Source organism: Peromyscus californicus, unplaced genomic scaffold (assembly GCF_007827085.1).
Source record: "Peromyscus californicus insignis strain IS unplaced genomic scaffold, ASM782708v3 Scaffold_5__1_contigs__length_169319896, whole genome shotgun sequence".
Lineage (NCBI taxonomy): Eukaryota > Metazoa > Chordata > Mammalia > Rodentia > Cricetidae > Peromyscus > Peromyscus californicus.
The window spans coordinates 150,269,932-150,414,110 of NW_026294573.1; the positions used below are offsets into that span (position 1 = coordinate 150,269,932).

The 144,179-nt window shown below is 38.5% G+C and overlaps 3 protein-coding genes across 5 annotated transcripts in view; 1 reads left to right on the forward strand and 2 right to left on the reverse strand.

The window, feature by feature from the left end:
- Positions 1–969: 969 nt before the first annotated feature.
- On the reverse strand, positions 970–99,502 carry Lrrc69 (leucine rich repeat containing 69). The gene is made up of 8 exons (XM_052717923.1): positions 99,320–99,502; positions 88,424–88,550; positions 87,306–87,378; positions 77,985–78,180; positions 74,508–74,579; positions 31,494–31,595; positions 26,887–27,066; positions 970–1,080 (listed from the first exon to the last, which is right to left on the reverse strand). The coding sequence occupies exons 1-8, from the start codon at positions 99,500–99,502 to the stop codon at positions 970–972; spliced, it is 1,044 nt and encodes a 347-aa protein (XP_052573883.1).
- On the forward strand, positions 34,341–34,751 carry LOC128097426 (60S ribosomal protein L27-like). The gene has a single exon (XM_052717924.1). It carries the CDS (start codon positions 34,341–34,343, stop codon positions 34,749–34,751), a length of 411 nt encoding a protein of 136 aa, XP_052573884.1.
- Positions 99,503–129,138: 29,636 nt separating the features above from the next.
- Otud6b (OTU deubiquitinase 6B) overlaps positions 129,139–144,179 on the reverse strand; it is a 17,160-nt gene continuing 2,119 nt past the window's right edge. The window contains exons 1-6 of one of the 3 annotated variants that reach the window (XM_052716088.1): positions 142,400–142,480; positions 139,362–139,496; positions 137,611–137,923; positions 135,387–135,448; positions 132,114–132,220; positions 129,139–131,434 (exon numbers count right to left, since the gene is read on the reverse strand). In XM_052716088.1, the coding sequence (XP_052572048.1) occupies positions 131,350–131,434; positions 132,114–132,220; positions 135,387–135,448; positions 137,611–137,923; positions 139,362–139,370 (576 nt within the window). In that variant the 5' untranslated portion in view covers positions 139,371–139,496; positions 142,400–142,480 and the 3' untranslated portion in view covers positions 129,139–131,349. Of the gene's footprint in view, positions 131,435–132,113; positions 132,221–135,386; positions 135,449–137,610; positions 137,924–139,361; positions 139,497–142,399; positions 142,481–144,179 lie in introns of those variants that run through there. The other 2 variants (XM_052716086.1, XM_052716087.1) reach the window with 2 other exon arrangements.

The window sequence follows — 144,179 nt, forward strand, 5'->3', positions numbered from 1 at the left end:
CGGCAGTGGTAAGCACAGAGGAGGCTCCACTCTGCCTTCCAACATGTGGACCACCAGACAGTCACATGAAATAATGCTATCCTTAGGGGAATTTAAACATGAAATTAGGATTAGCTTTCTTACAAACCCAACTAACCTCAAAATCAACCACACAGACAAATCACCCAAAAGGCGATGGCCACAGAAACTACCTGGGGATACTCACAGTTTCTGGTTCAGTGGTCCTACAGTAGAGCCAGAGAATTGGCCAGATGGTGTTGAGTGCAAATCACACTTTAAGAACCACTGATCTAGGCAAAATGTAACATATATTTTCATGACTTCTTTCCCTAGTTTTCTCTCTTTCCTCAAAGAAAATGAGCTAAATTCTCATTTCAGCAATTTTCTTCACACAAATATTTCTCTTGAACAAAAAACATAAAAATAAAATAAATCAAAACTCTGTAGACAGTAATTGTGTTAGCAGTCACTATCCTTGACTTTCCAGCCTTCTACTCATTTTTAAGAGGAATGAAGATTCTAGATCTTATCAACAGATATTAGTGCCTCAAATGAAATTCTGCAAATACAATATAGCTGCCTTGCACTGAGTACTTCTCTTTCAACTGTGAAATGCTCATCAATGAAACATGCTTCTCCATTAAATTCTCTTAAAATTTTCTAGAAAAGGGAGGTAGAACTGATAAAGATATGGAAAAGATCAACATTCATGTACCATGCAGATTAATTTTTCCCAGTTTAGAATTTGTTTTAGGCCAACAGGAAGAAAGGAGCATCTAGAACCAAACCATCTAGAGGCAGAGTGCAGTGATTCTATTGCCAGTTTTGTAAACTGAATGACTCATCTTCCTTTGCTTAATGTACTAAAAGGAACTAGACAGAGGACGGCATCCTAAGTGGAGCATGAGCTGACCTTGTGCAGAGCTGACAACTGGCTTGGTGACGCTGTGAAGGAATGTCTCACCTGCTCTACTCTGGAACAATTCCGAAGAGATTAGGACCACGCTGGTCGAAGCAGTGGTAGGAACAAAGTAATATCTGGAGAGGTATCAGATGTAGGTTTCTGCTTATCTTCCAGTTCTGAAAAGAAAGATGAGCAGTCAAATTAAGAAATTCCCAAGAAGTACAGTTAAGAGTGGATTACTTTGTTTAGTGTTTGAGAAAACTGAGGATGGGCTTAAACTCCTGATTCTATTGCATCTACTTCCTAAATTCCAGGATCACAGGCAAGCATCAGTGAGCCTGGTTTGTCTAGTATTTTTGAGTAAAATATTCATTTTATCAGAAGTTTCAGAACACTGACTTATAAATGACATACTACTCCATTTATAGCTAATTTATTCTTTCACCACACATAAACAAAAATGGTTAACCATCTGACATAGGCATATTTAACACTAAACAAAATTGAAATGATAAAAATTTATGTGCTTTTATCAATACACTAGAATATAGTCTGACTATACAGTGCTAGGGATGCCAATAAAAATCATACACTCTGCATGACCTTGACTCCTGTTTGAAAGGGGTTTTCATTACCAACCAGCAAGTAATTACTGAATAACTTCTTGATTTTGCCTGTCTTGCACACACTTCCTATATGAAAATTCTAATTTATTTGTTCATTTTCTGTAATGTTCTCTAAGATCATCATGGGCTGAGTCTCAATCAAGCTATTCAAGACACGACTTAAGGAATCTTCAAGTATCTCTCATCTTACTTTTCCATGCACAAAATAGGTAGTCAAAAACTCTGCCTGCCAACTTAGTGTACATATCTTAATCACAGCCTTGGCCTCTGCAAGGCCTTGTTTGATCCCCACCATGACTAAAAGGGGAGGCAGCAAAACCTCTAAAGTCAACATAGCTCTCATTGAAGAAATCCAAAGCAAAGATATATGACTTGAGATTTAAATGGTTAAAGATATTTATTGCTTTCACCATAAAATCCTCTGGCCAACATCATCACAAAACAAATGAGAGATGTGATTGCTGTTGTGTTCACTCTTCCACAGAAGAACTTTGAAATACTATTTAGATGTTTGAAAACGTATCATCCACTCTCAAGAGCCTTCTAATGCTGGCAATGTATGAGTGGGGAACTGAACTCAAAGGTCATACCATCAGGCCACCCTAACAGTGACTGGGAAGTGCTATCCTGATTATACAGTATTTTGGATGTAGGCTAATATTTTCCCTCATGTTAATCAATGAGTAGGTATTTATTGAACTCCCTGGTGAGCACCTCCATTTTGCCTGTTTGGTGCTTGTTTTCCATATGGATGGCACAAGAACTCATTTTTTTTTTTGGACAATTAGTTCTTTCTTCTCCAGCCTTGGTGTATACATTGGGAGAGAGCCGTCCATCCCACTGACTGGTTCGGCCAGCATCAATGAACCTTCTGACAACTGTGATGAGTGGATAAGCACACAGCACGGAACCAGCCAGAGAACATCAACTCTGGACTTCAGGACCACTGAAAAAGCAGCACTCCCTCTTCTGAGGGGCACTGTTTAGGAAGTTCCTACATGAAAATAAAGGCAAGATGAAGAATAATCGAAAGTAATAAATATAAAAGGACAGATAATAATCAATAGATGACAAATTTGGGGTCCTGATCCAGGCATAGGTAACTATTAAGCCAGATCCATCCTTTACTACTTAAATTAATATGTGAGCTTTGTTTCTGTAACTTGCAACCAAGAATACAGATAAATTATAAGTAATCTAGAATTTACATGATATTAGGCAAAGTGCCAGGAATATAAAAATATGTAGCAAATAACCTCTGCCTCCAAGAATTTTCTGGGGATTTAGTTGGAAAGATAAGAAATAAACAGACATATAATAACTAAAAACATATGGCTAAGCCAAGTAGTAAGTTCTGCAAGAACATAGAGAAAGGAGTCACCGCTCTAGGCTGCATATTAAGGAAGCGTTTACAGCACACAGGAAAGGTGACCTGGTTTCAGAAGGATTACTGAGAATATGGTTCACTGCAGAGGAGACAAAAGGACATTTCTAAAAGGGTGAACTTTACAACAGACATTTAAAATGTACTTAGTGTATTTGGGAAACAAAACAAGGAAAGCAATAAATGAATCATAAACTATTGACTCGTGTGCTATCAATATTAAATACACTAGAGCAGAGATAAAAAGGACTATTAGTTTTGTAATGATAGATGTGTAGAAGGTTTTAACTCTACTCTGAGATAATATCACTTTAGATTCTGTTAGCTCAATGTTGAAATGATGGTATAAGATCTAATGGCTAAAGCCAAACTAACTGTGCCTTTCATAAAGTAGATGAGCCTCTAGTCTAAAGGAAACAGTTATTTTCTGCTCCATTATGGTATATTAAAAATAAATCAATGCCACATCTATTTTAATTAGCACTTATTTGATATGCCAAAATAATTAATAGATCCATGAACCAAGGGATTATCAGAGAAACAACATAAATCAAGGAAGATATACTGTGAAGCTAACGAACATGTTTTGTTGAAGTTTCTCCATGAAGTAAAAAGTTTATCATAGAAATTCTTAATGGTATTTCCTATTTCTACTGTGGTTTTTGCCTTTTCCCTCATGTCATTAGGAAACTGCCTGGGAAGAGTTTGGGTTGGCTCTTGCCAAAAGCAGGAATGCAAACTTTCTTTACCCCTTCTCAGGGGAACAGTTATTTGTTTATTTATTTATAATAAAATGAATTATTTACAAGTTTATTGTGAAAATGCCATTGTTAGTTTTGCAGCAAACATGAACTTTGCTGTGTATTATTCTCTAGTCATTTCTATTTGTGATATAAAAATTCTCAGGAATATGAATTGGTTTCTGGAAATTATACTAAGAAAAATGAGTTGACATAATTTCTTGGAATTGTGGTTATTTTGTATACAGCCGTCATCTTCTCTACTGTTTTGTGAAAACAAAGAATTCTCTGTATGCTTCCAATGAATGCGCATTTAAATTTCTACCTCCATCTGTAGCATCACAGCAGCTATTTTCACTGGTATGATATATGCCATCTGAAGTGACCATGTTACAAAGGAATGACGGTACGCCTTCCTAGAAATCATCCCTTTTCACAAATGTAAATTAAGAAACCTTATAACTGTCAAAAATTAAAACACAAAATGTTACCATATAAGGGAGACAATGCCCCTACTAGACAACTTAGGCCACCAAGTAAAACCTCCAGTGGCAGAAACAGGTAACATCTGTTGAGTCATTGGCCAAAGGGGTCCCATGGTTCCTCCAGATATCACAGGCTATCTCCAAGGATGCTGTTTCTTTCCACAACCTGATGATAAGGCCCTATTGCTGAAGATAACACTGACTTATGCCATTGAACATGAACAATTAGCGCTGGTGCCTAACTCGAAGATTCCCCCCTATTGACTAGTATTCATGGTGCTAGGAGTAATTCAGCATACTACCAGACGAGAACGGTAATCATCAATATTACCTAGCAAAACATGTGACCTACAGCAGTGACCTGCCTGTAAGATATGTTATTAGTAACCAGCCACTTTTAGATAGGAACCCATACCTGACACTGCTGGAATGGCCAAGAACTTAAGACAAGATGGCTCGTGGGCCTACTGGAAAACCTACTGCTATATTCTGCTAAAGGAATAAAGCAATAAAGTGACTCTTAATGACATACTGAAATATCCATATATCAGTCCTTCACTCAACCTTTCTCAGAGAAGCTTCTTCTAGCAGAGGATGGGAATTAGCATAGAGACCCACAACTAAACAGTGTGCAGAGAATGAGAGACTTTGGAGCACTCAGTCCTAGATGGGAGGTCTTCATCAAACCCCTTCCCTCCAGGCTTTGAGATCTTATAGAAAAGGAGGCAGAAAGAATGTAAAAGCCAGGGGTGGTGGATGATGTCAGGGAAACAGTGTCTTGCAGAAGCAACAGGATGTGTGTACATAGGAACTCACAGAGACAGGGACGCATGCCTAGGACTTACACAGGTTCAAGCTAGATGGATCCCTGGAACTGGCAGTGAGAAAGGACACTGGGTCCTGCTGCTAACCAAGAACCCAATGCAATTGATATCCACTGGGAAAGAGAAAGTCAGTTTTCTCCAATAAGTGTCACTGGGTAGATCAACCACACTCCAAGGCAGGCCACATGCCCACGAGCGGCCAACACAAAACAAATCCCATGCATGGTTTTCTGGTGAGATTTTTGTTTCATTTTGTTTGTTTTGTTTTGGAATGTTTTGTCTTAGTTGGTTTTTTTCTTTTTTTTTGGTTACTTGTTTTAATTTTTGTTTGCTTATTTTTGAGAAAGAACATGAAGTTGTGTAGGTTGGGATGTGGAGAGGATCTTGGAGGAGATGAAGGAAAAGATAAAACATCAAACTGAATTGTGGGAAAAATAATTTAAAAAGAAACTAAAAATAAATAAAATAATGCACAAAACAAAATATACTGTTTTGCCAACCCCAAGTCAGAGGAAAGTTTATGATTAGACATGGTTTTATTTTGAAAGGAAATCATTTTAGCAGAACAGTAAAATGTTATGATATCTAATGTTCCAGTGTTCACTATTTATAATGAGAAATGTTATTTCCTAAGGCAAATAAATGTAATTATAACATCTTCCTACTTTAGAAAAAGTTTTCTACTTAAGTTCTATGTTCTTTAAATGATAGTACTAGTTATACTTAAGAATCAGTCAACATGTGGGTGAATGATAATCACTGCCATATTTTAAACTTTAGGAACTCCAAGTCTAATGACATACACAATTATAAAATAAGTATCAAGTTAAGTTTGGGTTTAAATACAAAAAAAGAGTTAAATCACCTCTCATTTTCTCAAAACGAAAGTATCTCTTTAGGTATGACCAACTCATGCACAGCCAAATTACTAGAACCTCTTCTCTTTTACTATAAGCTCATAATTTTGTTGATCATATTTTTGTGCTGTCTGGTCTTATGCCAACATGACACACAAACGAGTTATCTGAAAAGAGAGAGCCTCAGTGTAGAAGATGCCTCTATAAGATCCAGCTGTAAGGAATTTCCTCAGTTAGTGATAGATGGAGGAAGGCCTAGTCCATTGTGGGTGGTCTCATCTCTGGGCTGAGAGGCCTGGATTCTATAAGGAAGCAGACTCAGAAAGCCATGGGAAGTAAGCCAGTAAGCAGCACCCCTCCATGGCCTCTGCATCAGCTCCTGCCGCCAAATTCCTGCTTTGTTTGAGTTCCTGTCCTGACTTCCTTCAATGATGAACAGCAATATGGAAATGTAAGTCAAATAAACTCTTTCTTCCCCAATTTTCTTTTTGGTCCCAGTGTTTCATCACAGTAGTAGCAACTCTGCTTAAGACAATTGTCTTCGCAAAAAAATTGGCTTAAATCTGTGCCTTTGTCACGGAGGCGTTCCTCCACAAGTCAGCAATGCCTGTGGGTCAGTAAAGGGCATGGAGATAAACCACTCTGGAGACAGTTTCAGGGAACAGTGTCTGCTTTATTTCACATGAACAACCACTTATATAATGGAAGCTTATCAACTGTGAATGGTTAGCACGTTTCCTCGGATTATCAGATGTGAATGGTTAAGTATATTTCCTCGGATTGGATAGTGAGTTCTCACACCACCAGGGGCTCCATGTGGAAGAGGCTCATTAAAGGAGACATGGAGAGTGCAGACTCATCTGAGGACAGCTACAGGCTACTCTTATTATTCCAGTATTCAGTGTTCTGATCTCTGAAGCATGGTGTAGTACACTTCTTACTTAGAAGCGCAGTGTGCCAAACAGGCTGGCCAACAGGCTGTGCCTTCATTTTCTCCTACAGAACTAGATCACTTGGCCCTTTCTCTTAGCTCCTCCTAGTTCAAAATGCTCAGATCTCGGAATAGCTGGCATTCTCTTAGAGTTGCAGTTGTGTTCAATATGTAGACTCAAGCCTCAGCACACTCTTCTTTTCAGTTTTAGTCTTTTTGCAGGAAGAGGCCTCATCTGCCCACTGTAGTCGGGTTTCCTGCCCCAACAGCACTTTGGTTGAGCAGAGAATCCTTGCCCATCTTCTACTGTCACTTCATGGGGCTGGTGCTTGTGACATTTCTTGTAGAAGTCCAGAAAGTTTCAAGAACTTTCACTGCAGAACAGCACATCCATGAATGGCACAGGATCCAGCTGCATGCTAGGGGGCCTGACCCAGGTTCATGCAAAATGTATCACTTTGCATGAAAAATGAACTTGTAGATGTGGTTAAGGACCTTAAGGTAAGCAGTTTCTCCTGGACTATCCAGATGAGCTCAATGTCATCAGTTTTCTCTAGGGACAAACACCCAGATAGGTTATCCAATCACAAGTGGTCAGCCCTAAACACATGTACATAGATAGATAGATACATAGATACATAGATAGATGATAGATGACAGATGACTTATAGATAGATAGATAGATAGATAGATAGATAGATAGATAGATAGATAGACAGACAGACAGATAGATGATAGGTGATAGACAGATGACAGGTAGATCTAGCAATAATAGTTAAGATGATGTTATGAGATTGAGAAGGAGTAGGGGAGACATGGGAGGAGTTGGAGAGAGGCAAGAGAGAAGGTCCAAATGATGTAAATACAGTTCTTACATATGAAATTCTCAACAAAAATTTTAAGTAGAAGAGGGAGGCAAGAGATAAGGTCCACGGCCGGGCGGTGGTGGCGCACGCCTTTAATCCCAGCACTCGGGAGGCAGAGCCAGGCGGATCTCTGTGAGTTCGAGGCCAGCCTGGGCTACCAAGTGAGTTCCAGGAGAGGCACAAAGCTACACAGAGAAACTCTGTCTCGAAAAACCAAAAAAAAAAAAAAAAAGAGATAAGGTCCAAATGATGTAACTTAAAATGACAAGATATAACAATATTGGCTTGAAGAGGTAGGAAGAGCCATGATCCACAAAATGTGAAGATCCTCTTCAAGTTAAAAAAAAAGCAAAGCAGTAGACATTCTTTCTGAGCCATATAGCCTTGATTTTAGCTCAACAAGACCCGTATTGAATTTCTAATATACTGGACTATAAAACAATCCATTTTGTTGTTAAGCTGCCAAGTTCGTGGTAAACTGATACAGAACAGAAACCAATAGTGGTCTCATGTTCCAATTTAGGAAGACTTGCAAAAGCATAAAGTCTCCATCTCCCTATGGAATCCATATATTTTGAAGCTAAAAGATACTTTGCTTTAATCCTTTATTTGACCAGAAGAGGAAACCAGTTCATACAGTGGGAAGGTAAACTACTTAAGGAAGGCTCATCACTTCAAACCGAGAACTGGAATCCAAGACCACTAAATTGTAGCTTTGTGTTAGTCATAGTATGTCTCCAAGATCTTTCACTAACAAGTAGTTTTGAAGAGCCATGCAGAATAGTCTGATGGCATAAACAGTTGGAGAAGTGTGCAGATGAAGGCTGTTGAAATGCTGGTACCAACTTGTGGCTAAGCGTACTCGCCTGAATTATCTTGATATCACTTGGCATTTAACATGTCTAAGATGAAACATATTCATTTAAATCATGTAGCTATCATCTGAAATTTGACCTGTGATCTAATTTGAGCTGTTTCCAGAATAGGCTCCCTTCTAGATGAATCTTTCTCCTTTGTATCCCTCTTAGACATTCTCCATGCACAATGGTCGACTTCTGCTATCCTTCCTTCCCCCAGATGTTTTCCATCTCTTTGTATTTCCACTGCTACCTCTTATCCCTGTACAAGACAATCATTTTAACTTTTTTTAGCACCTCTCCTCTTTAGCTTCAATTAATCCAGCACCCACTGCCAAATGATCCTATAGCGTACCTTCTTTTTACCACTGACTTGTACTCACCTATGCACTAGATCCACTCACAGACACAGTCAAGTCTGTTGTTCTCACTCTACCCTTTGGCAGATTTGTAATATTTAGACCAATTCTTTATAATGCCTCCTCCACCCACATCTACAAACGAACCTCATCGCCTTACCCTTGCTCCTCTGTGCTATTCTCTTGTCCTAAGTGGCCCTCCCTGCTTCCTTGCTCATCTGTCTGAATTCTACCTAATTTAAGATCAGGCATTCAGGACACTCCCTAGGACAGATAGCATGAAGTAATTTTAGCATCCACATTGAAACTTTTACATGATTGATCTCGACTCCTCATGTAATACTTAGATTTCAGTGTTAGGGCTTGTTACAACTTTAGAATTTAAACTCAAATTTTAAACCATTTGGGACTGAACAGGTCCACTGTAAAGCTTCATTACATATAGCACCAGGAACTTCCTGCTTAAAGTGTATTCTCAAATATTTATGGAATAATTAAAAATAATTTCTAAAACCCAAGATGTCTATTCAGAATGGCAACTCCTCAAAACCAGTATTAACAGCACCAGGCTTGTGTACTGTTCTCAAGTTCACCAGCCCATCCTGGGAACATCCACATGTGCCAAAGACAGGTCAGCACATGCCAAGGACAGGTCGGCACATGCCAAGGACAGGTCGGCACATGCCAGGGACAGGTCGGCACATGCCAAGGACAGGTCGGCACATGCCAAGGACACGTGTGGCTTCCTGCTGTTTTTCCCCCGCTATTAACAATGTTCATTTTTACTCTCAAAATCGTCTTTCTTTGATGACACTTTTTACAGTTGGGTGTTCTGCTTTAAGACATTTTGGACTGTCATAAGGGCAGAAACTGGGGGCGGGGGGGGGGGGGGGTGGCGGGGAGTCAGCCATGCCTGCTCTCCACCACTCTCTGCTGCATAAGAATGTCCTTTAACTTCCTTGGGGGAGGTTCACAATTTGAGGTAATGGACAGCTTTGAATGAATAAACTAAAGTTGACCACAACTTCAGACCTTTTACAAGAAACAAATCAAAGATACGAATGTAATTTTAAGTCTATGCAACCAGTTTAAGAGCAAAAGGGAGAAGTCTCTGGAAGGGAAAGAGGACTGACTCAGTGTCTCAGGAGCAGGAGGGACCAAAGCACAGTGTGGATTTGCTTGTATGTGAATGTGTTCTGCTATTTTGTGACTAAAATAATACGGAATGTGCATTATCCTTCCCATTTTCCTGAACAATAAATACACATTACTTTCATGACCATTTAGAATTTGAAATGGGATGCTTTCTGATCTTCTTGGTGCCTGATGTACATTAAATTGACTAAGTACTGCATAGATGTATTAAAACCCACATTCATTTTCACAGCTGACTAGTTGAAATGATCAGCTTCATAAATGAATGTCAGTGGTATCTTAACAGTAATAATTTTTTACAGCAAAGTCAGATATTACTCCATAAGTAATGAGTGAAGTTATTAAGTGTAATTTTCTATTATGTCTCATTACTGGCAAGTTGTCATAAAAAGGAATCAAGGTTAAAAAGTTTCATTTATTTTCATAAAGTAGATGAGCGTTTTCACTCATTTATGCTGAGACCCCTTGTGCTAATCTCTTCTGAGGATAGTTTAAATTACATTACATCATTCAATACAGGGCTGAGAGTTCATGTTCCACCCATTCCTGCCCTAAACTCTTCAACTTTAAAGGAATCTGGGGAAATGTTAAGTTCAAGTACGAAACTATACAAAATGAAAACCTTCATATGTGTATTTTGGGCACAGGATCACTCAAGAGTTTGGAAAGAATCACAAGAATATTTAGGTTACTTGATCAAATGTGGTCCACATTAGTAGTAACTAAACGGGATTATTTTTCGTTACTGTTTCAAAGATTCCTGCTGAAATAGCAATTAAGTTGAAATTTCTTTATTTCTAAGGGCTAAAAATTCAGATAAATTATAATATTTTGGAAAAAAAAAAGCAGAAGTGTGAGTTGAGTAAAGTTTAGTACTGGAGATGAGTGACATTTTCATCCACTGTTTTCAGTTTGTCATCTCACTATTTTGGAAGGCAAGCGTGACACAATTTTATAATCACCTGAATAGAAGTCATTTCAATTTGATATTTTGGGCTTCTTTGGTTTTTCCTTTTCTGTTTTATGCCAAGAATACAGACTCATCTTTTCATTCAATGTCTCCATCCTTGGGATGCAAAGCCTGTTTGAAGCTAAACATTCTGTGCAGCATGACGGTGCCCAGATACTGGCCTTATCAAACGGGTTCTCCGGTCTTCAGGAAGTATTTACTGCAAAGCTCAGCACTCTCCAAGATTAGTTCCTGAGTAGATAATTAAAGAGTTCTGTTTTAAGCAGTATGGTGGTGGCACACTCCTTTAATCCCAGCACTTGGGAGTCAGAGGCAGATGGACCTCTGTGAGTTTGAGGACAGCCTGGTCTACAGAATGAGTTCCAGGACAGCAAGGACTACACGGAGAAACCCTATCTCAAAAAACAAAACAAAACAAAACAAAAAAAACTTCTAGGCAAACTAGGTTATATAGAATATCATTCCACTTAAGTGGAAAAGCAGCAGAAACCCAGAGGCTATCTGAGAGCAATTTTTCACTGTCTTAGTCAATGTTCTATTGCTGTAAAGAGACACCATGACCACAGCAACTCTTACAAAGGAAAACATTTAATTGGGGCTGGCTTACATTTTCAGAGGTTTAGTCCAGTATCATTATGGTGAGAAACAGTGGCATGCAGGCAGACATGGTGCTGGAGAAGTAGCTGAGAGTTCTACATCTAGATTGTCAGGCAGTAAGAAGAGACACTGGGCCTGACTTGTGCATTTGAAACCCTAAAGTCCACCTCAAGTGACACACTTCCTCCAACAAGGACACACTCCTAATCCTTGTCAAGCACTGCCAACTCCCTAATGACCAAGCATTCAAATACATGAGTTTATGTGGGCCATTCCTATTCAAACTACCACATTCACCAATATGGTTAATGTCATTATCACCCTTCGATATTTTGTGCATGTTTTCACTCTGTAAACAAACATGGAAGCATTAATAATACTTGTTTTAATTGTTCATCTAGCTAGGTCCATTCAAATCCCAAATTGCTTTCTCAATTTCAATGTTAAATATCCTAAAATTTATTTATAATGATTAATTGGTTCATAGGAAAGATGTTAATCCCTTTATCATATACTTTTTCACTGTTGTATACTTACTAAATATCATGAGTTTAACTTTTTACATTACTTATTTTTTGCTGTGGTAGCTATTGAGACCACAGTCTAGGCAAGAGTTCCTTCACTAAGCTACATGAGGCCCAGTTTCTAATTTTTAATGGGGTTAAAAATCAATGGTTGTTTCATAGCAAAGCAAACCATTTTTTTCCAAAACTTTTTCTCAAAAATTTCTGGCATTCCCATGCCTTTTATCTATCTACTTATCTGGATATTCAGCTATATAACTCCAGATTTAGCTTGGCATGGTGGTACATTGTGTGGGTGAAGCACAAGGATGGTAGGAAATTCCAGATCAGCCTGGTCCATATGGCAAATATAAACTCAGCCAGAGCTACACACTAAGATCTTGTCTCAAACAAACAAACAAAAATCAATAGCAACAACACTGATAATTCTAGATTTTGAATTATTCTATTTTGCTCTAAAAACATCACTCCATATTTGCCTTGGTATCTGCTACTGAGAAATCTGCTTTTAGTTCATTGTCATTTCTTTCTGATTTTTTTTTCATTTATAAATAGTTCTCATTTATCTCTGGTTATGTACAATTTTACCAAAATATGATTATATATGGATTTGTATCTTTTTATTCTATTAGACATTCAGTGTATACACCATGTCTTTTTTTTTCTATTTGAATATTGAACACTATTTTCTGTCATCAGCCAGAATCAAAGCCTCTAGTTTACTTTTTAATAATTACATCTTGAGCTATACTATATTTTTATGTCTATCTGTTATTGTTGTTAGAATACTTTATAATACCCTCAGACATATTTAACTGGTGAAAATGAACTCTAGCTACCCTTCTAACCTTTTAATGGAAATTTTACAAATGTTAAATTTCTTTATTCTCCCACTCTTCCTTTCTTCTTCATTGTTTCTTTGGTGATAGCCAATATTAATGATGTGTGTATGTATTTGTCTTAAAATCCTACAAAATCGCCGGGCGGTGGTGGCGCACGCCTTTAATCCCAGCACTCGGGAGGCAGAGCCAGGCGGATCTCTGTGAGTTCGAGGCCAGCCTGGGCTACCAAGTGAGTTCCAGGAAAAGGCGCAAAGCTACACAGAGAAACCCTGTCTCGAAAAACAAAACAACAACAACAAAAAAATCCTACAAAATCATTTGATCTATCTGTCATAAATAACCATGGTTCTTTGTTCTACTTCATAAGTCCACAGAAGAAAATCCTTCTTTCAAGAGACAGATATGTTCCTCAGTGACAGAGGAACATATGGGAGGCCCTGGCTTTGATCATTAGCACTGCCAATAAGTGAAGGAGAGAGAGAGAGAGAGAGAGAGAGAGAGAGAGAGAGAGAGAGAGAGGAGAGAGAGAGAGAGAGAGAGAGAGAGAGAGAGCAAACAAAGGTAGGCCTTCTCTCTCTTTCACATTCTTGTGTTCAGATATGTAGACAGTCACAGGAACTAAATGTATTACCATCAATGTGCATGCTGTCATGCAGCAAAAACAAACCTGAAGGTGACAGGAGAAATCAGGTATGCCGAAGTCTTAATTCTCTTATTTGACAAATTGCTAACTTCAAAGCAAGCTATCTGATTTTGCTTGGCCTTGTTATGGCAGCTGTGAAAGACAGTGAAAACAAGTAACAAAGCGAGCATGGGAATTGGAATTTTCTTCTTTTCTATTTCCACGCCCATTTGTTCTCTCAACTTGAAACCTTTAGTAATCTTGCTCTTGAGCTGAAATGAGAATAAAAAACAATTCAATTTTTTCACACTCAGAAAACAGTGTAATAGTTGAAAGGACCAGCACCTTGTTGGAGGAGGTGTGTCACTGAGGGTGGGCTCTGAGGTTTCAGAAGCCCAAGCCAGGTCTCTGCCTACCTGAGGATCAAGATGTAAGTTCTCAACTACGTCTCCAGAACCAAGCCCACCTGCCTGCCTCCATGCTCCCTGCCATGGTGATGATGGGCTAACCCTGTGAGGCTGGAGGCAAACCCCAAATTAAAAGCTTCCTTAAAAACAAAATGGAAAACAAAGAAAGAAGACCAGCAAACCAAATACTAGTGCCAGATCAAGAACACAAAGGAAGAATGGATAGAGCTCCAAAGATCAATGGAAAAGTGAACTCTCAGCAAATACCATGAAGTTCTGAACGTAAGGGAGGTCTAGATCCTAAGAGGATACCCATGTGAAACAAAGAGTGTTGGCAGGACATTCTTTTCTCACTTCCTAGGACCATGATTCTGTGTATGAGTTCAGGGGGAAAGAAATACTAAATAAGATTAAGTCTAAAATAATTGAATGAGAATATTCTAAATTGTCACATAGGCCAGCCTGTGATTAACTAAATAAGTTTTCCAACAGAATAGGTGCCCAAATGAACATTCATGTGGTAGTCTGACTGTCAACCACAAACTACAATCACCTAGAAAGAGAATCTTAATTTTTGTCTATATGTTTGGCCTATAGGCATACCTGTGAGGGATGTTCTGTGTTGGGATGGTTGATATGGGAAGAGCCAGCCCACTCTGAGTGACACCATCCCCTGGGCAGGTGTTTCTAAGCTGTTTAAGAGAAATCTAACTGAGAAGTCAGCAAGTAAGCAATCAAAGATGTATGCATTTGTTTCTCTTTGCTCTTGACTATGGATATAATGTGCAAAACTATTAAAATTTCTGCCTTGATTTTTGTAAGTAAATTGGTTGCAGCTCTGTGGGTTTGGTCCCGGGTTTTGGTACCAACAATGTAAGTAAATTTGTTGCAACAACTCTGGGGAAAGGTGTCCTGAGTACCTGGGGAGTCAAGCAACACCTTGAGCTGCTTAGGACAGCCCTGATGGCTGGAACTGCAAGGAGACAGTTTATCCCTAGAGGGCAAAGTATCGTGGACACCTCAAGCTGCTCAGAACAACAGCTCAGCCCTGAAGTATCCTGGACACCTGGAGCTGTTTAGCACAGCTCTGACAGCTGGAACTGCAAAACAGCAGCCCAACCCTGGAAGGGAAATTTTTCTGACTTCCTGGGAAAGTCAGGCCTGGAACAGCTTCAGCAGGGAAGGGTATCCTGACTGTTCAGGGAAAGTCAGGGTATACCTGGTGTGATGGGGGATGGTCTCCCCGCAGGATGTAGCAATCCTGCTCCTCTCTTGGAGTCCACTTAAGGGTGCTGCCTAGCAGAACTCCGCTTCTCCAATCTAAGATGTTGCTTCATTTGCTTCACTCTGCAAAAGGGGAAAGCCCTACAGAAATGTAGCAATCTCTTCCAGCTCCAGAGAAAAGTGTTACTTTTTCAGCTCTCTCTTGCTCTGTCCACTGAGGGACATCTCAGCAAAGATCTTTTCAGCTCCTCCTTGCTCTGCTCTTTCCACTCTCCTGTGTTTTGTCCACTGAGGAACGTCTCAACAAAGATCTTCTTTATGCCATTGAATGAAGGTCTTTACACCCAATACTCTTTTGAGAAAGAGATTTATTTGGGAAGGAGGTATCCAGGAGAGTAGCTGCCTCTACCAGGGTGGAGAGAACAGCTTTTATTAACTGACCAGGCAGGGTAGTTTACACAAGCTGTCTTGGGGGTGGAGTCAACCAGGGGTTGACTTGGGGCCTAGGGTTCTACTGTCCTGCTCTGTGATTGGTTGGTTTCACAAGTCAATTGGCCAGGGGCAGAGATGGCTCTGATCTGACTGAGCCAAACTGTGTGTCTTTCACTGGCCTTATCTGAGCCATCTTTCCCTAGTTCTGGGCTCCAGGTTCAGGGTGGGTTTCTTTAGCCAGCCCCTTTTCCCCTCAGTGATGGATTGTAACCTGGAACTATAAGCCAAATAAGGCCCGTCTCTCCTGTGTTTTTATTTTTTTCATCTGAGCATTTGTCACAGCCACAGAAATGAAACTATAATAGTGAAGAACAACCAGAAAAGACCTGCTCAGTGCACAGCTGTGCTTTACAGCTGGAAAAATGTGCTGTCCAACCTGATTCTGTCTCTGATTTTTCTCTCTCATTATTTTTAACTGAGCCCTGCCTTAGCAAAGCCTATCACAAGTTAAAGAGAATGACAGCAGAGTCAAGCCTCTGATACACTGACCCAGATTTCTAGCATCCAGCAGTCTCAGAAAATAAACTGCTGTTCTCCAAGTCCCCAGGTCTATGGGGGAGCTCTTTTTTTTTTTTACAATAGCCATAGAGAACTAATACAATACCTTGCAAAATTAAGTTCAAACTTCATACACAAAAGCCTGGTATTTCATGCTACTTCTCTTTGACTGCATCTTCCATATCTTACCTTGTGAGTTCACAGTATTCTGTAAGCTAATTATCTGAAGAATTTCACCATTAGTCAAGCAGTTGCCCACCAGTCCAATTCTAATGTCTCTTTGTTCATCAATGCACATATTCAAGTAGTACATCTTAAGCTGAGTTCAATCTTTATTATTATATTAATTTTCCACATCCCAAACACAAACACTGTGCTAGGCCCTCAAAATTGGAAAAGAACTTAATTGAGATCTCCTCATAGAATTTTACCCCTTTACTTATAAGAATGTAACCATTCTGACAGGTGTAAAGTGGTATCTCAGAGTCATTTTGATTTGCATTTCCCTGATGATTAGAGATGTTGAGCAATTCCTTAAATGTCTTTCAGCCATTTGAGTTTCCTCTGTTGAGAACTCTCTGTTTAGTTCTATAGCCCATTTCTTAATTGGACTGTTGGGCATTTTGATGTCTAATTTCTTGAGTTCTTTATATATTCTGGATATCAGTCCTCTGTCAGATGTGGGGTTGGTGAAGACCTTTTCCCATTCTGTAGGCTGTTGCTTTGCCTTGTTGACCGTATCCTTTGCTCTACAAAAACTTTTCAGTTTCAAGAGGTCCCATTGATTGATTGTTTCTCTCAGTGTCTGTGCTACTGGTGTTATATTTAGGAAGTGACCTCCTATGCCAATGCATTCAAGACTACTTCCTACTTTCTCTTCTATCAGGTTCAGAGTAGCTGGATTTATGTTGAGGTCTTTGATCCACTTGGACTTAAGTTTTGTGCACGGTGACAGATATGGATCTATTTGCAGCCTTCTACACATTGATATCCAGTTATGCATGCCAGCACCATTTGTTGAAGATGCTTTCTTTTTTCCATGGTATAGTTTTGGCTTCTTGGTCAAAAATTATATGTTCATAGGTGTGCGGATTAATGTCAGGGTCTTCAATTCTATTCCATTGGTCCACATGTCGGTTTTTATGCCAGTACCAAGCTGTTTTTATTACTGTAGCTCTATAGTAGAGCTTGAGGTTCAGAGGTTGTTTTATTGTACAGGATTCTTTTGGCTATCCTGGGTTTTTTGGTTTTCCATATGAAGTTGAGTATTATTTTTTCCAGGTCTGTGAAGAATTGTATTGGTATTTTGATGGGGATTGCATTGAATCTGTAGATTGCTTTTGGTAAGATTGCCATTTTTACTATGTTAATCCTGCCTATCCATGAGCACGGGAGATCTTTGCATTTTCTGACATCTTCTTCAATTCCTTTTTTCAGGGACTTAAAGTTCTTGTCATATAGGTCCTTCATTTGCTTGATTAGTGTTACCCCAAAGCATTTTATATCATGTGTGGCTGACGTATCTCTGATTTCCTTCTCAGCTTGTTTGTCAATTGTATATAGGAGGGCTACTGATTTTTTTTTTGAGTTGATCTTGTATCCTGCTATGTTGCTGAAGGTGTTTATAAGCTGTATCAGTTCCTTGGTTGAATCTTTGGGGTCACTCAAGTATACTATCATGTCATCTGCAAATAGGGAAAGCTTGACTTCTTCCTTTCCAATTTCTATCTCCTTAATCTCCTTATGTTGTCTTATTGCTCTGGCTAGAACTTCAAGTACTATATTGAATAAGTATGGGGAGAGCGGACAGCCTTGCCTCATTCCTGATTTTAGTGGAATCGCTTTGAGTTTCTCTTTACCTGTCAGAATGGCTAAGATCAAAAACACTGAAGACAGCTTATGCTGGAGAGGATGTAGAGCTAGGATAACTCTCCTCCACTGCTGGTGGGAATGCAAGCTTGTACAACCACTTTGGAAATCAATATGGTGCTTTCTTAGAAAACTGGGAATCAATCTCCCCCAAGATCCAGCTATATCACTCTTGGGCATATACCCAAGGAATGCTCAATCATACCACAAGGGCACTTGCTCAGCTATGTTCATATCAGCATTGTTCATAATAGCCAGAACCTGGAAACAACCTAGATGCCCTTCAACTGAAGAATGGATAAACAAAATGTGGTACATATACACAATGGAATACTACTCAGCAGAGAAAAACAATGACATCATGAGGTTTGCAGGCAAATGGATGGATCTAGAAAAAATCATCCTGAGTGAGGTAACCCAGACTCAGAAAGACAAACATGGTATGTACTCACTCATAGGAGGATACTAGATGTAAAGCAGGGATGACTGGACTGCTACTCACAACTCCGGGGAGGCTACCTAGAGAGCAGGACCCTGGGAAAAACACAGGGATCGCCCAATGACAGAGAAATGGATGAGATCTACATGGACAACCTGGACGTGAGTGGGGTAATGAAGGGCAAGGGTCGAGGGAAAGAGAGCTTAGGGGAGTGGGAGATCCCAGCTGGATCAAGAACAGAGAGGGAGAACAAGGAATAGGAGACCATGGTAAATGGAGACCACATGAGAATAGGAAGAAGCAAAGTGCTAGAGAGGCCCACAGAAATCCACAAGGATACCTCCACAATAGACTACTGCAATGGTCGAGAGACAGCCCGAAATGACCTACTCTGGTGATAGGATGGCCAAACACCCTAATTGTCATGCTAGAAACCTCATCCAATGACTGAGGGAACCAGATGCAGAGATCCATGGCCAGCCCCTAGATGGAGCTCCAGGAGTCCAATTGGCGAGAAAGAGGAGGGTTTGTATGAGCAAGAATTGTTGATACCAAGGTTGGAAAAAGCACAGGGACAAATAGCCAAACGAATGGAAACACATGAACTATGAACCAATGGCTGAGGGGTCACCAACTGGATCAGGCCCTCTATATAAGTAAGACAGTTGATTAGCTTGATCTGTTTGGGAGGCATCCAGGCAGTGGGACCTGGACCTGTCCTCAGTGCATGAGCTGGCTGTATGGAACCTGGGGCTTATACAGGGACACTTGGCTCAGTCTGGGAGGAGGGGACTGGACCGGCCTGGACTGAATCTACCAAGTTGAACTCAATCCTCAGGGGAGTCTTTGTCATGGAGGAGATGGGAATGGGGGGTGGGCTGGGGGGGGTGGAGGTGGGGGGAGGGGCAGGAGGGGGAATCCGTGGCTGATATGTAAAATTAAATTAAATTATAAAATAAAATTTAAAAAAAAGAATGTAACCATCCTGTCTTGTCTTTCTTAACCATTTACTATATAGTTCCATTATTATGCACTTGCTATGCTAAGCAATATCTGCATAGCCTCTTGAATCTTCAACAGCCCTGTGAGACAGGAGCTGTTATTATTGTCTCCTTTTTTTAAAAAATTTATTTATTATACATACAGTGTTCTGCCTGCATATATGCCTGCAGGCCAGAAGAGGGCACCAGATCTCATTACAGGTGGTTGTGAACCACTATGTGGTTGCTGGAAATTGAACTCAGGACCTCTGGAAGAGCAGCCAGTGCTCTTAACCGTTGAGCCATCTCTCCAGCCCTATTATTGTCTCAACAAATAAGCTTAGTCTTAAAGAGGAAATTAAGATGACAAAGACAATAAGCTTTGAGGATCATCATCAAATCTAGACTGTGGGTTTCTGATATTCCTTGGAATACATAAATTCTTTTAGGACCAGGGTTCTACATTCCCAGCTGCTAATGGAGGATCTGGAATACTATAGAGAAAAATGAATTTGAGTGGAGAAATAAATGATGAGCAAAGGCTCTTCAATGTGAATGTCTTAAAGTCAACTGAAGGAATGAGGACTGGCTAGGTTGGACTAGGTAGTTCATCATGTCGGGCTGAGAGCAAGGAATGACACACAAGTCTCTCCCCCTGATCTCCAGTTGGAAGCTTTGAGAACTTGGCAAAGTTACCTAACTGTTTTAAGCTTAGGATTTCTCATCAGTGTCCTGGGGTGTTTTAGACATTAACTGGTATTCCAGGTGACAGCAAAGAGTTGGCTGTGGTTATTTTTATTAGCTGGCAATTTCTCCAAGAAAGACTTGAAATGAAACTAGCAGTTCATCTGATGATTTTGCAAAGGAATCTGACCAAGTAAAAAATGAACATGGCAAGTTGTCCCAGGTATTCTGAACACAGCCAAAGGAAAGCAGGCTGTCTTGGCAACTTTTGCTTAGTAATTTGGCATGTTTTACTCTTTATAGTTCTTTGAACTGTAGTGATCCATTCCAGACGGACTGTGAATTCTTCCAAATAGGTTACAGACATGATCAGGCTGTTACTCCCATCTCAAGCAACAGGACACATTTCTATCCTCATTTTCCCAATTATGAGAGATACTTTTTTCTCTTAGTGTCTAAAACATAAGGTTTCTTTGGGCTTTTAATTTTTTTCTATCAATTATTTCAATATTCTTTTATTGCCTACATAAGTTTGCACCAGGGTTAGGATATTTTCAGAATCTTAAGATTATCCCTCATTGGCAGCAACACAGGCATATTTATCTCATTTGATGTAAATTCATTAATAATCAATAAAAGGAATAAGAGAAATTAATATTCAAACCCAGACTTTCTGGTTCAGTAAAATAAAATATGTAGAAGGCCCTATGCTATGTACTTTCTCCATAATAGTAAATTTTGAATTCGTTTGGTAGTAGAAATAGACAGCAAACATCAAGTAAATAAATAACTTCAAAATTTCTAAATGCCATGAAGACTCTAAAACATTCTAGTATAAATACTGACTTCACTGGACAAACTGAAATGGATGCTACCAATTCACAGAGTTTTGTAAGCATGGGTAGTTTATAGGCATAGTAAAGCACAATAGAAATATAAATGGATTGAGAGTGCTGTCCCTAAGCAAACATTTTCTTTTATTTGTTTTTTGTAAGTACAAATGGATATACTTAGTATGAGTGCAATTTGTTCACAGATGGACCAAAAAGGAAAATATTATCCCATTTGCCCCAAATTACTCCCCAAAAAGTCTTTTTAACACCTAGAAAATTTCTTGATGGCAGTAGTATGAATTTCTTAGAAACAATTTAGATAAGGAAGGAGATCTTCATGAATATGCGTCTTCACACATTTGTGATGTGAGAAATGTTATTTCTGAAGAAAGCGGTGGCCATGTGTAACAATATCAAATATTTTCTAGTGTCAAAAACTTGCAAAAGATATGTGTGGTGGTTTGAATAAGAATGGGTCCCCACAGGTTCATATATTTGACTGCTTAGTCTCCAGGAATTGGTACTATTTGAAAGGATTAGAAGGACTTGGAGATGTGGTCTTGTTGGAGGATATGTGTCACTGGGGGTGGGCTTTGAGGTTTCAAAAGCCCACACCAACTCTAATACTTGCTGCCTCCCTCCACCTGTGGATCAGGCTGTATCTCTCAGCTACTGCTCCAGCACTCTCCTGCATGCTGCCATGGTCTCTGCCATAATGATAATGTACTAAACATCTGAAACTGTAAGCAAGCTCTCTTAGTTAGGGTTTTATTGCTGTGAAGAGACACCATGACCACGGCAACTCTTATAAAGGAAAACATGTAATGGAGATGGCAGCTTCCAGTTCAGAGGTTCAGTCCATTATCATCATGGCAGAGAGCATGGAGGCATGCAGGCAGACATGGTGCTGGCCAAGCCCCCAATTAAATGCTTTTGTTCGTAAGAGTTGCCTTGGTCATGGTATCTCTTCAAAGCAATAGAACAGTGACTACAGGACAACATGAGAAAAATTTTAAGACATTCTATACCAAGAGTTTAGCTGATTTAGAGCTCTGACTCATTACTCTAGCGATCTTGGTGGCCTTCTGCATCAACAAGTAGGCATGTCAGTGTTATGCAATTGCCAATAACAGTGTTCTGGTTTCATGCTACAGGACTAGAAGTGACCAACTTAAAGTGGCCCAGGGGAAATCCAGGCTGTGCCTCCTAGACATTAGCAGAGAACTATCAGGAACTACTTCAAGGCAAGCACAAGTAAGTATATCTTAAATAACTACTTATTTTCTCAACAGGAAGTACTTTGCCATCTGTGGTTACCATAGATAAAGCTGTAGTTGATGCAAAGGAAATGCAACAAACTATATTTGTTGTTTTTTCTATTAGAATCTACTATTTTTTTAATCCTGAAAAGTGATGCAGTCTACCCAGAAAAGCCATTTTCTCATTTTTTTATTTTTTTAAATCAGTATCAAAATTGCTCTACACAACATGGAATTTTAAAGGCAAAAAATAAGAAATAAAGTCAATAAAATAGAATGCTAAAAACATACAACTCTAGCTAATGTCTACCATGCAAATGTTCACTATCCTGTTTACTCAGCTTTGTGTTACTTTTAAACTTTTTAAAATTGGGAGGTTGGTGGGAGGGAAAATGTAGTCCACAGTAAACTTAATCTTGAACAGCACTTAAGCATGAACTTAGCAGATCTTGTGCATGAACCACATAAAGTCGCAATGATGTCACCTATCGGGAGAAATGTAAAGCTATGAGGAGACAATGGCACGGATGAACATCCACTGTCAACACAGGCTCCCTTGTTCTTGGGGAAGCCATGGCTGTCAGATACTTGACCTTGGCCCTATGGGATTCAGCAACATGGCATCCTGTGTGCAAGAGCCTTTGTTCTACTTTTAACAGAATAAATCAGAAGGCCCACAGCAAATAGATTCTAAGAAATACTTATAGAAACTGCAGTGTGCTCTAATTCAGGCTTCCTAAGGATTCTCTCAAGTTCCAGGATGAGGATATGTGAAACTATGAGTCATCATTTCTCTGAGAATTTACTCCTTCATTGTGGTTGCTAAAAGATAGGTTATTAATTATCATATTTAACCAGTAATTTTGGACTCTTTACCATGTGTAAGGTTCTCTCAGTAAAGACATGGGCCATTGCCCTATGGTGTTATCATTGCCCCAGACAGGCAGGGCAGTCATGAAAATCAGCTGAGAAACTGTAAAAATGTGGATGTCCAGGTCCCTACCCCCACACAAAAATTCTAGGTATGAGGTGGGACAGATATACTTTCTTAAGGCTTACTGGGTAAATTCAGTGAGTAGCTGGTGAGTCAACCCATTGCAAACAATTGCAAACAGTTTCAAGTCTGACAGTTTATTGACACAGGATCAGTTGAGTTGAATGACACCCTTAATCACCAGAAGTATAGAATTTGGAACCAGTCTCTGAAGATGTAAAAATGCTATTAGAAGTTTTATTTGTCTAACAGAATCTGTACTTCCTATGGATACAAAGACATACACACAAATACTCCAAGTTACATGCCCACAACACTAAATTCTAGATTCTAGACTCCTCAGCATTCTTAATGGCCTGGAGAGGATTCAGGAGCTTTGTGTTCATGCTTCCTTATAGGAATGTCACAGTTACCCTGGCCAAACAGAACTGTATAAGCCCCAAAGAACTGTTTCTCCTGCAATCATCCCAATTTTAGGTAAAAATAAGTAGAAATAAAGCACGATGTAATGATTTAAGTCAAAACACTGAAAGTCTTTCTATGTCTTCCTCCAGAGATATCTCAAATGCATCCATTTTTCTCTATAGTCACCACCACCACCATCATCGTTTGCCTGACCATTATCCCTCACCTGATTTTGACACAACAGCCACCTGGCTCATTGCTTTACTTCTTTGACTATCTCGAATCCATTTTCCTTTCAGAAGTTACCTTTTAAAATACAAATCAGGATATGTCATTCTTTCCCTGAAAAGCCTAAATGGTGTCTCATCATTCACTACATAAAAATCAAACCCATTAACTAGGACTGTGTAATACATCTCAATCCAATTCCTGATGAACTCAGCCTTGCCTAGCAATGAATACTGTACAGACTGAACTGTTTTCCATCCCTCAAGTCATAAAGGAATTTCCATTCACCAAGTCTTAGCATGTATTCTCTAACTCTTTACCTAACCAATTCCTTCTTGTCATTTAACCATCAGTCAAAACACCCTTTCCTCAGTGAGGACTTCCCTCAATTCAGATTTCAAAACATGAGCTGTGGTGGAATACTATTTTAACTATGTAAAGATGTGTTACATTTGTTTATGCTGTGGAATATCACTTTAACAGTATAAAGATGTGTTTCATTTGTTTATGAGGCATTTGATGAATGGTGTAAGGATTTGTTACATCTGTTTGTGCTGTATTTGTTCCACTGTAAAGATGTGTTGCATTTGTTTCACCTTGCCTGCCTAAGGCACCTGAAGTGGTCTAATAAAAAGCTGAATGGCCAATAGCTAGACAAGAGAGGGATAGGCAGGGCTGGCAGTCAGAGAAAATAAGGAGAAATCAAGGTTCAAGAGAGAACAAGTGGAGAGAATACGGGAGAAAGAAAGTGAGACTCCCAAAGCCAACCAGCCAAGCAGCTGCTGGCCTGCTAAACAGAGTAGGCCATACAAAGGAAAGAAAGGTTAAAAAAAAAAGTGTGGATGAAGAGAAACAGATTAAAATAAGGCCGAGCATTCAGAACTAATAATACATCTCCCTGTCATGATTGGGAGCTGGGTGACAACTTAAAAACAGAAGCCTGGTCCAATAAGCTTTCCTGTTGCTTTCGTTTATGGAATTGTGGATTGAACTGCATCTCACTCAAATTTACATGAGCAAGCCTTCAGTGCCTCCAAAAGTGATGTTATTGGGATAAAAGTGTTTTCCAAGGTGATCGACTGAATATGAGGTCATAACTTCAGGTCTCAATCTGATTTGATGGTCATGCTCAAAAGGGAGATTTGATTATAGATCCATGAAAAAGGAAGGCAACACCTAAGGATACAGGGAGTCAGCTGTTGTCTTGGTTATGTTTATTGTTGCTACAATAAAACACCCAATAAAAGCAGCCTAAGGGAGAACAGGGTTACTTTGGATCAAAGGCCACATCACATTGCACTCATTGTCAACCAGCAGAGAAGAGTAAATGCTTGTCCTCATCTAGATTTTGATTTTGTATAGGACATTCCATGACACAAGCCCGGGAAATGATGATGCCCACCTTTCGAGTGTCTTCCAATTCAGTTAATCCAGTCAACAAAACCCCCACAGGCATAGCCAGAGGCTAAAAAATTCCTCAAGGTGTTTCTGGAAGCTTATCTTCTGGGTAATCCCAGGTCCAAGTTGATAATTAAAACTATAGGCAATAGGAGTAGAGTAGAACAGAATATGCCACAATGGACAAAAAACCTGGTCCTGCCAGTAACTTGACATTGGAGCCTCTAGCTTCCAGAGCCACAAGACAATAAAATTCTGTTTAAATTACTCAGTAGTACTGTCACATAATCCCAACAAACTAATGTCTTACCCTTTTACATCATAATACAACATGATTTACAGTTACATGTGTGTTCATTTGGTTTGCTTTTTGTTTTACCCCTTTCACCAGATGGTCATCTATAGAAGAGCAGGGACTCCATCTGCCATCTATTGAACATGATCATTAAGTATTAGACTCTGCAGTCCCAGGAATGACCAACTGCTTATTAACACCAAACAAGACATTATAGTGTCGAGAACAAATTCTGGGTGGGCTAGAACAGATGTAGGCAAACTGAGGTTTCTCCAGGCACTGACTGTTCCACATCTGTTCTCATGACATATGAACTACAAATGCTTTAATATTTTTAAGTGGTTGAAAAAAATACATTTCACAACCTGAGAACATTATGTGAAATTTCAATATTAGGTACTCACTCATTTACATTTTGCCTACAGATGGCTTCCTGCTACAAAACAGTTACACAATTGTGATACAGATACACTGCCTAACTCATTTGCTCTTTGGTCATCTATAGTGAAAGATTCTTCTAAGCCTTGTGTAAAACTTGCTTCATGAGCTATGTGTCCTGCCCAGTGACAACTGCCTCAGGTGACATGGTCCAGGAATGGAGTCATTTGAGGGGAATTCTGAGTGCTTATGAGAACATCCAACAAAACAAGAGTCTTGTGACCTGTTTCTTCAGAATATAGAATTGTTCTTGGAATGTGTTTTCCTGCTCCTACAAGGTGTAGCAGATATGAGTGAGTCTATTGCAGATTAATCATTATTGCTTGCTGTTTTTAATCAATTAAATGTTTAAACTATCCTTTATATGTCTGTATGGAAAAACATGTTTTTGCCACAGCCACGTGCAGCTTGTCCTTGTGATTATATAGTGTTTGAACTCATGAGAACCTTACTCTTGTGACCTTTCTTAACCCTCAGTATAAACTTGTCTGAGGCTATGAATAAAGTTGGCTACTGCATGAGACTAGTCCATCTTATTTATTGGCTTCCTTCTCTCAGGTCCCACTGCCTCTAGAGCAGTGACAATTAAGAATGGTAAGATTTCTAAAGTTTCCACTGAAACTGAAAGTTGAACAAGTGGATTTTCAACCTATGCATCCCACATGCTGAATAACAGATATGTGAGGCCATGCCCAGTATTTATGGAATTTGGATGGAATGTATGTAATGTGATAAAGACTTTAAATTCAAATGGAATAAGGAATAATAATTATAACACAGTTATCTGAATTTGTTTATCATAAGTACTATCAAAGAAGTCTAAATTAGTCAAATCTCATTAGTAAGGACAAAGACAGGGGCTCTTCTACTCATCATATTTACGCAGAGAGCACTTTTTACCTTTGATGGGGAAACAAACTGGACACATTCCAGCCACTCGGATAAAAAGGGTTTGCTGCACAATGCACATTTTTTTGCCTTGGAGAGTTTGTCTTTGGTCTCTGGATAACACTCTATGGCATTCACAATCAAATCATTGTTTTCTTCTAACTGACAGAGGATAAATCTTGCTGCTATTTCCTAAATTGAAAAAAAAATAGTTCTTCAAATTAATTCAAAATTTATATATTAATTCCTATTTCATTAGTTCAAAAATCATGTCTAATTCTTTATTGTTTATTAATCTAAGATCCTACATCATATATAGTGGCTTACATTGCATGTGGTTGCCACTGTAAAAAAATTTTGTCTGTCACAAATATAGGAAAAGTGGGTACCTTCTACCATATTTATATCCCTTACATATAGGACTTCAAGTCATAATAAATTTGCATTATCTGTTTAGTAAAATTAGATGTCATTTTACTCAGGTTTTGTACCTTTTATTACAATAAGCAGGGACTACACACATATGTAAACTGGACTCAGAAAGATTCAGTCATATTCACCAGGATCTTAGTTCTTGGTATCCGAACTACAGCTCACAGCTCAGTCTACTCTGCATCCCTTAAGGAGCATTAGCATCCATGAGACAATCCCTTTCAATCTGTGTTAAACTTAGCCATGCTGAGATACAGAACACTGGTCTTTTCCCAACAAAATAATAAATAATTAAAAAAAGTAATGAAGAAAAAGAAGTTGCCTTTCACCAGTACCATCAACATCATCATCTTAAAGTAAAACACAGAATATAATATACACAATTTAATCTTCACTGACCCAGTAAAAGAAACAAGCATTTGCCTAACTTCCCAAAAGCACCCACATCCAGTGTGCCAGCATAGCGTAAACAATGCTTCTGTATGAAGCAATGTGTGTTTATATAGCATAGAAATCCAGGTTACACAATAACTGCTTGAAATTTAAAGAATGTATGGAGACAGTTTATTTGGGACATATTTTCCTGCCCCAAATGAAGGGTTTTCTAATAGTCCATATCAGGCTCTGTCAGTCATTTATATACATATCAGTATGTATTTAAAAATCTTTCCCTAATTCATACTCACTTAAGTCTTTAAAAACTTCAATAACAAGGAATTCCCGTGAGTTGCTATGGGCCTGCTCCTAGCTATGCCCATGTTTCCCAGTCCACAAGCCTCTTGGAAGACCACCATCATACAGCAAAGCACCTTGGGCATGTGCTCCTTGTGTGACTGATCCTTCACCAGCATAATCTTCTGAGTGGGGAAATGGCCATGATCAGGAGAGGGCCTAAGTCTGATAGCACTAATTCTATCATGACTCCAGCCATCAGATGCTTACTGTCACCTTCTCTCTGACTACTTCCACAGAGCATAGTTTGTGATTCAAAATGAAATGCTTATTTTAAATGGATGATGTCATTAGCTAATTAGACAAATCGGGTGGCTAGTTCTAGTATGCAGAAAACACATAGACATGGAGAATTTTCTTGAATATACAGACCTATAAGTCATATGGATTACTTTTACCATTTATGATTTCTGGACCCAAACATGTTTCTTGATTTCAATATATCCTTTGACAACTAATATATGTTATTACTTATATTCTCCTTGAAACCAAAATATAATTTGGAAGAATAATGTACATCATTAAAATGTAAAGTTATTTTCTTGGAAATGTGAGTATACACAAAACAAGATACTGTTGACATGACCAATAGTACAATTTTTTTTTTAGTTTTTTTTTTTCTGAGACAGGGTTTCTCTGTGTAGCCTGGTCATCCTGGAACTCACTCTGTAGACCAGGCTAGCCTCAAACTCAAAGATCCACCTGCCTTGGCCTCTCAAGTACTAGGATTAATGGTATGTACCACCACCACCTGGCTAATAGTATCTTTTAGGACACATCTTAGAGACATTTTGTGAATTTTCTGAAACTATACTATTTAATTATGACATCATTATAGTGTTGTTTTAAGTCTAAGAAATGTTTTAGAATAAATAAGTTGTTTATTTTGAATCACTGTTAGACTATTTTATGTAGGTCATATGGTATTCCTATTTCTAATCCCCTATAAATTGAAAGTAAATTCATGTGCATTCTTAAATTTTCTTACATATGGTCATTTGAATTATAACATTATATATCCACAAAAGTATAAAAATTATAAAATTTATAAAGAAATACGGATTCTTAGAAAGAAGGGTAGACTTGGAAATGACTCTGTAATGAGCTGCTACTGTGAATGCAGGAGACAGAACACACAGCATCATAAGCAAGGGTTCTGGGTCCATCATGTGCAAAGTTGCACACACAGGTTCAATAAGGTATTGACTGCATGGACTTATTTGGACAAATTCTAAATTCACATGGTCCCAAATATCTCATGTGTCAAATGAGAGTTTTTCTAGTCCTAAGCCGGAGTTTATAGAGCTGAGCTAATAGTAGCAAACCATTTGGCCTGCATCTGCTGATGCACTGAATTACCAGGATCAGATTCTAGTTAATAAATTTCTGAGATGAGGAAGGTTCTTAAACTTTTTGTTGGCACTGCCAGCTGAGCTATATCCCCAACCCTCACTTTACTTTTAATTTTAACATATCAAATTGGCTTAGAAGTCACTTGGTACCCTCAGGTCTTGAACTTGTGGTGCTTCTGCCTCAGCCTTCCATGTGGCTAGAATTTCAGACCTAAACAACCAAGTATATCTTTTAGAAATTCTCTACTAAGGCAGATAAAGCTTCAAAGCCCTATGGACCATTGAAACCCAAAGGAATTTAATTGCCAATGTTAACCAAATGCCTACTAGAAATGACTTTGAGTACAAATACACTGTCAGTTTGAGCCACCATTCTGAGAAAGACTCATAGAAGTACTTTCAAAATGGCCTAAATCATTTATATATTATAAGAAAAACTAATAATTTCTACTACATAATCTATTTTATATATCCACCCATGCATATATTCATTCATTATATATATAAAATTAACTCTGAGCTCCTGGACCTTACAATTTTAAAAATTAAAAGAAAGAAATGTTCCATTCCTCTTAAGCTACCACATCAGATTAACTATTCATCCAGCCTCCTCTACAGTCTAGAATCTCATGTCCTCAATCCCAAAACAATCTGCTTACCTTTCTGCACCCTATCTCTTAACAACATTGCAGTATAGGGTCTTGAAGGCCAACTGTAGAACATGGTATCAACACCCAAGCCCCAACATGAACTTTTCTATTGTGAACAAGTTAGTTAGCCTCTCTGGTTCTTAGTTGCTCTGTCTATAAAAGGGGTATAATAAAGATACCTACCTCTTGATGGTAATCAAACAACTACTGTGTTCATAAGCACAGTACCTGTCCACAGAAACCTTAAACTAAGTATTTAGGATTATTACTCTGGTATGCTTGATGCAGTAGAAAAAAGAAGAAGTTATAGAGGCTTAAATGAAATACGGCAGTTTTAAATTATTAATTTAATGAATTTAAGTTTCAAATACAATTTTCCCATAGAAGAGCAGGAAATAATGCTGTTTATGAAAACAATCTCCAGAAAGGAATTTGAAAAGAGCTGGTCTTCAAAGAAAGCCGTCCTTGTCCCCTACAATTTTATCCATTGAGACAATATGAACATGAGAGAAATTTACTGTGAATATGGTCAGTTCAGCCTCATTTGTAAAAACAAAAATGGGTGAATATTAATGATCTAAACATCTAACAGTAAGAAAAATAGTTAAAATATTATGATGTAATAGAACAGCATATACCCATCTAAAAAGAAATCTTAAAGTTTTTAATCTGATTAAAAAAGATATTCACAATAATTGGAGTAAAAATCTGAGTCTCTAAGCATATAGAGTACTAATTCACCTTAAATTTAAAATACATTCTAAATGCACAAGAGTCAGAGAAGAGGGTAGTAATACTTCACTAATTAGATTTCTGAGTTCTTTTCACTAATTGTCATTGGCTTTTTCCTATTCTTATACATGCATCTATATTGCTTTCATAATAAGAAAACAATTTTAAAAGCATTATAACTAATTTCTATCTGAAGCACTCTTGTATGTTCACCCTTAGTTCCAAATGAATCTAGTAAATCAAAATTCATGATTGAGAATCACGCTAACTCTGGGAAGACCTGTGGTTTTTATCTTTCCTGGTAGTAAAGAGTCCTTCAGTGTGCTTCCCTAGTCCTTCTTTTGATATCATTAACTAGTTTCACCAAATTGGACACAACGAGCTCCAGATTATATCCATGCACTCATTTGCAAAGGAGACAAGTGAAAATGGAACAAAAGCAATAAAGAGCCCACTAGCAGCAAAAAGATACTTAGAAGGCTAATGTAAAAATAAATTTCTCTTTTCTTTTCATCCAACAAAAAATGTTCATTTCTCTGTGTTGAATCAGTCTGAAAATTAGACAGATTACAATTTTTTTCTGTGAGCAAGACAAAAATTACATGAAGCATTCACATTCTTAATGGACCAGTGTTACATATTTGCTGAATTGTCAAGAATGCTTCACATCTTAAACCATGGATTTAATGTGAAGGTCCCTGCTTATGAGCTAAACTTTCACCCGTAGAGTCCAGATGTCTTTAGGTTGTTTAGCAGTAATTGGCCGCTTCAGGAAGAGTGGATTTCCCTCGCAGTAGAACTCCCTCAGCTTTAGATTCTGAAACTGGTAAAAGAAAAGATCTTTATTGTAAACAAGACAATAAACTTAACTTCTAAAGACTGATCATAATTTAGGATGTACATTCTATACTAGTATTTTAAGGATAAGAGATATTCTACTTGTTAGGGACATTCAGAGTTTTAATGATGGTATGAACAGCCATGACCTTAGAAGACACTGGTCTTATCTCCCATACTGAATAGCTAAGGAAGCCTGTTTAGAGTCACAGAGTCAGTAGCAGAATAAGGTTAACTAAGTCAAATTGTGGAAATTTGTAAGTATGTGTTAGAAACTAAGCCTAATGAAAACAATTCTAAAACATGCCATACTGAAAATATCAGTGATTGCCTGAAAATCAATTCATGTTTAATGAACATGAGAGAAATACTGAAACCTCAAAATCTCTTTATAAACTACTATGAACAAGAAAAATAAAAATAGATGGCTGTGGCTGTGGCTCAGTAGTACAGGATTGCCTAGAGTGTGCAAAATTCCGAGACTGAACACAATAAAATAACACAACATGAAACAGTGGGAAAATGGACAGTTCACAGGGATACTTAATCTATGATGAAAATCCAAATCCTACTGGGATCTACCACTTAAACAGAAAACAACAAATACCACTGTGTTCATATTATGTTTAGCATGTCTTTGCTAGAACCTATAAAACTTCTGAGATAGCTGAAATCACCACGTAAGGAACTACTTCTCTGAGACTAAATTCTTAGGGGAAAAAAGACAGGGAAATACAAGCATATCTTAAGAGGTATGCTAGTAAATGGAAAGGCAGAGGAATGTGAGAGAAGAGAGGAGGAAGAGGAGGGAGTGCTGAGCCCAGAGAAAAGGAAAGGACGTGAGTGGAGGAGGAGAGCCATGATTAACGATGTGTGTGATTCTAAAGCATAAACATTCTTGCCACGGACGATTCAATTCACTGACTGTAGAGTTGGAAAGACAGGAAAAAATGAAAAATCAACTCTTGTGAGTTACAATAAACTGGCCTAGTCATGCCACAGCGTTTCACGAAATTTATGGAAGAACGAGAGATTTCTGTCATTTCAGCCAAGGAGTTGAAAGATAGCAATGATTAGCCAAATTAAAAATAATTGATTTAAGACATATTTCTGGGGCATTATGTTATTAGATTTTGAAATTTACAGTAAAGCTTATATAACATGTATGAGATTTTAAATGAAGAACTCAAGGCCACTTTGTATCATACCTAATCCTAGCCACACAACAGACATTCCAACCTCTACTCAATTTCAAAAACTATCTATTTCAAAGGAGCTACCTTGATAGTTGGAGTCAATGTCAGTCAAAAGTCAGTGCTGAGTGTGAGAAAATGAGAAAGAGAATGTATTGGACCTGATTTTCTACACAACCATTGTGTTTTATTTCTTACTGTCCTAATAAATCCGTAATTGTACTTAAAACTGTAGTCACTTTTAAAGAGGAGCTAGGAGAAGGCTCCATATGCAAAGTACTTGCCATATAAGTATGAGGACCTGCGTTTTGATTCTCAGCACTTGACCAAAAAAGCACGTATAGAAGTATACATCTGTAATCTCAGAACAGGGCAAACAGATGGGAAAACCCTTCAACTCACAGTCGGGCTAGACTGAGTTGGTAAACTCCAGGTTTGGTGAGAGATCCTCTCTCAAAAGATACGATAGAGAGCAATGAGAATACCCATTGCTGACTTCTGACTTTCACATGCACACGTACATACATGTATAAATACACACATGCATAACATATACACATGTGAAGAAAACCTGATTCAAACATGAATATATATGCAAATATCACTACAATATGTAAACGTTTTACATTTAATTTACACAGTTCAGGGGTTATATACTTGCTTCAATCTTGTCACTGTCAATCAAAAGTGATAAGAGGTTCTCCAATTTGTTGTCCCATGACATACAACAGATCGACCATTCACAGAGATCCTCCTGCCTCTGCCTTCTGAGTGCTGGGACAAAAGGTGTGCACCACTAGGCCTGGCTAGAAAGAAGTTATTTTAATACAAAGAAAATTTAATAGCATGTGCCTTATAGGAGAAAGTTTTATTAACCTAGAGTCATATAATCTCTCAATGTACATTAAGTATTCTTCAAAATAAACTCCTTTAGAGCCTCTTTATTTAGAATTATTAAGTGTCTTCAGCCGTGCTTCTTCAGAGAACTAAATCTTTGGCTACCACAGTTACTCTACTAGGAAAATAGGGATTTTCACATTTTTAATAAGAAGGTTTGAGGCCTGGGGAGATGGCCCTGTGGTTAAGAGCATGTATTTTGCCGAAACCTGAATTCAGCCCCCAGCACCAATGTCAGGCAGCTCACAACTGCATTAAACTTGAGCCTGGGGATCTGACAGCCTCTTCTGCACTATGAGGGCAACTGGACTTACATGGACATTTCCACACATATATACACATACTTTAAAAAAAATAAGTAAACAGAAGAAACGTGGTGGCTGCGGGGAATGGCTCTATCTGTAAAGTGCCCACTATGCAGGCATGGATCTGCCTAACTTTGGATCTGCAGCCAGGCTGACGGTATGCATCTCTAAACCCAGTGCTCAGAAACAGAGATAGGCATCCCTCTCAAGCTCACTGGCCAGCCAGTCTAGATTGGTGAGCTCTGGGTTCAGTGAGAGACCCTGTCTCAAAAAAACAAGGTGAGAGAGATTAAGGAAGACACCCACTCTGCTGGGTACCGGCTCCTTGCTGTCAAAATGGGCAAGTTCATGAAACCCGGGAAAGTGGTGCTGGTCCTGGCTAGAAGCTACTCCAGACGCAAAGCCGTCCTTGTGAAGAACATTGATGATGGCACCTCAGACCACCCTTATAGCCATGCCCTGGTGGCTGGAATTGACCGCTATCCCCGAAAAGTGACAGCTGCCATGGGCAAGAAGAAAATCTCCAAGAGGTCAAAGATCAAGTCCTTTGTGAAAGTTTATAACTACAATCACCTTATGCCCACAAGGTACTCTGTGGACATCCCCTTGGACAAAACTGTAGTCAACAAGGATGTCTTTAGAGACCTAGCCCTGAAACACAAGGCCAGGCAGGAGGCCAAGGTCAAGTTTGAGGAAAGATACAAGACAGGGAAGAACAAATGGTTTTTCCAGAAGCTTTGCTTTTAGGTATATTTTTGTTCCTTCATTTTAAAAAAAAAAAAAAGGAAAGCACCCAATGCCGACCTCAGGCCTCTACACACACTTGCATATATGTGCTTTCACACACATATGGACCCACAAACAGATACACACAATGACATGAACACATACATTCTTCACATACATACACATCTATGGATAAGGAAAAGGACTATATCAATAGATTAATATTGAGGGGGAAAGAGTTTAAAGAGAAATGATCAGAAGAACATAGAATGGTTGTTGAATGTTGCTATCTTTTCTTATGTTCTCCTTTGTGGTCAGACAAAAGGATGAGTAACAGCATTTATAAATATTTGAGGGCATGCACTGCATAGTCAAAGGACCCAGACACAATCTCTTCACTTTTCTATTTGAAATAAAGTATAATATCATCTGCCAATACCAATAAGAAAGGAGGCAGGAGGAAAGTGATGAAGGCTGGAACCTGCAGGTTTGGGGAGAGGAGCCATGTAGAAACATGCAAACATATTATCCAGGATTGCAAAGAGATACTGCACATTAGTGGTGGCCCATGTATGTAGAGCTGTGCACTTATTTTTAGTGCTGCCATCCCTAGTACACATTAGGAATTTGTGGTAAGGAAATACCAGAAAATAGGGGAAGGACAATATTGAATGTTCTAAAAAATAAAGGCTAGGACTGGTCTTATGTGGTCTAGACTGGGTGGAGAAAGAAACAATTCTACTGGACTGTGAGCAAAAGGAGAAAGAAGGATGCAGACAGCAAATTTCCATGTCCTCAAGGAAAACATCCAGATACAAACAGGAAAGGCCTGAAGACAAAAGAACAACAGTCAGACTTCATACTCAGTGTCAGCTCCCCAAACTTGATCCGGCTAAGGAGGAAGGTAAAACTTGGAAGAGATTGAAGGTATGAAAAACTAGCTGATTTGGGTCTGCAGGCAGCAGGAAGAAAAAGCTGCTGGGCTGGGCTTTGACTTTTGAAAACCTAAAAGCCCACCTCCAGTGACACACTTCCTCCAACAAGGCCACACCTCCTAGTCCTTTCAAATAGTGCCACTCCCTAGTGACCAAGCATTCAAATCCATGAGCCCATGGGGGCCATTCTTATTCAAACCACCACACAGGGATTCAAGGAACTTTAAGATGTTTGTATCAACTACCTTCAGCAGTGGTCTCATATATCCGGTTCTCTGCGATGTGTAGATGAAAGTCCCATGAACACATGAAGCCTAGCTCATTCTTCTCCTAAACTTTGCTTTTCCCTTTCATCTTAACCCACATCAAATGTGTCTCTGTGTCCTATAAACGGATGCTTCTCAATACTTGGGAATTCTGTCCTTTCTCTGAACTCCCTCACTATCTCTGCATACCCTCATCCTCCTCCCTGACCCAGCTACTCTCCAGACCTCAGCCTTGAAGGATGTTTCCTCTGGTGTAGATTATTAGAAAAGTAATCTGGAATTAGGACAAGCTTTTGTTCCTAAGCAGGTTTTTAAAATTAAAATATAATACAACCCTGGTTAAGATGTTCATGATTCCCTTTTATTCGGAGTATATTCAAAAGTCCTAACATGTCATATTTGGCTCTCTTAGGCCTACTTCTCCAAAGTAACCTGGTGAGCACTCCTAATACTGAGGCTTTTGGAGATTTCACAGCAGCTCTGTCTTATTTGTTATGACTCAAAGTTGTATGTTCTAACTTAAATATGGACCATCTGTCTAAGACTAAAACATCACCTATCTGTGTTCCCCCAGCCTTCACTACATGTCCTTGCCCTATGTATAAATCAGTCCTATAAAGAGCAGGAACAATCACTGTTGAAAACTTTGCCTTTAAGAACTGTGTCTTAAATAACTACCTATTGCAAGCTCTAAAGTTAGTACCAAATACACAGTAATTACTGATTACATAGTAATTTATTACTGATTGTCAGTAAACAGCCGATAAATAAACAAACATCAGAGAAATACAGCTCTACCCAGGCTTTCAAGATTTGCAAAGTCCTTCCCCAGACTTGGTAAATTAATACCAGGATTCACACACAGCCACACGCCACAGCAACACTATGAATGGTCACCGAGTCTACTGTCACTTCCGACCAGCCTGAAGTCACTGGGAGCTCAGCAAGGGGAGAGTGCAGAAACAGTCTCAGTGGAAATGGGAGAAAAGGGAGCTGAAGTTTCACACGGACTCAAAGATAGAAGTGATAAGTAATCTACGGTAAAGTAATATGTACTCTTCAGACCATCTCAAAGCTCATGGGGCTATCTTGCAATAAAAATTGAATTTCTAAATAGATCAAGTTTAGAGAAGGACAAAATTTTAGTACAGGAACTATGACACCCAAAAATTAGACCCAAGGAACAATTCTTTTTTAAAGAATGAGTAAAATTTAGCAGCTAATGGGAAACACACAGAATAATACACCTGATATATATAATCAAAATTGTGGGGTGATTTGGCAGAAGACATCATTTGTACATAAGAATCCCTCCAAAAAAATCTATGCTAGAAATTTCACTCTCACACTCTCCATAACTAGTGGAAGAGAAAATTACTAGCAGGGAGTAATATAAAGTCTTAATTCTTCATATCTGCCAAATATATACTACAGGAGAGGATCCTGAGAAGGAATAAAGGGAGGAGGCTAAGAGCCAAGCCTGGCAGAAAGGAGATATCTGGACTTGCAGGCTATAAACACACAGAGAGAGCAGGGAGAAGCCTTTGTTGAGACCAGAGAGATGCTGCTCAAAGTACCTAAGCTCAGTTCCTCCCTGGCCTTCAATATCCTGGGCCTTGAAGGGCTCACAGTAATTTAATATCGATTGCTTATCAATTCTATCTTTTTCCATGTGAAACCTCAGACTCTCCACAGTGTTTTCAGCAATCTCTCTAAACATCACTGTAGCAATAACTGACATTGCATTGCCCCCAGTCCCCATCACATGCCTGCTTTAGACCCCACTTTTGAACTACCTGAGAACTAATAGCTCTTCTCCCTCTCTGTCCTATGCACTCACAAAGATACTCAGATCAATCACCATTCCTTACTCAAAACTATCTGGCAGCCACTCATGTCACTAGAAATCACTCAGTATGGCTTTCTGGCTGTTCCTATGTGGACCCTCAGCCCTCATGTTCTGTGCTTGCTTTTACTCTTGCCTTAATTCTCTCTCCCTCCACTCAGAAGCATTTCCCTCTTCTTGTGATACTTTGACCCTAACGTTATCCACTCCTTCAAGATAAGAACATATGGAATAAGGTCTTAGTGCTTTACAAGAGGAAGTCTCTTTTTGTCCCCAAGTGGGAAAACAAAACAAGATCTCACTAATATGGCAAAGAACACAGGCATCTTTTCCTATGGGTCTTAACCAAGGAAAATTATTCAAGAGACAGAGCAGCTGAAAGAGTAATGCATTGTAAGAACTGAAATGATGCATTCTCTTTCTTGTCAAAATGGAAAGAACAAAGCTGAGAGACTCCACTGCCATACTGAAAAAAAAGATTAGGGGATCTCTTTGAAAAAAGTTAAGTGTCAGGAAAAAGCCCAAAAGTTCTTACTGCGACAGAACAGCTCTTCCTGGAGGTCATCCAAAAGAAACACTGGGAATGAGAACAGATGTTTATGAGTAAAATGTACATCTCAGATTTCAAAAGCATCCTCTATATTAACATAGTATGGTAGCTTACATCATGTGTCCAAATCTTCCAGCTCTCTGCCTTTTACTTCATCTGCCTTGAAAACCTAAGCATGGGTCATCCAGGCCGTCAGCCTTCCCTGTCTCTAACACAACTGAACAGGTGTCCTTTGCAGAGCTGTCCCTCGGAGGACACAGAGTCTCCATAAATTCATCATCGCCACCCTGCAGGTGCCCTTAGTGGTCTCTGGAAAGCTAACTGCAGCCAACACGCCCTGAGCAACCCTGACTTTAATGACTCCTGATTCTTTTCCCAACTATGACCTACTTCTCCCCAGAGCCACGTTCTCTTTCCTCTTGATCTTCACCCAGGGTAACTTCATCCACACCTAGAACTGTCTCATGGAAATGACTGTGGCTCTACATCTTACAGCCAACTGTACACTCAAACAGTCATTAGGGATGCATCAATTCACCAGTCCCAGATAGAAAACATGGTCTTTTTAGTGTTGGTCTTCTTGTGATGCTGTCTTCACCCATGGGAATCTCATCACGAGTTACATCACTATGGTAATTTAAATGAGATACAAGTCTCGGATATCTGAATATTTGGTAACCAGTTGGTAGCCATTTGAGGAGAATAAAGAAGTGTGGCCTTGCTGGAGGAAGAATGTTGCTGAGGGTGGGCTTTGAGGTTTCAAAAGACATTTCAAGTAGGCTCTCTGCTGTTCCAGTTATCCATCTGCAGGTCTGCCTGCCTACTGTCATGCTCCCCTACCATGATGGTGATGGACTCTTACCCCTCTCAAACTGGAAGCCCTAAATAAACTCTTCCTTCTATAAGTTGCTATAGTCATGGTATTTTGTCACAGTAATAAAAAAGTAAATAATACAATCAGCGTTTCCAACTTTACCTATTAAACAGTTACTGAATATGGCAGGTCTTTCTACCCCTACTGTGCCACATTAGAACAAGCTATCATTGCTTTCTGGATTCATTAAAGTCTTCACAAATTCCACCTCATAGGCCTCCTGACTCCATCTAGTGTATCTGCCACACGGAAGAAGGAAAATTTTTATGAAGTACAAATCTATTACATCTCCTCCTGTTTAAAACCCTTTGAGATTTCTGTTGTCCTTGAGGTAAAGATAAAAAAAATACCCAACATACCATTCAGACTTTGCCACAGCTTCATCCCATCCAGTACACTGAATTCCATTTAGTGCCAGAGTATGCCCAGTCCTCCCAGCCTATAAGGCCTTGCCCCGGGCTGTTTCCTCCGTCTAGAACTTCTCTTTCCCTTCCACTAATCTTCAGTCTCAGTTCGTGTCACCACTTCCAGGAAGCCTTACCCAACCTGTCTAGTCAGCTCCCGACAGACCCGTGTCTTTGTCTGGGAATACACTGGTTTTGGTTTATAGGATCGTGATATTAGTTGTTTGGTTAATATCTGTTGCATTGCCACATTATGGCTTAGAGGGAGCCGAGACGCAGGCTGCTTCTTTACCACTGCATGACTTGACATATAAGGTAAAATGTGTGAATTAAAGAAGGGAGACTTGGGAGTCAATTGCCTTGTTTGAATTCCAGTTCCATACTTAGTACCTAGGAGAACTTGTGCTGTTTATCAATGGATAAATAAAATAATAAATAATTAAGGAATTAATTAAATTAATAAATTAATTAATAAAAATAAATAAATATTAAAATAATAGGCTGCTTGTATGGTGTGATTATTAGGTAATATAATCTATGCAAAGCACTTAGAACAATTTCTGTGACAGAATAAATAAGTATAGTAAGGTAGTTAGCAAACATTTTAACTATTAGGTCTACAGAAACAGATTCTGGACAGTCAACAAAACTACACAGAGAAACCTTGTCTCAAAAAAGATCAAAAAAAATTTCAGCATGTATTATCTATTTTACATTTGTATTACAATAAAATGTAGTAGATATTTATACTAAATATCAATACTCCTTAAAACTTACACAAAATCAAGCTAATAAATTTAATGATGCTCACAAAAGGATCTTTAATGACATAAAAGTTATGCTATAATATTCAATAAGGGGAGCAGTATGCAAAACTATTTTTAAAGGATCTATTTTAAAGGTATCTCATAAATATCAAAGCATAAATGTGTTAAAATGTTCGTTGTAACAGTGCGGTTTTGTAGCCATTTGGTATTTGTGTTATGGTTTTGGGTTATCTGAGGACTGAACTCAGGACCATACACATAATAGGCAAGAACCTCCCACTGAGCTGTATCCTCAGCCCCATAGTTCCTTACATGATTTTACATTGTCCTACATTTTCCAACCTTTTCAATGCATTATTTTTATAATCAAAAGAAATACTTCCTCCTTCATTTTCATGTTAGAAAGTAGACCCAAAATGGGCCTGTTGGTATAAAAAAATAAACTTCCTCTGTAAAAATCAACTCTCATTTTTTATTTTGTTTTGTTTGATTTCGGTTTTGGTTTTGGGGTTTTGACGAGGGGGTTGTTTGTTTGCTTTGTGTTTTTATAAAAAGCCATCAGTATTCTTTAAGTTAAAACTGGAGAGTAAAGCAAGATTCCTATTTGAGGCCTCCACTAACTTTCTATAAAGTCTATGTTCTGCCTTCCACAAGCGAGTTGTATTGTTTTAGTTTCCCTTCAGGACTGTCACAGCTAATTTGACACATGGTTCCACTCACTGACTTCTTTCTTCTACTGATTTCCCTATAGTAGTCCTCTTCCTATTCAGTCTTTGCATTATCTAGGCACATACTGTCTCTACATGCCCTGTTAGAGTGAGTCAACCCTCTAAGCTCTACATGATAAAACAGCCATATTTGATATGTATTGTCTTTCTCCATGTAACTGTTCTGACCTACACAGCTAAAGCAACATACCCACCTTATCACCTAGTTCACACGTCTATTATGTCACCTTCACCTGTGACTGTGTCTCTGGCATGTATACATACCACAGACTAGGATGAAATGTCTCTGTATTTATTCTAGAAAAGGGACTTAAGTAGTAAGAGAGGGAGAGAGACATCGCTTCAACTCTGTCTTCTTTGGTATGAACTGTTTATATTCTACTTTTGAAAAGCTTCTTTCTGTACATAATTTGATCAGTGACGACTCTTTAGTGATATACTTGGTTCCGACAAACTACTTTTTTCTGACTAATTCATCTAACAACCTAGCAATTGTTTGTATCCAGCTGTGCGACCAAAGTTGGCGTAGTCTTCCATCTTAACTCACTCTGTTCAGCACTTGGATCACTATACAAATGCCTCATAACCATCATATTCTGATAGTATACCACTAAGACTTTGAAACTATTTCATTGCCGACTTCCTAGTGAGTTTATTTCACTCATAACTTGGCAGCCAACTGTTCGGTTTCAAGTGTGTTCCTCAGGGGTATTTTCCTTTCTTTCCTTTTCTTGTCCTTCTGCTTTTTACACAAAGATCTTAAAAATATCATTTATTTTTTCTCTTTTCCTCTTTTTTCCCTTCATCACTTCTGCAATATCGTCCTTCAGTATAAAACTCTTTGGTCTCTCTGATTATTAAAACATCAGCACAAAGCATCTACCAGCTTTGGACATTCTTACTTCTGCTAAACTCCCATTCTAAACATCATACATTCTCCCACTTCTTACTGTTCTCCCTTTCCTTCACTTCCCATAAGTGTTTGCTCTGTCAGTCTATAAAGCTCACAAAACATGTGAAAACACACTCTGTGCTGTGAGGGCAATGTGGAAAGTGTGTGCGGAACATCCACTCTTTCCTATCCCTACTTTAAGAGATTCTAATCTAAGAGCTTCTAATCTTCCTCCCTTCACTAAGTGCTGGACGTGACTTGTTTCTAATGAATAAAATATCGCACCAGCAACGTGGACAACTTGAGACATTAAGCCATTGCACTTCCTCCTAGGCTTCTCATTCTTAGATCACTTACTCTGAACGAAGCCAACTGCCATGAAGTGAGAACATTTAGGCAGTACACATGGTAACAGACTTAGGTTTTGTGCCAAAAACCTTGTGAGTGCACCATCTTGGAAACAGATCCTCTAGCCCCAGGCAAGTCTTGAGAGGACTGCAGTCCAGATGACTTGATTCCAGCTCATGGGAAACAACTTAAAAACACACAGCTGACTCCTCTCAACTTCATAGTCAGCAGACCTTGGGTGAAATACTCCACATGTGCAGCTTTATGCAGCTACATCCTCTGGCACATCATCTCACAGTCATAAATAACTAATATAGAGAGAGCATCTTTTACTAAGTAAATTAACAAACATGCTGATAATTCCCAACATCTACAAGGAATAGAGCTCTAAGTTAAAAAACAAAACAACTGTAAAGTGGAATGACATTGAAGACTGAGTTCTGCCTTCCACGGCTTACTGCTGAGTCAAACCTAACACAGTGTGAAGATCTGGAACTTTACTGAACACATGGCATTGTAATGTCCCAAATTACATTTTAATATTACCTCATCATCCCTAGCAATTAAGGAAATGTAAATTGAAACAACTTTGAGATTTCATCTCACCACGGTCAGAATGGAAAAGCTCAACAGAACTGACAACAAACGCTGGTGAGGTTCTAGGGAAAGGGGAGCCCTCGTTCACTATTGTTAGGAATGCAAATTGGAACAGCCACTCTGGAAATCAGTATGGAGAATCTTCAAAAACATAAAAATAAATCTAACCAGCACCTAGGTATACCACCCAAGATTTGGCATCCTACTCCATAGATATTTATTCACAATATTCACTGATGCCCTATTCACAATAGCCAAGAAATGAAAACAATCTAGATGCCCTTCAATAGAGGAATAGATACTAAAAATGTGGTACATATACACAATAGAGTACTATTGATCTGTAAATAAAAATTAAATTATAAAATCTGTAGGTAAATGGATGGATCTAGAAAAGATTATACTAAGTAGGATAGCCCAGTCCCAGAAAGATAAACACTGCATGTCCTCTCTCATATAAAATTCCTAGCTCCAAATCTTCAGACGTGAGTGTATAGAATAGAGTAACCACAGAAAACAGGAAAACATGTGGGGTGCTTGAAAGGGAAATAACAGGATAGAGGTAATATGGAAACCCAGAGAGAGAGCTTCTGCTGGAGAGGAAAGGGATGAGGGACAAACAACACCCTTGGCCTGACCATAGACTTACAAAAACCCCGGTATCAGACATGAGAAACTTCCTTTCAAGTAGTTGATCAGAATAGTCCAGTGGCTTCCAAAACAATATAGACTACTGATGCAGCCCTTAGTTGCCTCTCAGAGGCTGAAGACAAGCCCCTGTTGCTGAAGATACAGCACACTTAGGACACAGGTTGCAGGTGAGTCAAGCTTTATCTAACCTAGAAACCTCTTTCCTACTGTCTAGCTTCCATGGTACTAGATATAGTACTGCAAGCTTCCAAGGGAAGGAAACAAAAGTCCTTCTCAGCTGCAATATCTATGAACCCAAACAGCGACTGTAAGGTGCATTAAATGGCATCCGAATGCTGGCGGTGACCAACAGCTGTCTAATTGAACTTAAGGCCCACTCAACCAGAGGGAAATCATGCTTGGTACAGAAAGCTAGCAAACTTACTTGGGACTAGTGATGTCATGATCCTTAGAAAAGAGTCCCCTACCACTAGTTTGCTAGACCAACATAATCCCTTACTACATTCTAAATCTTATCCGTATACCCACGGATAAGTGTATCTACCACCTCTCATCAAAGAAGTTTTTCTTTACAGCAAATGGAGATCATCACAGAAAACCACGACTGGACACAATGCTAAGGTCAACGGATCCAGCCCCAGTAGATACACCAACATCACAGCTCCCACCATCTGTGGTTCAAGGAATATTACAGAAGAGAGGACAGAAGGAAAAGCCAGAATACCAGGAAGTCAGCTGTGAAACAGTCTCTCCTAGAAATGGCTGCATGAACAAGACTGGAAAAATAGGCAATAGCAAGGGGCATGTTAACATAAAAGGGGGAAAATGGTGTGGATTCTCACCCCCAACCAAAGAACACAAGCAGCTATCAACTGCTGGAAGAATGAGAATTAGCCTCTCCAAGGACAGAACCCCTTATTAATTACCCAATACAAAGTGTCCAGCCCTGAACCTATCTATACACATACAAACAACCGAAACAAACTCAGCAGGCTTTGTTTATATATTTGTGCACACATTTGCCTGTGTGTGTGTGTGTGTGTGTGTGTGTGTGTGTGTGTGTGTGTTTAACAATAGTAATCAAAGAAAAATAGTTATCAGTTTGATAGTGGGTGACACATAGGAGGGATTGACGGGGGAAAGGGAAGAAGAAAAGTGATGTAATTCTATTTTAATAAAATGTATAAAAGAATAAAGTTTACAATTTTTTAATTTTAAAATTCAATTTAAAAAATTCTAATTATTATAACTCCAGATATAGCAGAAGTTTAAGCATAAAATGTATTCAAAATATATTGGCCAAAAAATAGTTATCAAAATATATTGTTTATCAATAATAATAGCAGTAAATGTCTAGAGGCAAAAATTGGAAGCAGAAGACAAGTTGTACACCTAAGGAAGTGTGCTTGCTAGACAAAGGAGAGGATGAAGGTAGAGAAGAGCGTAATGATTCAACGCACTGTGAGCCGTGAAGCACTGTGCTTTGGGACAGTATCTTGGAGTGTAGTAGACCTGGGTTCGAACCCTAGATATCCTGATCCTCCAGGAAAACAGGACTTGATTCTATTTACAGGTACTGGATATGAGATCTGCACGAGTCACAAAAGCGCTGCGTTTATATGGGAAAGTGCTTCATCTGAATCTTAAAAACAAGGGAAGAGAAAATGTCCCAGGGAATGAAAATTGTGATCTTATAGATATCTGAAACTGTAGTTGTCTCTAACCCCAGAGACTGCATCTCAGAACTACTTCTGGAATGGCCTTGGTTCCTAGCAATCTCAATTAGGAAAATGTCTCCTGAGGTATTTGGCTCTGGATTAACCTTATGTAATGGGAAGTGGCTTAACTACCCAATCTCAAATGTCTGAAAACATTAACTCACAGGTTTTCTAAATGTTCCTTAAAATGTAAAAGTGACATCTGAAGATATTGTTGGTAAACATTTTTTCAGGGATTGATGTTATCTCTACTAAGAATATCTAAATATTGAGCACCCACCCCAGTCCCAGTCTTATCATGCAAATGGCAGAGAAACAAAAGGCTAGTTCTCTACTTACTAAAGTATTTGCCTCAGTTTTATAGACAGATGGCCCATGACTTAACAGGGGTTCAAATGAAGTTTTTTTTCAATGTATAATGGTATAAAAGCACACCATAGCCATTCTGTTTTTCATTTTTAGTACAATATTAAATCAATTATATGATTTATTTTAAATTATAAAATAGGTTTTGTGATATATAAGTTGACCATTTGTAGGCTTAAATTCGTGTTTTGAATACATCTCTGATAGGCTATTTAAAGATTTAATGTTTGGTAGTTTGGGATAATAAATGTAGTTTTGACTTCTGCTACTTGGTCCCATGGTGAGTTGATCATGATGTAACCCCATTGTAAATTGAGCAACATCTGTGCTAACTCTGTAGTCAGCAAAATCAGAAACATTTTCCTTTTGTTGCACCGACCTTAAATTTTGTCCTTCTATTAGACGGAAAGCCATCTAAGTTAGAGAGAACAAAAATAACCCAGACAGAGCAAGTCAGTGGCTGCCAAGACTGTTGGATTTAAGTGGCCTGGGGAAAGGAGGGGTCAATGGTTTCTTGTGACCTTTCAGCTTGCAAACAGAAATAAAATAGGTCCCTATTCCTGAACTCTTTTAAACCCATTTTACTCCTCCAACCATTATACTTCCTCACTTTTTTGTTAGATCACAGAAACATAATGACGTCATGGAACATTGAAGGGGGATGGGAAACAAAAAAACCTTTCCTGTTAGAGGACGGCAAAGCCCACAGTGTTTGCAAATAGGTGGGAATTCAAAGAGAACGCGATACAGATTTTTAACCTGTGATTCTTTTGCTAGAAACTACAGACCATTTAATTCTCATTTTAATTTCTCCTCATTCCTGTATATTCTGATTAGGTAAAGAAAACTTAAATATCCCAGCTGGATTGTTGATAACTTAAGTACCAGACCAAGCAATGTTTCATAAGCACGGCTAACATGTAGACTAACATGTCCATGCACAACCATAATAGCACTGACATCAAGAACTATGCTTGCTTACTAAATTAAGATGAATTTAACACAGTAAGTTTAAATAATTTAATTGTCTTGAGACAACTCTTATTAAGTGTATCTCAATAAGTATAGTTGGTTCCTGCTATACTTGTGCCAATTAACTTTGAAAAGTCAATAGAGTATTTATTGGAGATCCTCTCTAAGAAGCAAGCACAATGGAAGAGAAGAACAATTTTGGTGGTTAGACTTTAATACACCAACTTTGTCACAAATAATTTAATAGAATACCAAAACAGTCTTCTAAAAACTTGCTAATGCCTATCCATTTTATAACTCTTAAATGAACTGTGTTCATATAGTATATATCCATCCTCATATGGTACATAAACATGTAGTGCTCCTATATATATATATATATATATATGATACACATACTAGCCATTCACAACTGTCATCTAGTGTCTATGACACTAGAAAGTTCTTTCTTGATTAAAGGAATATATGTAAATAAAATATTTCAGATCTGATGATGCCACTCCCCAAAATACCTGGCAAGCATTTAATAAAATGACTGAGTACTTAACACAAATAAGCACACATAAACAAGTTAAAAGGACAATATAATACTGCAAGTATATTTAACTTTATTTAGTGTAATGGCTAATTTTCTATGATGATTTGATTGGACCATGAGGTACTTTAGTATTTGTTTAAACATTATTTCAGGGTGGGGACAATGTTTGCATATTAAATTATGAGGACTGCAAGGGTGTTTCTTGATGGAACTGGCATTTGAGTTGAAGAATTGAGTGGAGCAGATTGTCCCAACCAATGCCAGTGTAGATGGGCATCATGTAATCCACTGAAGGCAAAACTGTGGTGATATTGTGTTCCCCAAAATATTGTGCACCCTAATAAACTTGTCTGGGGTCAGAGAACAGAACAGTCACTAGATACAGGGGCCAGAAAATGGTGGCACACACGCCTTTAATCCTATCACTTGGGAGGCAGAGATCCATCCGGATCTCTGTGAGTTTAAAGCCACACTGGAAATAGCCAGGCATGGTGTCTCATGCCTTTAATCCCAATAAGTGAGTCTTTAATCCCAGGAAGTGATGACAGGAAACAGAAAGGTATATAAGGCGTGAGGACCAGGAACTAGAGCCTGGTTAAGCTTTTAGGCTTTTGAGCAGCAGTTCAGCTGAGATCTATTTGGATAAGGACTCAGAGGTTTCCAGTCTGAGGAAACAGGATCAGCTGAGGAATTGGTAAGGCGAGGTGGCTGTGGCTTGTTCTGCTTCTCTGATCTTCCAGCATTCACCCCAATAACTGGCTCCTGGGTTTGTTTTTATTAATAAGACCTTTTAAGATTCGTGCTACATGAAACAGAACAAAGCAGAGAAGAACGAATGACCTGTCTGCCTGTGTGAACTAACACATAGGTCTTTTCATACACCTTGCTCAGACTCCACCACATTGACTGCACTGTTTCTTAGATCTTGTGGGCACAACTGAAACAATGGTTTTTCTGGGCTCCTCTAGCTTCTGGGTGGCAAGTAAGGGGACTTCTCAGCCTCTATTATCAAATGAGCCTTATAATAAATCTAGATAGATAGAAGATAGGTAGGTAGATAGATAGATAGATAGATAGATAGATAGATAGATAGATAGATAGATAGATAGATATGAACTTTGTCTCTGGAGAACCTTTATCAAATTAAGAATTACACAGAGAAAAATGGTGTCTGAAACCAGATGCAGAAAAGAAAAAAAAAGGAGATGAACTAGAAAATTCACCTGTCTCTCAATACTGGACAAAATTAAGTGTTGTTAGAACATTGCTAAAATTGGTTTAAAATGCTATTTGTAAATGATAAGTTCTTGTACACATTCTTTAGGTTGTTCAGTTTCCTATAAATGAGCGAGGAGATTAGGGATGGGGGCATTTTAACTCCTTAATCAGCAGCTATTAAACACTCTCTTGCTGCTCAAACTGCCTTGAGCAAAATACTATCAGCCTAAGAGCCAGCTGGATTACCATGATGCCAGTAGCAGCCATCTCAAACATTTCACGGACACCTTGAGAAACCTAAACAAAGATTACAGTTGGTTACCTTGGCTCCGGAAGGCACAACCTCAGCCTGGGCTGTTTGAAACAGTTTGTACAAGGCTCTTTGTTATCACAAGTCTTGGCAAATGAGTTCCACCTTAGCCAGAAGGGTGGCCCTTCCCCTGGTCAAGGGACTACAGTGACTGAGGGTAAGAGACAAACAAGATCATGATTGGTCCAAAACACGTGATAATGGCTATGATTGCAGCTAAGAGATCAAAGATATGACTAGACCAAGTAAGTGGCTGTAGTTGGTCTAAAATGAACACCTGCCATTTGTCTAAACATCTGCCTGAGAGACACTGTCCTGTGCAGAGTTCTCCATCATGCTGCAACATCCAGCTTCAAGGTCTTTCCTGGCTCACTTTCACAACACTGGTTTGAGCTGGGAATAGGAAGGCAGAAGCAACCAAGACAGTAGACAGTTCTAGCAAAAATAACTAGCCAGTGGCAGGCTACTGGATCTTTACCCTCAACTTCCCCACCACGAAACAAAACAAAACAAAACCACTGGTGTTGTGAGTGCCTGACACCTTAAAAAGCTGCGGACAAGCTTTGCTTAAGAGATTGAAATCCAGCTTAGGATATTTAGCCTTGGGCTTCCAAATGGCTCGGCACTGTTGCTCATGTTTGCTTTCGAAGGCACTGCTGCTTGATAGCCGGCAAGCCTGTCCAGCAGCCAGGACTTCTGCCTCAGTGATTCCCAGCGAAGCACAACACAGAGTTTCTGAGCAGTCTGCAGGAGTCAAAACTCCTACGCAACATCAGACATCCCAACTAACACTGTAAGTCATTCCCCTGCAGCAGCCACTAAACTGTGGACGTTGAAGAAGCAGCTGGGCAGCTGAGAGCAGGGAAGGAGGAGGGTAGGGAGCAAGCTGACAAAGGGCTAAAGGGAGCCAGAGAAGAAAATGTGCAGGCCCTGGCTGCCAAGAGTCCCAGAGAGCTGTCAAGTCTTCATGGCTAATGGGCTCAGTCCTCCAGATGGGAGCTGTGACATTGGTTACTGGCAAAGACCAAGGGTCTCAATACAGGATGCCTTCATGGGGACTGCAATGGAGGCTGCCACTTGCTGATGCTTCCACTGGCCTGCTGCCCCTGCTCATTGCTGTCAAACACTGAAAAGAAAAGGAAGAGGGCTGGAAGCTGGCATTTGAAGTGTCTAGCCTACCCATGTTTTTTTTTCTTTTGACGTTTAAATATCTTTGAGAGTGAAACCTATATTCTAAGTGTGACATAATACCACTGGAGATCCTTTGAGCAGAGACATGTGGCATGGGATCTGATACGCTCTAAAGGACCACCTAGATGTTCTTTGGAGATAAACACCAGTTACATGTCTGTGTATTTCCTTTTTATCCAGCACAATATTTCTTTGATGAATCTGCTCTGAGCTTTCATGTATAACTTCTTAACATTTTGTGTTTCTCCTTAGGACACGATTATCTCATGGTATTTTTTTTTCATCTATCAATTGTAAAGTCCAAGGAAGCTGTGCTATATTCAGGCAGATGCCTTTAATCCAGTAGTGCCAAGGCAGAAGCAGGAGTTCAAGGTCAAACTCAGCTCTATAATTAATTCAAGACCAATGTGGGATACATGTGACTCTACTCAATAGAAAATAAAAATAAATTAATTATACCCTTAGCCAATCTCCTGTAGCCAAATTCCTTTGACCTCCTCCCAACTTCTAAAATCAGATGCTCACCTAGGCACCTGTAGGGTTACACCACTCCACTCCTCAACCTGCAGCCTGAACTGACACAACAAGACTTTGATTCTTGAGCCAAATGAAATAAATCCTAGCCTGGTTACAAACTCTGATTTGGCCATTTAGAGTCAAAAGGCCTGGCCTAAACATATATATTTTTAAGAATTTCAACGCGGAAATATGAAAATAATTTTCCATTTAGTTCTGGAAGCTGGCATAGAAAAGCTCTTATGTCAGAAACTAGAAAGTCTACAGTGAGCCATGTGCACATTAAGCGATAAGGAAACAAAAATTATACACAATGGAAGAATTTAGAATATACCTAGGTATATCACTAACATAACAAATGACCACAACTGAGAATTCCCAAACCTCTTTAAACTAAGAACCACTTCTTAACTCCAGGAAACCTGAGCTCTGGCTGGCCTCATCATATTTCCAAGTCAAATCCTCATGAGATTCCCTTTTCATTCATTTTATCTATCTATCTATCTATCTATCTATCTATCTATCTATCTATCTACCTATCTAATTGAAAATAGTTTTTGTTTTTGTTTGTTTTTTTAATCAGAGAGGCTTCCTCTGGCAACTGATGGGAGCAGATGCAGAGACCCACACCCAAACATTAGGTGTGGAATCCTGCATAAGAGGGGGAGGAAAGATTGTAGGAGCCAGAGGGGTGAAGGACACTAGGAGAACATGGCCACAGAATCAACTAAGCAGGTCTCATAGGGGCCCACAGATACTGAAGTGGCAATCACAGAGCCTGAATGGGTCTGCACTAGGTCCCCTACATACATTCTGTGGTTCTTTAGTTTGGGTTTTTGTGGGACTCCTAACAGTGGGAGTGGTGGTGTCTCTGACTCTTTTGCCTGCTCTTAGAACCTTTTTCCTCCTACTGGGTTGCTTCATCCAGCCTTGATATGAAGTTTGTGCCTAGTCTTATTGCATCTTGTTATACCACATTTGGTTGATATCACTGGGAGGCCTGCTCTTTTTTGAAGGGAAATGGAGAAGCAGTGGATCAGGGGGAGAGGGGAGGTGGGGGAATACTGGGAGAAATGGAGGGAGGGGAGGGAAGGGAGGGAGAGGAAGCTATGGTTGGGAAATAATAGATGAGAGAAGAATAAGTTTTTTTAATGCATATATCTTTAACCTGCCCCCCCAAAAAAGTAAATAGTTTTTTTCATACATTATAGTCTGACTACAGTTTCCCTTCCCCCAATTCCTCCAGCTCCTCGAAAATCCTCCCCACCTCCCATCCCATCAGATTCCACACCTTCCTGTCTGTCCTTAGAAAACAAACAAGTAACTTCACTCTGACCGGGAATCAGGTAGGCTAATTCCAGAACTTCAGCTCTTCCTCTTCTCCTCAAAATCCACTCCTCCAGTTTCATCCCCAGCTCTGAAGCCTCTCCTTCCTCTCCATGCCATTTCCAATGGATCACACTTACCATCCAAACTCCCTTTCCATTCATCCCATTATCCCAGCCCCCAAATCCAGAAGGCACTCCCTGGGAACTCCCATGTCACTCTGGCCCAGGAAGCAGCTACCCTAACTACAGATCTTCACCGCTCCCTCTTCTCTAAATCCAATGCCCTAGTCTCACCCTCAAATCTGTAGCAGACCACCTGCAGTGGACTCTCCTGCTCATCTCTGTCCCCATCTCCGGAGGCTTACACAGATATCCAACCATCCTCCCAACTCATCCTGTTATCCCAGCCCCCAACTTCAGCAGGTCTTCCCTGGGAACACTCCAGCCAAGAAGGCCAGAGAAGAAAATGGGAGAGTGAAGCAGGGGGTTGATCTTCAGATTTTCACTCTCCCTCCTCCCCTCTTCATCCTTAGTTCAGAAAAGAAAGTTCCCTCAGCACACAATAATCAAAACACTAAATGCACACATCAAAAAAGAATATTAAGGGGCTGGAGAGATGGCTCAGAGATTAAGAGCGCTGCTTGTTCTTCCAAAGATCCTGAGTTCAATTCCCAGCAACCACATGGTGGCTCACAACCATCTGTAATGAGATCTGGCGCCCTCTTCTGGCTTGCAGGGATATGTGCAGACAGAACACTATACATAAAATAAATAAATAAATCTTTAAAAAAAAAAAAAGAATATTAAAAGCTACAAGGGAAAAAGACTAAGTAATATATAAAGGCAGACCTATTAGAGTAACACCTGATTTCTCAGTGGAGACTCTAAAAGCCAGAAGGGCCTGAATAGATGTTCTATAAAATCTAAAAGATCACAGATGCCAGCCCAGACTACTATACCCAGCGAAAATTTTGATCACAACAGATGGAGAAAATAAGACATTCCATGACAAAAAGAAAAAAAAGCAACATCTTAAACAAATCCAGCCCTACATAATGTGCTAGAAAGAAAACTCCAACCTAAAGAGGTGAACCACACCTAAAAAAATACAGGAAATAAATAATCCCAAGCCAGCAATTCAAAAGAGAAGAAACACACACACACACACACACACACACACACACACACACACACACACACACACACAGAGAGAGAGAGAGAGAGAGAGAGAGAGAGAGAGAGAGAGAGAGAGAGAGCACAAAATAACAGGAATCAACAAACACTGCTCATCATCAATCTATTCAACTTCAGTGGTCTCCATTCCCCAGTAAAAAAGATAGACAAAGAGAATGGATGCAAAAACAGGATCCATCCTTTCACTGAATCCAAGAAACACACCTTAACATCAAGGATAAACATCACCTCTGGGTGAAATGATGGGAAAGACATTCTAAGCAAATGGACCTAAGAATCAAGCTGGTATAGCCATTTTAATATTTGACAAAATAGACTTCAAACAAAAACGAATCAGAAGAAATAGTGAAAGACATTACATACACAAAGGAAAAATCCACCAAGAGGACATTGAAATTCTTAACATTTATGCACAAACCACAAGGGCACTCAAGTTCATAAAAGAAACACTGCTACAGCTTAAATCATATATTGACACTCACACATTGATAACGGGAGACTCTTGCCAAAAGCAGATTAACTAGATAAAAACCAGAGAAATGCTGAAGCTAACTGACATTACAAAACAAATGGACCTAACGGACATTTACAGACTATTTCACTCAAACAAAAGAATACACATTCTTCTCTGAACCTCATGGAACTTTCTCCAAAATTGACCACATACTCAACCACAAGGCAAGTCTCAACATATACAAGAAAAATGAAACAACACCCTGCATCCAATCTGACTACTGACAATGCATTAAAGCTGCATCAACAAAACAGAGACAACAGAAACCCTACAAACTCATGGAAACTGAACAACTCACTACTGAATGGAAAAAAAGGAGTCCAGACAAAAATTCAGAAAGAAATGAAAGACTTTCTATAATTTAAGGGAAATGAATACACAACATATCCAAACACAATGAAAGAAGTTCTAACAGACAAGCTCATAGCACTAAGTGCCTACATGAAAAAAAAAAATGGAGAGATCTCATACTAGTAATATAACAGCACACCTGAAAGCTCTAGAACAAAAAGAAGAAACCACAACTAAAAGGAGTAGACAGCAAGAAATAATTAAACTCAGGGCTGAAATCAATAAAATAGAAACAAACAAACAAAAACACTACAAAGAATCAATGAAACAAAGAGTTGGTTCTTTAAGAAAATCAACAAGATAGACAAACCCTTATCCAAACTCACTAAAGGCAGAAAGAGAAAATCCAAATTAACAAAATTAGAAATGAAAAAGAGACATAACCACAGACACCAAGAAAATCCAGAGAATCATAAGGACAAACTTTAAAAACCTATACTCCACCAAATTGGAAAATCTGAAAAAAAAAAAAAAAGGTAATTTTCTAGATAGGTACTAGTTAACCACTTAGCAAAGTTAAATCAAGATCAGATAAACAATTTAAACAGACCTATAACACCTAGTGAAGTAGACATAGTAATTAAAAGTCTCCAAACCAAAAAAAAAAAAAAACAAAAAACAAAAAACCCAGAGCCAGATAGTTTTAGTGCAGAATTCTATCAGACTTTCAAAGAGAATTCATGCCAATACTCCTCAAATTATCCCACAAATTAGAAACAGAAGGAACATTGCCCAATTCATTTTACAAGATCACAATTACCCTGTCACCCAAACTACAAAGAAAGAGAATTACAGACCAATTTCCCTTATGAACATAGATGCAAAAATTCTCAATAAAATACTTGCAAATCAAATCCAAGAATAAATCGAAAAGATCATCCACCAAGATCAAACAGGTTTTATCCCAGAGATGCCAGGATGGTTTAGTATACGAAAATCATTAAATGTAATCCACTATGTGCTGTGGGATGTTCTGTATGGCAAATGTGTTGCTGATTAGTCGATAAATAAAACACTGATTGGCCATTGGCTAGGCAGGAAGTATAGGCAGGACAAGGAGGAGAATAAAGGTGGGAAGTGGAAGGCTGAGTCAGAGAGACACTGCCAGCCGCCAAGATGACAAACAGCATGTGAAGATGCCGGTAAGCCACAAGCCATGTGGCAAGGTATAGATTAATGGAAATGGATTAATTTAAGCTGTAAGAACAGTTAGCAAGAAGCCTGCCACGGCCATACAGTTTGTAACCAATATAAGTCTCTGTGCTTACTTGGTTGGGTCTGAGCGCTGTGGGGCTGGCAGGTGAGAGAGATTTGTCCTGACTGTGGGCCAGGCAGGAAAACTTTAGCAATAACTATGTAAACAAACAAAAACAAAAACCATACGATCATCTCATTAGATACAGAAAAGGACTTTGACAAAACCCAATACCCCTTCATGATAAAAGTCCTAGAGAGATTAAGGACATAAGGGATATATATACCTTATAATAAACAAAATACACTTAGTTTACAGCAAGTCTATAGTCAAAATCAACTTCAATAGAAAGAAACTCAAAGCAACTCCACTAAAATTAGGAACAAAACAAGGTGGTCCATTCTTTCCATGATTATTGAATGCAGTACTTGAAGAACGCAGTATTGTTAGAGCAATAAGACAATCAAAGGAGATCAAGTGGATACAAACTGGAGAGAAAGAAGTCAAAGTATCATAATTTGCAGACATTATAATAGTATACATAAGTGACCCTAGAAATTTTACCAGAAAACTCCTACAGCTGATAAACACATTCAGGAAAGTAGATGAATACAAAATTAATTCACAAATACTGATACCCTTCCTATACACAAAAGACAAACAGCACCTTTCACAATAGCCTCAAATAATATAAAATATGTTGGGGTAACTAACCAAGCAAGTGAAAGACTTATGTGATAAAATCATTAAGACACTGAAGAAAGAAATTAAAGAAGACATCAGAAGATGGAAGAATCGCCTATGCTCATTGATTGGTAGGGTTAGTAAAAATGGTCATCCTACCAAAAGCAATCTGTAGATTCAATGCAATCCCATCAAAATTCCAACACAATTCCTTACAGATCTTAAAAGGAGAATATACAGCTTCATATGGAAACACACACAAAAAAGAAAAACAGGCCGGGCGGTGGTGGCGCACGCCTTTAATCCCAGCACTCGGGAGGCAGAGCCAGGCGGATCTCTGTGAGTTCGAGGCCAGCCTGGGCTACCAAGTGAGTCCCAGGAAAGGCGCAAAGCTACACAGAGAAACCCTGTCTCGAAAAACCAAAAAAAAAAAAAAAAAAGAAAGAAAGAAAAACAAATAGCTAAAACACTCCTGAATAATAATTTTTAAAAAAGGGGGGGTTGGGGATTTAGCTCAGTGGTAGAGCACTTGCCTAGCAAGCACAAGGCCCTGGGTTCGATCCTCAGCTTAAAAAAAAAAAAAAAACCTGCTAGTGGTATCACCATCCCTGATCTCAAATTGTACTACAGTGCTATAGTAATAAAAGCAGCATGGTATGGGGAAAAACTAAAAACTTTAAAAAGAGACATGTCAATCAGTGAAATCAAATCAAAGACGCTGGTATATTCACATACTTATGGACACCTAAATTTTGATAAAGAAGCCAGAAATACATACTGAAAAAAAGGTACAGCATCTTGGGTAGTAGTCAAACAGGATTGCTGCATGTAGATTAACCCAAATAAATCCATATTTATCACACCGCACAAAATTCATTCCAAATGGATCAAAGACATCAGCATAAAAATCAGATATACTGAATCTGACAGCAGAGCAAATGGGGAATAGCCTTGAACTCATTGACACAAGAAAGACTTTCTGGCGAGGCGGTGGTGGTGCACACCTTTAATCCCAGCACTTGGGAGGCAGAGCCAGGCAGATCTCTGTGAATTCGAGGCCAGTCTGGTCTACAGAGCGAGATCCAGGACAGGCACCAAAACTACACAGGGAAACCCTGTCTCAAAAAAACAACAACAAAAAAAGACTTTCTGAACAGAACACCATTAGCACAGGCACTAAGAACAATAAATGGGACCTCAAGAAACTGAAAAGCTTCTGTAAGGCAAAGGACAACATCATTCAATGCAGCAGCCAACAAAATAGGAAAAGATGTCTACTAACTCCACATCTGATAGAAGGCTAATGACCAATATATATAAAACTCAAGAAGCTAGATATCATGAGAACAAATAACCCAATTTAAAAATGAGGTAAAGATCTAACCAGAGAATTCTCAAAAGAGGAAACAAAATTGGCTGAGAAACACTTAAATTAGTATTCACATCGCAAGTCATCAGGGAAATGCAAATCAAAACTACTCTGAGATTTCATTTTATACCCATCAGAAAGACTAGGATCATATATAACAAGTGACAGCTCATGCTGGCAAGGATGTGGATTAAGGAGAACGTTTATTTATTGCTGGTGGGAATGCAAACTGGTAAAGACATTATGGAAATCAATATGGCAGTGCTGCAGGAAGATGGGAATCAATCTACCTCAAAATACAGCTATATCACTCTTGGGCATACATACAAAGATCACTTAATCCTGCCACAGAGACTCTTGCTCAACCATATTCACTACTGCTCTATTCATAATAGCCAGAAATTGGAAACAACCTAGAGATGTTCCTCAACAGATGAATGGATAAAGAAAATGTTGTACATTTACATAATGGAACAGTACTTAGCTGTTAAAAAAAATGCTATCACGAAATTTGCAGGTAAATGGATAGAACTAGAAAGAAATCATCCTGAGTGAGGTAACTCAAACCCAGAAAGACAAATATAGTGTGTATTCACTTATACGTGGATATTAGCTGTTGAGTAAATGATAACCAAGATACAATTCATAGATGTTAGGTATAAAGTAAGGGACTCGAAAAGTGGGGATTGATCTCATTAGGAAAGGGAAATAGAATACACAGTCATGGACAGACCAGGGAGGGGACCTGGAAAAGGAGGGTCAGGGTGAGAGAGGAGAAGGAGATGATGGAGGGAATATGGGTAGACACAGCTAAAATTAATGCCATTTGAGGGTAGTATGGAAACTCAATACAGTAGGAGCTTCCTAAAATAGATACATATATGAAGAGGATCTAAATGAAATTGCCAAATAATAGGAGAGACAGAGGCCCAACTAGATATCTCTCTTCACCAAATGAAGCTTCTAGTACCAGGATGGGTTGCATCTAATTGAGTTGTTGGCCAAAGGGGTTTCATGAGAACCCCCAAACAATCTAGCTGTTGCCAAGGCTAAAGGTTGTTCTCCATAACCTGACAGTAAGGCCCCATTGCTGAAGACAATACCTACACAACTTACTGAACAAGAAGTTGAGCCTGAGCCTACGTAGAGCCTTTGACCCCTATGTGCCAGTGTCTTTTGTACAAGGTAGTCTGCACACTGTCAAAGAAGCAACATTAACACCAGCCCAGTCACAAACCCTTGGTCTACAATGGTGCCTACCTGCATGATATGCTGCTAGTGCAATGGTGGTACAAAATTTATGGGAGTAACCAACTACTGTCTGACTTGACTGGAGACCCACTCTACAGGATGGAAAACATATCCAACACTGCTTGGATGACCAAGAACCTGAGACTAGATAGCCCAGGGACCTAGGGTAAAACCAAATAATACTGCTCTAAAAAATGAAAATGAAATGTTATGACAAAATGATTCCTAATGACATTCCCTATACTCATTGACCAGGCCTTGCTCAGCCATCATCAGAGAAGCTGCCTCTTAAAACAGATGGTAATAAATACAGAGACCGACAGCCAGACACACAGAGAAGGAGAGATCTTTATACATTCAGCCCTATATGAGATGCCTCTGTAGTGGGTAGCCATTCCAGCTTTGACCTGGAAGTTCCAACCCCCACTGAGGCTTCGGTAACGGTCACGCCTACAAGGCGGGGCTGAGAGTGGATGCTGAAGACCCGAGATCCAGATGCACTGGCTCTCTTGGTTCCTGGACCCTGGACGCTGGAGGTAGACCGAGCAGAGTTCTCCAGAGAACACTGCCAGACTGTGCCACACCTTTCCCAGACCCTGCAAACTACCTATCCCTTCACTTCTCCAGGGAGTCACAGGAAGAACTGCCTACGGCCTAACCTAGTTATAATTACTAGCATGCAAACTTTTGATGGAGGGGATTTCTCAACTGACATTTCCTCATCCTAGTTGACTCCAGCTTATGTCAACTTGTCAAAAAAACTAATCAGTATGCATGTTTTTAATCAAATAATAAAAATAGACCATCCAGTCCCACAAACATAGAGTTTTCTTGATAATCCTTAGGCAATGAAACTTATAATTAACACTTATAAAATAAGAACACTTATAATTATAGAATTATAAAAATATGAGAAAAATGTAGAATGAAACACAAAGTGGAAAAGAATGAAACACAGAATGGGGATAAGATGCAAAGTAGAAACAATGAAAAGTTATAAGATATGTGAAATTAAATTACAGGAGGAGAAAAGAGAAAAAACTATATTGGAAAGAAAATGACTAAGAACTTTTCAGAATAATGAAAAGCATATTTTTCTAGTTGGATTTCTTTGCTTTGATAAATACCATGACCAAAAGCAGCTGGGGTAGGAAAGGGCTCATTTGGCTGCAGGTCATAGTCCATCATCAAGGGAAGCCGCTGTAGAAGCTATAAGACCTAGAGACAGCACACTGCTTACTGGCTCACTCTCCATAACCTTATGCAACCCAGCGCCACCTGTCCAGAGATGGCGCTGCCTACAGTGTTTGGGGTCCTCCTATAGCAATCAAGAAAATGCCCCCACAGACTTGCCTATGGGTCAGTACAATGTGATAGAGACATCTCCTCAATTGACATTCCCTCTTCCTGGATGACTCTAGTTTGTATCAAGTTGATAAAATGTAACTAGCACAACATCCATCCACACATTTAAGCAGCCTAATAAATTCCAGACAGGAAAAATAGAATGAAATAAACAGATAGAAACATCATAATAGAAATTAATAATAAAACTATGAGAAAAATCTTAGAAGTGGTCAGGAAAAGAAAAGCAGGTGTGCTTTGCTCCTGAGGAGAAGCAGCACGCCCATGCTTTGAACCTGGGCCAAGCAAACAGCCTCTCAGAGCAGCAATGAAAGCCAGCAAACAGCAGCGAAAATGTGAAATGCTGAAGAGGGTGAAAGCCAGCATGCTAATTTGGATCCTACACACAGTCAAAATTATTCAAGAGTAAATCCAGGATGGAAGTTAAAGCTGGGATGATGTAAACTCATTGCAAAGGAAAGACAAGAAGATATTTTGAGCAGGAGGTAAATAGGATTCTCTCAAAGACCAGAGATCAGGGAAGAAATGGTAGCAATGAAATCAGAAGGAATTCTACGTATTTGTGTAACTGATAGATTCACAACACACCCCCACAGTTGGGCATGATTGCGCAAGCCTGGCAGACCTAGACACTTCCACCTAGCCAGTTAGTTCCGGGTCAAAATAGCTATTTCCGGTTCAAAATGTCTTGCGTGACCAGGACTCCATAGCTTTGCATGGCTGCGTAAAGCGCACAACGCAACCATGTGATCTACATGCTTGCGTGGCGTAGCCACATGAACCTGTGTATGCGTGCATGACCCAGCCTTCATAAGCCGGCGCCATATTCCCAGCTTCCCTCTTCATGCACGTGTCCTTCCGTAGGCCTGAGCACACCTGTCTCTCTCTCTTATCTTAATAAAACTCTTGTTAGTGGATTCTGTCATGTTTTGTGACATTTCCTCACAGGGTAAGAGCGCCGCCATATAACTAACAGTAACAAAGTAGTAAAGCCTGGGAGGTACAGAAGCAGTTAGGATTCATAACAAAACATTCTGAAATGAGGGCAGGAAAACAAACTCGAGGTTCTTACACTCCCAAGAAGTGTAAATTAATAATCCCCATAAAGCAAGCAAATTCTTAATGTTTAATCAGTTATAACAGTAAAATTGTATTAAAGTTTTTATTAAAATTGTCAAAATGGAATTATAAAAATCTTCAGATTTTAAAAAAGAAACAAAGAAAAGTGAGAAAAGAGTGCAGAGGAAGTAGAAATCCATAGTAAGACACTGATTAAGCCCAAATTATTCAACAATACATTAAGGTAAATTAAATGCTACAACTTAAAAGATGGGTTTTCATATTGGTTGTTTCAAAGATGGAATTATATAATATACACAATATGTGTGTAAGTTGCATGGGCTTAGAAAGCTTGAGAAGAGTGAAAACAAGCACATCATGCAAACATGAACCAAAACAAAACTAATACAGTGGTGGGAACAGCAGAAAAATCTAGTGTTATGTCTGTGACTCAAGATGTGTGAGCGTGAGGCTGAGACATGAGAATCTGATCAATCATCATTGGTTATTCTTTTGAACTCTGGAATCTATCTGACAATCACACCGTTTATAAAACATAGATTTCATAAAAGATGAAAGTTTGGACAACAGAAATGAATAAGTAAATCACAAATCCTTTCAACCAGGACTTCTCAACTTCAACATGGACAGTCCAGCCAGATAACATTTTGGGGGACTGTCCGATGTTCTACAAAATGTTGAGCCTCTGGCCTCTAGCCCAAGATGCCAACGGTACAATTCCTCTATTTGTGCAAACAAAATTATCTCCCGCCAGGTTTTATTGATTGTCTGCTCTGTGCCAGGGACTGTTCTAGGTGTTGGAAACACATCATTGAAGAGATTAAACTATGCTTTGACTCATTCAGGGTTTTTCTGAGGAGGTGCAGGCAGACAGGTAGAGAGAGTTCACCACCTAAGGAAGAGCAATAAGGGTTCAGGAGAACCACCTGCTGGATCTGAAGCAGAGCTTTTCTTTGCAGGATTTTGTTTCCTTATTGTGTGCTGTGCTGGGGATCAAACCCAGGGACATTTAATATGAGGAAAGCACTTTATAACTGAGCTAAATGAAGGGACTCTGACCAGCTCGAGCATAGTGAGCATGGCTCTGGCAGGCCTTGCCCTTCTCCCTGATGCCCTCTGTTTGCTAAAAACCATTACACTACATTCCTAAAGCTGGCCACCAAGGTCTGTTCCCTTATTTGGCCAATCCCTCTTCCTGAGGCTGACTACTGAAGTCCAGCAATCAAAAGCCCCCTTTGGCTCAACTAATTAACATGCCCAATTAAAAGTGAACCCCTCATCCTAATTCGGTTTTCCCCTATACCATTATAAACTGCCATTTTCCTATGTGCCTCTATCCAGAGGCAGTCCTTTGTCCCTCCAGGACAAGTATCGACCCCCGCCCCATGTTCTTTTTCCCTTCTCCCTCATCCTCTGTCTCCTGTCTTTGTCTCTGATTCCCCGCCCTCTGTCCCTCTGGGGCAAATAAATCTCCTTTGTGCTGAGCACTTGATCTTGTAGGTCCTGAGCTAGTACTTTTCCTTTCACTGGACACCTCCAGGTCCCAGAGCCTCTCTTTAAAATACTTCTTATTTATGATCAGGGTTAGTTCCCAAAGCATACTGATCCTGATTTTCAATCATCAAATTTCACTTTTATGGCAACGCAAAAAAAGCAGCTCTGATTTTCTAAGTAGATGGCCCCATCTTCATCCCTGAACAAGGAGATAGTAGTTATCTAAATGCTGGAATCTCCATTTCGGGAGATAATCAAGACATCTTTTTACTCTCCTGAGTCAGATTATTACAACCTAGTGAGAAAACTCAAATTCTAAAGAGTTTAACTACTGGTAGATAAACATGGCCCTTCAACCACCATGTTCTGTTCACAGATTTCCATTTTATAGGCACCCAGTACCAGCCTGTCTTTAATTCCAATAAAATAACATACAGATATAAAAGGTCAGAACCAAAATTATTAAGCTTAGCTAAAGCAAAGAAAAAAAAAGTTATACCACCAAATTTAATTGGGCACTCAATGTTTAAACCTGAGTTTTAACAAAATGGTCATTGCCTCCAGAGTAATGTTTTGTAAATTTTCTCTATGCTTTCATCTCAAAAAGGCTATCTCATGAAAGTTTAGAATTGGAATAGTAAAAGGAGCAACAGCATGTAATTCAGCACACTCCTCTTCACCCACCCCCACACAAGGAACAGCAGAACATGAGCTCAGCCTCATAAAAGCAGTGACAGGAAAGCATCCAGTCAAGCTTTGGAACTCACGAGTCTTACATCACTTAGCTAAGCTTACATCACTCACATAAAACCAGATCCCACAAGGGCTTTGCTCTAGTAAAGCATTGGCTCATGTCCCATTTTTTTCAAAGGTCACAGAATGTTGTTTTAAATGTATATCTCCTAATAAATTCAGCCATGGGAGAGAGCATTAACAACCCAAGAAAAATATGTTATTTTCAAATTAAAGCCAAATTTTAGAAGGGCACTTAGAGACATTCAAGGACCGGATATAGCTTTCTTTAATATATAAAGAGGCAAAAATAAGTAAATAAACTCTCAGAATGGAAGCCAGATACCAAATGTATCCCTGAAGCTGCTGTTGCAGAGAGACAGATAGCCGGAGGACAGGAGCATGACCGAGGTATCTCTCAGCCCAGGGCAAACTGGAGGCCGCCATGCAAACGGCCACATCACAGGCACAGCAGGAGGCATTCCTGACTACAACCTTATGAAGATTTCTTTTTTATGTACTAAGGCTATTTTTTAAACCTTTTTTGAAAACGTTTTTAAGCTTCAGATAGGACTTTGGATAAGCAGTAAACAATTTACTCTCTGAATGAGTCTCTTTCCCATAACTCAGTTATGCTTTTTAGACTACTTAAAGACACGTTTGATCATGGACATGGAAAAATTGTAATATAACAGCCATTCTCCAAGCACTCCAGTTCACAGTTTCTTATAAACTAAAATTAAATGGTCTTACTAGAAATGCATGTGTGTACATGAACATATTTGTTTATAACTGGTCATATAATGAAATTACTCTATTGAAGGCATGTAAGCTCATTTTGAAATGATAAAAATGACTCAAAAATAAAATGGAGGGGAATGTTGGAGATGGCTCAGCAGGTAAAGAACTTGTAGCACAAGGGTGAGAATCAGAGTTAGGATATGGAGCACCACATATAAGCCTACCTGTAATATCACCATGTAGAAGGTGGAGACCAGGGCTCTTTAGAGCATGCTGGCTGGCTGGCTAGACTAGCCAAATTTGTGTGAGCTCTCAGTTTAGATGACACACCTTGACTCAATACATAAAGTTGGAATCATAGAGGAAGACATCTGACTTCAACCTCTGGCCTCTACACACACACATGCACAGGGGTACAAACGCACACATGTGCACACAATACACAAATTCATTAATTAATAAGGTGGATTTCTTTACTCTGTATAAGCACAAAAGTATCAAATAACTAAAGATGTTGGAAGCCTAAATGCTTCATGAATCAGACAGGCACCGGGTGGAGATTCAAGTAAATAATCATCAAGATCTAGCAATCAAGCCAGAATCTAGGGTCTGGGACAACCCAACTTCTCCCAGACTGGAGCAGACCAAAACCAGTCAGTACTGGCTGTCAGGTAGAGAAGTCACTTTTGAAAACACAAAAGGACATCGAGATAACTAGTTCCTAACAGTCTGAGAAATGTCTAAGGAAATGGAGTTCAGTGCCATAGGGCCCTATTTTCAGAAAGTCTGGCAATTAGAAATCTAGTGTTCTGCTGGAGAGTGGAAAGTGACTTACAGAAACCAATATAACTAGAGGTCAAGATCCTGAGAATGGGGCTCTTTCAGAGGCATAGTTTATTGTTTCTATTTTATTACAGAGCCAGATTAGACCAGAAGAATGCACATGTATCTTCAGAGGACATAGTTATTCAGGCATCAGTCATGGAGACTAGGATGTGGTGTGTGCCGCTGAGGTGTACCTTATACCCCTTGGGTACAGATCAGTGAAGAACCTAACAGATGTAAATTGGAATCATTTGAGTTTTTATTGTCACTGTACTACTGGTGATTGAACCTGGGGCCCTGGATTTGTTAGGCAAGCTCTCCGTCACCAAGCTACAACCCAGAATTTAATCATATGTTTTTGAAAGTCTGCAAACACATCCCTAAATATGGGGTGAAGTAAGTGACAGACAAGTCAAATCAATCCTTAAAAGAAATCCTGAAAAGAAAATGAGTCTCACTAGTAGAGCACAGTACTTGCCCTGTAGGCATGAAGACCTGGGGTCAACCAGCCAGTACCCCAAAACAAAAAAAACAAAACAAAACAAAAAATATTTACTGTGCAGGATATGCCAGTACACTAATAAAGGTTTTCTATATAGTATCTCAATTATCCACTGTTTCTATTCTTTGCTGACTACCAACTGTATGCCAGGCACTTTCCTATGATACAGGAGTTATTAATATCCCACAATACATAAAGGGGGAAAAAGATGAATATTAGAGTTAACCAGAGATACTGCCTGAGATCACAATACTTATAACTGTTAAGCTAGAGGAAAAAAAAAACTATGTTTGGGAACAGTGGGTTCAAATCTCTTCACTCTTCACATGATTTGTATTTCTGAGAAAATAGATATCCCACCCTACGCCCACCACTATGTTTTTTATACTGTAAAGAAGAAAATACTTTTGCCATCCTCAAATTTGATTTATAACAATAAAGAATTCTCAAAGGAGACCAAGGAGCATTGATGAAATGGAAGAGGTACTGTAACTATAATGTATCAGCCATAAATAGTCCAATCATAATTTTTCTCATGTCAATGCTATAGCCTGCAACTTTTCTCGCCCCCCTCCCTTCCTCCCTTCCCATCTCCCCCATACACACAAATATTAAAACATGTGCCTGAAAACCTTGGGAAAATACAAGTTGTGAAAATTCCTAACCCTGATACAAATTGCTTATGAAAGTTACAGATATGAATGAACATTAAGTCAAAAATTTGAAACTGAAAGCAAGCAGCAGCTGTGGGACGTATAAGCTATGACTCCATCTTCTTAAGCACATTTCTTGAGTGTCTACTCTTAGCAAAGAACTTTCTCACATGCTGTCACATTGACCTGTATCCATATAAATGTGCTGTGGATATCACTCTGTATGCTGTGAATGTGTTGCTCTGATTGGGTGATAAATAAAATGCTGAGTGGCCAGTAGCTAGGCAGGAAGTACAGGCAGGATAAGCAGACAAGGAGAATTGTGGGAACAAGAAGGTTCAGTCAGTAGATGCCAGCCTACCGTCCAGGGAGCAGCATGTAAAGGCACACAGGTAAAGCCACAGAACACGTGGCAACATATAGATTAACAGAAATGGGCTGAGTTTAAATGTAACAGCTAGTCAGTGGTAGGCATGAGCTAATGGCCGAGCAATTTTAATTAATATTAAGCCTCTGTGTGTTCATTTGGGTCTGAGCAGCTGTGGGACTGTGGGACCGTGGGAGCCAGGCAGGCACAAGAAAACTTTCAGTAACATAAATGTTTCAGATAAATCTTGCATTTCCAAATTGCATTCAGTTAACATAAATGAGAATTTTTTTAAAAAAGATAAAACTCAAGCTATTAAAAAATAACATGGTAAAGATTTGGTCTTCCCAAAGTTTCTCCAAAGTAATCTAGTGTTCAATTCACATGCTAAAATCCCTAGCCTATTTTTAGATTGGGTAAAAAAAATATGTGGCTATCCATATTTTACCAGTAACATGTAAGTATTTACATGTATTTACAATGTAGCTGAGGGGAATAAGGTCAGCTCCAATGGCCAACATACAAATCTCAGTTTCCACATATTCTTTATGTTCACAAACCGCAAGCCTAGTTTCTAGGTGAAGCATTTTCAGCATATACAGAAACTGTATTGTTCAGAGTGCTCTTTCAGTATCCTTTGACTGGAGGACACAGTGAAATCCTCAGAATCAGAACTCCAAGTGGAAGGAAAATGTTTTGTTTGTGTAACATAACAGTGATGCTCCCTGTTTATCATTGCTAAGACAAAGAACAGGCTTTTCAGAGGCTCTGTGCTAAGACTGTCGGAGCCTGTGCTTTTGGCAACGTCTTGACTGTAAGGTCTAGATCCACCAGGACCGTATGCTTCAGGCCTGTGGTTTTCCAAGTATGCTCCCCACACTTGGAGCATCAGCACCACCTGAGAACTGAACAAAATGAACATTCTTGGGCTCCACAGCCTTCTGACTCAGAAACTCTCAGAGTGGAGCCCAGCATTCTGGGTTTTAACGAACTATCCAAAGTTTTAGTCTTGCTTGGCTAAGAGTAGACCCTCAGGAAAAGTGCTTAAGAAGATGAAGTCTTAGCTAATACTTCCCACAGCTGCTGCTTGCTTTCAATTTCAAATTCTTAACTTAATGTTCATTCAGATCTGTAGCTTCCATAAACAGTTTGTGTCAGGGTTAAGAATTTTCAGAATTTTTATTTTCCCAAGGTTTTCAGGCACATATTTTAATATATATGTGGGGAGAGGGAGAGGGGGGAGGGAGAAGAAGGGAGAGAGGGAAAAGCTGCAAGCTATATATAGCACTGACATAAGAAAAATTATACTTGGACTATTTATGGCTATTTATTCTACTGTGTGATCAAACTGAAGTGAAATTTCTACTAGCTAATTACTTCTCTAGACTCTCAACACATTTAGTTCTAAATAGATATGATGCCCAGTCTGCTTCTGCAGGGGATTATGCAACATCAGATTTGTTTGTTTGTTTGGTTTTGGTTTTTGTTTTTTGAGACAAGGTTTCCCCATGTAGCCATGGCTGCCCTGAAACTTGCTCTGTAGACCAGGCTGGCCTTGAACTCAGAGATTAACCTGCCTCTACCTCCAAAGTGCTGGGATTAAAGGCATGTGCCGCACCACTGCCTGGCACACATCAGATTTTAGTACATGAAAAATTGCTACAAATACTTGTAAATTACTAAACAACTCTAAAGTATTGATGGAGAGAATTAACTTTTCCTGTTATTTCTTTGTCTGAAGTGTCATGATATTTCAGATGAGTAGAAGAATTTTTAATGAAGCTTGAGAAGAGTGATGAATGAAGCTAATGAAGCTTCCTGCTGGTTCTTCAATGTTCAGCAGATGAGATTTTGTTCTAAAATTCACATCATGACAGACCTCACGATGCCTCCTGCATCTTTTGATTAACATACTGCAGTTTGGGAGGAAAAGGAGCTAGAGAAAGAAGATGCATATAAAAAGGGTCTTGTAAAATTATTTCAAAAGAAATAAAAATCTCAAGATTTCACTTTTCTCCCCATTGAAAGGACTGAACTACAACTGCTTTAGAGACAGGGTTTTCTATTTCTTTTAGAATATGGAAAGAGATATTGGGAGCTCTTGCCTCTTACCAATCCCATTGATACCCTATCCAAAGTTATCAGTAGCAGGTGACAACAATTTTTTTTTCCTCCCCCATTCTCAAAAGTTTTAAGTGCATCTGGCCACTTTTTTCCTTCATTATTTTGAAGTTGTAATAAATTACTACCTACTTGGCCCCCTTTCTCTTTTCAAACTAATGTCCACTTCTTCAATGTTTCTATCTTTAAATGTCTATATTTCTTGCTTTTATGAGCTCTCCAAGACCCAACATGAAATCCAAATTCTACACAAACAATATCCATCATTGTTCATTTGTCTCCCTAAAACTTTATGAAAGTGGGAAATTCCATTTTAAGATTTATTTTATTCTGAGGGGGCCAGCAAAATTGCTCAGTGAGTAACACATTCACTTGCCAAGTCTGATGACTTGAATTAGATCCTAGGAACCCACACAGTTGAAAGAGAGCAGCAACTCCCAAAAGTTGTCCCTGCCTTCACACATGTGGGGTGGCTCATGTACAAACACTAAGTAAATTTAAAATAATCAATCAATAAAGAAAATCAGTTCAAAAAAGATTTTATTTTTAATTATGTGTATACTAGTACAGAGGCTGCCAGAGACCAGTGACATCAGAGTTGCCTAACATGGGTGCTGGGAACCCTCTGATGAGAGGAATTTCAGAGACACTCAACAAAGGTTAGCTGAACTAAACTCTCTTCACACAGGATCTTGCGGGTCTCAAGAATATATCATAGAGATTCAGCTGTGTATTAAAGCTGAACTTTGACCGGCCAAAGGTCTGTCAAAAGGCAAAGCCATTTATTATGAATATTTGGTGTTACCCAACCTTTAATATTCCAGCTGTCTTCTGCTATGAAATCCTTGAGTGCCCAGTCCAATTGGTAAACAGTTCAGCTCCCCAGACCTGCTGAACCTACTAAGTTACTAACTGCCCTGCTGAGCTTAGGAGACAAGCTGGTGGGAGATGCCTAGCTTTGTTTCCTGTGCTAATGAAGCTCAGACCATTCCCTGGCCTTGAGGAGGCCTAGTGGTTCTCCAGAGCACTTGACTGAGAACAAAAGAGGTTCTTACATATCAAGGTGAGAGATAAAACAACATTCCTGAGGAGGCAGGGAACCACATGCCCAGGGAAAGAAAGGCAGGTAGAGGAGGAAAGAACAGCACAGAGAAGAGAAAAGAGAATGGAAGAACTAGATGGGTAAGAACTTGAGAGGAACAAACTGAGATGGGGAAGAACTAGATTGGAGGGCTAGAAGAGAGGACTAGAGGAATGAGATGGAAGATGAGGAAGAGCCAGATGGGGAAATACTAGCTGGGTAGGAACAAGCTGAAAAGGACCTAGATGAGGCAGAATTAAGACGAGAGAATTAAGATAGAATGTAGAGGGAGCAATAGGTAAGTATAGAGAGAAATCAGTCAAGAAAGGAGCTAGGCATGAGAACAGAAGTGAAGCTGTGTATATAGGATGTTATGCCAGAGGAATTAAAGCAAGTGGACTATAGAGCTCCGTGTGCTGAGAGTCTATTTCCCAAAAATAGTCCTTGCCATTAGTAGTTCTCTCTCCTGAGCCCCTGGGATGTATAATATTAAGGCTGATCCAGCTAATATTATACAAGAACAAGACAGATCTGTTACAGACCAATAAGTTTTACACTACAAAAGTATACTGGTTCCAATAGTATCACCCACCCCAGAAACAGCATGTCTCAGAGTTTTGAAGATATAATTAGCTAGGATGAAGTCATACTGAATCAGGGTGGACAAAAGTCTAAGGACTTGTACCTTTCTAAGAAGAAACAAAAGAGACATGTGACCTTTAGTCCAAGTTATGGCAAGCACAGGAAACTACTAACCCAGCCATTACCGTAATTGCCAGTGTTCAACAGGTTGTCCACTGTGCATCATGGGCCACATTTTGGAAATCTCACTCTCTCAAAGAAAGATTAAAATAAAAGACACCCAATTTCAGATAATCCTTAATCAGAGGCTTGCTCATTCCAATCTATTCCAATAAATAAAAGTATATAAAAATGATCCAATGATTAAAATCAATTATCTTAAATATAGTATTTGAAGGGAAGTATTCAAATATATAATGTTAAAAAGATACACTCTTTCATGAAATATAATTTCAATTTTATTCTAAAGTGAATATGTCAAAAATACTAGAAGAAAAGAACATATTGTCACTGGAAGATAAACTTAAAGTTACCTTACACTTTGTAATTTATGATCTTATATACCTTTCAAAATTATTTGTTTTATCTTTTGAGATTATAATATGATTACAACATTTTCCCCTTCCCTGCCCTTCCTCCAAACCTTCCCATATACCATTCTTGCTCTCTTTCAAATGCATAGCCTCTATTTTCAGTAATTGTTGATATATATATATATATATATATATATATATATATATGAGTATGTATATGCCTTTTAAATGATGATTGCTTCTCTTATTGCTTTACTTTTTTTTTTTTTTTTTTGGCTTTTGTTTGACAAGATCTCCTAAATTCCAGGCTGGCCTAAGCTTACTATGCAGCTGAGGATGACCTCAAATGTTTGATTGTCCTAGCTCCACTAGCATGACAGGCATGTTCCAACACACAGGTTTAGGAAGTGCTGGGAATCAAACCAAGGCTTCATGCATGCTACGAGCACCCTACCAACTGTACTACATCCTCAGTCCCAAACTACTTCTATAACCAGAAAAATGCTAAGCAGGTTACAGCAGCACACACTTGTAATCAGGTTTCTAGTTAACATTCTTATTTGTATAATAAAGCCTGATTTAAAATAACAGCTTTGGGAGTGTGAGGGACTGGAGAGATAGACCAGCAGTTAACAGCACTTGTTCTTACAGAGGACCCAGGATGAATTCCCAGCACCCACATGGCTTCTCACAGATCTTCATAACTCCAGTTCTAGAGGATCTGACACCCTCTTCTGACCTCCAAAGGCACCAGATACGCACACAGTCCACAGAGAGAGACATGCAGGCAAAACACTCATAGACATAAAATAGGTAAATCTAAAAAAAAGCTTCAAATATTTAAAAGCTACCTCAATAAAAATCATATACTACTGCAAAATAACGGCATTTTCTAAGTTGCACACCACATTTTGGAGCATGAAACAGCATAAAGCTCAAATGAAGCTTATCTTTTAAAGAACAGCAGTAAAATAAATTATTTAAATCTATTCTACAAGATACAATTCCCGTATTGTTGGAGTTCAATGTGCTTCAAAATAGCAGATACATGACTTTCACTTTGCTCTTCCATTTTTCCTATCTTTCAATATTTTATAGTAAAACATGTTTTAAAGCACACCCTTCAGAAAGTTACTGCTTCCTGTTATCACCTGTAGATCGTGAATGATCACTATAATTGCTGTACTGTGCATTATCAATCACTACTTCACTATTACCATGTTTCACATATAATTAATTCATTGTCAAAGTAATCTCTATTCTTTTGACACTCTCTATAAAACAGTTTATAATCTTTACCAACTTCATTTATCACTACTTCAATATTACCATGTTTCACATATAATTCATTGTCAAAGTAATCTCTATTCTTTTGACACTCTCTATAAAACAGTTTATAATCATTTACCAACTTAATATGCTCATGAGGTGAGTGGTTTTAAGTGGCAACTCAACGACTTGTCTGAAATCATAGTTTTGTAAATAGGAACTCAGGGATTTAAGCTAATGGACACATGACTCCAAACCCAGTCCGTATCCGTCATGCTTACACTGCTCAGTCTTCGTTGTTGGTCACGTTCACGTGCCTCACTTTGAAACTGAACTCTGTAACACTTAGAACTATATGACAGCCAGTGATTTAGCTCTATGCTTGCCTTGTGTTCCATCAGTTTGCCCCATCTCTCTAATGTGGAAAACTGATTTTGCACCAATAATTTGTAGAAAATCATTACTGATTTAGAAAGGAAAATCATTTTGAAAATTCTGAAGCAAATAATTGGGGACAAAGCTCAGACAAGTTTTGCATACCATCTTATTTCAGAGAGTGTACAGAAATTTCTGAAAGTGAATCTGGCACATGTAATATCAAAGGCATGCTAAAATTATTGGAAGCAAGGGTGTTTAAACAAAATTATTGATATAGAGTCTCTTTTTAGAAGAAGCTGTGAATTAACGGCAATACCAAGGTGGATGCTGAGTGGAGTTGAAAAACATAATCTAGGTTTGTTCATTTAATAAATTATATTAAGTTGAAATTCAAGATCTGTCTGATAGTGAAGTTCACAGTCTAACATCAACGTAGACTTGAAAAGGATTATTCCTTTAAATGGTCTGTGCTACAGTGGTACCATGGTAGAAGCGACACCGGAAGGGTGTTCTGGAAGTTAGGCTTGTATCACACTGCACAGAGTTGACTCAAGACCCACAGTATGAAGAAAATCATGGAGTCTTTACCAAGTCTTTCCTATAATTTGAAACCATAAATTTTTAATAATATAGTAAATCTTTAAAAAATAAAATGTGAGATGTGGTGGTTAACATTTATTACCAATTTATAGGCTCTAGAATAACCCAAAAAGCAAGCTTTGGGGCGTGCCTGTGTAGGGTTACTTAGACTGGGTTAGTCTGTAGAGATCCTGGGGGGATTATTTAGTTAATAGAGGTGGGAAGACCCACTCTGAATATGGGCAGCACCATTCCATGGGCTGGGTGCCAGAATACATCAAAGAGAGAAAGCTGAGCACTAGCATTCAATTATGGACACACAAGAGCAGTTGCTTCACCCTCCTGAGGCCATGGCTTCTCCACCATGATGATCTACACCCTTGAACTGTGAAGTAGAACAAACCCTTCCTTCTGAGGATACTGCTGTTAGGAAGTGTGACACAGCAACAGAGAAGAGTATAGGGAAGGACTATATAACTCAGTATTGAAAGGACAAACCAGAACTTAGTGAACGAAAGCTCATACAACATTCACAGCAGCCCTGCTCACAGTAAGCAAGCGACTGAAACACCCCAAGTGTCCATCCTCAGAATAGATAAGCAGACTGTACACACACATGTGGTGTGAGTAGCTGTGATTCAGCCTAGAAGAAAAAAAGATAACCCAACTCTTTATAGCAGGGATGAACTGGAGGGACACCGTGCTAAATAAAACAAGCTAAATAAACAAAAGGACAAATGTCAGCTAATTCTGCCTCTGTGGAAAGCACAAAGTAATCAAATTCATAGAGACAGAAAGAAGAATGGTGTTTCCAAAAGAAAGAGAAATGTCTCATTCTGAAATGCTGTTGTAGATGCTAACAAGAGAATTAGAAATTTATCTAATTGGGAATTTGTCTAATGACACCCTTCAGTTGGTAAGGTAACAGAATAAGTTCTGGAGGTAGGTGGTGGTAACGGACCATATCAAAGTACTGTGGCAATAGTGCCCCATTAAAAGATAAGGCTTTCTTCCCTTTTCTGAAGAGAAAGGAAGAGGAGTGGATGGGGGAGAGAGGAGGTTCGGGAGAGGGACTGAGACGAGAGAAGGGATGGATGGGAAACTGATTGGGCTAGAAAACAATTAACTAATAAATTAATTTAAAAAAGATAAGGCATTTATAATATATATTTTACCACAATCAGAATATTGCATGTATTTTCCTAAAGCACATTTTGAACTCACTATTTCATATTTTTATCCTTTTCAGTATGTTATTTTTGTTACATTAAAATGTCTGAAAACTAGACTTTGAGTCAATCAAAAAAAAATAATGGATCCACAGGTATTTACTGAATACTTTCTAGATTAATAGACTTGTAATTGTTTCCTTAAATGTTCCAGCATGTTCACTTGGATATAAAAATGCAATATGAAAAACAGCTATTTCTTTACCCAAAGTTAGAAATTACCAAAATGAACTGTCTCTTTTATTTGAAATAAAACAAAGTCAAAATTCCCTGCATTTTTATAGCTAATGGCTTAAAGACAACTAACAAAAGGGTCACCTCTGGGTTAACTATATAGAATAAAATTCTTTGTCCAGGAAGGAAATCTCTTCAAAAAATCAGAGGTGACCAAAAGCAGCACGTAATAACCAAAGAATTTAATCGTAACTGAAAAATTAAATATTTAGGATAATAATCAGCATTCATTTAGCTCAAGCAAGCTCAGCAGGCACAGAACACAAGGAAAAGGATGAGAAAGAATGGGTTTTGAAATTCTAGAACCAAGAAAATCTTTGAGTCATTGTACAAATCAAGGCTCCAATTACCACAGCTTTTACTGGCTGCTTGTGTTTTCTATTCCCAATAGTACAAACAGAATGATTTTTAATTGTTTTTAAAAATTGACTGTACTTACGCCTGCTGGAAATATCTGAATAACATTTCCAGCTATGTCCAGGATTCTTAGTTTTTTAAGATGACAAAGTCCCTGTGTCAGAAGACAAAAGAGAGTTTTTAATATAAAATTGTAAGTATTAACTTTTAGTTCAGAGTTGATTGAGGTGTCCCTCCATCAAGACAGTCTTTCCCAAGGACATCTCTACGGAATGTCAAATCTCTACAAATCCTCACTTCTTCTGAGCACTGCAGAGCAACACACCATATTCTAAGTTAACTGTCTCCAGGTCTGAACCAAGTCTCACTCTTATTTAGTGTAGTCACAGGCAGTTCCTAAGCATCTTTTTGGATTTTAATTCTCCACCTCTTCTAAACAGAAATGATATATGAATGTGATTATTAAGCGGATTAACTGAGTTACTAAACTCAAACAACCTAATATTCAGTGAGGACTCTTAGACACTACCTACTATCAAAGTAGAACCCTGTGAAACAGAAAAGAGCTATAATCCTGAAATATTTTCTGTAATGATAATTTCACCAGAATTTATAGTACATCTATCTTTTGCTTAATACTAGGATAACACAACCCTCTCCTCATAAAAGAAATAAAGCCCATGATTATACCTACATGGTCAATGCAACTGTGTATTACCACAGTAGCCACATGGTTGTTATAGGACATCTTATTTCTAGTATTTCTATTAACAAGCAAATGAAAACTAGAGTTTTAAAACCTAAAAACATGAAAAATGTTTTAAATTGAAAAACAAGGGTATAATTTATCAAATGACTTCAATTATGGTAGGAATGTATCTGAAATGCTATTATTTTGGTGGCAGAGTTTCTCCCTAGGGAAATGGTATATCTCCTTAGCCATATCCAATAGTCTTCATCTTTAATTGCATGCTAACACAAGTTACATCCTCTGGGAATAGATGATGAGTCTGCAGTACTGAATGTACTTTAGATTCCTATCTTTGTAAATGCAGGTCAAGAAACAGACTTGGACAGAAATTATTCCATAAAGAGAACATTGTTACTGAGATAGAACTGTAGGAGGAGAACCTGTAGAAGAAGAGTATTAAAACAACAAAAAAAAAAGACTGGCAAAGGAGATATCAATATATAAAAATTCTCTTTTAATTCTTTTAGAACATACACACACACATATATATATTTAGAACATACACACACACATATATATGTGTGTGTGTGTGTGTGTGTGTGTGTGTGTGTGTGTGTGTGTGTTTACTATCCACAGACCAGAAAAGGGTATCAGATCCCCTATAAATGGAGTTATGGATGGTTGTGAACTACTATGTGTGTGCTGGAAATTGAACCTGGGTCCTCTGTAAGAGCATCAGGTGCTCTGAACCACTGAGCCATCTCTCTAGTCCCTAGATGTGGATCTTCATTCTTCCTGTTTTGCAGGGAGAAAGACTACATTTATCTCCCCTCAAAAAAAAAATCAAACTTATCCCATTTACCTAGTTTAAGTCTTATGTCTATCACTGGCAAATCACAATGTCCAGTGTGAAGGACTATTCTGATTTGGCTACATGACCTGAGTAGTGGGACAGGACAACACTAAGCAAGGCTCAAAGACTTTCAGGGGAGGGAATTGACAAGTCTGTAGCACACCACCTGTATAAAAACAAAAAGAAAGCGAGGCTAGACAGAGAAAAGCAAATATAGCCAAACTATACAATAGGCACCAAGCTAAAGGTTGGCATTCTTCATGACGAAGGAGAACAGGAATCACATTGAAATTTTTAACAAGTTTCATTTGTCCACTAAGACCAAGGCAAATGCCAAGGTACTGTTTCAGGAAACTTTAACAAAGTTAAGAAGCTTGGCTTCAGGACTTGTACTTTTAATATAAGAATATATTTTGTAAATTTCCAGGAGGGGAGGTAAGTTGGTCTTCTATAACAGAAAACCACTGATTGCAAATCTTACAAACAATAGCAATGTATTCTCACCTGTACAGAATGAAAAAGACTAAGGTCAGGGTGCCAGCACAGTAGGGCTATGATGTGCTCTTTTCTAGGTTGGAAACTGCCAACTTTTTGCTATGCCATCACCTGATGGAAAGAACCCTTTATCCCTATGAAGTCTCTCAAGATGCTTTGTTTTGGTTCGATTTGGTCTGGCTTCATTTGGTTGCCTAAGACAGATTCTTATGTACGCCAGCAGGCTGGCCTCCATCTCATGTAACTGAGGATGCTTCAGAGTTTTTGGTCTTGAGTGCTGGATTGCAGGAGTGTACTAGCATACCTAATTTTGGAACCTCTTTAATAAGGATGATAGTTTCATTCATGAGGAACCCACTCTCATGACCTAATTTCCTCACAATGTTGCCACTTCCTGTTCCATCACACTAAAGTTATGAATCACTCAGTACATGAGCATCTTGGACCACATAAAGCCACAAAGGAATATGCTGGACTTATGCTTTCAGTAGAATGCTTTGGGAAGTGACACATTAGTCCATATGCTAGCATTCTCACTCCATTTCTTAACTGCATGCCCTCTTTTATGAATTCTGAAATTCTTTGTTGGATTTTTAAATGCTGATGTCATTATGACCAGCTCACAGACCTAGTGGTCTTATTTCTGTAACAGCAAGAAATATCCATCTATATTTAATAAGTGTATGATTCAAATGTATTTCTAAGTAGTAATTGTCCCAGTATCTACTTCCACCCATTGAATCAGTTTCATGAAAGCAATCTTTTAAAAGTAAGAAGCTTTCTCTACAAAACTCAAAGCTGTCTCATGCTGTTTCTGTTCATTCATCTGTTTATCCATACACAAACTCAAATCCAGAGACTACTTTTTGACTTCAACTATCACAAAAGCAGTGACAGTTTTATGTTAAGACTACACTTCAGAAGTGCTAGGTCTCTCTCCTCTCTCTCTCTCTCTCTCTCTCTCTCTCTCTCTCTCTCTCTCTCTCTCTCTCTCTGTTTGTTTTCTGGGTTTTTTTTTTTTTGTTTTTGGAGACAGGGTTTCTCTGTGTAGCTTTGTGTCTTTCCTGGGACTCACTCTGTAGCCCAGGCAGGCCTCGAACTCACAGAGATCCGCCTGCCTCTGCCTCCTGAGTGCTGGGATTAAAGGCGTGCACCACCACCACCCGGCTAGGTCCATCTCTTATTCAAAGGGTTCTTTTCATATCCACCCGGCTAGGTCCATCTCTTATTCAAAGGGTTCTTTTCATATCCCCCAAACCTCTTTAGAGAAATTAAAATAGAGCCTAAGAGGAATGTAACACAAATATAAACAGAAAATATACATTCATACACATACACATAATTCATAATGTATTAGGAAATGATTCATGCATCTTTATCAAAACAAATGAACTTGGAAGTGCTTTATCATTTATAATGCAGGCTAAAAAGAACAATGATATATAACCACTTCCCGTCATGTTAAAGGAGTTCTTTGCCAACAGCAACAATAACAAAATGAGTGGCCCTTTTTTCTTTACCTCTGGTAAAACTTCAATGTTATTCCTAACCAGAAAAAGCTGCCGAAGATTCTGCAAGAGCTTAATCTCTTCAGGGATGCACGTGAGCTGATTGTAGTTAAGATGCAATCCAGAAAGATGCACAAGGGAGCAAAGCTCTGGAGGGATCGTGGTGAGCTGGTTATGATTGATGCTTAGGTAGGTGAGATTCCTCAGCCTAAAACAATAAACAAATGAAGAGTGTGACTCAACCTCACTGAACAAAGAGAGTCCATTGTAAAAGTGTCATTTTTTAAGTGTCATTTTTTAAATTTTTTTATTTTTATTTTGCAATACAGTTCAGTCCTACATATCAGCCACGGATTCCCTTGTTTTCCCCCCTCCCGCCCCCCGCACCTTCCCCCCAGCCCACCCCCCATTCCCACCTCCTCCAGGGCAAAGCCTCCCCTGCGGACTGAGATCAACCTGGTAGACTCAGTCCAGGTAGGTCCAGTCCCCTCCTCCCAGGCCGAGCCAAGCGATCCTGCATTTCTTGGAGCCCCTCTGAATCTTATCAAGTGTTTGGAACCTACTGTAAATAAAGGTCTTTGGAGTAACTTAATTTTTAAAAATAATTTATAATCAGAAAGCTATGTAATATCTAGATTTAATCAAAAGACAATTCTGCCAGGTATGGTGGTGCATGTCTGTATTGCCAACAGTTCGGGAGGCAGAGGCAAGTGGACCCCTGTTTGTTCAAGGCCAGCCTGGTCTACACGGTGAATTCCAGGCCAGCCAAGGCTACACTAATATCTCAACAACAACTACAAAGGAAAAGGAAAAAGAGAGAAAGAGTAGAAATGGGTGTAATGCTAAATTGTTGCAGAAGATGAAAAGATGGATCGACCACTAAGTCTGCCCTTCTGGACAAAACAGTTTAGGAGACACTAGGTAGAGACAGAAAATGTTACTAGGGGTGGAAAGGCATGTAAGAGGAAGAGAGATAGGGAAAAGATGGGGGGAAAACTAACAAAACCAAATTTTGCTTGAAAAACTTCCATAATGAAACCTAATTCACTGTAATCTAATAAAAAATATTAGTAACTGTTTGGACATTAGATTGTTCACTATAAAAACATGAATAAAATCACATTTTAAAACTTTTAAGATACTAAAATTAGGGAGAGAACATACAAAATTTTGTACAAAATGCTATTGAGTACAAAAACCTATTGTATCTCTACATGTAGCCATAAATAATTGGATGAGAAAGGCTTAAGAAATGCCATTTATGATGACATAATAATAAAAACATATATAAAATAAGAAAACATTTAACAAAAGGCATGAGAGACCTAACTGAGAACATGTAAGAGGCTCTAATTAAAAGAATTATATCATGCTCATGTGAAGAAAAAATATTTATAGTACTAATATAGACATGTAAATTCAATAAGAAAATTTATTTTTGTATAGAAGTTAAGAAATTTTAAAATTTAAAAATTTAGAAACTTAAAGAATCAAACAGTCAAAAATTCTTATGAAAGGAACAAAGGACTGAACAAAGGAAGTCACATTACTTGATTCAAATGGAACAGCACAGCTACAGTGGCTGGTTTGGGAGAAATGGCAGTCCTGGGACTTGAAAGTTTGTACCCTTCCTGTCTAATGAGCCCTGTGTAGAACTGTGAAACTGGGCTTCTGGGAGGTCACTCGGGTGGTGTCTTCTTAAATGAGATTATCGCCTTGATCAAAGAAGCCCCCCAAAATTATCGTACTTATTCTACCTTGTGAGGTCACACAGGAAAAAAAAACATTCTATGAATCAAGAAGTGAGTTCATAGCAGATAGAGCATCTGCTAGCACTTTGAAATACATTTCCCAGCTTTTGGAACTGAGAAAAGTAACTTATAAGCTGCCTAGTCTGTGGTGTCTTGTTACAACAGCCCAAATGGACTAAAAGAAAAAGAGATCCACAAATGAGAATAGAGCCCATGTGATCCACAGAGTTGATTTCTTTTTTTGACAAAGGTGTCTATGCATTTCAACTAATAAAGCATGCTCTTTGAACAGAGAGTGCTGTGGAGGCCCACAAAGGTTTCCTAGTGAGATCTGAGCTTGCTTTACCCATCAGAGCTGCATTAGAGGATGGCTTGACCATGTGCATGGTTTCTAGGTGATTGGAAGGTTCTATACTTGGCTGTGCTAGGGGGAGGTCTTTTGTTCCACTCCTTGGCATTCCTATAAATAGCCCTTTAGAAGAGAGGGGAGGGGCTGGTGGATAAGGATCCAGGCCCACTTGAGGCTATCCTGTGTTTCTATCTGTTTCTCTCCCCCTCTATCCTTCTATCTAAATCTCTTATCTCTCTGTCCTCAAGAGTACCCGGAGGTAAAATGTGGGAGCTGGTCTCCCAGCTGGCCTCCCACAGAGTGCTCAACAGCTGAGTAAATGACTGAGGGTAAAATGACATTGACTATTACCTCTAATGTACAAACATTTCAAATTAGGTTATAGATCCAAATGAAAACCAAAACTATACTGTTTATAAAAAACAATACACAGCCGGGCGGTGGTGGCACACGCCTTTAATCACAGCACTCGGGAGGCAGAGCCAGGTGGATCTCTGTGAGTTCGAGGCCAGCCTGGACTAAAGAGTGAGTTCCAGGAAAGACGCAAAGCTACACAGAGAAACCCTGTCTTGAAAAAAACAAAAACAATACAGTATACTTTCTTGATAGCTTTGGGGTAGGCAAAGACTTCTTTAAAGCAAACATAAAAGAAAAAACATTTGTAAATTGATGACCATGAAAATTACAAACTACTGTCTATCAAAAGTACCATGAATAAATATATATTTATAAGCATACACTTTACATAGATATGCTTTATAAAAGCTACCATTTTGAAAATTAAGACAAGCCATGGCTAGAAAGAAACTATCTGCAATGCATATACTTGTCAAAGCACTTGTACTCAAAATACACAAAGAATGCTTACAATGTTCTAACAGGAGTAATACAACTTTTAATGAACAAGATGCTGGAAACAAACACTTTAGGAATGGATACACGCACACGCACACACACACACACACACACACATACATGCATGCACACACATGCACAAATACGTAACAACAATTAAAGAAAAAAGAGATCGTGAATCTGATAGAGAACAAAGTAGGGTACATGGGAGGAATTGGAGGAAGAAAAGGGAAAAGGGAAATGATGTGATTATATTTTACTTTCAAAAAATAAGAAAAATATTTTGAAAATAAAAAGAATATGGATGCACTGGGAAATGAAAAAACAAAGTTTATATAAATGATGAGTAAGAACAGGAAAAGGTACATAACATCATTAGACATCAGTGAAATGTAAACTAAAACCCCATGAGATTTTATGTATACTTGAATAAGGAATATTTAAATTGCAGATGAGAATGTAAAACTGCATAATCACTTTGCTGAAAAGTGATTGGCTTTAAAAGTGACATATAAATTAACACTTATACAGTAAGGCTCTACAACTCCACTATTTTGAACTGGAGTGAGAATTAATCATATGCCGATAAAAAATACTTGTACAAAACTATTTGGCATAGAACAATTCTTGGGCCAAACTAGAAATAATCTGAAGGTCAATAAGCAGGAGAGAAGACGAATGATTTATGATACATCTGTACAGTAAAATGCTATCTAGGAGAAGTGAAAAATAATGAAGAACCCCAACAATAAGGTAATTCTAAAATACATATTCTAAGCAAAACAAGACACAGAAGAATGTGTGCATGAGGGCTGAGAATGGCTCAGTGGCAGAGAGCACCTATTACAATTGTTTTAAAAAGTTATTATAAAATAGGAATGTGTATATACTCTATGATTCCATTAAACAAGTCTGAAAACAACTAATTTGCTAATCAGTTGCCTGTGAGAGGTTAAGAAGTCCAAGGTAACTAGGAGTATTCTGGGTTGTATGAGATATTCAGAGTACTATTAGCATATAGACTTGTCATAACTCTCCAGATTATAGATTCATGAATCCTGCATACTATTTGCTCAGCAGAAAACCTCAGCGATTAGGCTGTCTAAATATTACTAACCTTCAGAGATCATGTAAGGTAGAATGGAGAGGGCAGAAGAGAATTTGCAAGGAATTAAGCAAGAAAGGAAAGCTACAGACAAAAAAACAATGAAAGAGCTAGAGAGAAAGCAAAGAGGTTGACCAGTGGAGACAAAGAAGCTGAGAACCAAGTGAGCTCAGGAGCACATCCATTAGTTACCAAGTTGTCAGCCTTGAAGACATATCTACAAGTAATACTAGACAAAACGGGCAGGTTGTAATCAAGAATGAATATATGTATTTATATATGTGTTTATATACGTGTGTAGATGATGGATTTATGTATATGTGTGTGTGCAACAACAATTATTGAAAAAAGAGGTCATGGATTTGAAAGAGAACAAGGAGTGGTATATGGGAAGGCTTGAGAGGAGGAAAGAGAAAGGGAAAATGATGTAGTTATATTTTAACCTCAAAAAATAAAAGAAATAACTTTTTAAAAAATCAGAAGGAAATTAACTTCGAGTGGAGTAGAGTCAAACAAGAACTAGATGTTGAAAAGGAATGAAGGAAAGGGGAGGGGGCTGGATAGGGGGTGGGAACAGCAAGGGTCAGACGTGGGGAGGATGGAGGGAGAGAGTACTGGGAGAGAATCTGGAATCAGGAGGCATGTCTGGGATGAGCTAAAAACCTAGTGCAATGGAAACTCCCAGAAATCTATGAGGGTGGCCCTAGATAAGACTCTTAGCAATGGGAGATACTGAGCCTGAATCAGCCATCTCCTGTAACCAGACAAGACTTCCAGTGGAGGGATCAGGACACCAACCCAGCCACAAACCCTTCGACCTACCATTTGTCCTGCCTACAAGATGTGCTGAGGTAAAGGTGGAGCAGAAATTGTGGAAGTGACCAACTAATGACTGGCACAGCTTGAAACCCATACCACGAGAGGTAGCTCACCCCTGAGGGCCAGGACCCAGAGCGGGATACCCCAGAGACCAGGATAGAACCAAACACGACTGGCAAACAAACAAACAAAAAGTCAATTAAACGATTCCTAATGATAATCTGCTATACTCATAGATTGGTGGGTAGCCCAACTATTATCAGGGAAGCTCACCCAGCAACTGCTGGAAACAGATGCAGATCCATAGCCAAACACTAGGCAGAGCTCAGGGAATCCTACAGAAGAAGGGGAGAAAGGATCGTAGGACCTAGTAGTGTCAAGGACACTACAGAACCAACTAACTTGGGCTCATAGTGGCCCACAGAGACTGAACCGACAACCAGGGAGCCTGCATGGGACTGACCTAGCCCTCTGCATATATGTTACAGTTGTATAACTTGGTATTCTTGTGGGACTCCTAACAGTGGGAACAGGGGCTGTCTCTGACTCTGTTGCTTGCTTTTGGGGACCCTTTCCTCCTACTGGATTATCTCATCCAGCCTTAATAGGAGAAGAGGTGCCTAATATCACTGCAACTTGATATACCAAGACTGGCTGATGTCCATGGGAGGCCCGCCCATTTCTGAAGAGAAACGGAGGAGGAGGAGTGGATGGTGGTGGGAAGGAGAGATGGAGGAGGGACTGGAAGGAGAGGAGGAAGGGGAAACTTTTCTTGGGATATAAAAACAAAAATAAGTAAATAAGGAATGAAAATGCATGGGTGTGTCCTACAGCGGAAGACATGGAGCTTGTTCTTCATTGCTCAGTTAAATCATTGTTTCAGTTGAGCTCTTTGGGTTTCCACTGAGGTGTGGTTTTTCTTTGCTATTCTTTCCCCAAAAACTCTAAAATGAGCTCAGAGCTTGTTACAAATATGTCTGTCATGTGTTTGGGTGAGTCAGGGTCTAACACCCTTCTCCTTTCAAGAGAGCAGGGAGAGTACCTTGCAAAGGGAACCTGGAGAAGGGCTGCACTTGCAGCTCCTCCTTGCTCCCCTACCCCATAGTGTTGACAAATAACTTCACAAAATAGCTTCGCTAGGTGGCAGATGAGAGGGCATGAGTCTTTGATCCCTTCCCCTCTCCCTCTTTCTGTTTCAGAGATTCTCTGTGCAGGAGGCTTCTACTGTCTGCAGCTGTGCAGCTGTGCAGCTATGCAGCTGTGCAGCTATGCAGCTGTACATTGCCACTCACAACACAGTTATCCAGACTTCAAACCAAAGAACTACGAAGCTGAAGATAACTAACAAATTCTTCTCTACCCCTCGTAGAGGGGTTCTGAACAAATTGAGAATAGCAGTGAACAGAAGCCAGGCATCAGCACAGAGTTGTCATGGGCCCTATTTGCCCTCCTTTAACTAAGCTCATTCATTCATAGCCTTTACTGCTGAAGCAGCTGCTTGATTTCCAGAAGAGTGAGAGGAGGATGCCACACTGCACAGGTCTCATGCTTTTCCAAAATTCATATACAAAAGAGTGAGCGGGAAGAACATACAGCAGATACAATAAAGAGCAACTCATAATGATAATAGTAAAAATCTTACTGAGAACTTATGCTTTTATTTTTTTTCTCATTTCCCTTTTTAAGATTTATTCATTTTATTTTTATTTGTGTATGTGTGTCTGTGTGTGTGCATACACACACAAATGTGCACGCACTAGCCGTGCACACACACACACACACCGGCACCAGCACATGAACAAACACACTTGACTATATGCTTGTGCACTACATGCATTTGGGTACCCATAGAGGCCAGAAGAAGGCAGATCACCTGTTCTGAAGTTATTCGTGGTTGTGAGCTGCTGAATGTGGGTGCTGGGATAGGAACCCGGGTCTTCTGCAAGAGCAGCAAGTGCCATTAACTGCTGAGCCATCTCTCCAGCTCCCAATAACTTACTGAATCCTAAAAAGCCTTTATAGATACTATTCAACCACAAAACCACCTTATAAAGTAAATACTATTATCACCCTCATTGTAAAAATGAAAAACATTAAGGTATGGAAAGAAATTTCTCCCACTGGAGCTAGACAGATAGCCTGTCAGTTAAGACTCAATACTGCTCTTGCAGATGACCCAGATTTGGTACCCAGTATCCATCATCAGGCAGCTCACAACTGCCTGTAACTCCAGCTTCAGAGAACGCCATTCCATGCACTGGCTTCCCCAAGCAGCTGGAACTCACATAAACAAATCCACGCAGACACACATTCATCTCAACGTCAGCCTGTAGTCTCTAAATATACTGTCATACACATGTTATACATAATTTAAAAATAAAATTAAAGCCTTTAAAATAAAAAAAACTTCACCAGGATGAGGAAGTGAAATTCCACTTGCAAAGATGACCAGTTAGCTTGTATCTATGGTCAGAATAGAGATGCACCAGAGCTAGCTATGAGAACTACATGGCCCACAGGTTTGGGATCCCACTTTTTCTAATGAAAGCCATCCTTCCATTTTCCTATATATCTTTCATGTGCATGCATCTTTAAATAGTGTGCACCCCACTCCAAACACAGCTTCTCAAACTGCAGAGTCATATCACCACTGCAAGGGCTTTGAAGTTCAGCTCCTCAAAAGTCTCACATCACAAGGGGCAGAAAGTGAGATCTAGGGCAGTAACTAGCTAGTCCAAGGTCACAAGGCTAGTTGCACAAACTTATATTCTGAACCTGAGTTACCAGTTCTCTTCAATATATCTTTTCCTGTTCACTGTATCAACATCAGTATATACACCAATTGATTGGTAAGTTAAAACCATGGAAAAGCAAGCAACTACTGGCATTTTAGTTATCATAAGTATTTCTTTTCTACGGAAATTAGATTGTTCATTTTTTTCAAATCTTATTTATTTATATCTTATGTACGAGTGCTCTGAATGTATACCTGCAGGCCAGAAGAGGGAATCAGATCCTATTATAGATGGTTGTGAGCCACCATATGATTGCTGGGGATTGAACTCAGGTCTTCTGGAAGAGCAGCCAGTGCTCTTAACCCCGGAGCCATCTCTCCAGCCCCCGTTCATTTTTTTCTATTTATTCTACTTAAAGTACTGCCCCCCCCCATAAAAGGATTTGGAGAGAAGTATAGACAAGTGAATTAGAACACATTAGACTTTGCAGACAGACAGTCCTGTGCTGAGGACTGATCGCAGTGTCACATTCTCTCTGAAGCCTCTAGTTGCTCTTACATGCATATGTTTCTATTCAATATGCAATGAAGAATCTCCAAAGTCAACCTGAGCAGAGCTCTCTCCATCTGTCAGAGAAACAGCTCAAGAGTGCATACTAGCTCAGAAAGAAAAGGCCTTCAGCTGGCTGCAGAAACACTATAATGATGATCTGTCTGCACAGATGTGCAGGATAAGGGAAAACAACATATTTTGGTTGTTGCTAATGATAATAAAATGTGCTGGTTTTTATTTAACGAAAATGACATCGTAATTTTAAATCCTTTGCTTTTATACAACCTTTTCCCATCGAACTCAAAATGGTTTATGACATTGGTGAAATAAAATTTAATGTCCCCATCTGTGATGGAGCAAGCTCCAAGAACTGAGCTGGCCTATCAATAACATCACCTTAAAGCCTTCTGTTTTATACTCCAACTTTTACTCTTTTTTTTTTGTTTGTTTGTTTTGGTTTTGGTTTTTCAAGACAGGGTTTCTCTGTGTAGCTTTGCACCTTTCCTGGAACTCACTTTGGAGACCAGGCTGGCCTCGAACTCACAGAGATCCGCCTGCCTCTGCCTCCCGAGTGCTGGGATTAAAGACATGTGCCACCACCGCCGGCAACTTTTACTCTTGTATTACCCACTATTTCTCATTTCTCAAAGTAGCTCAGGAATTATTTGCTTAAACTTAGTTATTGGGCGATGGTTCTGTTGGTAAAATGCTTGCTCTGCAAGCATGGGGACCTGAGTGTGGACCTCCTCCAGCCTGGCATGGTGACACATGTCTGTAATCCCAGAGCTAGGAGTCAGAGCTAGGCAGATCACTGGGACTTGCTGCCACCCAGTTAAATACAAAGGATGAGCTCCAGGTCCAGTGAGAGACCCTATCTCAATAGATAAAGAGGAAAGAGACTGAGGAATCATCCTAATATCTTGATGTCAGACTGTGGTCTCTACACATACTACCATACACATGTGTACACACATGCATACGCCATATACACACAAAAGAAAAAGAAAAAAAACTTCTGTGACTTACTTCAGACTTCTATCTCCCTATGCTTTGTACCCACCCCCAACCCCTGACTACTTGATGCCTAACACCACCAAAGGAATGGGACCGAGTTTGGGTAAGCAGAGAAATGTAATGTTTAACCAAGTCTCACTATAAATAAATTACCTGCCAATTTCTTCAGGAAGACTCTTAAGTAGATTGTAATTCAGATTAAGCAGAATCAACTCTTGTAAACCATCTGTCAGAAAATAATATGTCATTTTAGCCATCTGGCAGGGAATAAGTTTTAGTCTTTCTATACACCTTTGAATTCCTTTTGGATTCTTGCTTGGCCACGGTTCTGTGAGTTGCTGAAGACAGATGCTTCCTAGCTAAGGCAAAAAGAGAAAATTTATCCCATTGTTACAAACCTAAGCCACCGCATCTGAGGACAAAGAATAGAAGCAGGCTCACCACACACTGGACCTGAGAACTAAAAGGCAGAACCGGGATGTAGTCCACTTTCTCACCAAAGCTTCCCTCAGCTTTCACACCTATAGCCCTTCTGTCTCTGTCTTGTCACAACCTTCCTTTTGAACCAACTGGCTCTATTTTCCACTCAAGTATAGTCACCCCACAGCTCCTGCCACTAACAAGACAGAGTTCTCAATGACAGATTCCTCCATTAATCATGATTTCCCTAAGTTTCATCATCCAGGGCTACTACCATGCAACCAGTTCCTGGAAATTGGTCCCATTTAGGAATGAAACTACATTTTGGCTTAATCTTTATTTGAAACAAAGGGCCAGAGATCTAGACTGCTTTTCCCCAATGCTCCAACTTGAAAATTATGGCACCCAATTCAAAATATTAAAAATACCAACAGAAGACAAACAGTTTATTCATGAACTGGATATTCTATGGATTAGGTTTTGTCTCATGTCATGTGATTTTTCTCAAAAAAAATTAAGCCATTTTAGTCTATCATAATCCTAAAGAAAGCTTACAGTTGACTTAGCTTTAGGATAGGCTTGTGACTTTGGTGTATCTATGCTGCTCAGTGGGGATATGGTTATAAAACATAAGGGGTTGGAGGAGAAGGCATGGAGGATGGATTTGATCAAAGCACATTATATTCATGTATGAGATTTTCAAAAAGTGTATTTTTTAAAAACATTGAAAAGTTTTGCTTCAGAAATTCCTTAATTTCTGCACAGTGGGTGGGATTCTTTTTCATTTCTGTATCAAATTATTGAACTCAAGGGGTTAAATGCAATGCTATAGTATTCCTTAACTAACTTACCACAGACTCCAGTAGCAAATCTATGAATTCTGTTTCCAAATAAATGAAGCTTCTTCAGGGATATAAGGTGTTTCATCTCTTCAGGAACTTCTTCTAATTGGTTGTTTCCCAGATTTAGTAATGTCAACTGTAAACATAGAGATTTAAGGTATTTGTACATTATCAACCTCCAAATGGAAAAGGCAGTAAGTTAAGACTCTGCTGAGATCTATAGAACCTAAGACAACATAAAGACATTATTTTTATCCATCTTCTTAAGCTAGCACACAAAGTAATTTCATTATGGCATTTCATGCATGTCATCATATTAATTATTCTTATTCATCCCTCTTCCCCACAGCCCTCTCCCTTCTCCAGCCCTCTTTTGTTATTTCCAGTTCTGGCACATCTTTTCCCTCCCCTTCTATATTACATGTATTTTATCACCTTCTCACCAACCCCAGCTGCTCCTTCCTTACAGCTTGCTCTTCTCTCATGGTCTCCTCTCAGACACACACACACACACACACACACACACACACACACACACACACACACACACACACATACACACATACACACACACACACACACACACACTTAAACCTAGATTCTTCATATGAGAGCATAGGCTGTTCTTAGGCTGGCTCATTCACTTAAGTAATGATCTCTAGTTTCACTTATATCCCTGAAAATGTCATGATTCCTTGTTTCTTTATGGCTAAATAAAACTCCATTGTGCATGCAGCACATTTTGTCTATCCATTCATCAGTTAATGACTGATAGTTCCATTTTTTTAACTCTTGTCAATAATGCAGCAATCACCACAGATATGCCATTCCGCTGTGTTGTGTTCACTTACAGTCTTGGCGGGTATATATCAAGTAGCAATACAGCAGAGACATCCGCTATTTATGTTTTCACTTTTTGGAAAACCCTCCATACTCGTTTCCGTACTGGCTACACGATTTTATATTCCCACCAACAGTGACTCAGTACTCCCATATCCTTGCCAGCATTTGGTCTTGTTTTCCTAGTGACAGCCATTCAGAATAAGGCTGAACTCATGGAGCAGCCTTTATTTCCATACTTTTAAAGATTTTCCAAATATTTATTGGCCATTTGCGTTTGTTCTTTTGAGAAGTGTCTGTTCAGTTCATCAGTCACTTACTGGTTAGACTTGGTGTTTTGGTGTTTGATTTTACAGTTCTTTATGTACTTTAGATGTTATCCTATGTTTTATGTAGTTAGTGAAGAATTTTTTATAGTAACCTATCTCTTCACTGATGATTATTTCCTTCTAATAATATGTTGTTATTAGATAATGTTTATCAGTTCCTAGGAGGTTTTTGAAGGAGTCAGTCATTAAGGGTGTTTTAAGGATAGGATCATGTCATAAAAATAATAATACTTTGACTTCTTCCATTTCTGTTTGTATCTCTTTGATTTCTTTCTCTTGTTGTATTGCTCTGTTAAGATTTCAAGCACTGACCAAAAATGGTGGCTTACCTCTCTTAATCCCAGCACTTGGGAAGCTGAGGCAGGTAGATCACGGTGAGTTTGAGGCTAGCCTGGTCTACATAGTGAGTTCCAGGACAGTCAGAGCCACATTGTGAGATAACAATAATTTAAAAAAGTATTTGAGCACTATATTGAATAAAAATAAAAGTAAGTGTGCTTGTCTCACTCCTGAATTTAGAAGAAATTCCATTTCTCTTTTCATAATATCAGGTATAGTTTTTTGCATAGAACTCTTAATATGTTAAGATATGTTCCTTGTAGTCCTGGATTGTTCAGAGCATTTATCATGAAGGGATACTGAACTTTGTCAAAGGCCTTTCTTGCATCTATTGAGATGGTCATGTGGTTTCTGTGTTTATGTGTCGTGCTATATTTATTTACTGATTTGGATAATTTCTGAACCAAACTTGCGTTCCTGGGATAAAACCAACTTGGCCATAGTGTGTAATCTTTTGAATGTGTTCATGAGTACACGTTGCAGGAATATTATTGAGAATATTATTGACATATTAGCCAATTTATTTTGAAGGTAGGGTTAAAATATATTAGCAATTTGAGGGAAAAGATGTGATAGAGAGTCTGCAGTTGTGTTAATTTTATACTACTAGTGTAACTCATTGTCACCACACATCTTTGCCTGGACTCTTCCTTGACTTAGCAGCTCCATTCCCCCCATATACATACATACATACATACATACATACACACACACATACATAAACACATATATGTGTGTATTCCCCCAAGAGAACTGCCTTAGTAAATTACAGACATCTGTGTCTAAGGCTTTCCAAAATACATTCATGGGGAAAATGAAAACTCTTCTGAAAAGGAAGGTGTGAGTCAAATCCCAGGGGAAGGTGAAATGAAATCAAAGCATAAGAAACAACCACTGGATGTAGCAACGCAAAAGTCATTAATGACTGTGATAGCAGGGGAGTACTGGGAAAGAAGTGTGTAGGAGTGACCGGTGGAGAAAACAAAAGAGCAAAACCAGTGACTAATAGACACCTTTTGAGACACTTGCGCTATTATTAACAAGGGCCAATGAGATGGCCCTGGGTAAAGGCACTTGCTGAAAAGCATGCCAAGCTGAGCTCAGTTTCGAAGTCCACAAGGTGGTAGGAGAGAGGACTCCCCCAAGCTGCCTTCTACACATGCACTGTGTGTGTGTGTGTGTGTGTGTGTGTGTGTGTGTGTGTGTGTGTGTGTGTGTTTGTACTTACCAAGAAAAAGAGGCCATGAATTTGAGAGAGAGTAAGGGGGTTGGGTAGATGAGGTTGGAGGGAGGAAAGAGGAGAAATAATTTATGACCTCAAAAATAGATTTTTTTTTAAAAAAAAGAAAGTTTTGTTGTTTCATTTTTGCAGACATTTCATTCTGTAGCCCAGACTGACCTATAAAAATGTAAACCAGGCTGGTCTCAAATCATTGCAATCCACCTGCTTCAGTTTCCATGTCTAGGATTACATGTGTGCACCACCATCCCAAAAGGATGACATCAGCTGCTTTTAAATTTGTAACCATCTCCGAAATGTCAGGCAGCAACAAACACGCTCTGTCTTCATGAAAATATGCTAAGGCTCAGCATAATTAAAATTATATATGAAGCCGGGCGGTGGTGGCACACGCCTTTAATCCCAGCACTCGGGAGGCAGAGCCAGGCGGATCTCTGTGAGTTCGAGGCCAGCCTGGGCTACCAAGTGAGTTCCAGGAAAGGCACAAAGCTACACAGAGAAACCCTGTCTCAAAAAAAAAACCAAAAAAAAAAATTATATATGAAATTCCAAGGACTAAGTCAAGGATTGAACTATGGTTGAAAAATGCCTCCCCACCTAGATGTTTCATTAGTTCACTTGTATTTATTTTGGACTTATTCGCTCTTTGTCACTCTCTTGAATGCTAGCCGTGTTGTCATGAATAAGATACTCAGGCTGGAGAGGTGGCTCAGAGGTTAAGAGCACTGACTGCTCTTCCAGAGGTCCTGAGTTCAATTCCCAGCACCCACATGGCAGCTCACAACCATCTATAATGAGATCTGGTGCCCTCTTCTGGCTTGCAGGGACACATGCAGGCAGAACACTGTATACATAATAAATAAATCTTTAAAAAAAAAAGATACTCAAGAACTCTTATAATCTAATATTGGGATATAGGACAGGCCACAAGCTAAAAAAAAATAATAATAATTCATTTTGTTAGTATTAACTGCTAAAGAAGAAAACAGGGCGATGCGATGCTGAATAACTTGGAGCTGGATTAGGGTCACGGGGGAAGGTTTCTTTGTAAAGGAGTTGTTTGAGGTGAAAATTGGGTGTTCTTGACAAAGCTGATCCTAGCAAGGGTTTCAGTAACATGTCAGTTACATGTGGCTCCTAAAGAAGCATTTTAGGCAAACAATTTTAAGTTCTTCGGTTTGCACTACTTCAAAAATTATCTCCAGAAGGACGGTCTACTGGTATTCTCTCTGCAGTTCGATCTGGTTCCAATCCCCAAGTGATAGCATTGCCAATTTCATATTTCTTGTTAGCACATTGTGTGGGAATTAATTTGTGTAAGTCACCTAGTCTACCATGCAAGAGAGAATATATACCTTCCCCGTGATCACAGCATGGAACAGCTAGCTCTCTGTCATTAACATCTATCTTCCACCCATTATTTTTTAATTGTGTATTATACTTAATTAATCAGGGGAGGGTGCACATGCCACAGAGTGATTGTGGAAGTCAGAGGAGAACTAGCTGGAGTCATTTCTCTCCTTCTACTACATGAATCTCAGGGATCAAACTTGGGCTGCCAGACTTGGAGGCAAACACCTTCACTTGATGAACCATGTCGCTGGCCCATCTGTTATTATTTTTTTTTTATGATTAAGCTCTAGCTCTCTGTACCCCTTACCCAGTTCTTCCCACAGCAACCATAAACAATAGTTTTATTCCCACTCCTCTTACATAATATTTAAATTTTTTGAAGAATTGTTATTGTACTCTTTAAATTTGATCCATCTTTTCCTTAACCATTTATTTTCCTTAGGACATAGTTTCCAGACCCTTTGACCACACTGGCCACTTTCAGCATTCACTGTGAATGCTCCTCTCAGAAAACACAGTGCCTAGGGTGACAAAGACAATTAATTCATGACACAAATGCTGGGGATGGTGGAATCTTTGGGCAGATGAGTACACTTTCATTAATGTAGTCTAACATGTCATATATTTCTGGCAATGAGGCACATTACTTGTGCATAAACTACACCCCCATGGCCAAGAATAACAACAACAAACCTATGTTAACTGTCAAGCATATAAACCACATCCTGGGTTTGTGCAATGAATTCCTGTCTTAATCTAAATGTAGGAATTTACATTTTTCCCTGTAAAAACTGCATCTTGTTGGTTTTGGCTCCTAAGACCTCTCCCATGGTTCATGCTTAGATCAGATTCTAAAATGTGATGATACCCATAAACAAAGTAGGTCAGCTTTTCTCTTCCCTACTTTTGATAATATACCTACCGTTATTATAATCCTGTGGGGGCCAAAGTGTAGGATCAGCTACAACTTCTTTTTCTCCTTTCTCTGAATTCAGTCAGTAATCAAATCTTAACATCAAAATTTCTCGTAGGTGCAAGTCTCACATTCCATTCCCACCACTCTGTTAGTACTTAAACTTACTTACTGCCTGTCTCTAAAATAGCACAGCTGAATTTACAACAAATGTGCTATAACATTACTTAAGTCCCTCTTCCTAATCCTACTAGATTATGTCTAAACAACTGTTTGGATAATCAGTCCATGAAGACCTGCCCATCAAATGCTATGTTTCCAAATACAGAGACCCAGACATTATGCAGAGAGAGACCTTAGAATACTCAGCCCTAAATGGGATGTCTCCATAAACTTCCTCCTCTCAGAGCTCAGAGAACCCTATGGAAGAGGAGGTGGGAAGAGTAAGACCCAGCAGAGAAAACACCAAAAAAAAAAAAAAATCAACCAAGGCCCTCTAAATCAGTGTGAGCAAGGCTCATCTGAACTTACAGACTGAGGCAGCAAGCACAAGGACTGCACAGGTCTGCACCAGGTCCTCTGAGCTTATATTATGGCTTCCAATTCAGCATTTTATGGGATTCCTGAGTGTGAGAACAAGTGGGTCTCTTGGGCTCTTTGTGATCTAGGGCAAGTCACTCAAATTTCTAAGCCTCTATTTCATTTAAAAATGGAGATAATGATGTCTATTATTCTTCTTGAAGTTGTGTTTAAAGATAGTACAATAAGATGCTTGGCAAATGAGAGCAATTATTTAACATTATAACTGTTCAGGCCCAGAAGACAATACATGGTACTAAAAAGGCAGCAGGTGATTAATAAATACATACATACAAGTTGATAGTTCACTGACTGTCTGTTTTTAAATTTACTTGTTGTCTTAATAATTTATAACTCTAATTCACCTTTTCACATATTTCTGTAATCACAGCCACTCTTTTACAAGACATTGGGGCACTGAGTTTAATTAGATTAAAAGTGTGATTAACCTACAAACACATATTCATTCCCCATGAGAGTTAACAACAGGAGTCCTATGTATAAGGCTCAGAAGCATCAGCACTATTCTCCTGTCCAGATCTGCCATGCGTTCCAGGACACAGTCATTCTTGAGGGCACTTACAACTCTGCCATCAGCTTACTCATACAACTAACTCTAGCCATAGTCTAAAGAAAGTAACTGGGACACAGTTAATAAAAGCTGTCCTGTTTTCTCTTATTGTTTGGCCAAATTAACAAAGTAACAGTGTTTTATAAAACACAGTTTTAAAAAGACAAATATCTATTTGAAACTAATAGATACTTAAACATTTTTTAAATGGAATACTTTAGAGCAGTGGTTCTCAACCTTCCCAATGCTGTAACCCTTTAATGTAATTCCTCAAGCTATGGTGACCCCCCCCAACCATGAAAGTTATTTCATTGCCACTTCATAACTGTAACTTTGTAACTGTTATGAGTCGTAATGTAAATATCTGATATGCAGGAGATCTGATATGCAACCCTTGGAAAAGGTTACTCCACCTCCAAAGGGGCCACTGCTTAGAGGAACATTCTTGCATGCTTTAACACTTACAAAGCAATGGAATCTATCTACGGAATTAAACCTAAAATTAAAGCATAAAAGCTGGATTTGGCTAATAAACACAATATTTTTTAAAAAGTGTCACTTGTAACACTTTAAATACACAATTTTGATGGGACAACAATCCATTAGAGCCAAGTACTGTCTCAACTGGCTAGATGGTAGCTACCAAGGATATATAAACATTCTCTCTCTCTCTCTCTCTCTCTCTCTCTCTCTCTCTCTGAATGGTATTAAATCTGCTCTTAGAAGGTTTCAAGTATGTAAAGTAACTGCAGTCCCATTATTGCATATTCAATCTCTAGAACTTGTTTGTATTACATAACAAATTTGCACCCTTTGATCTACCTCCTATCATCTCTTCCCCCACCAAACCCTTGTAACCACCATTCTACATCCATTTCCATGAGTTTAAGTTTCAGATGTCATACAAAGTGATTTATGCAACATGTGGTTAGGGGTTTAGAGTGGATCTGTTTTAGGAAAGATGTTATGGTTCTATCTATCTATCTATCTACCTACCTACCTACCTACCTACATACATACATACATACATACATATATATTTGAAATAAGGTCTCTTGTATCCCAGGCTGGCTTAGAACTGACTGTTTCAGCGAATGATTTTGAACATGGATCCTCCTGCCTTTTTAGTTTGCAAGTGTTAAAATTACAAAACACCCAGTTATTATGTAACATTCCTTTTGATATCCACTCATTTCACTTAGTATGTCTATAGGGTTCATTTACTGTCAAAGTAGAATTCCCTCCTTTCTACGGCTGAATGGCATTTCATTGTAAATACATACACACCTTTTCTTTATTCATACATTGATAGAAATTGCAGATGCTTTTCTGTTTTGGATGCTATGAATAATGCCACAATGAGCATGTAGTGCAGATGTCTCGCCTCATCATTCATACCGTTACTTCTGTACATGGACCTAGAGTAGGACTGTTGGATCATAAACTAGTTCACGTTTTCATTTCTTGAGGAAACTCTATAGTGTTTTCCACAATGACTACACAATGAGTCCCACTATATACAAAGATGATCCCCCATCTTCATATCCTCACCAGCACTTGTCACATTTCATTTAACTATGGTCATTCTAACATGTAAATGACATCTCATTTTGGCTTTGGTTTGCATTTCCCTGATTATTAATAATGTTCAGCATGTTTTCATAGACATGCTTAGCCCTGTGTATGTCTTTTGAGAAATGTCTACTTAAAGCTTTACTAGGAGATTATACAGTATATATTCACTTACTTAAAACAGAAAATCTTATTCTAATCACAACCTTACAAAAAAGTCATAACAACTTTACACAAAGAGTATTTCTGCAAGGACATCTGTTCAGTAATTGGTTCAAATTTGATGGGCACCAAACCTTTTTCTAACCCTTTTTGTTAAGTCAAGGGTTTTTTTTTATCACAGTAATTTACAGAATCTTCCTTATTTTACTGTAAGTTTTATTTAGGAACATATATGTATACACATATACATACAAGCATGTAACAACAATCAATGAAAAAAAGAGATCATGAATTTGAAAGAGAGCAAGGCAGGTAATGTGAGAGGGTCTGGAATTAAGAAAGGGGAGAAATGATGTAACTATAACTTCAAAAACAAAAGGAAAAACAAAACTACTTTCCCTTGACTGAACCTTTTGAGTAGTTTACTGTATTCCCCTTTCAATATTCTTCCATTTCCAAACAAATGTACACATCTTTGGATGGCCATCTTCTATACATTTAGGATGCTGAGCACTAGAGACCAAGTGCTTTACTTTTACCTAGTAAGAGCTTGACAACAGTCCCAAACTCACATCAGGTTCAGTTTTCTCCCTCTCCTTCACTCTCTCCTCCCCTGCTTCCTTCCTGCTCTACCTTCCCTTCCTTCCCCTCCACTCTCCTCTCCACTCCCTCTCCGTGTTTCTCCCCCTCCCCTCTCCCCTCCCCTCTCCCTCTCCTCCCTCCCTTCACTCTTCCCTCACTTTCATCTGTCCTTTCTATTAACAACTGTGAGAATGGGTGAGCAGCATTTTAATTTGGTCATCCATATTCATTCTTTGAAAGTTTCTTGCACATTTTGCTTGCTTCTATCACTCCTCTTACAAAGGAGAAACAGATTTTGTTAATTTCCTAACCTTATATAAGAAACACTGTTACTTTATGAACAGCAAAATTACATAAAGCCATTAGCCTGAAACACATATAAAGCACTCTAAAGATAGACCACAAGAACCTAGTCAGTTGACTTCAGAATAGTATGGTTCTTCTTAAACACAAGAGACCTAAGTATTAACTACAACATACCCAGACCAGGATGGTATATGGAGACTTACTGTACTGAAAAAGAATGATGACCTGCTGGTCATGCAGGCACATGGTTCTAATTAGAGCAATCCAGCAGAGGCGGGTGACATCAGGAAAGAGAGAATAAAAGGTGAAGGGAAGGAGAGTGAGGAGGAAAATACAGGTTACAGAAAACAGTTGAGTCCACTTCAGGATTACAGTAAGGGATGTCCTGGACTGATAGCATCCAGAAAAACCAGAGGGAAATCAGCTTAGTTAAAGGCAGAAGAATGAGGGTTCCTAGAGGAAAGTATCACAGAGAACAGGTGCATTCGAAAATTACGTAGCATCATTTTGAAATAAAATGAAGCCATGATAATGCAAAGATGCAAGAATTAAAGGATTAAATATGGCAGTACAAAATAAAATGATCTAATTTTTTTAAGTATAAAGAAAAGACCATGAGAAGGACCAAGGGAACAAAAATATATTAACTGATTCTCTCTGAATGACACTCATTAACAATGCACATTGTAGAATTCCCTGAGAAGCAAAGAAAAAGGCTTATCACTAAACATGGCTATAATTGAACAAGATGTAAATGATATAAAGCTTATAAAAGGTCAGGGTGAGGCCACCAAAGCAAGGCCAGAGTGGACTGCACGACGGTACTGGCAGTTTACACAGTGGGGAGCAGGGTGAGGCTGGGGCTACTATTGGAAGATGTAAATGTGTCATCACACTAGGTTGAAAAGATAACTGCAGAAACTAAGCTTACCATGTACATGCAATTGGAATTTGAAGACTAGTAATCAAAATGGACAAGACAAGAAAGAGAATAAATTGAGAGTAATTATAATTGAGAATAATTATATATGGAAGTGAGGACTGGACTGAAAGTGTCACAAAAGATAATTTAGTATATGCTTTTTAACAATGGTTCTCTTGTAACATGAAGAGCTGTTTTAATAGAAAGAAATTCAAGCAGGAAAACAAATCAGTTCATGATTTCTAGTGAAATTTCTTTTGAACTCATCTGTCCCATTAGAAAAGTGTGAGTTCTTGTCTTATAGCTAGAACTACACCTTTAGAAGCTACTATTAACTACTACTACTGAATATTAGCCCATTTCTTCACAGGATCTAGTTAAGACTACATACAAGTGTAAGTGATCTGATAAAAGGTAAAGGAGGTTCTATAGAGATGATAGATTTACTCTAACTGTTGCAATGACAGTTGTTTATAGGTTCCTTCTGTGTTGGTGACTGTGAAGAAATCAACAGAAGGAAAACTGCATGGTTTACCTTCTCTTAATCTCAAGATTTTTAGCAGCTGGTGTCAGACATTACCAGGCAGAAATGTTTACCATAAGCATCTGGGACTCATCCATGTCAACTGCTTCTCTTTAAGAAGGTATTCCTTATTTTAAATATTAGCCAACTTATAAAGGCTGTTTTAGGGGAGAGAAATCCCTTTGTTTCCTGTTCCTATCAGCCCTGCACTTGAAGTTCCAGCCAGTTCTAGGAAATGAAAAAGTAGCTCCCTCCCTAACATGCTAAATGTGTCTTAATTCCATATGTAAAGACTTCAGGATAGCACCCCCAGGGGGGTAGGCCAAGTCTCGCCTGGAACCTCAAAGCCTACTTCCAGATGTGAGCCCCAAGGTAGACAGACTACCAGACCCAGGCTTCCAACCTCTTTCCAGATGACAGCCTAAAGGAAGATGAGTATAGCAAAGATCTAACTCTGACTCCAGATGTGGGCCAAAGGGCACAGAAGTAAATTGCAACATCTTTCCTACCACGTGTAATGCCTTAAGCGAGAACGGCTACTCATGCCCATCCAATAGCACTCCATATTGTCTCCAGAGAGCTAAGTCTCCAGAGATCAAAGTGTCATTGCTCTGTCACTCATCACTTTCATCTATTTTCCATCCTGAACCCCAAGAAGAGCTGAGGTTCCTCACCTGGGTCAAGGTGCTTAGCTCTGGGCACACTTTGCAGATGAGATTATTTTGAAGGTCTAGAGTCCTCAGACCAGACAGCTTTTCTAGGGCTGAGGGCATTTTTTTCATCTTCTTCCCATTCAAAGTAATGATCTTAGTGTTATTACCACCCTTCAGTGCTGTTAGCAACAATCTCTCACTCATGATTTTTTTTGAAGAGGTGACCATTATAGAGGAGAGTTCCTTATTATATATCTTCAGAGCATCTAATTGCATAATTGTTGTGTCACAAAAGCAAAACCACCCCCCATTATGATGAAGGTAGGAGGTATCACATGATTTTCTAGGTAGAGAGGGGAAACAGCCACTGCAGGTTGGGCCAGAAAGTATACATGACAGGGCTTGTGTATCTTATGTCAGACACATGGAAATTATCAAGTACTGAGATCACATCAGGACCCAGGACCAGCTTTAGGAGTCTTCCACTAGTTTGAGATGAGGAACACTAAACATCCGGGGAGGGAGGAAGTATTTAGAGGGAACTAAAACATTTCCTAATACTGAAGCCTTGGAGTTTGTAATAGCATTTTCAAAAAGGAAAGGAAAACTCATTAATGATACTTGGAGTGAGTAGGACATCAGCTCAGTCTGAAAGCTAATAAAGGAGAAATGAATCAAGCATTTATTACATTATTCCAGTACAAACTACATGTTAGTGTATTCAAATAGTTCATAGTTTTCATTCATATGGAAATTGAAGCTAATAAATGAAGAAAAAAGTATTAGAAAATTCATTATTTCTCCAAGTTCTAATGAAATACAGAACCTATAAAAATCATATTTGACAGCTAGGTTGACAGGAATGAGGTTAATAACCCCATTAATCAATTGTAGCCATTTAAAACTGAAAACACCACATGGAATGAAAGCACCTGATGGAAATGCAGCAGAGGGTACAGATGAAATGTTTATGCATAAAACAAAACACACATCTAACCAAGGCTTTGTGGTTTAACCAACACCTACAGAAAGTGAGGAACATAGAGCAAGCTGAAGTGACCCTCAGGGAATCATTCAGTCAAACCAAGAACATGGGAAATGCAGTGTTTGCATTTGCACTAATTAAATAAAATTAACCTTGACAGGAGGCTGAGTTAGCAACCAGTTGACAGAAAGTAATCATAGAGCCTCAGAGGGCATCCAGGAGAGATAGAGAGACACAGGAAGTAGTAGGGTGGGGTTTGGAGTAGCACAGCTTTTTCTGGTTTGGTGAAGCAGAAGCATGGGTCTGCCACAGATGCCAGCAAGGAGAAAGGGCTAGGTGGTTGCTACTCAGCCTCTGAGCTCAGAGGTTTTCACTCCAGCCTTTGAATCTTGAGTCTTATTCATAATTAGAATCATAGAGATTTAGTTATAGCTATCTTTAGTGGCAGTAACAGGGCTGGTGCATGTGGAAGCAGAATTCTCACAAGGCTGTGGTCTTAGGCTAGGCCACTGCTAGAAAAGCAGGCCAGTAACTGAGAAATTCCAAATACTGGCTGATATAGCAATACATATATATATATATATATATTAAGGCGCAGCAACTGTGCTGATGTTAAAATAATATTTGGTGCTCCAATTTGTGGAATGACCACATGGACAGAGGAGTCACACCAGCCAGCTCTGCCACAGTTGCCTTGGGCCTTTTCGTGCAAGCACCCACAGCAGGCAGCTGCCAATTGTCAGGACTCCAGAAAGCAGAAATTGTAGGAGGGACTTGAGTTTACGTCAGACAAACTACTGAGAAGTCAGTGGATTTGGTGAGATACCTGGGAAGGCCTTTAGCAGAGAGTTGAATAATATTAAAAAGAAAAATCGGGATTGGGGATTTAGCTCAGTGGTAGAACGCTTGCCTAGCAAGCTCAAGGCCCTGAGTTCGGTCCTTAGCTCTAAAAAAAAGAAGAAGAAGAAAAGAAAAATCTTTCCCACATTAAGAAAGAGGAACATCAAAAGACAGAGCTCTAGGATCCTGTATAGTGCTACTACAGATGGTTTGAAAATGGAAAATTTAACTGAGTGGATAGATTACTTTGCTGGGACTGACATAATGTCAATTGTAAATGCTATCAGTTTAGTAATTAATATTTTCTCCTTAAAAAAGTGGCTTGATAACTGTGCTAAATATGATAATTTGACTGAAAAGATACAAGCTTTAGGAAGACTTACTAATGAAAATAAGAAAAATACTCAGACACAGACAGAGGAATGTAGAGCAGAACCTACCATACCACTGCATTATGAAAATGAAGAAAAAAGGCCAAAGGTCACTAGAACACTAACTTTGATTTATCCAGTTACCACACAAGAATAACCACTAGATGATAGGCTCCCTCAAGGTTATGCAGAAGTTAATTAGAATCCTGTAGGAATGTTAGATTTGAAGAGATTTAAGGAAGCACTCATTTCATATGGTATGCATTCACCCTTTGTGAAACAGATATTAAATTTATGGGCCATTAGGAGCAGAATTATCCCACAAGACAGAGATTTAGTTGAACCAGTATTGGAAGCTGGTTCTAAGTTATAATGGAGAACATGGTGGAGAGAGGAAGCTAGAATCCTAGAACAAAGAGATATCCCAAGACCAGCTTCTCACTGAGGGCCAGTATGTTGATTTGCAAAGACAATCTATATTTGATGATAACACCTTGAGTTTATCCTGTATAGTCACTTCAATGCTTGGGACAGGGTTGAAGAATCAGGAAAGAGGACTGAGTCATTTACTAAAACTATAGAAGGCCAAAAAACAGCCTTCTTTGATTTTTTTTATGAAGACTGACCTCAGCTGTAAATATAATAATATCAGATTTAGATGTTAGACAAATATTAATTGAAACTTTGGCTTTTGAAAATGCTAATTCAGAATGTAAAAGGGTGATTAAGCCATTAAGTGGAAGATCAGTACCCACAGATGAACAGATCTGAAATACAGCTTATACTGAGTCTCACTCTTATGATGGTACTTGGATGGGAGAAGTGATTTCTAAAAATTGTAAAAAAAAAAAAAAAAAAAAAAAAAAGGCAGCTATTTTAATTGTGGTAAACTACATCATCTGAGAAGTGATTGTAGACAAGGTGCTCCTAGAAACAATGTTTTCTAGGGATGACCCTAACAGAAATCAACAGCCTTCTGGAGCATGCAGAAGGTGTGACAAACACTAGCATTGGACTAATGAATGCAAAACAACAGAGACAGGCAAGGTAACCCTTTGCCATTAGGGGGGCTCTCACAGGCCCCAATATCAAATTTGGTTCAATCATTCCCAATCAGCATTGGGGAAATCCCTCCACAGAGAAATTAAAATACTTAAGGCATGTTGTTCAAAACCATACTGCTTTGGATGACAGAACAGCATCAGTAGATAAAATTTTCAGGAGAAACCATAAAGCAAGTATTTTAGCAAACATCTATAAATGATCAAAGACCAAAGCTAAAATTACGAATAAATGGCATTGAAATTGAGGATTTTGTAGACACAGGTGCAGATATAACAATTATTTCCCCCAAATCTTGGCATTTGACCTCTTCAAGAGACAAATGTTCAGCTTCTAGAGATTGGAACTTGATCACAGGTAAAACAAAGTGCAAGATGGGTCAAGTGTATAGAGCCAGAAGGACAGATAGAAAAATTAAAACCATATGCACCTAACTTAGCAATAAATTTATGGGGACATGAATTGTTGAAACAATGGAATATACATATTAACATTCCCCCAATCTCAGAAACAAACTGTAAATTAACATATGCTTCTGAGAAAAATATTAAAAACCATTATCAAGGACTTTCACTGATTGTTAACATTGTACATAAGCAGGGCATAACAGCTGCTGATCTTTCAAAGGTATCAACAGCCCAGCCTTTAAAATGGTTAAATGAAAAATTTGTATGGATGGAACAATGACCTTTGACATCATAAAAGTTATAGGCATGAGACCAGCTGGTACAGAAGAAGCTAAATGTTCATCATATTAAAGAACTGACCAGTCCTTGGAATTCCAAATTTGTTATTAAAAAGAAATCTGGAAAATGGAAAATGTTAACAGATCTAAGAACCACAAATAATGTGATTCAGTCAACAGGCTCTTTACAACCTAAAATTCCATTGTCTTTTTTATTATATAAGGAATGGTCTGTTATATTGATTGATTGACTTAAAACACTACTTTTTCACTATACCTTTAAAAGAACAGGATACAGAAAAAATTTGCTTCCAGAGTTCCAACTTATAATTCCCAACCTGTTAAAAAGTACCATTAAAAAGTCCTTCCACAAGGAATGTTAAATAGCCCAACCTAATGTCAATATTTTGTACAACAGTCATTAGAACTGATTCATAAACAATTTCCTCAATCTATAATTTACCATAATATGGAAGATGTCTTATTGGCTGATTCAGCCACAGATACTTTAGAAAAAGTATTCAATGACGTAAGGAGAATTTTGCCTTGTTGGGATTACAAATTGCTCCTGAAAAATACAAGGAGAAGATTCTATGAACCACAATTGAATTAAAAACTCAAGAACTAAGTAATTTATTTCAATCCTTACAAGATGATAGGGACTTAAATAGTCCAAGAAAACTATCAGCTGAGGCTGAGAGAGGATTGACTCTGGTAGTAAAGAAATTACAGGATGTACATGGAGATCACTTAGATCCAGAGCTTGATTGTATTCTGGTTATGTTACCTTCTACCCATTCTCCTACAGGAATTCTCTTTTTTTTTTTTTTTTTTTTTTTTGGTTTTTCGAGACAGGGTTTCTCTGTGTAGCTTTGCGCCTCTCCTGGAACTCACTTGGTAGCCCAGGCTGGCCTCGAACTCAGAGATCCGCCTGGCTCTGCCTCCCGAGTGCTGGGATTAAAGGCGTGCGCCACCACCACCCGGCCTCCTACAGGAATTCTTATGCAGAGAGAAGATAATATATTAGAATGAGTATTTTTACCAAAAAAAAAAAATGAGTAAAAAATTAAAAACCTATGTAGAAAGAGTTTCTGAATTGATTCTGAGATGAAAATTGTGGCTTTGCAAATTAGCAGGAATAGATCCAGCAGAAATTGTGGCACCTTTTACTAATGCTGAAATTGCATCATTATGGACAGAAAATGAACATTGGCAAAGAGCTTTCAGTAATTTCCTGGGACAGATTAGCAACAAATATCCCAAGAGCAAGAGACTTCAGTTTATAAAAAGAACTAATTGGATTCTACCTTATACAACAAAGGTAACACCAATTTTTGGAGTCCTACATTCTATACTGATACAAATAAATCAGGAAAGGCAGGTTATAAGTCAGGAAACTTGCTGGGCAGTGGAGGTGCACGCATTTAATTCCAGCACTCAGGAGGCAGAGCCAGGCGGATCTCTGTGAGTTTGAGGCCAGCCTGGTCTACAGAGCGAGATCCAGGACAGGCACCGAAACTACACAGAGAAACCCTATCTTGAAAAAGAAGCTGCTGAATTTATTCCAGATAATTCAAAAATAACTTTATTATTTATTCAACTACAAGTAATCTGAATTAGAAATCATCCTTTGTATATAATACATACCAGATTTCATATAGGTCTACAAGGTATTCTTGCACCGGGTCATGATGAGATTGATCAACTATTGGTAGAAGCCTCAGAATTTCATAAGAAATATGTTAACAGCAAAGGTTAGAAGAAAGATTGTTCTATCACTTGGAAACAAGCCAAGGAAATTATAAAGGAATGTCCTACTTATTCTTTGTATAACTAACTTCACTTCCTGCAGGAAGTAACCCAAAAGATACTCCAAATAATGAAATTTGGCAAATGGATGTGCTTTATTTGCAGAGTTTGAAAAATTAAAATATGTACACCATACCATAGATACATATTCAGGATTTCAACTACTTTAAGTTCTGGAAGGGCTGATTTTGTAATACATATTTATTAGAAGCCATGGCCATTATGGGGATAGCTGTACAAATTAAGACTGACAATGCTCCAGCATGTCTCTAGTAAAATGAAACAGTTTTTTTTTGCATTTTACAACATAAAGCATATTACAGGTATCCCACACAGCCCTGCAGGACAAGCAATTATAGAAAGAGCTAATCACACTTCAAAAGATATGTTTAATAAACAGACTCTCAGAGATAGATTACACAGTGCTTTATTGACTTTACATTTTTAAATGCCAATGAAGAAAGAACAATGGCTGTGGAGAGATACTGGATAATAGAAAAAAATTAAATCAGCCTGTATACTTTAAAGATGTGTTGATCTCAGAATGGAAACCAAGATATGTGTTACATTGGGGAAGAGGTTTTGCTTTTGTTTCCACAGGAAAAGAAAAGCTATGAATGCCATCAAGATTGATAAAGATTAGAATAGAACAGGAGAGACCTCATGATGGGAGAGGCAATAGTTCATCAAACAGCTTAGTCATTCAATCCAAAGTAACTTATAAAACAAATGCCTTTCATTTGATCAGGTAAGAAAATAATAATAATTTTTTATTATTAAAAGTTAGTACTTTTTCTGTTGCCCAAAACATTTTTTGTTAACCAAGATATAGCCTGGCAAAAAGAGAATTCCCCAAAGTTAGGGCTGGGGAAGGGTTTTGTTTTTGTTTTTCCAGGAGAATGAAAGCATCCAACTAAGGAATCTGAAGACCCCTGGACAAATAAGGGGTCTCCTTCTCTGAAGGAGAAGGATAAATCATCCAGAAAAAATGTCCCAAGACAAACAGTAGAATTGGCCTAATGGTATAGCACATTTCTAACAGGATAAAATTTCATAAATATTCCCAAATATTTGTTTCTGCTGCTCTTTACAAATATAAACAAATATATAAAGCAAAAAATCTTTTTGTGGTCCCAATTCAAATAAAAATCAAAGCTGGCTGTGGAGTTGGAGCATGACTCTTTCCTTCTCTAAGTCCAAGCATGCTTGTTAAAGGAAAATCCAAAATCTCTGTCTCATGTCAGAAGAACCACCTGATAGAAAACCACAGAAGAAAACCAAAATTAAGGGACTATTTTATTGTCACTAAGATATAAATATTACCTCTAAATTTATAAGATTGACATATATTTAAACTTTCTGTCATAATATTAGTGGTCATATAGAATAACAACTAATTTTAGAAGTAGGCTTCATCTAGCTTCCTGTACATGATTTTGAGCTGGAGTCTCAATCAGATAACTAGGAACTAAGTTTGTATACCCCAGGTACACTTAATAGATTGTGATCTTTTAGCCTCTTTGAGATCTGCTGCATCTGACATTTAAATTTTTAAGTTTTCTGTAGTGAATCGTCACCATTTCTAACAGTGAACTTTTTAGTCTCCAAAAGGAGGATGGGGCCCCACAATGACAATTCCATCCGGATTGTGGTAATTCCATTAAGCTGACAACCACCTCCCCCAGAAAGATCAGCTTTGAACTACAAACTGCTCAGGACAATTTTAAGATAGTCAGCTGAGATGGTCCAGCCTCACAGACTATCCAGCCAAGACTTGAGATAAACCCTATACTTTCCCATCACATAGAGATTGAACAAAAATAATACTGCTAGCTCTCCCAGGACTTGACCATTATCTCAACATTCTCAGGGTCCCCTGAAGATGCTGTCACCTCTATACAACAGGAAGTAATTTTAAGAATATGAAGCCTGCATTCCCAAAAGATAGGGTGGGTGGTTTCTGGTTGTTCCTGGGTTATGAATGTTTGTGAGTGTTTACAAGGGTTGGTTGCAAATTGTTACTGTTCATGGTAAGGGAGGACACTAAGCAAGGGAGGTTGGATTTAATAATCTCTTTCTGGATTAAAAAAAGAGAAGGGGGATATGGAAAGGATAGGATAAAAGGGTAGAGTACTGAATCTACTTTAAGATAAAAAGACAACTATTCATCTCAAATATTTTACATTGGTATGGAATTTTGTATATTGATACATATCTAAGGTGATTTTATTATACCATATATGTTTCTACTCTTGTTTAATATATTATACCTATGCAGTTCATTTTAAAATGTAATATAAAGTTTTAGTCTTTGAAAGCTATTATTACAAACTATTTAGGATAATTAAAAAATGCAGGTTAGTAGTCATCTATAACAATCAAACTTATACTCATGATAGGTAGGTTTTCAAGGTTAAACAGATATTTTAGATAGATCTTCAAATGCTTCAGAGACCTACATAATATGGCATTTAAGATGTTTAATAATCTAAGGCTTTTTGTAATAGTCAGACACGTCTGCTCCTGGTAGCACCAATCTATTTCATAAAACGGTGATGGGTGTTGAAGAACTTCCATATGGAGTTGCTTTCAATGTGGCAAAGCTAGCCATTTGGGCAAGAAACTGCCCTTGCTTCAACTGCTGACAGAATACTGTACAAACTGGACAAGCAGGACATGAAGAAAAAAGATTGCCAAACTTTGCCAAGACAAGGTGGGACAGTTGTAGTTGGAAGTTTTCCTGTGTCCCAGCTGGCCAGAGATAGGGATAAATTTCTCCCACTCGTGTCCCCCAAATAAACACACAGAGGCCTATATTAATTATAACTGCTTGGCCACTAGCTCAGGCTTATTACTGATTAGCTCTTATACCGAAATTAACCCATAGATTCTATGTTTAGCAACATGGCTTAGTACCTTTTCTCAGTTCTGCCTTGTCATCTTGCTTCCTCCGTGTCTGGCTGGTGATTCCTGACTCAGCCCTTCTCTTCCCAGAATCCTCCTTGTCTGCTTATCCTGCCTATACCTCCTTCCTGGCTACTGGCCAATCAGCATTTTATTTATCAACCAATTAGAGCAACACACATTCACAGCATACAGAATGACATTCCACAGTACTTCCCCTTTTCTGTCTAATCAAAAAGGAAGGTTTTAATTTTAACATAGTAAAATTACATATACTAAAATAGTTATCAAGCAAGAATTACAGTTAGAATACCTAGTCTATTTGTATTTGGCAAAATTAAAGAAAATATTCTATCTATCCTGTATTTGTGAGTGTAAAATTTCATATCTAATTTATCTTTTATAACAAGGAAAATTATAACTATCTAGTCTTCAACTACATCAAAGACCTCAGAAGAATATAATATTACCTAAGTAAACAGGAAGAGCATTGTAAGCAACTTTCAAAAATCTAGAATGACAGAGACAGCTGGCAGCCTGGACAGTCACCTAAAGTTCCTCTGTAATGTTGGAGCATCCATCTTCAGGCAATAGGCCTAGAGTTTTTTAGTCACTTCTCCCTGTGTCCTGTAGAATATTTGGCAATCTTCTCCGTGAAGCATGAACCTGAAGAACCATCTCATCTTGCAAAGTTCAGTGGTCACCTTCCTATGGGTAGTGCATGTCCATTTTATATAACATACTGTCAAGCAGTTGACACCAGGGCACTTTTTTGACCAGTGGCTAACTTTTGCCACAAAAAAGTAAACTCCATAATGAGTTTCTTCAATGCCCATTATCTTCTCTGAAGTATATTGGTGCTGCCAATGTCCAGAAAGTCAAAGTTCTTAAAACATTTTAAATGCCATATTCTGTAGGTCTTTGAAGTGTTTGAAGATTACCTGCATAATTGAAATATATCTATGTACATCTAGAAAACTTAACTAACATGACTACAAGTTTGATTATCATAGATTATTAACTATTAATCTGTATTTCTAAATGATACATTACAATTTTAAATGAGTTGTATGAACATAATACCTTTAAAAAAGAGTAGAAATATACATACAGCATAACAAAATTAACTTTAAATTTGTATCAATAAACTAAAATCCATAACAATGTAAAACATTTTTAAACAAGTTGTTGCTCTGTAAAAGTAGATTCAAGTGCTGGAGAGGTGGCTCAGAGGTTAAAAGCACTGTCTGCTCTTCCAGAGGTCCTGAGTTCAATTCCCAGCAACCACATGGTGGCTCACAACCATCAAAAATGAGAACTGATGCCATCTTTTGGCATACGGCAAACTTGCAGGAAGAACACTGTTTACATAATAAATAAAAATAAATCTTTGAAAAAAAAAGTAGATTCAATAATCTACCCTTTCATCCTATCATATCTATATCATATCCCCCTTTTTTCTTTTAGAAAGACATTGGCTATGACCAATAACAATTTGTAACCAATCTCTAACAAAGACAAATAGCTATAACCCATTTTTGGGGCATAGTGTTCTAAGCTACTTCTTGCTGATTCAGGGCACTGTATTCTTATGGGGATCATGAGAAAATTAAAAATTATGGTCAAGTCCTGACTGGAATAGTCTGTGACACTATATTCTCTGAGTCAGTTGCCTTGAAGCTGTTCTGGATATTGGATCATCTGGAGACCTCTCAGGGGGTCTTCCTTGATCAAGCCATATTAGCCTGGAAGCAATCCATTGGTTCTTATGTTCTGTGGAAACAAAAGCAGAACCTCCTCTCCAAAGCAACATAACCTTAGATCCAAGTTTTGAAGTCAAGATACCTTTAAAATATACATATTGATTTAACTGAGTAGCCTTTTGAATCAAATGTTTTTCTGCAGTTAAAAATCCCAAAGACAATATAATCCAGACTCTCTGAGTAACATCCATCTTTATGTGGCTTATTTTTTTATATTACCTTTACTGTCTCTTTAAAGACTTTATTTTTTAAAACTATTTTTTTATATAACTGTCTATATTCATTTTCTTCTCTCTTCCAAGCCTACCTACATTTTTACACACATGTAAACTATTTAGAGGTTTATTCTGTCTGAGTCTATCTTACTGTGAATCTATTGCTTTAAACTGCAAGGTGACTAGGACAGAAGCAGCAGCCTTGGCTGCTGACTCCTGCCACCTCAGCTTCCCAATATGGTGGAGGTAATTCACCACCAGCTGTGGGCGCCATGCTCTCTGCTGACTCTGGGAAGCCTCTATCAAGCAGCGTGTAGCCCAAAAACCTCTCCCTCCTCTTTCTCCTCCTCCTCCTCCTCCTCCTCTTCCTCCTCCTTTCTCCTTTCTTCTTCTTCTTTCTAGCAAAAGCTAAATCCACTACATACCATGCTGGGTGGATTGCAGATGCCACTGTGTACCATGGCAGGAATCTGCCATGCTACATACAGGTCAAGACAATATACCGTGAACCCATGATACTGTAGCTCACAGCTTGCCTGAGAGACACAACTAAAAAACTGTTTTTAGCTCCATTTTAGAATATTTTTTTAAAGCTTTCTCAGGTTTTAGGTGGACACTCTCACCCCACATTGGGCGCCAAATGTAGTTGAAAGTTTTCCTGTGTCCTGGCTAGCTGGAGGTGGAGATAAATCTCTCCCACTTGCATCCCACACGTAAACACACACAGGCTTATATTAATTATAACTGCTTGGCCACTATCTCAGGCTTATTACTGACTAGCTCTTACACTGAAATTAACCCATAATTCTTATCTATGTTTAGCCAGGTGGCATGGTACCTTTTCTCAGTTCTGCTTTGTCATCTTGCTTCCTCTGTGTCTGGCTGGAGATTCCTGACTCAGCCCTCCTCTTCCTAGAATTCTCCTTGTCTGCTTATCCCGCCTATACCTCCTTCCTGGCTACTAGCCAATCAGCATTTTATTTATCAACCAATTAGAGCAATACACATTCACAGCATACAGAATGACATCCCACAGCAGACAGTCCTTCAAAATTCCCTTCTTCTCAGAAGTCTGTCAGATATTCTATGCCCATAGGCCAAAGATGGATGCCCCAATGGTGCAGAGGAACCTTGGGTGACTGTCCGGGCAGCCAGCTTCTTTTGTCATTTCTATAGTTTTGGAAGTTGCTTGCTCTGCACTTCCTGTTTACTCAGGCAATATTATATTCTTCTCTGGTCTCTAATGGAGTTGAAAATGAGATAATTATAGCTATAGTTTTCCTTGTTATTAAATTCAGAAAAGAAACTTACATAAGAGATGTAAAGTTTATAAAGTTGAAAGACATAAAAGCTTAAATTGTTTATCTAAGTAAAGGTTTTGAGGTCTAAAAAGATAATTTTGGGCTGGTAGTACAAGTTAGAGTAGAAAGTGAATTAGGTACAAAACTTTGGACTCACCAAGAGAGGATAGATAATAGAGTAGTTTCTCTGAATTTGCCAAATACAAAGGGACTGACCATTGTGAATGTAAACCTTACTTGATAATTGTCCTTACTATATATAGTTTTATTGTGTTAAATTTAAAACCTTTTCTTTTTATTTAAATAATACATGATAATTGTTCCTCTCTTATATAGTTTTACTGTGTTAGAATTAAAACATTTCCTTTTATTTAGACAAAAAGGGAGAAATGTTTGGCGATATTTGATCACACTATGAACCCCAAGTTTGCATTTACATTAATTAAATAAAATTAACCTTGGGTCAGGAGGCTGAGTTAGTAACTAGTTGACAGAGAATAATCATAGAGCCTCTGAGGGCATCTGGGAAAGATAGGGAGACACAGGAAATAGTAGGGTGGAGTTTGGAGTAGCGCAGCTTTTTCTGGTTTGGTGAAGCAGAAGCATGGATCCTCCATGGATGCTAGCAAGAAGATAGGGTTAGGTAGTTGCTACTCAGCCTCTCTGAGCTCACAGGTTTTTCACCCCAGCCTTTGAAACTTGAGTCTTATTGATGATGACTAGAACAATGAGAGTTAGTTAAAGCTACCTTTAGCGGCAACAACAGGGCTGATGCCTGCAGGAGCAGAATTCTCACCAGGCTACTGCTAGAAAAGCAGGCTGGTATCTTCGGAGTTGCAATTGCAAGCTGAGATAGCAACAGATTAAGGCACAGCCACTGTGCCAAAGGTTAAAAAAACAAACAACAACAACAACAACAAACAGGGAAGTTCTAGAGCAGTGGTTCTCAGCCTTCCTAACACTGTGACTCTTTAATACAGTGGTTCTCACCTTCCTAAGCCTGCAACGCTTAAGAACCATGTGACCCTGCTACTATGTTGTGGTGACCCCCACCCATAAAATTATTTTCATTACTACTTCATAACTGTAGTTTTGTTACTGTTATGAATTATAGTGTAAATATTTTTGGTGATAGAGGTTTGCCAATGGGGTTGTGACACAGTGTTAAGTTGAGAACCACTGCTCTAGAAGAGAAAAAAAATAAAATGATGATTCAGCAAATGCATAATTACAAAAGAAAACTATTCTAAAAATAAGTGTTAAATAATAGCCAAACTGCAATCTGTGCACCTGGACAGAATCTTGATTTCAGTAAAAACAGGAATCAATCAGAGAATGTATTGATGGGGATTATGATAGTAATCCTTGATTCTCTTGTATATAAAATGGTATGGTATTGAGAGTAGGACTGGTTTTACATGTATCCCACATTTAGAAATGCACACTGAAATTATCAGATGAAATTGTTAAAATAGTCTAGAAATAGAAGAGGCAGGGGAAGAAACAAAATGGACAAAATGTTGGTAATTATTGATGCTGAGGAACAGGTACACAGGGGATTCTTTATAGGGACTTCACTGTTTGGGGGGGGATAAGTTCAAGATGACAGAAAGAAGAGAAAGTATAGTCAGTTACCTCTGATCATTAGAACCCCAACTGTATCTAGATATAAGGATGCTTGGAGGCATTTGAGTTAGATATGTTGCAAACTTGGATTATGATTTCCAAATATTTAAGCATTATGATACTCTGCCCTCAAAATTTTCAGAACACAACTCTAGTGAAAGAGCAGACTATAAATAAATAATGAGAGGCAGGCAGTGGTGGTGCACACCTTTAATCCCAGCACTCCGTAGGCAGAGGCTGGCAGATCTCTAAATTCAAGGCCAGCCTGGTCTACAGAGCTAGTTCCCAGGATAGCCAGGGCTACACAGAGAAACAAGGGTGGGGGCAGGAAGTGAATGAGAAAGTTAAAAGGCTCTGTTCTCAAAGAAAGTATAATCCAGTTATAGAAAACAATCATAATGATGTAAAGCTATCTAGTCTAGTAAATGGGCATAGTTCCTATGGGCCGGGCGGTGGTGGCGCACGCCTTTAATCCCAGCACTCGGGAGGCAGAGCCAGGCGGATCTCTGTGAGTTCGAGGCCAGCCTGGGCTACCAAGTGAGTCCCAGGAAAGGCGCAAAGCTGCACAGAGAAACCCTGTCTCGAAAAACCAAAAAAAAAAAAGAAAAGAAAAGAAAAGAAAAGAAAGAGAAATAAGTAAGAGGGCATTTACAATTTTAAATATAGACAATAGAGGAAGGCCTCATTGGGAAGTGATATTGAGGTGATAAGTTTCCAACATGAGCACAGCAGATACCACAGTTCTGAAACAGGAACACTAACCTAACAACAGTATAACAAATGTCACTATCATCATAAGACACGCTGGTCATGAGTGACTTCCAGCTGCTAGTATAGATAAAACCATTTCCAGGTACTTAAGCACTACCTTTTTTCTTTCAACCTTAGTTTGGTAAGATAAACTATTAAGACTCTAAACAAGATATCTGTGGGGCCTTTCTTTAAAAAGTCTTACTCTGAGGGCTGAAGAGGAAGCTCAGTGGTCAAGACCTGAGTTTAGTTCCCTGAACCCATGTCATCCAGAAAAAAATGTCCCAAGAAAAAGAGTAAATTGGTCTATTGTTATATCACATGTAAAATTTCATAAGTCTTCCTAAGTGTTTGTTTCTGCTCTTCTCTACAGACACATAACACAAATGGTCTTTATGTAGTCCCAATTCAATTAAAAATTAAAGCTAGCTTTGGAGTTGGAGAATGGCTCTCCCCTTCTCTAAACCCAAACATGTGAACAGAAAATGCAAAATCTCTGTATCATGTCAGCAGAGCCATCTGATATGGCACGTAAGAAAACCAAAATTAAGGGACTATTCTATTGCCACTAATCTCACAATTTCTTGGTTCTATTTTGATTATTTAAACTTTTCTAAGGTATGAATTTTATATCAAAATTTATAAGATTAATATATATATACTTTAACTTTTGTCATGATATTAATGGTCATATAGAGTACTAATTATAAAAAAGGGAGGAGGGCTTCCTCTAGCTGCCTGTACATGTTTTTGTTTTTTAAGTCTCTATCAGTTTTCTGCAGGGAATCATGACCATGCCTAACAGCAAATTTGAAGTCTCCAGAAAAATGATGGGGCCCCAAACAATGATTCCACATGGACAATAATACCACTAAGCTGACAAACATCATCCAAAGATCAGCTTTGGACTACAAACTGCTCAGGACAATTTCAAGATGGCTAGCTGAGATGATCCAGCCTCACAGACTACTCAAACAAGGACTTGATTAAACCCTGCACTTTTGCATTATGCAAAGAGTGAACAACAAAAAATACAGCTACCTCTCCCAGTACTTGACAATTAACTAAAAACTTTTCTTTTAGGATCCCCCTAAAGATGCCTTTGCCACCAAACATCAGGAAGTAATTTTAAGAACATGATGTCCACATTCCCAAAAGGTGGGGTGGGTAGTTTTTGGTCTTTCAATGGGTTTTGTGTTTGGAATAATTGTCATTATTTAGGATGGTTGGTTACAGGTTATTATTGTTAATGGTCAGGAAAAAAGGCTAAACAAAGGAGATTAGATTTAAGGTTCTTGTTTGAAGAAAAAAGAAAAAAAGAGGATATAGATAAGAGGTAGATTGAATCTACTCAGAAAAAAAAGGTATAGAAATGGTAGAATAAAGGGTAGATAATTGAATCTACTCTGAAAAGAAAAAAGAGAGGATATAGATATGATATAGATGAAAAGGTAGATTATTGAATCTACTTTTAAAAGGCAACCAGTAGTTTTAAATATTTTACATTGGATTGGATTTTTGCATATTGTATACAAATTATATATATTGATACAAATTTGAGATTGATTCATATAGATATAAGATAAAAAGGTAGATTATTGAATCTACTTTTAGAAAGCAACTACTAGTTTTAAATATTTTACATTGGATTGGATTTTTGTATGTTGTATACAAATTATGTATATTGATACAAATTTGAGAATGCTTGTTAGAAAATTCTGTATATTTCTAATCTTGTTCAAGATATTGTACCAATACAGTTCATTTAACAATGTAATGCAATTTGCTAACCCTTGAAAGTTATTATATCAACTACTAGGATATAAAGAAATGAAAGTTAGTAGTTAGTCATTACAAATAAACTTATAGTCATAGTAGGTATGTTCTCAAGGTCAAGCAGAGATATATTTTAGATAGACAGGTCCTCTTCAAACCCTTCGGAGATCAACAAAATATGGCTTTTTTGTTTGTTTGTTTTTTTCAAAACAGGGTTTCTCTGTGTAGTTTTGGTGCCTGTCCTGGATCTCACTCTGTAGATCAGGGTGGCCTCAAACTCACAGAGATCTGTCTGGCTCTGCCTCCCGAGTGCTGAGATTAAAGGCATGCACTACCACCACTCATCAGAATATGACATTTAAGATGTTTTAATAACACAGATTTTTTTTTTAATGACTAGGAGACATGTCTGCTCCTGGCAGTACCAATCTACTTCAGAGAAGATATGGCATTGGAGAACCTCCACATGGAGTTAACTCATTGTGGCAAAAATTAGCCACTGGGCAAGAAAGTACCCTCATATCAACTGCTCATAGTACGCTATCCAAAATGGACAAGCTGGACACAAAACAAAGGACTGCCGATCCTTGCCAAGACAAGTGTGGTTGCAGCTTTGGCAACAGGCATCCTCTGAGGCCACGGCAATATGGCACCATCACTGAAGTGGCTTTGCAATCAGGAAAAGGTGCAGTGCCCCTTCCTTTGAAGGCAGCTGAGCACGCGATGGGCCAATGGCTCCTGGTGTGCAGTGAAACAGTAGCTGGAGCAGTTATTCTTGGAGGAGTAACTAGGCTGATGGAGTCTAACCTTTCAAAGGTAGACTGGCATTTAATAAAGGAGATGAAGCCACCCACAAGCCGAGAAGCATGGGAAGCCAAATTCCAAAAACACTGGCTATTTCCAGAATTTAAATTCCTGAATAATGGCATGACACTGTCAGGAATTCAAGTTTATCTGGTATATGGAACACTCGCATCGAATGTAGGGTTGAGCTGTAGGCCTTGCGTACAGCCTGCTTCACAAATGAATCTGTCAGATATCCTAAGCTTTAGGCTGAAGATGATACCCCAATGTTGCAGAGAAACCTCAGGTGACTACCCAGGCAGCTGGCTGTTTCTGTCATAACTCACATTTTTTGAAAGTCCCTTGTTTGTTCTTCCTGTTTTACTAGGTAATTATTATTTCCTTCTCGGGTCTTTGAGTTGAAGATTAGATAGTTATAGTTTTTCTTGTTATGAAATTCAGAAAAGAAACTCACTAAAGAGTTGTAAAGTGTATAAATTTGAAAGACATTATAAGATAGCTTTCTGTTCGTAATAATAAGATAGGATAGAAAGTGAATTAGATACATTTTGGACTCACCAAAATAGGATGGAGAATAGAATATTTTCACTGAATTTGTCAAATGCAAATGGACTAGACATTGTTGATGTATTTATTGCTTGTATATATTGTATATAGTTATTATACTTAGTTTTTCTTATACTTTTTTATTTAGACAAAAAAGAGGGGAAATGTGATGTTTTATCTGTGTTCCCCAATAAAGTTTATCTGAAGATCAGAGGAAATAGTCATCCACTGCAGTATAAACATAGAAGTCAGGCGTGGTAGCACATGCCTTTAATACTATCACTTGGGAGGCAGGGATCTGTCTAGATCTCTGAGCTCAAAGCTACACTGGGAAAAGAGCTAGGCATGGTGGCACACGCCTTAAATTCCAACACTAGTTAATCATAAAGGTCTGGAGGTCTGTACAGACAGACAGGAAGTGACAGAGCTGGACTGGAAGAGGAAGTGATGTAGTTGGGTGGAGAGGAAATGAGATTGCAGAATAGAAAGGCATATAGGCATGGGTATACAGGAAGCAGGTCTCTTTGGAGACTGAAGGTTGGTGTTGTGAAGTTGGCTTGTGGCTTGTCCTATTCCTCTGATCTCTCAGCTTTAACCCCAATTTCTGGTTCCATGTTTTTTATTTAATAAGACCGTTTGGCACTTTGTCCTATATTCTATCTCTTGATGGCAGGTGAGAAAAATAAAATTGTGGTCATATCTTGAAAACCAACCATAACCCAGCCTAACTTTTTATTTTTCAATGAAGTTTTGCTTATTTTGAATACTGTATATAGATGAAATCATATGACTGGCTTCTGAGAATAACATCTGCAATGCTCATCCATGTAAAAGCACACACCAGTACTTAATTTTTACTGCTAAATAATATTCCACTATACCTACATATCACTTTATTTATTTATTCATCTGTGCATCTGCTAGAAGGGCATTTGAGCTGTTTCAGCCTTTTGGATCTTAAAAATAACATTGATTCAAGCATTAAAAATGTAGACATTTTCATTTTATTAGGGTATATACAGTAGGAGTGGAATAATTGTGTCAAACAGTGCTAGTACATATACTCGTATGAGGCACTGCCACACTGTACTTCATAGTAACTGTACCATTTTTACAATCCTACCAACAGTGCACTAAGGTCTATTTTTCACATTCTTTCAGTTCTAGCCAAACATAAATCCTTAAAAAAAAAAACTTCACTGGGTCTTTCAAAGGTTTATTTATAATATACTCCATCAAGCAAGATTTACATCCACAGCTGCCTGTGGCATGTGCAGTCTCTATCTTGGATTTCCTTTAAGAAAGTTTTTCTTATATTTAGTAGAGTAAGGAGTGCCACGGCATACGTAGGAAGGTCAGAGCCAACTGGTGGGAGCCACTTCTCCCTTCCACCATGTAAGGTCCAGGGACTGAACTCAGGTCCCCAGCTTGGTGACAGACACTTTACTTGCTGAGCCACCTTACCAGCTCTCTTATCTTGGATTTCCATGTGAAACTGCTCTGGAATTGTACCTTTAAGATTCGAGCCACTTAGTTGGGATTTTTAATTTTCCTGGGTTCTACACAAAATCTATGTATCAACAGCTTCATCTTCACACTTCCTTTACAGTTTCCAAGATTTGCTCTATCTGGAAGACATTTCTTACTTTGAGCATCATTTACTATCTGGAGAGACTAGGTATAGTAGCATTTTCTGCAGAAACAGATCTGACAGAATGATACTTAAGACTTATTAGCGTGGCTTACAGTTTATGGTCTGACTATTCCAACAATGGCTGTCTCCCAACAGAAAGTCCAAGAATCCAACAGCTGTTCCGTCGGTCCATCATGAGGCTGGACGTCTTAGCTGGTCTTCAGGGTATATAGGAATCCTTTAGAAGTAGACTCTAATACAAGTGTGGAATACCCTTGACAGTGAGAGCACAGACAAGCAGGTAAGAAGCAAATGCTTCTTTCTTCCATATCCTTCATACAGGCTGCCACCAGGTGTGGCACAGATTCAAGGTGGGTCTTCCCACCTCAAATGAGCCAATCAAGTAAAATCCCTTACAGGTGTACCCAGCAACTTGGGTTTTAATTAATCCCGGATGTAGTCCATCTGGGATTATACAACCAAGTATAGCCGTCACACTAGAAATGAAGTGTCTTATTGTTCATACTCTCAAAGCCATGCTCCTCTGTATTTAAAATTTATTCCTGCTCATCTCTCATCTTTTACTATCATTCTGAAGGCATTGTTTGTCAGAATATTTAGAAAGCCCCTTAGCTAGAGCATTGAGTTGGTGACATATGCTCATTTCTCACTGTCAATCCAAGTAGCCTTACTAAACTCTCTGCTACATAGAAGTTACCTTTGTTTTAGCTTGATATGTTCCTCACCTCTTTAACCTTCATCAATGGCCTCCTAGTATGACATAAGTCTCCCATTAATAGTTTATACAAGACTTTCCTAACTTACATTCCAGGACCACTCCCAAAACTCACTTAGGTATTTTCGATATAGCAGCAAAAGAATTTAAATCAGAAAATGAAAACAAAAAACAAAAAACAAAAAACCAGGCATCATAAAAAAATGGGATTTGTTGTGTAAACCTGAACCCATGTAATTTGGGAGCCACTGAGGGCTATTGCTTCTGTACCCAATGTGTGCCTGCTCTGAGAAGCTGAAGGTCTGACAGAAGTTAAGAGAAAATGCAAGCTCAGCATGAACACACTACAATGAGTAAGCCAGCAGAACTCTAAGTGCATGCCGTGCCTATTCAGGCAGGCCTCTCTAGAGACACAGAATTCTGTGTATGTTACAGGAGATTCAATAGAATGGCTTACGCATTAGGGACAAGGGAGTCCAACAGTGACTGTCTTCAAGATGAAGTGGCAGAGGCCAGGGAGCCACTCCGTTTATGGAAGAAGACGCCTCAGCTGTCCCAGCCTGGAAGCTCCCTGGAGAGTTGCTGGTATAGAGTTCACACAGGAAGGTCAAACCAGCTGGGGTCTGAGGGCAGCAGCTAGTGGCAGCAGCGACAGCAAGAGACACACTAAAGCAGGAAAGAGTTGCAAATACAGAGAGCTTTTCCCTGGGCCCTCACTCTTGTAAGGTGCCACCCACTTTGAGGGCAGGCCTTGCTCTCCGTTAATCCTCTCTAGAAACATCCTCACAGACATGTCCAAAATTATGTCTCTAAGTAGTTCTGAATCTAGAGGTCAAGTTAACACTAAAGATGAACCATAACATCCCTGCAACTTAAACTGTAACTGTTTACCAAGCTGTAACTTCTAAATTTTGTGTGTAACGTCTTGTAGCCAGAACTGGTCTAAAACTACACAGGATTCTGTGCTGAAATTTGAGCTTTGCTAAGGTGGTTCAGCACAAATCCACTCTATCATGCCCTCCCTGTGTGCTTCTCCTCCTAATGCTAGTAACAGGAAGTCACATGGCTTCCCACCTGGACTGCTTTATATTTACACTACATACTCACAAAACTACCAGTCATCACACATCTTACTTCTTCCATTCTTTCTCTTGTTGAGGACTGAACTCAAGGCTTCACACATACTAGGCAAACACTACCACTGGGCTATATCCCAGCATCAACTACCTTTCTATAATAAAATCTGTACATCTGCTGTAAAATATCCCCACTAGCAGACTCAAAATGCCAAAATCTGACATCATGTACATAACAGGCCATTCTTTTATAGCCCTTGGGAAACCACTTGCAAGGGCACCAGACACAATTACCCCTTTGCTCATGCTATTCATTTTGCCTAGGGAACCTTTGTACTAAGCAGAATCGTTTCCATAAAGCAGACTTTAAACTTCAGTTAGCAGTTTATACCTTCTATTTTTGTTTTTTTCCGATTTCCGCCTTGCCATTAAATACTACGCCACGTTTGAATGGCAATCTCTAACAGCATAACGGACAGAGCAGACACTCAATAGATGTTTAGTTAGTTTAGGTGAACAGCTAGACAGTGGCAGTGGTGGCGCACGCCCTTAATCCTAGCATTTGGGAGGCAGAGGCAGGCAGGTCTCTGTTGAGTTTCAAAGCAGCCTGGCCTACAAAATAAGTTCCAGGACAGCCAGGACTGTTACACAGAGAAACTATGCCTTGAAAAACCAAAAAGAAAAAAAAAAAGTTCAGGTGAACAAAGAAAAATGAGGGTCCACAAATTTAAAGCATCAAGAGACAACAACCCAGGCACTGCTAAAAATACATAGTGCCATCTACCATGGTTGCTTCCAGCCCTCCATGGGGAGGCTTCTGCACTATCCAAGAGACAGAAGGGGAAATGGAGGTGAGAAGCCAGGCTATAGATGTGGGTAAGTTTGTGACTGCAACCAGTCTTTTACAGGTACATTAGAAAACAATTTAGGGTATGAAGGGAGACGGTATGTAGGGAGAAAAGTGTTCCATGATAAGGCAGGACAGTTGTGAAAGTCCAGGTTTATAGGCATTAGAAACCTAGGAAATGGGATGGAAAAAAAGGATAGAGTTCACTCTTTCAGTTTTTTCTATTTTGGACCTGTATCTTAAATACACCCCTCCCTATGTGTGGGCAACTGCAAATCAGAGGGTTGTTGAACTGCCTGCTGCAGAGCCTCATGGAATGCTGGCATTAGAAGCTTTCCCAGCAAGCAAAAATCAAACCATTTGGCAAGAAAATTGAAAAATCATCAGCTTTTTAAAACAACAGCTTGTGAACCCAGCACAGGACCAAGAATCTAAGGCTGGATGTTAATCCAGACCAGAGTTAATGACTTATTATGTGAACTGCGCCAAGTCAGTCAAACCGGCTCTATCTCCATTCTCATCAGAAAACAAGACAGGATACAAGTCTATTCCACAGAGACGCATGGGAACTAGCTAACTAATGATGATAAATGACTTCGGAAGTACAAAGTGCTGTGAGAATGTTAAATTATATATCCTAGGATGTCAAGGACCTTAAAGTGAAAACAGCTATTATTTCACTAATACAGAGAAGGCTTGTTGCACTGACAAAACTCTATGATATGAAAGTACCTGGCTGATTCTAATCTTAACAAAGGCCCCTGTGACAAATAGACAGATTTTTGTAAGTCAGGAAAATGCATGAAAAAACAGGAGTTCATAAATACAGATTATGGAAGAAACCAATGTGTTTACTTGACTTGTTTTGGCAAGCTTATTTTGTGATTAGACTGTGGTCTGGGACTTCGGGTAAAAGTTTTCAAACTAGCAAATGCTTCATGTACTCAAAACTGCTGTACAAATTCTCTGTCCTATAATAAACGGCATTGGTTTCTCTTGGTTCACTTTTTAAAGCAAATATGGAAATAGAAGGTTTGATTTTAGGGCCTTGGACAGCCACAGGTCTGTCTTCCACTGAGAGCCTTACTGATGACTAACCATATGGCATGTGCAAGTAACTCATGTCTCTTCAAGTCTCATCCCATCATTTTTATAATGGATGAAAATACCTACACTCTGAGACATGAACAAGCCCATGCACATAAACTATTTAGCCAGCTCCTGGCACAAAGTAAGTATTCAATAAAAGTTCTATTTGCTTTTGTGCAATCTCACATACACAATTAAATCAAGATTTCTACTATTAAACAAACACTGAAATGTAAGCACTACTCAGGCTGACACAGGTGTTAACATATACATACTACTACATCAAGTACCTTCCTCCCTGCAGCTATTCATGGGACAATATCCTCTTCCTTATTCTTCTCTTTTGTTTAGATGAGGACTTAGTGTATAGCCCTAACTGATCTAGAACTCTCTATTTAGACTAGGCTGTCCTTGAACTCAGAGATCCACCTGCCTCTGCCTCCTGAGTACTGGTATTAAAGACACATACCACCACATGCAGTTATCCACATCTTTATCCATCACTACTTCATTGTATTTCTTAGATATGAGTGAGGACCTCTCAGAAATGGTAGATAAAGAACTTTATATAGGTTAGAAGATTGGCTCTCTATTAGCAGTTCATAAAATATAAGACCAAGTCACTGAGGAGAAATACAGCATTATCCACTCTATGCTTAGGTCATTTTATTTTATTTTGGTTTTTCGAGACAGGGTTTCTCTGTGTAGTTTTGGAGCCTGTCCTGGAACTCCTTCTGTAGGCCAGGCTGGCCTCGAACTCACAGAGATCCACCTGCCTCTGCCTCTCAGTGCTGGGATTAAAGGCGTGTGCCACCACCGCCCGCGATTAGGTCATTTTAAACTTCAACCCCAAGTACAACCAACATAGCTTCATAAATAAGGAGGCTTTAGTGTGTCTGAGAAAGAATATAACCTTTAAACAACTTTCCTTCAGTTCATGAAAGCATCACAAAAACTTAACATCTTATACTAAGTTTTATTATTTTGCCAATAGAACCAAATTCTAGAGAAGCAATTTAATTATCACCTATTTAGATGAACTGCTCAAAATTCTAATTAAAAAACATACAAGTCAGGCAGTGGGGGTGCACGCCTTTAATCCCAGCACTGGGGAGGCAGAGCCAGGCGGATCTCTGTGAGTTAAGGTCAGCCTGGGCTACAGAGTGAGTTCCAGGAAAGGCACAAAGCTACACAGAGAAACCCTGTCTTGAAAAACCAAATAAATAAATAAACAAAAATAAAAAATAAAAAACATACAAACAGAAACACATACTTTCTACCAAATATTAAAAACATACACATCAAAAGGAAATAGCCAATAAGGGGTAGGGGGCAGAAAACAGGACACTGAGATAAAAACCAAGACAAAGTCCAATTAAGGGGGATAAAGAAAACAAAGTGGCCGGGCGGTGGTGGCACACGCCTTTAATCCCAGCACCCGGGAGGCAGAGCCAGGGGGATCTCTGTGAGTTCGAGGCCAGCCTGGGCTACAGAGTGAGTTCCAGGAAAGGCGAAAAGCTACACAGAGAAACCCTGTCTCGAAAAACCAAAAAAAAAAAAAGAAAAGAAAACAAAGTAAGCAGCTTAGGAGGGCATGATGTACAGCAACACCAAGACTGTCGCTTGGACACTGGGCATGTCTGACTGAGACAAGGAACACAGACTAGCAGACGCCAAGGTGGTTGCCTGTCCCCCTACGGCAGATCGCTGCTACCAGGGTCCCACCAAATGCGGCCAGAAGGAAACTCTGGCTTGGCATCAACAACTCTTCTAGTTTTTTTATTGAAAAGGTGAAAGCAAGAATGTTTAAGTGAAATCTCCTTGTTTTTAAACTACCAACTAATTCTTCTTTTAAAGAAAATTCAATCACTACATGGGCCAAACAAAATGTAACTCTGCTGTATTCAGCATACCAACTTTAGGGATTTTAAAACAGTATGAGAAAGTCATGGACAATACCCTGAAAAATGATCAGAAGAGGGTCAGGACCAGAAGAGAGCCCATGGAGTTAGAGAAAAGAGCAGAGTTGCAGGAGCAGAGAGGGAGTGGTCCACATGGTTAAAGGCAACAGCGATTTCCACTAAAGACAAGAATACCTGGTGCCGCTTTTAGAAGCAGTTGTACATGCGGTGGGTACTACACCAAGACAAATGAACAAATGCAGAAACTGAAAGCCATACAGTCAAACTAGTTTGTGTAATTGTGTCATAATCAACAATGATTAAAATAAGCTTTGTCAATTTATATCAGCCTACAGCATGGATTTCTAAGAAGCCCTTGAATATTCATTATGAACTTAACAAGGTGTTTTCCCAATTCACGTTGACTGGTTCAGAATAGCCAGAATTAAGAACTCATTTAAGAATATTATCATAATCAAACCTGTAAACCTCTCTAAATCAATCAAGACTACTAAACAAATACATGAAAATTTGAGATATCTGATTAAAAAAAACAGAACTGCTGTAATTTTTACCTTATTATCACTCTTGTGGTCTCATCCTGCCCACCACTGGCCTTCATCTCCCTGGCTTCTCAAAGTTCCAATCTATAAACTATCTATCTTGAGTTTAGTGTTCCAAAGATTAATGTCTTATTACAGTTGTGCACCCCTTCCCAATGATCAAGAAACAAACAAAAACCACTCATAAGGTAACTTTTCTCATAAATACAAATCACACAGAATATGCTCAATGTTAGGTATATTACCTTAATCTTTTTCTTTTAGGAATGATAGTTTTCCAAGAAGCCTTTAGACTATAATCACTTTTTATTTTAAAATTATGCATATGCATGCATATCTGTGTAAAAATACGTGTACATGAGTACAATTGCCCTTTGAGGCCAGCAGAGGACACAAGGCCCCTTGAGCTAGAGTTACAGGCAGTTATGAGCTGGGAATGAAACTTGGCCCTCTCAAAGAAGAGTGAGTTCTTAATACTGAGCCATCTCTCTAACGACACCTAACTTTTCTCTATAGTTCTTGTGATATTGTCAACTTGATAGAATCTAGAATTATCTAGGAGACAAACCTCTGAGCATGCTCCTAAGAAAACCTCCAGACTGAAGTAACTGAGGTGGGAAAGCTCCTATAAGTAGGGGTGGCAGCATCCCTCAGGTTAGGGTCTTTGAATCAAAAGAAACCAAGTTCATCAAAAGCACTCATCCTCTTCCTTACTGTGGGGCAATGTGACCCACTGCCCCATGCTCCTGTCACCATGCCTTGCCTGACATGATGGAGTAAACCCTCAAACCGTGAGCAAAAGAAAAAAAAATCTTTCTTTCCTTCTGTTGCTTAAATACTTTGTTGCAGCCATGAGAACAGATAAGTACTACAGTTCTACCAGGGACATACTATTCTTGATTTACAAGCAAGAAAGGTAAACAGTTTGAAAGTAAGACTCAAAGTTTGATCCCAACTATTTCCAATGCATGGGACAAAGCTTAATTATGGTCACTAAATATCCCAGTTCCCAGCCTTCAGTACACATCTTAAGGCCATTCTTTTGAACCCTTTGTATTTGCCTGAGACCATGTAACTAACTCCAAACAACATAGTTTATCTGCTTAAGTATCTGAATACTCTCTTCTAGCAAAGCTTGTGAGATAACCCCAATAACTTCATCCTACAGTATAAAAACATGAAGGACAGACCTCTGTCAACTTGTAAACCCTATGGAAGTCTAGAAATGTCCCTTTGTTGGGAGAACACCCTAAGATGTTTCATTTATCACAACAGTATAGCTTAATTCATTCTGAATGCGACTCGCTATCAGTGTTCTCAAAAGTCAAACACATTTTAGTGGGTACACAGATAAAAGGAAAAGTTAAATAAGGCCCACTGTGCTGTTCAAACTCCCTCATGAAAATTCAGGCATTATGCAGTTGCCAAAGTCACAAAGAGCAAGAACCGTCTAAGTGCCTAACTTTTGTTCCAAATTTCCTTAGGTTTTGCCACAATATCAATGACAGCATTTAAGACAAAGTTAAATGGCTTTGAGCAGGCAGAGATTTTTTCCCCAGTGAGAACTTTTTGGCTCTTACAACTCAAGAGAAGGTGCAAATAGTAGTGGATGACTAGAGGTCAGGCATGCTCATAAACATCCTAAATGCACAAAGGAACCGTTATAACAAAGAACTGGCCAGCCCAAACACCAACAGGTCACTGCCAAGTGTATATATTCTTCCTGGTTTGCGACAACAATCGAAGGGTAAGGAGTGAAGAACACAAGATTCAAACACAACTTACTTATTTCTTAACATGGTCATTATAGTTCTTACAAACTCATACTGTGGAGTTCCTATTCACCCCCATGGCAGTACTGTGTTGGCTGAAATTATAAACGAGGGTGATACAGAAATCACAAGAGACCAACTTGTAAATGATGCTAATTGAGCAAATTAATACTTCATCAGCCTAGAAAGGCAATGATATATTTCAAAAAGTCATACTAGTCATCCTAACTATGCTGAAATAAAAGAATGACAAACTCCATGTGGTACATGTGAAGCCAGAGGATAACTTTAGAAATCAGTTCTTTCCTTCTAGCATGTGAGATACAGGGATCAAACTTATGTCTTCAGACTTGGTGGCACGCACTTTCACCCACAGAGCCAGTCATGACACTGGCTCCTATTAACTTTTTCTATGAGCAGTCTACCAATAAAGCTTTTAATAATTTAATATATTTGATCTATACACCCCTTATATTTTGCAGATTCATTAAAATCAGGCATTGTCTTCATTAATAATGTAATGGTTACATGCTACAGGTTGAGGTTTCTTTATTTGAAATTTTGGATATCAGGGTCTTCCAAATTATGGACTGTTCACCTTCACATAGTCTGCTTGAGAAGCAGTCATGTGTGTAAGTATGAAACTGATCTATGCTTCATATCTATCATGCAGATTTTCCATAGTCCAAGTAATTTTGTATAATTTTTTTTTAAGTTTTTGTACATGAAACCTAAAGTTTAATGGTATAGCTTTTTCTACTTATGGTGTCAATGCTCAGTTTTAAATTTTGGAACAATTCAGATTTAGGATTTTCAGGTTAGGGATACCTGAAAAAGGCAAAAAGAAAATGCTCTTAGGTTGTTCCTTTCTCCTTTTCAAATGACCAAAAGACCTAAGGAAAGGTTAAGTAAGTAGAAAGCACTCTTTTTGTGAATGAACATATTTTATATTATCTCTATGCACAGCTGCCAATTAGTTTAGCGCCAACTTCCTAGATTCTCTTCTCTCAAATGATATCCAAAGACACTTGGCAAGCATTTATTTAATAAGCACCTATTAAACTAAATCTTTTAACTCTATTTAACAAAAAGTTATTTCTAAGCTTAGAGAAAAATAAACCAAACCAAGTAACTAGTTCTCAATATGTAGGCACTACAAAGAATCAAACATTAGCCAACCTAGCCTGGGTGTGAGGGTTTGGGGACATGAGCCAAAGGAGGGTCTATTTAACTGAGGAAAGCAGATGAAGCAGGTAAAGCATTCAGTGAGGTGAGACAAGGGTAGTTGTTGAGTGAGGAGAGTCAGGGGGTGTTGAGTCAGGGGAGTCAGGGTGGGTGCTGAGTGAGGAGAGTCAGGGTGGGTGCTGAGTGAGGAGAGTCAGGGTAGGTGCTGAGTGTGGAAAGTCAGGGTGGGTGCTGAGTGAGGAGAGTCAGGGTTCAGTCAGAAGAAAACAAGAGTGGATTCAAGGAAAACAATTGATGCTACCAGAGTTTAAAGATGGAGAAAAAAGATTTTTAAATAAGATTTAAATCAGGACAGAATAAATGCATCATACAAATTTAGAAAAAACATATTTGCTCAACTAATGTTAAAAACTAAACTTATGGAGAGACACTGCCAGCCGCCATCAGGACAAGGAAGATGTGAAGTACCGAAAGCCAGAGGCTATGGATTTGTTCCAGATTAAGATACATCAGGTTTGACCAGCCAAGACCCCCTGAAAGGTCTCCGATGACACCATGGCCCAGATGATCCAACATCCAAAACCGTTTCAAGACAACTGGCTCAGATGATACAGCCTCACGGACTACTCCATGATCCTAAAATTTTCTTTGTTTCCCCAGAAGATACAGCGCCCCCCTCCAGCAGGAAGTAGTAAGAGAAGCTACGCCCAAATTCCCAAATATACCAAGCTGACTTTGGAGATGTGTAAAGGTTAAAACCTTCCTTTTTAAGAAAAGAAAAGGGGAGGTGCTGTGGGATGGTCTGTATGTCAAATATGTTGCTGATTGGTCAATGAATAAATCACTGATTGGCAGTGGCCAGGCAGGAAGTATAGGCGGGACTAACAGAGAGGAAAATTGAGAGAACAGGAAGCTGGAGGGAGAGACACTGCCAGCCGCCATCAGGACAAGGAAGATGTGAAGTACCGGTAAGCCACAAGCCATGTGGCAAGGTATAGATTAATGGAAATGGATTAATTTAAGCTATAAGAACAGTTAGCAAGAAGCCTGCCATGGCCATACAGTTTGAAACCAAAAAAAAAAAAACTAAACTTATGAAACTATCAGTTACATTCTCAACAATCAGCTGATTTGCTCCTTCACTGGTTCTTGCCAATTTGATCAAGAAAATGTACTAACAATTATGTGCAGGTACCAATTCGCACAGGCACCAACTGGCACAGATGTGCTTCCTATTGATTCCCATTCTTTATGAATTTTCTTATTAATAATTTATGAATGAGAATCTTTTTAAAAAAACACTCATGAATCTTACAATGTTTTTAGGAGTTACTGATCCAAAGTAAACCTCCATTGACCAATGTGTCCTAAGCCTCACTTCTAATAGCAGCTTAACTAGCCATTACTTTATCATCTCTCTTTACTTTGGGCATAGTGATATGCCAACATATTTATAAAGTCCTTTAAATACAAGAATCTGTGATTGTATTATCCTCAATATTTAAAGAAAAATAAGAGCTAGATAAAACTCTAAAGCAAAATGAGTTGTATTCTAAATTCTGAAACTGTTAAAAAAAATCGACAACTTGAACATATACATGTTGATTCAACTCCTTTATATTTATTCTTTCGGCAAACATGAGATAATATGAGCAAAGCTACCTTACTCATAATAGTTACATTCTTTGTTTTACTTTTTTACAGGCTGTAAACATTCGTAAGTGAATCAAATTCTTGGCTGAAGACAAATTCCAGATTCTGCCATATACATTTCCAATCAGGACTAAAGAACACTCGTGGGATTACCATTAGACCAGCAGCAGCAGCAGCAAATTTAATTCGCATATGTTGTCTTTATATTAACAACTGCCATTCTTAAAAGACTTTTTTTTTTCATTTAAAGCTAAAATGGTAGAAGTTGGCCATACACTTTATTCATAAATATACTGGCCATTTTAAAATAAAACATATACACAAAATACAGAAGTACATAATTAAGTACATTTAAATGCATGTCAAAACAACAAAACATTGATGAGTTATTTTAGACTATCTTTGTCAAAAATGAAATTTTCAGTAACAAAGTTTCATAATATTTTGTTTTGTTAATCCTCAATGCTGATATTTTAACATGAAGATAATATTACTTCAAACTAAACTCAAAGCATTCAATTTACAACTTCATTCTTTTGCAAATTTCAGAGGAAAAAAATCAGAAGTTACAAAGCAGGCACCCTTTAGAACACACTGTGTAGGAGGCAGAGCATGTTTTAGTCTGCTGGAATGATCTCAACAGGCCTGACTTGCTCTGCTGACCAGTCTGCCAGCTTGCCACAGTGCTACCTGCTTTTAACATCATAAGCCCATTATTTACTCACAGACAGTTACATTGATCAAAAGCCCAGACATTATAAATGTGATGTTCAATCTTATTACATTTCTAATTTGAAAAGAAAACAGATCAAACCAAAAAAGTTTCATTTTCATAAATTTGTTTTGTTTTGTTGGTGCTAGAAACTGAACCTGGAGCCTCATGCATGATAAGCAAGTGCTTTCCTAGAGCTAGGTCCCCATCCTATGGTACTGTGCTACATAAGAATAGCAGACATGTGCGTACGTGGGTACAATTCTTACAAAAAACACTGTTAGAAGTGATTTGAAATCCCAGTTACAAAAATCATTCCTCAGGAAACTGTTCTGTACTAATTTTCAGCTCTTGGCTCCTAAACAGTGGCCTTCGACTTTACCTATACATATAATAAAATAATTAGACATTTGAGTGGAAAAAAAAGTGATACAATATGTAACAAAATAATCTCTAGCCCTGGCTTCTTTAAATCCTAGAAAGTGAGCATAAGCAGAGATCTTGTCAGAACAAACTGGAAAGCGGGCAGATTTAAGGAGAATGTGACCATGGCCCCTTCTGCATTACAAAAGTATCACTTTGCACAGGTGAGCAATGAAAGGCCACTGGGTATTTCTCAGTGGAAAAAGGCTCTAGGGAAAGCAAAGCCACTGAGAAGTGTTGGGGAAAATGCAGGAAAATGTAAAAATTCTCAGTTGTGAGGAGAATAAAGACACAAAGTAACTCCAGCCTCAAGCTGAAAAAACAGCAACAGAGAAGTCAGTCTTTTTAAAGCTATACACACAGAAAAGGGAAATCTCCAATTTGTTAAAAAGGTTGAAGACAGACACAATGAACACCTGTTTACCATGGATTTTGTTTCATTCCTTTGAACTTCACTGAACTTAATACTCACTTCTCATGTAAGTATTAAAAATTCCTAAAAGTAGTTTCTCCTTAGCTGCTGAGATGTGCTACATAACAAGTTTCATTCATCTTGCTGATCCTAGTAATACCAAAGTTACTATGATCACGCTCATTTCATAAGCATTAATAAACTTACTGACACTACAATATGCTCCTACGATGACAGAGACAGAGTCTCCGGACTTTAAGAAAAATTATATCAAAATACTTACTTTGGGAATATAGAGTTGTGGGGCCAAAATTTAAAACAAAATTTATTCAAAATCAGAATGTCCAAGATAACTAAAACTCATTAGTGAGAAGTGGAACACCTTGGTCTATGAATGATGTTCTCCACAACAGACTTTAAGTTCTAAGAATGCCATTAAGAGGGCACTGGTTCAAGTTAATCCAACGTATTTCTAAAAAGCCTGCTAGCAAGCTTATTCATAAAACTGACTTAAGGTAGCTGTGTTTTTCAGTAGCATTTACAACAATCTAGCACTCGGTAGGAATATGCAGATTGGCACACTCTATAAAACATAGTGTAACATTTTGTAAACTAGCTGCAATTTTCAGTAGCTGAGTTCACCAATCGTGTGACAGAATTATAATGTTCTCCTAAGCCATATGCATGCCTCATGTATCTGAAATGAAAAAAAAAGGAAAGCACTAAGTCATTTTGAGGAGGTATTTACTACATGTAAATGAATATAGCATACTGACATACATAACTAAGCACCCCGAATGTCCCAATCTAGAAGAATCATTGACTATATGCGCACATTCATTGAGCTCAACATCATGTCACAGTGTTGGCAGTTAGCAAGTAGTTCCAATCACTAGTGGGGCAAAGGCTGAGATGCTGACGGCTCAATGAGCTCAAAGTTTCACTAAGTTCAAACCATTAGTGGTAAGAACAGCTAGTAAGAAACTGGAGGAATAAACCCTCCATACTGACCGTGAGGGGTCAATTCTCACTCATGCAAATACATTCACAACATGAAGGGCTGTTTGAATGATCCCACCTTTTGTGCTAATTAAAACTTAGTTAATGTCAATCTGGGCAACACACAAAACCAGTGCTGAAATTTTACAGCCTTTTGAAAGGACTTTATTCTTAGCCCATAGAGAAAAAAATAGATCAACAGTCTAAGCAATTATGTAAACCACACATTCTGATGCTTTCTAGTTGTGACTGTCTTTAACATAAGCAGAATTAATTTAGCTAATTATAGCATTTTCATTAGTATACATAATCTAAAATTTTTTCACATCTTTTTGTCGTAATTATGAAAAAGAAAAGAGTAAACCTGAGATACTTACACTAGCACTAAAGGATCCCTTGGATACTCTTCACCGACTACAATAGGAGGAGCATCTGCCTGGAGTATCTCGATTGGTGTTTGTAAAATGTGAGACAGAGCTCTTAGCTATAGGGGAGAAAATAGATAGTAAGAGACACAAAATTACAAATCTTACTCAAATCACAACTACTGAAGTACATACATAGAACATGGCAACCAGTGAGAGCAAAGAAGTGCTGCTCTGTTCATAATAGTACCAGGAGCTCAGGTAAGACACTTAGTATTTGCTGAATTGGTGAAAAAATTAAAAATAAATAAATACATAAGTAAGCAAAAGGCTGTATCAAAGGCAGAAGCCTTGGACACACAACAATTTTGTAAAAATACCAATGTCAAATGTGGTGAAGTGGGTGAAGGATAGACTGTGATTATTACACCAGTCTCTGGCTTGAAAACATTCCATTTTTCCTAACGATACAATTTTGAAGTACTACTGGCTAAGCATCAGATCAAATCATTACCAGCCAAAGGAAAGGGAACAGGATCTGGCAAAACATGGGGTTTACTTTTAAAAGTTTCTAGGATGACGCTGCTCTGGAACTTTCAGCAAGAACGAGGTACGTATGTGAATTACTGTGGCCTATAATGGAATCTCCATCTGGTCAGCATGCTGTACTACCTTAATTTTGTAACATGCACTGTAACCTTAGAGCTTAAAGCCTAACGAATAATAGCCACTAATAAAATAATGATAATGGCAAATGACATACTATAACTAAGCACTATAATCATGTATATACTTTATGTGAATTAACTCATCCAGTCTTCACAATAACTTCATGGAGCAGATACTGGTGAGTTGGTTTTGGTTTGGGCTTTGTTGGAGACAGCTTGCCTGTTTGTTGATGTTGCTTGGACAAGAGTTCTCACCATGTAGCCCAGCTGGATGGGAACTTGCTATGTAAACCAGGCTGGCTTCAACTTGCAGAGGTCCTCCTGCCTCTGCATTCTAAGTACTAGTGTTACAGGTGTGAGCAGCCACACCCACTTTACTGTTATTTTTAACACCTAGAATCTGAAGTAGAAATATGCTAAAAGAATTCCCTGGGTCAAAGAGAAAGTTAAATGACCCTGTTAACTGCGGAAGCTGACTCTAGAACCTGAGTTCATAATCAAATCCATCACTACCAGCCTTTCAACATGGATTGCTAATGTATGCATCAGCCCAATTACAAAAGTTACAAAAAGTACATTGAACCTTTATGAGGTTTTGAATGAATGTTGAAAATTAATTCAAGAATATGAAAAGGATTCTATGCTACATGAACAAAATGAGATAAAATCCTATATTCTTTTGCAAACTATTCCTTTAAAACAGTATTTTTTAATTTTTTTAAAACTAGCACAGAATAGTGTGCAAAGCAATGCTTTCAAAAAGCCATACTATAGGGCCAGTGAGACGGCAAAGCAGATGAAGGCCCTTGCCACCAACCTGACAACTTGAGTTGGTTGCACACGGTGAAAAGAGAACATCAACTCCTGAAAGTTTTCCTCTGACTGCAGTTAAGTCTGCTCTGGCACTCATGTGAACACACACACACACACACACACACACACACACACACACACACACACACACAAAGGTTTGCTTTGGGCTTTGGTTTTGATTGATAATATATACATTTATCCCACTGTGAAAACAATTTGTACTTCAAAGGAATTCACAAGCAATCAATGAGCAAATAGCCTTCCAAAGATGTTTTTAAAAACTGTCTCAATTAAATGATCTCAATCTAACAGAATCAGGTCTCCAATATCATATTACTTTGTGAACCTTTTGAAGTAGTTCAAGTCTCTTTATTCTTGCCATCACAAAACTAGTGGAACATCTGCAGAGTGTCTGAGTCAGGAGACAAAACTAATGGGGACAGTTCCCTCTGGTGGAGAGGTCCAACTATAGCACCGTATTAAAAAATGATTGCAAAGGAATTATTTATTTGCACCTCATCTTCAAACAAAGTTTAAGAGGTCTTCAGAGGCAGACTACTGAGGACAATCAGCCACCTTTACAGTACTAACACTGCTAGAGTCACTCATCTGGCATCTGAGTTCACAAACTCTCATGCATCATGTCCTCCCTACCTTAAGTTAATATCACAGATTCAACTAAGTCATTTTAAAACTAGAGGTCAAGAAATTGGAAGACTTGTCCAAGGCACAAAGGAAAAGTTTGAACATGAGCCTAGGATTTGCCGCCTCATCCTTTCTCTACCATTTCAGACTGCTTTGTTGTAGTTAAGCACAATTAACAGTAAATTTTAAAAATTAGAGCTCAAAGATGTCATGTTAAGTTTCTATGTGTCTGAATATATTATTTTCTTATACAACAATGTCAATGCATCAATTTATTGCCTTCAAGTAATACACTAATAAGCAGGAATTCAACAGATAATTTTAACAAATGTGTTTTGGTAAGTTTTATACAAAATAAAAATTTCATTTTGCATACCCTAGGCTGGTCTTAATGCTTCATACTCTGGCCTCAGCCTCCCTAGTGATAGAATTACAGGCATTTAATGTCTGATCCTGGTTCATTTCTATTTTTGATGTAAAGAATCAATTCCAACATTGATCTACTAGATTGAAATTCACTTTCATGGAATAAAATCTCTAATTTTTCTTTTTCTTTTTTTTTTTTAAAGGTCTCTCCCTGGGCTGGAGAGATGGCTCAGAGGTTAAGAGCACTGGTTGCTCTTCCAGAGGTCCTGAGCTAAATTCCCAGCAACCACATGGTGGCTCACAACCATCTGTAATGAGATCTGGTGCTCTCTTCTGGCCTGCAGGAATACATACAGGCAGAACACTGTATGCACAATAAATAAATAAATCTTAAAAAAAAAAAAAAGGTCTCTCCCTACATAACCCATGTTAGCATCCAAGACTGCACTACAGATGTGCACTATCACATCAAGTAAGTCTTCATTTTATTGTCTTCATTATTTTTTTAGATACAGAAAAATCAAACAGATTGGCCGTAAAAGCATCACAAATGAAAACATTCAGATGCAACATTAGCTTCTATAAGTCATGATTCACTTACTCAAAGGTACATGGTCTAACCCTAGGGAAAGAATATGTAACTCTCTATTTCTTTGTCAGTAGAGAAATGGCAAAAGTAGAAAGGAAGGCATCTTCAAAGAGAAACTGGGTTTCACTGAAAAAACTGTATGCAACCTACAAGTAGAATCCATAACTAATTTAACAGTCACACACTATGAACTTACAGGCTTACCTCAAGCTGACCTCCCCATGCCGCAGTGTTTACAATGTCATCACAGTATTTTCTGAATTCCTCTGTAGAGAATACACCACAATTTTTATATCATGACACAATCCCTGATGAAAACATCCAAGTCCAGAACATCTCCCTTCTGTATCATGTCCTTTTAAAAATGTAATCTAATTCCCAAAAGCACATTGAATACACCCACCCCAACTTTCCACCATCTTTCTATCCAAGAGCAAGGCATTTCTACTCCTCGCCTTCAACCTGGGACCCAGAGATATAGGTTATTAACTGACTTTCCTCATCATCTAATGCAATGACTCCTAAGAGTGTCAACAAATTCACTATTCTGACAAATGTTCTACAGCCACAATTGCATGTGAAATGCTATACATGGATGGTTAAAATATGTGGCATTTCTCTAATTAGGCTTACTGTTAAGAGCCTACAGAAAGTGAAAGGACAAAGATCTCCAAATGGGTAGCAGCAAATAGTTTCTCAGCTTGTCATTTTACGTATCTTTACATGATTTGTATCAGTATCACTTTTAGTAAAGAGAGATTTTTCTGAATCTCTGAAAAAAGTAAAAGACCTAATCTCTGAGTTTACAATAGGCATATTATTGTACACATACACCTTTAAGTGCAGCATATTAAAATGAGCTAAACATGAGATGGAGAGATGGCTTAGTAGTTAACAGCATTTGCTGGTCTTCCAGAGAACCTGGGGTTATATTCCAGGCACCCATGAGAGAGCTCACATCTGTCTGTAACACCAGTTACAAATAATCTGATATCCTCTTTTGGTCTCCAAGGACATAAGACTGACACACAGTGCATAGACATACATGTAGGCAAAACATCTATACATATAAAATGGAACCAAACATCCTTCTGGGAAGAAAAGCTATGAGAAATAAAAGAAAAATATGCCCCATGAGTTAATCTCTTTTGCTATTAAGTCTGCATTTTCAAAACAGTACCTACTAGAATACCATGGCCGTCAGAAAAAATTTACTGAATAACACTTTTGTCTTTTTCTTTGATACATGAACTGAATGATCTACTACTAGCAGAGTTGTGTAGACAAATTTAAGAACTCTGATACATGAAGTCACACTTGAGATCTATCCACAGATACCTAACACATGTCTCACTCACCACAAACAACCAACTCAACTGCTTGTGCTCATTCTGTCCATTCTGTGCTATGTTCTACCTTCTTCCATGAAGGGCAGGTTCCATTAAAGGAAAGTCAGCCTGAACCATCCCTTCTCTAGCCGCTCCCCCAATGGAAACTGCCATACCTATGATCGTCCTTACATTTCCTTATTCTTGAGTTCAAGACCCGTCTAGGCTACAGAGTGAATTCCAGGAAAGGCGCAAAGCTACACAGAGAAACCCTGTCTTGAAAAACCAAAAAAAAAAAAAAAAAAACATTTCCTTATTCTTAACATTTCTGAAGCCCTTCTAGATTTGGACTTGGTCTCAGACTTGTTTGCAAATTGTGCATGTTTTTGCAAGTTGTGAATTTTGTTTATTTATCATAAAAACTGCTCCTTAATTATCAATTTACTTTAAGAGGGGAGATTATTGTTCATGAAGGGTTGTGAAATCAAATTTTACTTAACTAGTAACCTTCCTAGCTATAGCTTATTATACTTCCCTGAGTATGATTAAGTTAGTTTTCACAATCATTGTTTGCTCATGATCTTGAAGCCCTACACAAACACAAAGACTGATCAAAACTCACCTCCCTCTAACTTTGTTAAACATGGATTAACACACATCTTTCAATAATGACTAACCCTGCCCCATCTTATTTTCTTAATGACTTACATATAGCAATAACATATTTTAACTCCGAAATTATTAAGTACTTAAGAGATAAAGTAAAGCCGGACGGTGGTGGCGCACGCCTTTAATCCCAGCACTCGGGAGGCAGAGCCAGGCGGATCTCTGTGAGTTCGAGGCCAGGGTGGGCTACCAAGTGAGTTCCAGGAAAGGCGCAAAGCTACACAGAGAAACCCTGTCTCGAAAAACCAAAAAAAAAAAAAAAGAGATAAAGTAAAATATATCTACATCTATTCAAAGTATAGAAAATACTTCTGCCTACATTTTCATGATCTATATTCTTCACAAGAAAGAAAGGTCTTACATGCTACACCCAAGAAGCACTTCATTTGAAAACCAGAACCACTAACAAAATGTAGTGAAGAAAACTAAACTACCTGGAGTATACATATTTCCTGTATTGGGGTTTGTTAAAAATGGCAGGAAGTCTTCGGAATGACTTTGCATGTACTCAGCAGTCTGCTTCCGGAGGGCAGCCACAGTCAGAGCACAGTCCTGTTCTCTCAGCTGATCCTCAAGCGCACCATACATGCAATGACCATCAGATGGAATAGGTTTAATTTCCAATTCTCTGGCTGCCAATATCTGAGCAAGTTTTTCACTCTCTACATGTCTGGCTCCAGATAAGTTCTCAATTTCAGCCTCAGCTATCCTTTCTTCCCGCTCCTTTTCCAATGCAGCCTTTTTTTCCTAGAACAAGAATATAGGAAAGTTAATTGATAATAATTAGTTAATTCACATTTTGAAATTGTTTGCCATTTTCCTTCTCCCACAACTGTCCTCATAAGGTCTATATAAAAATATGTCAACAACTTTACTGGCTGATTTCAAAGTACTGTCTTAAGATTCAGTTGTCTGCTGAGCTTGCGAGGCAGAGACACTTGGATCTCAGTGAGTTCAAGGCCAGCATGGTCTACATAACGAGTTCCAGGACAGCCCGGGCTACAGAATAAAACCCTATCTCAAAAACATTAAAAAGATTCAGCTGTCCTCAGTCTTAAAGCACAGGATCACATTTAAGCCCAGACTAACCCAGTTGTATCCTTCTGCCACAGTGGATTTACTATGTTAAAGCCACCTGAAGGGCACAAACAGGTACTACTTTCATCTGTTTTCTTAAAGTGGCTATAGCACCTCTACATATAGTTAATAAAGCAACTGACTTTTAAAAAGTTCGCTTATATCTAATTCAGGTATTACAGATAGACTAAAATCCCTCTAAATCCTAGTGCTCTCTAAAGCGCTGAGGACATATCCTCCCAGATTCCTCTTCTATGCACCATAATAAACCCAATACAATTACAGAAAATGTGGCACATCCTTTATAACAAAAATGGCATTATTCTTTATACAGTATAATTTGCTTTCTATTTAAACAAGGAAATACGAATTCTTGAGATTTTCCCATGACTACATATCCAGGCATGTTGTAGGGTTCAGTGAAGTCAACAAGAGACTTGTTAGTGAGTGCAGTGGGAAATTGGGGGGCAAAGGAGAACATTCCCAATAGTTGTAGTAAGAATCACAAGTCAGAGAACATCCATGTTTCATAGCTAAAAACAATTCACAGAACTAGCACATAAGAGAAAAGTATCAAGAGATAAGGTTGCTGGCTAAAGACAGGTTGCACATGATTATAAGCCACCATCCCAGGACTGGGAGTCAAACCCAGGTCCTCAAGAAGAGCAGCCAGTGCTCTTAACCACTAAGCCATCTTTCAAGTCCCTGAAAATCTTGATTTAGTAAATTACAGAGGGAAAAATGGTAAAGCAATTTTAACAATAGGTAAGGACTTTCCTGTTCTAACTTCAGTCCCCTTGGGACAGAACAGGAAGGCACAATTCAATAAACTGAATGACTGCCATCATGTGCCATGTGAGAGAACTTCAAATGTTCGTTTGTGGGTTTAAGTACCTGAATCAAGCTAAGCAGTAATAGCTCACTAACAAAACATAAGCCAGCATAGGATTTTTCTTCCAGCTTGAACCATGAGAAAAGCAGCATGATTTACCTCACTGTTCACTACAACTGTGGATCTGGATATAAATCTTAAAACACAAGGTGGCACTATTACTTTATAAAAGACTAAAACCAGTTTCAGTTCAGTGGGGAGAGGAAGAATAAGCACCTTAGACATCTAATCCAAACCCCTCATTTTCCTCTTCTGAGGAAACAGCACGCAGAAAGATTTCCAAAGGCCATACAGCTGGTTAGAGCACAGCAGGGACGGGGACAACACAGAGAGCTCCTTCTATGCAGGCACCTGAATCAGAATAAAGGTTGGAGCAGACGGCAGCTGGAGTTAATGTCATTCACTTTTTACTGACAGAATGGAACTTCACTCTATCCTCCAAGCCTGTAAGTCTCTGCTAATTTCAACCATTATCTTTTCTTGCCTAATGATCTGCTTCAGAAGTAAAAAGCAAATGAGTTTGCTTTCAGTAAATCAGGTGGGAAATGCATTGGATGCTTGTCTCTGTGGGAGTTTCCAACATTAGGTACTTTTCTACAAAGATAGTGCTAGAGACAGAATGGCAATAAAGTCTACTAAAAAAAAATAGATGGGAAACAAGAGTATGGATAAACTCAGAAACACATTGCTAGCAAAACTGGAGTCATGTTGATTTGGGCACTAGTCCAGGTTTGTATTAAACTTTCTCTCTCACTGAGATAACCTAGATATCATCTTTCTCCTTTGTAAAATAAAGACACTTAGATCTGATTTTATCTCTCAAATTCCTTATTTTTGGAAATCAATTATTTTATTTTTACCTTTTTTGAGGGGTGGGGGATTGAAGCAGTTGGTTCTCTACTTCCACCAAGTGCATTCCAGGGATTAAGTCAAGTCCTCATGCTAGGCAGCAAGCAACTTTATCCAATGAGCCATCTTGCTAGCCACAAATTCCTGAGTTTACTAAAATGCCCCCATGTTTCTCCAAACTAACAGACTCCAAGAGTCTCATGATAAATCACCATAATATTGCCGTGCTTTTCTTCCAGAATTGTCTCTCTACCAAAAACGACTGCCAGTGGTTAACTGGCTTCTTAATCCTTGGTGCTCTGGCAAAAAGAACAGTTCCAAATAACCTAAAGTCAAATTTGCCCATCCTGAATTCAGGTTCCATTCCATTAAGCATTACGAACATTTAGTGTTCTCTGCTCCAAAAGCGCACTAGATTAACAAGTAATAAACTGGGAACTATTTTCTCTGCCAAGTAATAACGCAATAGACTATAAATATTACTAAATTGTTCAGAGTATAGTTGGAAAATATATTAAGTTCAGACAGGCGAGAAGTAACAAATTTTTAAAGAAGATACGTGTAGATAGGGATAAACAGGCATTGATAAAAGGAGGAGCTACAGCCTTGGATTTTAGATTTAAACAGGCTAGTATTAAATGAAGCAATTAATAAATACAAGTAAATTTTTTAAATTGTTACGGTACTTGCACACAAAACACCTTGTTTTTGATATATAGAAAGAAAGTGACAAAAAGAATGGCTATCATAAATAAGGAGTTGAACTAGAGTAGCCCTTCAAGATAGCATGAGTTCTAAATGATTCTTTGAAATTCACAATGGTAATATTAGTCAAGAGCAAAATTCCATAAAAATATGATATTTCACTATTTGCAATATACAAAAAGAGACAGTGTCTTAGGCCTAATTTTTTAAGAGGACTATGATATACTTAACATAATAAATGTTATCATTTGTTGACACTAGAGTTCTCCAGGCCTTGTATTAATGGTTCTGGCCAGTTTATCATTTATATCCATAATAGGCCTATCAGTTTCCCCTACCTACTATTGAAACTGAATGCAAATTCATGAGAGTGAGTGAAATGCAACCCTAATCTAGGGTTGGAGAGCAGCCTAGGGCCCTGTCTGACCCTCAAAAGCACAATTTAAGAAAAGGGTAAATACCCATTTTGTCCAACACTAACCTTCAATGCTCTACTATATTATGTACTAAAAAAAACACTATGAAATATGCACTTAGATCTTAGAAAATATGAAGAATTAGTAAAGTAGTATTCAGTACCAAAATACGAATATTAAACTTCCTTTTCTAAAGTGAAATGGGCTTAACCCCCCTCATGCCATTCTCATTAATACACTATTTCCAATAAATCTAATGCTGTATCTCATTCCCCCATTTGTTTTTATTATGCTATTTCTGCTGTGTAGAATGTCTTTTGTCTAAACATTTATCTTTCCTTCAAATCATTAACACTTGACATAATGAAGTTTCCCTTCTCTGAATTTTTAGTGTAATTAAACATTATATAAATAACAACATAATTCTCTCAGAACTCTGGATCCCTGCATGTTTTATTGTATTTCTAAGTTCAAATTTTTACTTTATCCCTGAGCATTACTTTTTTAAAAATATATTTAAAGTTTATTTTTTAATTATGTGTGTTTGTTTGTGTGTGGGGGTATGTGCATGTAAGTGCAGGTTCCCATGGAGACCAGAGAGAGGCATCAGATCTCCCTGGAGCTGGAGTTATAGATGGTTGTGAGCAGCCCCACAATCGGGAACCAACTGTGGTCTGAGCCATCTTTCCAGCCTCCTGAGCACTAATTTTTAAACAGGGTTGCGCAGTCATATGACCTCAGTCTTTGAAATTTCTAAATTAAGTTTACAATAATGTATTTGTCTAAGAAAAAAAAATAGTCCTTTGCCTCCACTATAAGAACTGCAAACTAGCCGGGCGGTGGTGGCGCACGCCTTTAATCCCAGCACTCGGGAGGCAGAGGCAGGCGGATCTCTGTGAGTTCGAGGCCAGCCTGGTCTACGGCGCGAGACCCAGGAAAGGCGCAAAGCTACACAGAGAAACCCTGTCTCGAAAAACAAAAAAAAAACAAAAAAAAACAAACAAACAAAAAAGAACTGCAAACTAGATATCTTATTTTTCATTGTCTTATACCTATTATCTTCTGTAGAAGGAAATAAAATCTTACTTCATAAGATTACTGTCAGGACTAAATAAGATTTCAATATAAATAGCTTAGAATATTATCTGACATAAGACAAGCACTTATTAGACATTAGTTCAGGTCCCTAGACAAGGAACTCCATTTTTTTCTAATCTTTTCTTATATAATATCTAAGACAGTATTGAGTACTAGCTTATATACTTGGTGATATTACTTTCATACCCGTCTCTTTTGTGCTTTTGAAATCCGAGGTGGTTGATTCTCAAGTACCAAGTTTGAAATGTTAACAGCAACAGAATCTATCTGAAGGAAAAAAAATTTTAAAAAAAAGGAAGAAATTAATAAAAATGTTTATAACGTATTGAAAGTGTTAGGCTACTAAATTATTATTGAAAACCCCTTACTTCCAGTTTGAGCAGCAACCCTAGACACAATATTAAATAGTACAGTTTGTCACCTTTCTCTACTTTCATGGATGAATTTGTAAAATTGCCAAGATTTTTCATAGCTCTCCAAAGACAAGACTCATTCTTACATACCTTCTATCCTTCTGGAACCTACTCCATTACTCTAAATACCTTACTTTCATTTCAGGGCATCTGTCTTGTCCATCAATGCAGACATACAAAATAATTTGTGCTCATCACTACCTTCATGTTCTTAAAGGTAACAACAGAGTCACTTCCCCGTGTTAATTAGCCAAAATTTAATGAGCACTAATTTCTGAGGCTAGAACTGAGCAATTTCTATCTTCTCCTAACTACAAACTGACAGCTTCATTAACAATTTACAATCAACCCTAAACTTCAAAGGTTAACAGTGTTAAAGAAAAAAGTTAGCCTTCTACTTGGATAAACTGCTAGTATGTCATTACTGTAACTCAAGCTAGTTTTTAGTATGATAAATATATAAAACTCAAAGCATCTGAAAACAGATGCAAAAGTCTCCAGAGACTATGTCCCAAGTGATAAAACTATCAAAATCTGATAGACTTCAAATAATTTAACAACTTTATTCAATCTATTCTTTGTTTGTTGGTTTGTTTTGTTTTGATTCTGCCAAAATTCGCAAGATATTAACAAAAAACAGAATTCAGAATCGGGGCAAGGCCAAAAAGAAAACAAGTTTAAGTTAATGAAAAGGAGGACAGTTAAGGTGGGCTGGAGAATTTGCATCTTAGCATCTTGAATGGTTAAGAATCAAATTTTTCTTTTTTTTGGAAATCTTGAAATAGAAGGCCTAAGAGAGCAAACCAAACACCTTACTGCTAGAAAACAGAGGGAGACAATTAGGAATAGCACAATGCTGACATGCCTGAACACTTAAACCAGAACACCGTGTTTTCACACTTATATGTATGGGAGGTCAGAAGACAACTCTTTCTTCCCTGGAGGTTGAATTCTGGGATAGAACTCAGATGGTCAGGCTTAACCGCAAGACCCTTACATGGTGAGCTTTACGGGCAGCCCCCATAAAAGTTCTCGCTTTCTTTTCTGTTGCTGTTGTTGGGTTTTGAGATAGGGGTCTTGCTATGAAGCCCAGGCTGGCCTCAATCTCACAACTTCCCTTCTTCTGCCTCCTGAGTGCTGGGACTATAAGCATGTATCACCATGCCAGGCTGGAGATAAAAGTATTTTAACAGTAAGGCAGGCCAGGAACATGATGACTGACTGGGTAATGGAATTAAAGACTTTGACACTGTATTTAATACTCTGTGTAAATGGACACACAGAAACTCTTCCCTTGCCAACAGAACAAAAATGAATGAAACCTTACGACGATGAGATCGTGCATAGAACTAAGAAATTCCTATCAACAGTAACTGAGTTTATAGAATATGACTCTTCATATTCAAAACTCATGTAACAAATTACTATATTATATAAAGGTATAAAGATGGCCTGGTTTTGTTTTTCTTTGTTTTTGAGAAAGGGTTTCTCTGTGTAGCCCTGGCTATCCTGGAACTCACTCTGACCAGGTTGACTTTTAACTAAGATCTAAC

What these genes read in the sequence shown, in the direction of transcription:
- Lrrc69 (XM_052717923.1), bottom strand. Translation starts at nt 99,502, where the DNA reads ATGAGTGAGAGATTGTTGCTAACAGCACTGAAGGGTGGTAATAACACT. An exon ending in ATTTGCTACTGGAGTCTGTG is followed by an intron (nt 87,379 to 88,423) that starts GTAAGTTAGTTA and finishes ATTTTCTGACAG; the next exon opens with ATGGTTTACAAGAGTTGATT. An exon ending in TTCAGATATTTCCAGCAGGC is followed by an intron (nt 31,596 to 74,507) that starts GTAAGTACAGTC and finishes TTCTTTTACCAG; the next exon opens with TTTCAGAATCTAAAGCTGAG.
- LOC128097426 (XM_052717924.1), top strand. Translation starts at nt 34,341, where the DNA reads ATGGGCAAGTTCATGAAACCCGGGAAAGTGGTGCTGGTCCTGGCTAGA.